The sequence below is a fragment of the Trachypithecus francoisi genome, unplaced genomic scaffold (genome assembly GCF_009764315.1).
Source record: "Trachypithecus francoisi isolate TF-2019V2 unplaced genomic scaffold, Tfra_2.0 Lachesis_group12, whole genome shotgun sequence".
NCBI classification, from domain to species: Eukaryota; Metazoa; Chordata; class Mammalia; order Primates; family Cercopithecidae; genus Trachypithecus; species Trachypithecus francoisi.
The window spans coordinates 77,980,342-78,109,200 of NW_022681457.1; the positions used below are offsets into that span (position 1 = coordinate 77,980,342).

Sequence of the window (128,859 nt, forward strand, 5' to 3'; positions counted from 1 at the left end):
GGAGGAATTATTGTGATCGACGATCACACAATAGATAAGGAGTGGCATGAGAGGATGGGGAAGAATCGAAAAATTTAGGGCTGATTAGAGTAATAGAAATGAGTTTTGAGGCTACTGCCATTGATCAGTGAGAATTGATAAGGCCCTACCTAAGGCAGGAATGCTAGGAAGGGGAGAAATATACGCAACAATTCAAGAAAGAAATTTCAGATTGCAGCTGGGCGCAGTGGCTCATGCCTGTAATCCTAGCACTTTGGGAGGCCAAGGCAGGCAGATCACTTGAGCTCAAGAATTCAAGACCAGCCTGGGCAACATGGTGAAACCCCATCTCTACTAAAAATACAAAACTTAGCCAGGCACGGTGGCACGTGCCTGTAGTCCCAGCTACTCAGGAGGCTGAGGCAGGAGGATCACTTGAGCCTGGGAGGCGGAGGTTGCAGTGAACCAAGATCATGCCACGGCACTCCACCCTGGTGAGAGCCAGATCCTGTCTTAAAAAAAAGGAAAAAGAAATTTCAGATTGTAACTTTTTGAGTTACTTAAGCAATCTAAGCTTGTTTCCTTCTCTATAAAATGGGACTAAAAAGAGTGTATCAGCTGACTCTGGATTTGCTGCCTATAAGTTAGCCTTACTCTGCAAGGAGCAGTACTGTTCAATAAAAGATTGCTGTCTAACACCACTAGCTTGCCCTTGAATTCTTCCCTGGCTTTCTCCCAGGCTAAGCCCCAGTTTTGAGGCTTGCCTCCCCTGCAATAAAAACACACCATAAAAATAGTGCAAAGAAAAGCCACAAAATGGATGAAAATGTTCAAATTAACAAATAACTCTTTCAAAGTTTTAATAATAAATAGGCAACAACAAAAAAGAGCATATCCTAGGGTTTCTGTGAAAGTAGGAAACAATGATGTAATAAAACAATGCTTTTTTCACATGGGCCTAGCTCAGGTACATTCGATATACAGCAGTGATTACTGTCACGGCGTCAAGGATGGCTGCAGTTTCTGGCATGGGCAGCAGGGCAAAGGGTGGTGTTAAGTCTGAAGATGAAGAATGCAGATGGGAAGAAGGGCAGATTGCCAGGGGTGAGAGCGGTGATTTGTTACTGGGGGTCTCTGCTTGACCCCCTTGCCTTCACTAAAGACCCTCAAATTTGAGATCTTCTAATCCAAAGGTTTTTAACTTGGGGTTTACAGATGGGCCTTAGGAAGTACCCAAGCCCCTGAAATCTTATGTAAAATGCTATGGTGTTTTTTTTTTTTTGTCTTTGTTTTTCTGAGAACGGCCAAAGCTTTGACCAGTCTCTCAAACAGATCTGTGACTCCTAAAACGTGAAAACCATAGCTCCAAGCTATCAATCTATATTGACCCATAGCTGCCCCAATACCTGACCCTCTGCTATGGCTGAACTGTTGCAAGTCACAAGGAAAGAGGAGCTCATGAACAAGACTGAGGCAATAGTGCTAAGTTTCCAGGTCTCTCAATATGATCCCTCCTACATTAAGCCATATTTTGCATTATTATTCTCTGTGGGCTTGATTCTCTACCCGCTTCTCTCATGCGCGCGCTTTTTTTTTTTTTTCTTTGGTTTGTATTTTTAGTAGAGAAGGGGTTTTGCCATGTTGGTCAGCCTGGTCTCGAACTCCTGACCTCAGTTGATCCACCTGCCTTGGCCTCCCAAAGTACTGAGATTACAGGCATGAGCCACCATGCCCAGCCAACCCCTTCTCTTTTTTTAGGGAGACCTCAGGTGTACAAAATTGAATTAATCATAATCTTTGTTTATAACATACTTTTATCACTTTGTCATGAATAACATTTTTATACATAACTTTTTATTAACTTAGCTGCTTTTAATAATGCAATAAGCACCAAATATAAAAGCAAGAGCCTTAACAATAATCTAACTTTATGTTCCCTCCAGCCCCATCCTATCCCCCTATCTGTAAGACCCATTATACTGAATCCCATAGTGAGAACCATTCTTTCCCCCATAGTGATAACCATTCTCTTTCTTACATGGTTTTACTGCACACATGTTCTTTTTACATGTTTTTAAATTCTTAGTTGTATTTAATTTTATAGCACCACTAGTCATTAGAGAAATGCAAATTAGGACCACAATGAGGTATCAAGACACATTCACTAGAATGTGGATAATAATAATTACTTATTATTTATTTTTGAGACAGAGTCTCCCTCTGTTGCCCAGGCTGGAGTACAGTGGTGCAATCCCAGCTCACTGCAAACTCTACCTCCTGGGTGCAAGCGATTCTCGTGCCTTAATCTCCCAAGTAGCTGGAATCACAGGCATGTGCCACCACGCCTGGCTAATTTTTGCATTTTTAGTACAGACGGGGTTTCACCATGTTGGCCAGGCTGGGCTTGAACTCCTGACCTTAAGTGATCTGCCCACCTCGGCCTCCCAAAGTACTGGGATTACAGACATGAGCCACCCCACCCGGCCCAGTAGAATAAAGTGTAAGGTTGATAATCCTAAGTGTTAGCAAAGATGTGGAGCAACTGGACCTCTCATACATTGCTGATAGCAATGCAAAATGGTAGATCCACTTTGGAAAACAGTATGATAGCACCTTATAAACATACATTTGCCATATGACCTAGCAATTCTTCCCCTAAGTATTTACTAGAAGAAAACATGGGCTGGGCACAGTGGTTCACACCTGTAATCCTAGCACTCTGGGAGGCCGAGGCGGGTGGATCATCTTGAGGTCAGGAGTTCGAGACCAGCCTGGTCAACATGGCAAAACCCCATTTCTACTAAAAATACAAAAAAATTAGCCAGGCATGGTGGCGGGTGCCTGTAATCCCAGCTACTCAGGAAGCTGCAACAGAAGAATCGCTTGAACCTGGGAGGCAGGGGTTACAGTGAGCTGAGATTGCACCATTGCACTCCAGCCTGGGCAAGAGAATGAGACTCCATATCAAAAAATAAAAAAAAGAAAAGAAAACATGTACTCACAAAATTATATGCCCAAAAGGTCTTAGCAGCATTATTAATAATAGCCCAAAACTGGAAGTAACTCAAATGTCCATCAACTGGTGAAGAGATACACAAAACGGTGGTATGTCTGTACCATGGAATACAATTCAGCAATAAAAAGGAACAAAACATTAATACTCACAACAAAGTGAATCTCAAAAACATTATACTAAGTCAAAGAAGTCAAACACCAAAGACTACATATTGTATGATTCCACGTATATACGCAAAAATTTTCCAAGACCAAATATTTGAAAGGATTATCCAGGCTTCACAGAGCATAATCACGTAAGATTTTTATTTAAAGGCAAAGGACACAGGGCAGCAAGAGAAAGACTGGGTAGGTAAACATCAGGAATCTCAGAACTTCCCAAATACAAGCTCTCCATGGTCCTTATGCATATGTGGACTGCACTGCAAAGTGCCTTTGGATTGAATTATCATGATCTATGTGAGGAATCCATCCTGGTTTTGGAAGAGCTCAAATCAGAAGTTCTCAGCAGGGCTTTTATGTTGCTCTGGCCATGTAATTAAGCCAGACATATGTAACTGGTTAGACTAGCTGCAAATAATCAATAAAAGGAGTAATCAGTGGAGCTTCAGACTTTATTATTATTATTTTTGAAATGGAGTCTCTCTGTAGTTCAGGCTGGAGTGCAATGGCGCTATCTTGGCTCACTGAAACCTCCGCCTCCCAGGTTCAAGCAATTCTCCCGCCCCAGTCTACTGGGTAGCTGAGATTACAAGCGCCTGCTATCACGCCTGCTTGTATTTTTGTAGAAATAGGGTTTCACCATGTTGGCCAGGCTAGTCTTGAACTCCTCCTGACTTCGGGTGATCCACCTGCCTCAGCCTTCCAAAGTGTTGGGATTACGCGCGTGAGCCACAGCACCTGGCCGAGCTTCAGACTTTAAACAGCACGTTATAAATCCCAATGCCCTTCTCTTTTTTTTTTTTTTTTGAGACAGAGTCTCTGTCACCTTGGCTGGAGTGCAGGTGCACAAGACGGAGTCTCACTCTCTTTGTATTTTTACAAATACAAACTCCTCAAACTCCTGCGCTCAAGTGATCCTCCTGCCTCAGCCTCCTAAGTAGCTGGGCCCACACACACATGCCAGCACACCCAGCTACCTTTTTTTTTTTTTTCCCCAGACAGAGTCTTGCTCTGTCCCCCATGCTGGAGTGCTATGGCGCAATCTCTGCTCACTGCAAGCTCTGGTTCCCGGGTTCACACCATTCTCCTGCCTCAGCCTCCCAAGAAGCTGGGACTACAGGCGCCCACCACCACGCCCGGCTAATTTTTTGTATTTTTTAGTAGAGACGGGGTTTCACCATGTTAGCCAGGATGGTATTGATCTCCTGACCTCGTGATCCACCCACCTCGGTCTCCCAAAGTGCTGGGATTACAGGCGTGAGCCACTGGCCCAGCCTACTTTTTTTTTTCTTTTTGGTAGAGACCAGGTCTCGCTATATTGTCCAAGCTGATCTAGAATTCCTGGGCTCAAGTGATCTTCCCACCTCGGCTTTCCAAAGTGTTGAGATTACAGGCATGAACCACTGTGCCTAGCCTATTTTCTACATTTTGATGGTGATGGTGACTATACTATTATATACAATTATCAACATTTATTAAACAATATATTTAAAATGTATGAACTATATTGTATGTAAAGAATAACTCCATAGAAAAGAAAAAAACCTTTCATTCAGAAAGGGCATCATGCTACATTTACTCTTCTGGGATTAAACTTTTTTCACTTAATTATTTTATTGCTCAGATTCATCCATATGGTTAAGTATCATTATAGTTCATTTGACAATTGTATAATATTCTATTATGTGAATATTCTAGTTTACTTGTCCACTATCTTGCTCATGGGCATCTGGATTATTTCTAGGCTTTTGTTTTTGTGAATAGGGCTGCTATGAATATTCTTGTACATGTCTCCTGGTGTACATGTATGAGTTTCTCTAGGATTTATTCCCAGTATTGGATTAACTGGGTTATAGGGTAGCTGAATATTCAATTACAGCAGATAAACTGTTTTCCAAAGTAGTTCTCTGCTTTTCTTATCTAGGTCTGTCTGTCCCCAATTAGATTAAGACTCAAGAGGCAGGGGACCCTCTCATTTTGATTTACCACTGCTTAGCATTCAATTAGCACCAGGCTGGATATCCAGGAGTCCAAGGGCAGAAGCCCAGGCACCTGAGGCCTCTTAGCCTCAGCAAATACTAAGTACTATACAGAGTGAACAGCATGCAGGGACCATATGCCACACATGGAGGCTGGTTAGGGTCCTACTCAGAGCACTAGCCATGCTCCTTGAAGCTCCATCTTCTAGCTTCACCTGATTTTGAGTCTCAGAGATCTTCCAGGGTCCTCAATTACAATGCAAATCCCAAAAGAAGGCTTAACCTCAGTTAAAGTCCCTCCTCAACTGACACCTCTAATACCCAAATAAGGATGAGCAGGAAAGGCAGAAGGGACAAAAAGAGTGGCAGGAAGAGGAGGAATAAGGAAAGTGGAAGAGCCAAGAAGCCTTCAGGTATTCTAAAGTTACATACCCTTTTCTGCACAGGACCAGTTTTCCAGGAAAAAAAAAAAAAAAAAAAAAAATGTTTAAAAAGAAAATATCTGCAAGTGACCCTGAGTAATTTTTTATATCCCTGCCACTAAAAGTTACTTTCTTTTGGCAAAAGTTACAAAAACAACATATCCAGTATGCAGTCAGTAAATGATGAAATCTTGCCCTGAACACAGTGTGTGCAGTGAAGCCCTGTAATGCTGAGGGAAGAGTTAGGGATTAGGGGGTGGGCCAAAGAAAAGGCACCAGAGTTCAGCTGCAGACTAGGAACAACAAAAAGTCTGGAATACAACAAAAGAAACATCAGGAGATTCCTAGGTGTTCAGAAAGCAAAAGGAGAGTTACCATTCCAAAGGATGAGGAAGCCCAGTAATCTCCCACAATCCCAACTGCTACATCTCCAAGAGCTCCCTAGCTACCTGTTATACACAAGGTCTGGGAATACTTGCTAAAAGAATGAACGGGCCGGGCGCGGTGGCTCAAGCCTGTAATCCCAGCACTTTGGGAGGCCGAGACGGGCGGATCACGAAGTCAGGAGATCAAGACCATCCTGGCTAAGACGGTGAAACCCCGTCTCTACTAAAAAAATACAAAAATCTAGCCGGGCGAGGTGGCGGGCGCCTGTAGTCCCAGCAACTCAGGAGGCTGAGGCAGGAGAATGGCGTAAACCCGGGAGGCGGAGCTTGCAGTGAGCTGATATCCGGCCACTGCACTCCAGCCTGGGTGATAGAGCGAGACTCCGTCTCAAAAAAAAAAAAAAAGAATGAACAAAGAACAAGGCACGCACAAGAGTATGATGGTTTTGTAGCAGAAGCAGCCTCCTAAGCCACATTTGGGCAGCAGTATTGTTGACAGCAGGAATGGCCAGAATTATTCAGCTCAGAGGGCTTTTCCAATGTGAGTAGGTAAGCAGATTATTTTGCATTGGCTTAATATTTTTAGTTACTTGTTCCTTAAATTAGATCACAGGCCATATGGAAAACCCAGGTGGGCTTAATTGAGCCTGCTGCCTGCTCAAGACTGATCAGGTGGAACTCACTTCAAGGGTGACAGGGGCTCAGTAACTGGCTGGTACAAATGGAACTAATGGCATGTGCACCAACATGAAGTCCCCAACTGCAGCCCCAGGTCTATAGAGCTTCAACAACTTTATTGGCCAAATGCTTCTTCCTATGTTTACAACTTAGTGTGAGCCTGCTCACTGGCTTTTCCTTCTAAGCCACTAAGGGGGCAGTGAACTTTGGTGCAGGCCTGGATATGGGGCAGGGGGTAATGAGTGAGTAGAAACCTGCTGATGCTCCACAATTGGACAACAGGACAGAAAATCTTCTACTTCTTATTGCCAAAAACTGCAGAAAGACACGAACAGGATGGAGATAGGACCCAGAGTGCATCTCTGCCACTGGTCCCAGTTTCCAGTTTCTGGTGCCTCTAACAGAGTATACCCTTTGTCTTCTTGCTTCAGGGATTGGGTGATGCTATGTCAGCCTACGCATTTTGCAGAAGTACATAGGGCCAAAATTGGCCATGAGGTTTGGTATTACCAGTTCCCCAACCTGGCAGGATGAGAAGAAACAAAATGTGTCCATGAAAAGCCTTCGGAAGTGAGTCAGATCTTCCACCTGCACCTGGATACTGTATTGATTGGCCAGGAGCTCAATGGCACCTTGCACCACATACTCGTTCTGTAAGTGTGAGAGTGAGCAGGTGGAATAGACAACGTGGCCTCCTGGTTTGGTGGCAAGGAGTCCAGCCCTGAAACCAGAAAGAGACAGAAGCAGTGACTAGTGAGCTTCCCAGCAGTAGAAGAGCAACATAAGGAGCTGCAAACATGGATAAGGGAAGGCTACTATGGGATGGGTAGTTGGTTAGACAGCCTCTCAAGTCCCTTCCACAATGACACTGCCTGAAAAGCCATTCTCAAGGCAGATAGCAACCCAACCTTACTCCATGAGCTCTTCACTAGGAAGTCTCCTCACAAGGACCCCCTGATCTCTGTTTATGGACCAAATTGCTATGCTGGCTATGGAATGAGCCCTTACCCTAGTAGTTTTTTTTTTTTTTTGAGACGGAGTCTCGCTCTGTCTCCCAGGCTGGAGTGTAGTGGCCGGATCTCAGCTCACTGCAAGCTCCGTCTCCCGGGTTCACGCCATTCTCCTGCCTCAGCCTCCCGAGTAGCTGGGACTACAGGCGCCCGCCACCTCACCCGGCTAGTTTTTTGTATTTTTTAGTAGAGACGGGGTTTCACCATGTTAGCCAGGATGGTCTCGATCTCCTGACCTCGTGATCCGCCCGCCTCGGCCTCCCAAAGTGCTGGGATTACAGGCTTGAGCCACCGCGCCCGGCCCCTAGTAGTTATTTTTCAAACATACGCTACTCACTGGTACTGAGGATGAAATAGCATGAGTGAATCTGTGCAGCCCACTCTAGTATATATGTCCTACTAGATAGGGTTGTTTTTGTTTTTGTTTTTTGAGACAGAGTCTTGCTCTGTTACCCAGGCTGGAGTGCAGTGGTGCAATCTCAGCTCACTGCAGCCTCCACCTCCTAGGTTCAAGTGATTCTCCTCCCTCAGCCCCCTGAGTAGCTGGGACTATAGGTGTGCATCGCCACACCCAGCTAATTCAGATAGGGTTTTCATGTTCCAGAGATGATCCCATGATTTCTGTCTCCTCTAGGCAGCTCTCCAGCCATAAGATTCCTGTGTGGGTTATGGTCTTGGTAAGAGTTTCCAGTCCCCCAGTCTCCCAGGTGACCAGACTCCCAGAGCACTCTGGCACAAAGTCCTGAGTTTAAAAATCTGTCACTCACGCAAGTAGCTGCATTTGCAGCACAGGCAATATCTGTCGCTCCTTCTTCCTTGACCGCTTAAAGATGTTGTTCTCCTCTTCATGAAGGGAGTGGCGGTCTGTGGTACAGGGCACATCCACCAGCACCTACCCATAGTGTTAAAGGGTAAAGTATTAAAGATCCTTATAGGCTTCTCTTCCTTAGGCCAGAGATGTTTTAGGCCCCTGGCCCAAGTTTGTGAAATATTCCCTCTGCCCAACCCTCCTTTAGCAGAGTACTTGACAAAGTTCTTCATTTTAACTTGGTAGACAATTGTGAAATAATGACTGGGAAAATAGTATATCTGGGAATATTCAAGGCTGGTCAAAAACCCAAAATTAACACACAAACAACTATAATTTGTTTTTTTTTTTTAATTTTTAGAGACAAATATTGCTCTGTTGCCCAGACTGGAGTACAGTGATGTGATTATAGATCACTGCAGCCTCAAACTCCCTGGGATCAAGCAGTCCTCCCACCTCAGCCTCCTGAGTAGCTGGGGCGACAGATGCAAACCACCACTCTAGACTAATTGACTAATAATATATATATACACATACACATATTTTTTTTTTTTGAGACGGAGTCTTGCTCTGCTCTGTTGCCCAGGCTGGAGTGCAGTGGTGCAATCTTGGCTCATTGTAAGCTCCACCTCCTGGGTTTACGCCATTCTCCTGCCTCAGCCTCTCGAGCAGCTGGGACTACAGGCACCCACCACCATGCCCGGTTAATTTTTTGTAGTTTTAGTAGAGACAGGGTTTCACCATGCTAGCCAGGATGGTCTCAATCTCCTGACCTCATGATCCGCCCGTCTCGGCCTCCCAAAGTGCTGGGATTACAGGCTTGAGCCACCGCGCCCGGCCTAATTTTTGTATTTTTGTAGAGACAACATTTTGCTATGTTGCCAAGGTTAACTATAATTCTCTAAACAGTACACTTATGATTTGGTCATTTCTGTATTATACTCCAATAGGAAAGTTATTATAGTCTGGACAACATAATGAGAGTGAGATCCCACCTGTACAAAAAAATTTTTTTAATTAGCCAGGCATGGTGGTGGCATGCACCTGTAGTCCCAACTACAAAAAATTTAAAAATTAGCCAGATGTGGTGGCATGCACCTATAGTCCCAGCTACTCAAGTGGCTCAAATGGAAGGAATACTTGATCCCAGGAGGTTGAGGATGTGGTAAGCCGAGATTGTGCCACTGCACTTTAGCCTGGGAGATACAGTAAGACTTTGTCTCAAAAAAAAATAAATAAAATAAAGTTATTAGAAAATTATGACAGGAGGGCCGGGTGCAGTGGCTCAAGCCTTTAATCCCAACACTTTGGGAGGCCGAGACGGGCGGATCACTAGGTCAGGAGATCGAGACCATCCTGGTTAACATGGTGAAACCCGTCTCTACTAAAAAATACAAAAAACTAGCCGGGCGAGGTGGCGGGCACCTGTAGTCCCAGCTACTTGGGAGGCTGAGGCAGGAGAATGGCGTAAACCTGGGAGGCGGAGCTTGCAGTGAGCTGAGATCCGGTCACTGCACTCCAGCCTGGGCGACAGAGCGAAACTCTGTCTCAAAAAAAAAAAAAAAGAAAAGAAAATTATGACAGGAGGCTGGGCACAGTGGCACACATCTGTAATCCCAGCACTTTGGGAGGCCGAGGTGGGTGGATCACCTGAGGTCAGGAGTTTGAGACCAGCCTGGCCAACATGGCGAAACCCCACCTCTACTCAAAATACAAAAATTACCCAGGCATGGTGGCACATGCCTATAATCCCAGGTACTCGGGAGGCGAAGGCAGGAGAATCGCTTGAACTTGGGAGGCAGAGGTTGCAGTGAGACGAGATTGTGCCACTGCACTCCAGCCTGGGCAACAAAGCGAGACTCCGTCTCAAAAAAAAAAAAAAAAATTAGCTGGGCGTGGTGGGAGCACTCTTGTAGTCCCAGCTACTACTCAGGAGGCTGAGGTGGGAGCATTGCTTGAACCTGGGGGGTGGAGGTTGCAGTAAGCCAAGATCACACCACTGCACTCTAGCCTTGGCGACAAAGCAAGACTTCACCTCAAAAAAAAAAAAGAAGCTTACGATAGGACACAAAAATAACCACAAAACTTAAAAGGAAACAAGACTCCTTGAGCAAGTCAGCAGAAACAGAATCCAGTAAAACTAAATTCCCAGTTTATTTGTTTGTTTGTTTTTGGGATGGAGTCTCGCTCTGTCACCCAGGCTGGAGTGCAATGGCGCCATCTCAGCTCACTGCAACCTCCAACTCCTGGGTTCAAGCGATTCTCCCACCTCAGCCTCCTAAGTAGCTGGGACTACAGGTGCACAATACCACACTCGGCTAATTTTCGTATTTTTCTAGTAGAGACGGGATTTCACCATGTTGGCCAGGTTGGTCTCAAAATCTTGACCTCAGGTGATCCACCCACCTCAGCCTCCTAAGGTGCTGGGATTACAGGCATGAGCCATCATGCCTGACCGACCCCAGTTTGTTTTCTCAATGAGACTAGCCAATTGCAGGAGTGAGAAAGGGAGAAAGAGCAGGAGTGAGATGGGGAGAAAGTGTAGATGAAGTTCCATCTGTAATTGATTGTCAACAATAGTTTTGATATAGGAATTATCCAATGTAGAATTAAAATATTAATATAAACCTTCCTAGATAACAAAAGAAGTTAAAAGAAAAACAAAACAGCAAGGACAGAGACCCCACAGTGAAAGAAACATGGTAAATAAACACAGTGAAATAATTTGACAGGAGTCAGGCGCAGTGGCTCACACCTGTAATTCCAGCACTTTGGGAGGCTGAGGCAAGCAGACCACGAGGTCAAGAGATCAAGACCATCCTGGCCAACATGGTGAAACCCCATCTCTACTACAAATACAAAAATTAGCTGGGCGTGGTGGCGCGCACCTGTAGTCCCAGATACTCAGGTGGCTGAGGCAGGAGAATCGCTTAAACCCAGGAGGCAGAGGTTGCAGTGAGCCAAGATCGTACCACTGCACTCCAGTCTGGCAACAGAGTGAGACTCCATTTCAACAAAAATTAGGCCGGGAGCAGTGGCTCACGCCTACAATCCCAGCACTTTGGGAGGCCGAGGCAGGCGAATCACCCGAGGTCAGGAATTTGAGACCAGCCTGGCCAACATGGGGAAACCCTGTCTCTACTCAAAATACAAAAATTAGCCTGGCATGGTGGCAGGCACCTGTAATCCCAGCTACTCAGGAGGCTGAGGCAGGAGAATCGCTTGAACCCAGGAGGCGGAGGTTGCAGTGAGCCAAGATTGTGCCACTGCACCCCAGCCTGGGTGACACAGCGAGACTCCATCTCAAAATAAATAAATAAATACAAAAATTAGCCAGGCATGGTGGCGGGTGCCTGTAATCCCAGCTACTTGGGAGGCTGAGGCACAAGAATTGCTTGAACCCTGAATGTGGAGGTTGCAGTGAGCCAAGATGGGGCCACTGAACTCCAACTTGGGTAACAGAGTGAGACTCTATCTCAAAAAATAAATAAATAAAATAATAATAATTTGACAGAGCTGAGATGAAAATCATCAATGGTATCAATTGCTTAAGTCAGCAATGAAAAGAATAAAATGTATAGATTGGCTCACAAAGCAAAACCTGTCTATGCAGCATATAAGAGATACACCTAAAAGGAAATGTCCTAAATACAAAGGGATGAGCAAAGGTACAGCTGCAATGTTAAAAAAAAAAAAAAGCTGTAGGAGTTTCCCCGACCCAAAAAGGAGGATATGTCTATAGACTCTTTCCTTACTCCTTCTCAGTGTCCTGAGTCATGGCCAGAACTCTTAGGAAGATGGCTACAAGATATACTTAGGACTGCTGGACTCCTGAGCCCCTGATACAGAGAAAGAGCAGAGCTATGTAATTTCAAGGGGACTATAAATCAATGGCAATATATCTGAATATCTTGGTTCTAATATATCTAATACTGCTTCAGTAGTGTCAACAGTGGAAAATGTTCATTTTGAGAGGCCAAGGCGGGCGGATTGCTTTAGCCCAGGAGTTCGAGAACTGCCAGGGCAATATGACAAAACCCCGTCTCTACAAAAAATACCAGAAAAATTAGCTAGGCTTGCTGGCACATGCTTGTAGTCCCAGCTACTTGGGAGGATGAGGCAGGAGAATTGCTTGAGCCCAGGGAACAGAGGTTGCAGTGAGCCGAGATTGTGCCATTGCACTCCAGCCTGGGCAATGGGAGTGAAACCCTGTTTCAAAAATAAAAAAACATGTTGATCTCAGTCACAGAAGAAAGAAAAGGAAGTTGTACTGTTGCACTACACTTAGGAAACATTTAGGGAGGGTAGTCAAATCACTCCACATCAAATATGGCACGTGCATCTTCACATCAGGCACTGGCATGGATGTCAATCATAAATAACCAGTCCTGCCAGGATAGTGCTCCCACTGAATCTCAGCCCTGGGCAAGTGTCTAATAAATATTATTTGTATTAATATCAATTTGTATAATATTGTATTATAAGGGAAGATAGAAACATGTTCAAATAAACATCATATTATTTGAAATAGAGCTCACAAAAAAAAGAAAGTTGTGAGTTGGGGGGAAGGGTTAGTGTCTTCCATGAACATGCAGAGCTCTGAGGTCCTGTCCCTTCTCCAGCTGATGGACAAGTGGCGCCGGGAGAAGGATGGAGTTACCAAGAGTATGTAGAGCCCTGAGGTAGTATTCTTCTTTGCATCTAAAGTGCTTAACGCAGCTGGGCGTGGTGGCTCACACCTGTAATCCTAATGCTTTGGGAGGCTGAGGCAGGAGGATCACTTGAACTCAGGAATTCGAGACCAGCTTGGACAACATAGTGAGACCTCATCTCTACAAAAAGTTAAAAAATTAGCCAGGCATGGTGCACGTGCCTGTAGTCTCAACTACTTGGGAGGTTGAGGTAGGAGGATCTCTTAAGCCCAGAAAGTCAAGACTGAAGTGAGCCATGATTGCATCACTGCATTCTAGCCCCAGCAAGACCTTGTCTCAAATAAATAAAAGTACTTAACAGTTGCCTACCACAGCAGAGTATATTGCACACAACTAGTTTTTTTGTCTTGTTTTGTTTTGTTTTGTTTTGTTTTTGAGACAAAGTCTCGCTCTTGGACCCCAGGCTGGAGTGCAATGGTGTGATCTCGGCTCACTGCAATCTCCGCTTCCTGTGTTCAAGCAATTCTCCTGCCTCGGCCTCCCGAGTAGCTGGGATTACAGGTGCCTGCCACCACACCCGGCTAATTTTGTATTTCTAGTAGAGATGGGGTTTCACCATGTTGGCCAGGCTGGTCTCGAACTCCTGACCTCAGGTGATCCACCCGCCTCAGCCTCCCAAAGTGCTGGGATTACAGTCATGAGCCACCGTGCCCGGTCACAACTAGTTTTTCAACAAACAAATTAACAAAGACATCTTCAAACATCAAAGCTGTCAAGTGAAAGAGCAGGTCACTCATTCTATATTGTTCCAAAATAAGTAGCTAGGATTAATGAATGGAAATAATTATAATAATGGTAAGGATTGTGATGATTATAATACTAGTGAATGCTTTCTATATTCCAGACATTGTGCCAAATGCATTCTTATTTAATTTTCACCTACAGGATAGGCACTATACTATTACCCTCATTTTACAGATGAAGAAGCTGAAGTTTAACTGAAAGTTAAGTAACTCACTGAAACTTCTCTGGCTGATAAGTAATGGAACCAGGTCTAATCCAAGGAGTCTGATTCCAGAATCCTTGCCCTCACCCATATACTATGCAATCTACAGATTGCAGTAAGAGGCAGAACTTTCTAACATTGTAAGTGTTCAACAACAGAATCTCAGTGTGCACCCATCAATGGATGTGTTTAAGCATAGGCTGAAAAATGATGATGGCTCCTGCTTGCCTAATTTTCACCGCCAGGTACTATACTAAATGCTTTCCCTGGATACTCACTGAATCCGCACAATAATCCTAAGTGGTAGGATTACCCTGTTTCACAAACGAAGAGGCTGAAGTTCAGCAAGATCAACAGTTTGCCTAAGGTTAGTAAGTAGCACCCCTGTAATGTAGCAATTGGTTAGGCTGACAGGAGAGGTCATGCTCTCTCCACCATGTTCCGCTGCTCTCATACCAAGAAAAATGAATAGGCCAGGCGCAGTGGCTCACGCCTGCAATCCCAGCACTTTGGGAGGCTGAGGCGAGTAGACCACTTGAGGTCAGGTGTTCGAGGCCAGTCTGACCAACATGGTGAAACCCTGTCTCTATTAAAAAAAAACAAAATTAGCCAGGCGTGGCGGCACACACCTGTAATCCCAGCTGCTTGGAAGGCTGAGGCAAGAGAACCGAACTTTGAACTGAGGCTTGAACCAGGGAGGCAGAGGTTGCAGTGAGCCAAGATTGCACCACTGCACTCCAGCCTGGGCAACAAGAGCAAAACTGTCTCAAAGAAAAAGAAAAAAATGAGTAGGGGATTCCTATACAGGCAGAAAGCAAGTCTCAAGCCTATCCAAGATTCCATAAGCCTTGGTCTTTCTTTCAGTTTCTTAGAGTGGTTGAGGCAGAATGGTGAGAACTAGACAGATTGGGTAAATCAGGTGACAACACAGAGACAACAGCTATATATTTTATATATTTTTAGAAATATGTGTTCTAAACAAATATTTTTAGAATATGCCATTTAAAATAAAATAAATAACTTGAAAACATGAAGAGACTGGCCTGGCACAATGGCTCACATCTATAATCCCAGCACTTTGGGAGGCTGAGGTGGGGGGACTGCTCAAGCCCAGGAGTTCGAGGCCAGCCTGGGCAACATAGTGAGACCCCATCTCTACAAAAAATCATTTGCTGGGCATGATGGCACACTCCTCTAGTCCCAGCTACTCGGGAAACAGAGGCAGAAGAACCCCTTGAGCCCAGGAGGTTGAGGCTGCAGTGAGCTGTGTTCACACCACTGTACTCCAGCCTGGGTGACAAAGTGAAAACTTGTCACTCAAAAAAAAAATTTTTTTAAGTAAATATGGAGACTTTCAACATGATTCATAATAAGAGATTGTAAATTAGATACTATCCATTTGGCAAAAAAATTAAGTTTGATAGCATCAATGTTGGCAGGATGTGGGAAATCAGTACTCATTCCTTATCAGTAGGAGTGAAACTGGTTTAACCTCCACAGAGATTTAGCAATCTCTATCAAAATCTTAAATTGATATAAACTGTTATTCAACAACTACCCTTCAAAAATGTCAACAAAATTTAAAAAGGACTTAACCCCAGGACACATTATTAAATGAAAAAAATACAAAGTTCAGAAGAGTGAGTACAATATAATATACTACCGGCCAGGCGCAGTGGCTCACGCCTGTAATCCCAGCACTTTGGGAGGCCGAGGCGGGTGGATCATGAGGTCTGGAGTTCAAGACCAGCCTGGCCAAGATGGTGAAGCCCCGTCTCTACTGAAAAAAAAAAAAAAAAATTTAGCTGGGCATGGTGGTGGGTGCTTGTAATCCCAGCTACTCAGGAGGCTGAGGCAGAGAATTGCTTGAACCCGGGAGGCGGAGGTTGCAGTGAGCAGAGATCGCACCATTGCACTCCAGCCTGGGCAACAAAAGTGAAACTCCTTCTCAAAAAAAAAAAAAAAAAAAAAAGAAACAATCGTTATCTATAGGGTGGGGAAGTAGGGGGCTACAGGCCAGAAGAGAGAAACTCACTTTTCACTGGATACTCTTTTGTGCCTTCTGAATTTTGTACCATGTGCTGTAATAACATTCAAAAATAAATAAATGAGTTTATTCATACTTATCTTCGTGAGGCTTTCTGAGCAACCAAGTGACTTGAGAAATAAAGTAAGCCTAATAACTTTTTTCCCCACTCAAATAGGTTCAAATTCTTTTTTGCTGCCAACTGTCTTTAATGGAGATAATAACCAGTCATCTAAGGTGATTTTTCTTTTGGTCAAATCACCGATGTAGAACTGGCTGGTCCAGAAACAGCTCTACATACTCAAACATAGGGGCTGGATCCTAACCCCTCAGGCCCTGGAGCCAGGATGGGGAGGCCGCATTAAGCTGGATGCATGTCCTAAATCAAGAATCACTCACCCGGTCATAGGTGTCCCCCTCCAGTTCTCCCCATTTCCTGCCATCCCATGAGGTAACTCGAACTCGATTTCTATCCCTGATCTCTTGAGGCACATAGCTGTGAAGGATCTTCTGTAGTCTGGCTACTCGGGAAGTGGAGAGATCATTGGCAGCAAGATTGCCTGTGGAAATAAAGATACTTCAGAGGCCATGGCCGAGTGAAACATTCCACCAGCAACGGCACTAATGGAGTCAGACCAATTCTCAGGCAGTCCCAGCCAACACAAACCCCAGCATCAGGAACATTTATTATGTGCATGGCACAGCATCAGTCATTCTGGAGTGGGGTTGCAATGGCAAACACCTACATGGGCCAGAAAGTTATTTAAGTCAATGAATAAAGCAGACCAAGTAAGACTCCTTTCCTTTCTCCTTTCCTGTCCCCTCTCCCCTTTCTCCCCCTCTCTTTCCCCTTTTCCCTTTTCCTTTCCTATCCCCATTCCTTTCCTCTTTCTCCTCTCCTTTCCCCTTTTCCTTTCCTTTCTCCTCCCCTTTTCCCCCTCCGCTTTCCTCCCTTTCCTTTCTCTCCTTTTCTTTTCTTTCTCTCTCTCTCTTTCCTTTTTCTTTTTTTTTTTTTGAGACAGTCTCATTCTGTCACCCAGGCTGGTGTTCAGTGGCACAATCTCGGCTAACTGCAACCTCCACCTCCTGGGTTCAAGCGATTATCGTGCCTCAGCCTCCCGAGTAGCTGGGACCATGGGTGTGCGCCACTTCACCTGGCTAATTTTTGCATTTTTAGTAGAGACAGGGTTTCATCATGTTGGCCAGACTGGTCTTGAACTCCTTACCTCAGGTGATCCCACCTGCCTTGGCCTCCCAAAGTGCTAGGATTACGGGTGTGAGCCATTGCACCCAGCCACATTCTTTTTTTTTTTTTTAAAGACAGGGTCTCTGAGTATGGGCATAGTGGCTCACGCCTCTCATCCCAGCACTTTGGGAGGAGGCCAAGGTAGGTGAATTGCTTCAGCCCAGGAGTTCGAGGCCAGCCTGGGCAACATAGTAATACCTCATTTCTACAAAAATAAAAATGTATTTAAATAATTTTTAAAAAAGAGACTGGAAGGCCGGGCGCGGTGGCTCACGCCTGTAATCCCAGCACTTTGGAAGGCCAAGGCAGGCAGATCACAAGGTACGGAGATCGAGACCATCATGGCTAACATAGTGAAACCCATCTCTATTAAAAATACAAAAATTTCGCTGGGCATGGTGGCGGGTGTCTGTAGTCCCAGCTACTCGGGTGGCTGAGGCAGGAGAATGGTGTGAACCCAAAAGGCAGAGCTTGCAGCCAAGATCGCACCACTGCACTCCAGCCTGGGTGACAGAGCGAGACTCTGTTTAAAAAAAAAAAAAAAAAAAAGACTGGGTCTCATTATGTTGCCCAGGTGGGTCTTGAATTCCTGGCCTCAAGCAATTCTCCCACCTCAGCCTCCCAAAGTGCTGGGATAATGGGTATGGGCCACCTTGCCCAGCAAAGAATATTTATTTCTAAAAGAATATGCTCTCCCAGTATTCTGGAAACCTATGGCTCTCTTCATCTTTGGTAGATAATACTACAGTGGATTTACCCAAAATTATTCTCCTCTTCCCCCTTAGGAATAGAACCCCAATTTTTTGGAAGGGAAAAATTGCCCCAGAAGACTACATTTCTCAACCTTTCTTTAGTTTCACTCTTGTTGCCCAGGCTAGAGTGCAATGGCGTGATCTCGGTTTACAGTAACCTCCACCTCCTGGGTTCAAGCGATTCTCCTGCCTCAGCCTCCCGAGTAGCTGGGGTTACAGGCATGTGCCACCATGCCAGCCAATTTTGTATTTTTAGTAGAGACAGGGTTTCTCCATGTTGGTCGGATTGGTCTTGAACTCCTGACCTCAGGTGATCTGCCTGCCTCGGCCTCCCAAAGTGCTTGGATTATAGGTGTGAGCCAGCAGACCCGGCCAAGCCTTTCTTTCACAACTAAATATGACTATATGACTAACTTTTGGTCATAGTTGTAGGCAGAAGTATTGGATAGGAATTCTGGGAAGATATTTTTAAAAAGCTGACATAATTGGGAGATGAAATGAGTCTCTTTTGCCCAATCCTTTCCTCTTGACTCAAATATGGATGTGAAGGCTGGACCTCCAACAGTCATTTTGGACCATGAGGCCTTGTCTTAGAGCTTTACTAGTTATATATCTTCTCCCTCTTAAAGGGAGGGAGGCTAAGGCTAACACCAGCAACAAAATACATTGCAAAAGGAAAAAGGGAGCTTAAGTCCCTGATGATTGTGGAGCCTCCATACCTGGAGTGCCTATATCTCAGCTTCTCTTATGTAAGAGATAAATTAATGTTTCCCCTTTAAGCTAATTAGTTAGGTTTTCTATCAAATGCAACCAAACCTAATTCTGATTTACCATCTACCTTTCATTTTCTCTTTATTGATAGACATGAGTTCAAGAAATATCTCACTTTGCTTAGTGCTACTATGAGAAAAATATTGCAAGTTTGATGTTAAATGACAGTTGATACCTGGCCTCTGAGTCAAAGAGCAACAAGGGAGGGTGCAAGAATGCGAGATGCGAGTGTCCACCTTATCTAATGGGAGTGGTCACTACTATGAACCAGCTTAGTAATACCACAAATAAATGTCTCCTTTTTTTTTATTTTAATGGAGACGAGCTCTCACTATGTTGCCCAGGATAATCTCGAACTCCTGGACTCAAGTATTCCACCTGCCTCAGCCTCCTAGCTTGTGCTGGGATTACAGGCATGAGTTACCACCCCCCGACCAATGTCTCCATTTTTGAGGGCACTCAAAGAAGTAAAAATTGTATTCTCTGCTCTAGAGGAATTTGCAGAAGGATATGAACTGAGAAAAAGAAAGATGGGTTCCAGTTCTGGCTCTACCTCTAATTCTTGTATTATTTATTTAATCTCCACAGAACTCAATTTCTCCCTCCATAAAATATGAGGGCTAGACTAAGTAAACTCTAACTTTCCTTCTTATACAAAAACTGTGATCCCGTCTTCCTCGAATCAAGAGTCGTCATTTGGATGAGGAGCTGGGATGAAGGTGAGGTGCTGATAAAGTTAAGCACACCTTAGAAGAACAACTCTCAATTACTTCTTCTTTGCCCTTCTTCCTCCTCCTAGTTCAAGTTCCTCCTCCTCCAAGTAATGCTACCCTTACTCATCTCCCTTCTAATGGATTCCCACAGCATTCAGTCAGATCAGAATTGTCCAGCACATCGGCTGGGCTCTCTTGCATTGGATTCATTAAGCCCATGACCCATCTTTTCTTCTCTCCCTCTGGACTTACAGAAAATGTGATACCTGTCTGAATCAACCAATGCCTATCATAAGGTTGGATGCTGACTCAAACTGTGCAAGCTGGCTGACAAGAGCTGGAAAACAAGGGTCTAGGCCCAATAGAAAGGCTTGGGCACACGGCAAGAGAAGCCTGGCTGAGCTCCACTGCACTCCAACTTGGGTAGAAAAGTGAAACTTCGTCTCAAAAAAAAAAAAGTGCACAAGGCCTTGGCTGGGCTACTTTACTGAGACAAATAAGATGTGGGCCTATCCCCAAGGAATCTACCTTTTTTTTTTTTGAGACGGAGTCTTGCTCTGTCGCCTAGGCTGGAGTGCAGTGGCCGGATCTCAGCTCACTGCAAGCTCCGCCTCCCGGGTTTATGCCATTCTCCTGCCTCAGCCTCCTGAGTAGCTGGGACTACAGGCGCCCACCACCTTGCCCGGCTAGTTTTTTGTATTTTTTAGTAGAGACGGGGTTTCACCGTGTTAGCCTTCAGGACGGTCTCGATCTCCTGACCTCGTGATCCACCCGTCTCGGCCTCCCAAAGTGCTGGGATTATAGGCTTGAGCCACCGCGCCCGGCCCCCTTTTTTATTTTTTTTTTTGAGACAGAGTTTTGTTCTTGTTGCCCAAGCTGGAGTGCAATGGAGCGATCTCGGCTCACTGCAACCTCCGTCTCCCAGGTTCAAGCGATTCTCCTGCTTTAGCCTCTCGAGTGGCTGGGATTAGCCTGCTACCAGGCCCGGCTAATTTTTTGTATTTTAAATAGAAACGGGGTTTCACCCATGTTAGCCAGGCTGGTCTTGAACTCCTGACCTCAGGTGATTCACTTGCCTCAGCCTTCCAAAGTGCTGGAATTATATGCGTGAGTCACCGTGCCGGGCCAGAATCCATCATCTTTAAGAGGGAGAAGATATAACTAGTAAAGCCCTAAGGCAAGGCTAATGTTGCAAGGGCGATACCCATGCTGTAGGAACACAGGAGACAGGCATCATTTCTGAACTGGCCACCAGAAGTCATAAGGAAAGATGTCCAAGAAGTGGCACACTTGAGCTGAGGCTTGAAAGTCAAAAGGATAGCTGGGCATGGTGGTTCACACCTGTAATCCCAGCATTTTGGGAGGCCAAGGTGGGCGGATCACAACGTCAGGAGGTTGAGACCATCCTGGCTAACACAGTGAAACCCTGTCTCTACTAAAAGTACAAAAACAAATTAGCCAGGCATGGTGGCGGGTGCCTGTAGTCCTAGCTACTCAGGAGGCTGAGGTAGGAGAATGGCGTGAACCCAGGAGGCAGAGCTTGCAGTGAGCCAAGGTCGTGCCAGCCTGGGCAACAGAATGAGACTCCGTTTCAAAAAAAAAAAAAAGAAAGTCAAAAGAATTTGGACAGCCAAGGGTGAAGGAATTCCAGGGAGAAAATTTAACAAGAGCAAAGGGAACAGAGAGTAGCAGAGTAAGATTAAAGCACATAAAGCGTGGAAGAGTGACATATAAAACATGTAAATGGTGACTGCAGGCAGATCTTATCATTTTAGCTGGTAGGCTAAAGAAATGGGCTTAATCTTAGAGGAAAAGTAAACAGATGAAGAGGAGTGTGTGTCATGTGATCAACTGATCAGAGCCCTACTTTAATCTGACTTCAGAGAACTTGTTCAGCAATCTTTCTTGACCAATTGACAGAGAAAGAGAGGAACTAATGAAAAAATATACAAGCTTAGCAAGTAAGTACTACCCTCCACTCTGACTTTGGGACTAGAGAACCTACCATATTCTTTTTGTGTGTGTGTGAGGGACAGGGTTTCACTCTGTCACCAAGGTTGGAGTGCAGTGGCACGATCTCGGTTCATTGTAACCTCCACTTCCCAGGTTCAAGCAATTCTCCTGCCTCAGCTTCCTGAGTAGTTGGTATTACATGCGTGCACCATCACACCTGGCTAATTTATATATTTTTAGTAGAGACAGGGTTTCACCATGTTGACCAGGCCGGTCTGGAACACCAGGTGATCTGCCTGCCTCGGCCTCCCAAAGTGCTGGGATTACAGACGTGAGCCACTGCACCCAGCTGAACTTACCATATTCAATGTACCTGGGACTAGGTGAGGTAGGGAGTTCTCTCCGCCCAACACACCAGCACCCCGACTTACGGCAACAGCCAGTCTGAAGCAACGCTAGTGTCTTTCCCCCAGGAGCTGCACACAGGTCAAGCACGATGTCCCCAGGCTGCAGGCCAAGGGCCAGGACAGGCAGCAAGGAGGCAGCATCCATCAGATAGTAGTCCATGACACCCAGGCTGCCAGGTCTGGAAAAGAGGAGACCACTTTATTGTTAAATTCCAGGTCAGGACACCCACTGGGAGTCAAGGCCACCAAGTCCATGCCCTCTGGGGCCTGAGCTCCAATCAGCAAAAATTCATTTCTCAGACCCACACTTACTTATTCACTTATTCATTCATCTATACGGGAGCCAGATTATTTATTTATTTATTTATTTATTGACGGAGTTTCACTTTTGTTGCCCAGGCTGGAGTGCAGTGGCACGATCTCGGCACACTGCAACCTCTGCCTCCCAGTTTCAAGTGATTCTCCTGTCTCAGCCTCCCGAGTAGCTGGGATTACAGGTGCCCGCCACCATGCCTGGCTAATTTTTTTTTTTTTTTGAGATGCAGTCTCTCTCTGTTGCCCAGGATGGAGTGCAGTGGAGCAATGTTGGCTCACTGCAACCTCTGCCTCCCAGATTCAAGTGATTCTCCTGCCTCAGCCTCCCAAGTAGCTGGGATTACAGGCATGTACCACCACATCCAGCTAATTTTTTGTATTTTTTAGTAGAGACGGGGTTTCACCATTTTGGTCAGGCTGGTCTTGAACTCCTAATCTCGGATGATCTGCCCGATTTGGCCTCCCAAAGTGCTGGGATTACAGGTGTGAGCCACTGTGCCTGGCCAATTACTGTTTTTAAATAGCTGTCTTCCTCACTAAACTGGAAGCTCTATGAGGGCTTGTGCATCAAGGCACTTGAATGCCTAGTATTTGGTAGACAATTTTTTTTTTTTTTTTTGAGATACAGTCTCACTCTGTCGCCCAGGCTGGAGTACAGTGGCACGATCTCAGCTCACTGTAATCTCCACCTCCTGAGTTCAAGCAATTCTCCTGCCTCAGCCTCCCAAGTAGCTGGGACTACAGGTGCACACCACCATACCCAGCTAATTTTTTTTTTTTGAGACAGAATCTCACTCTGTCACCCAGGCTGGAGTGCAGTGGCATGATCTCAGCTCACTGCAAGCTCCACCTCCCGTGTTCACGCCATTCTCCTGCCTCAGCCTCCCGAGTAGCTGGGACTACAGGTGCATGCTGCTACGCCCGGCTAATTTTTTGTACTTTTAGTAGAGACAGGGTTTCGCTGTGTTAGCCAGAATGGTTTTGATCTCCTGATCTCGTGATGCGCCCGCCTCGGCCTCCCAAAGTTCTGGGATTACAGGCATGAGCCACCGTGCCCAGCCACCCAGCTATTTTTTTGTATTTTAGTAGAGACAGGGTTTCACCGTGTTGCCCAGGCTGGTCTCGAACTCCTGAGCTCAGGCAATCCGCCCGCCTTGGCCTCCCAAAGTGCTAGGATTAGAGGCGTGAGCCACCGCGCCCAGTCAATATTTTTAAATAAATAAATCAGTCTTTCAAAATTTATTCTTTTCAAAAAATAAATCAGTCTTTTTGAAAGTCCGATAAAGTCTTTCAAAAAGTTGTAGGGTATCGATTCCCATACCCTACAACTAACATTGAGCTCTCCTTAATTGTTAAAGCAGAATTCAGCATTTGATTCCGCAGTCTTTTCTCAAGCAACTTCGTCTACATGAGGATTGAATCAAGAAAACTGGAAGTTCTTTCTTTTTCCCAGTCTAATACCAAGTTTGTGCCCCTATGCCAGCCCTATTTCCCAGGAAAGTCCCATTACCTCTTTGCTACCATGAAGTTACTTTTCCTATTCATTTGATGGGTGGCTGTGAGGACAAAATGAGAAGACTGCTGTGAATAACACACATTTCAACTTGAGAGGGCCCAGTGAGTGCTCATGTAAAAGGTGGCTGTTTTCTACCAGAGGCACAGAGCAGAGTGGGTTCAAAGTGCAGGTTCTGGGTCTAAATATTAGCCACATCACTTAACATCTGAGGGACCTAAAGCAAGTAAGAATCTTAACTTCTGTGTACCTCAGTTTCCCCAAATGTAAAAGAGGAGCAATAATAACTACTTCATAAGGCTGTTGACAGAACAAAAAGAGATAACATATATATAGCACCTCAAAAAATGCCTAGTCTGTATAAACATGCCATAAATATTAGCAATATCATGGTCCTTATTACAGAGAGTAGACGCTGAGTCTCATCATATCTACTTCCAGCAGGCACTCAGGACTGCTTGTCACAGCTCCAGATCCTACCTGGCAGGAGGGAAGCGACTGACATCCCCTCTGGCAAAAGTGAAGCATCGAAGGTTCGGACTGCAGGCCCAGGAGGCAGGGGATGGGGCTGCAGATTCGCCAACCTCAGACTGCAGTTCCCAGTGGGAGAGGGCTTTATTCACAAAGTCCTTGGCACTCAGCTGCTCCAGCTTAGCATTTACATGATCCCAGGCAGCAAAGTTATTGACCAGTGCACCATACTTCTGCTCTGAGAGGAGACTGACACGGACTGATGGCCAAAGATCTCCAAATTGCACACTGTAAGTCATGTCAAAATACTGCAAAGCCAGTCGAACGGCAGGGAATTTGGGCTCTGTGGCAGCCTAAAAGAGAGAAGACAGGCTTATTGGTTTTCCCAGTCTTGCCTCTACCCCCTACTACCTGACCCCACCTCAGAGTCTAGGGGCAACTTGGATCCAGCTAGTGCCCACTCCTGCTTTTGCATCCCGCCTGCCTGCCAGAGAAGTGTGAGAGGGAACAGTAGCAGAGGGTGGGCCTTCCCATCCCAGGGTTGTCTGATAAAGATGTAACTCTCATGGTACTGTGTGGGGGTCATCAAGGAGGGAGACCTTGGAGTAAGAGGAACTTAGAAGAATGGGAGCTCAGGAGAGGACTCTTGAGGAAAGCCTACAGAAGATTAGGAGAAACTATAGAGGCTCTGGGAAGCTTTGAACTTAAAAGCAAAAGGCCCTTTTCTTCTGAACAGTCCTATTTAGAAAGTACTTTCATGTCTTCTAGCTTATGTGAGCACTACAACTGATAGCTCAGTAAGATACAAAAATAAATAAATAACATTTCAATGTGATGAAGAGATGCGGGTAACTTACCTAGCGTCATGCAGTGACCAGCACCATAATGCTTAGAATCAGAGGGTTGAAGGTCATGGTGGGAGAGTTCCCAGACCCCAGAAAGGTAGGATAAGGAGGGCACACAGAATCTTGAGGTGTGAACCAAAACAGGGACTTGTAGGATGACTGCTATGGGGGTAGCAGGGGACAAGAGGACAAGAGCGAGGAGGCAGAGTACAAGAGAAATGAAGACTTCAGATGAGGAGTCCACAAGTTGGTCCTGATAGCTGCAGCTGGGATGCTTGTTATAGCTGGCAATCTTGTTACTATCTATGCCTTGCTCTGGCCTAGATTTTTGGTCTGGTCAGAACTTTTGCTCTGGCTTTCATTTCTTGTTATGGTGAGGACTCTCACTCTGACTGTGACTTTTGCCCCTGCTGGGACTCTTGCTCTGGCCTTGACCTTTGCTATGTTGGGGACTCTTGCTCCGGTTCCAACTTTTGCAATCATAGACTCTTGCTCTTGCCCTGACCTCTGCTAATTTGGGGACTCTCACCCTGGCGCTCATTTATGCTAAGCTGGGGACTCTCACTCTGGCCCTGACTTGTGTTTTGTTGAGGACTACTGCTCCGGCCCCAGCTTCTGCTAGGATAGGGACTCCTTTTCTGGCTCGGACTTCTGCTCAAATGATGGCTCTTGCTCCGGCTCTGACTTCTGTCATGATGGGGACTCTTGCTTTGGCTCCGGCTTTGGCTTTGGTGGGAACTCCTGCTCTCACTGTCACTACTCTGGCATTCCCTAATAATAGTCGAACTACAGCTGGGATTGGTGTTACAGCTGGAATCCTTGGATGAAGGCAAAGGGCAGCTGTAGGGGATCTGCAGGGGCTCTTTGCAAGGGCCTTGAGAGGCCACAGGGTAGATATGGAGGCCACAGGGGACAGTATCAGGGTAGGCCCGGACTCGGGAGACAATGGGTAAACTTTGAGGATCAAAGGGTGTTCTCAAAGGGATAAAAGAATAGATATGGGTAGAACAAGGAGGCATCACAGGCTGACGACGAGGTTGGGGTGGGCCCCTAGGAGTGCTATAGGTGTCACACAGAGGCACAATGGGAGGGGGGTCTTTCGAATGATTGAGGGAGCCAGACAGTGGGCAGGGATGGGGGGTGGAGGGAACCACAGAGTATATATGGGTATTGCAGGGGGGCCCTATGGAGGGTCCATGGGGGCTGCTCTGAGCATAACTATTGGGCGAGACAGGATCACAAGGAAGGCAGAGGGGAAGAGAAGTGGGGATAACCGTTTTGAGGGTTCTACAGACCACAGTCGGTAAGGCAGTCCCTGGGGGAAGTTCTTTGGGGCTGGAATTTGAAGGAGTTGTGATGTATGGCTCTATACAAGAAGGACCAGAGAGGCAGGAGGGAGGTGAGGGAGAGGTGCGGGCCTTAGTGGGCTTGGGCTGGCCAGAAGGGGTGTGCTGGGGAGTGTTGACTAGGGAGAGACATTTGTGGGGCGTACGTGACTGTCTTAACTCTGGGGACTTAGGGGACTTCGGCTGGGGGGAAACTGGGGTGGGAAGAGGGGGTTCATTATAGCTTCTGCGGGGAAGTGACTGGGGTGGAGATATAAACTGGTTGCCCAGCGGTGAAGGGAAGGAAAGGACAGAATGAGGACCATGGGGACGAGATAGTTCCTGGGAACAGGGGGGACCAGAAATTGTGGTGCCCGGAGTTAGGATGAGGTAAGAGTTCCCACTTGGCTCCCAAGAGAGAAGGGACTCAAAGCAAGCCTTCCTGGGAGTCTGGGACTGGGGTGACCAAGGAGAATCAGTACTCCCGGGGCTCAGGCGGACGGCATAGCAAGGACTCCCAGGGGTAGGCATGTAGGCCTCTGAAGAAAGATGGGAGTAATGATAAGAGCCCTCCTGAGGTGACCTGGGAAAGCCAGGCCTACCTGCCTGAGAAGAGAGTGGGGAGCCACAACAATTTTTCTCAAGGGGCAGGTCAAGCTGTGGTTTGGGTTCACAAGAGTCTAGAGGCTTAAGGCTGCCACGGTAAAAGCTGCCAGTAGGTGGGGAAGATGCTGGGGAGAGAAGGGGGTCATTATAACTTCTCCCTGAGGACCAGTGAGAGGGCAGAGAGATCATCAGCCCAGTTTCCAAAACTCTGTGAGAAAGGGTTGGGGAGTCCACAGGACTAGTTTCCACTGGCCGGCGAGCAAGAGGAGGTGAAATCGTGAGGCAAGTTCCCGGGGTCCTATGTGTAGGAGGAGGCGAAATCATGGGTCCAGTTTCCAAGGGTACACGAGTGAGCTGAGGGGAGGTCATTGGGCTCGTTCCTGGGGACTGATGAGCAAGGGGAAAGGAGGTTGCCGGGCTGGTTCCAAAAGGTGAAGGGCATCTGCTGGAGTAACAGAGATTAGTGCGCTGGTCAAAGCACACGCCTTGAAGACAGGCACGCCGCATTCTCGAGGGATTCATCCAGCTGCAATAAGGGGTCCGCTGACAGAGAGGGGGTGACCCCGGAATGCTGAACTGCTCAAAATAAGGGCTGGAGAGTGGGGAACCCGAGTAGCAGGGCTCGCGGCAGTAGGTCCTTTCCAGGAGTGGGGAAGAGGACTCAAAAGAACATCTCCCTGAGTGCGAGGAAGGTTGTGGGGGTGGAAGAGATGGTGGAGGCCGCGAGGGAATCGGCTGGGGTGGGTAGGGGGTCGTGCCAGGCATAGAAGAAATTCCAGGGCTTCCAGGGAGGCAAGAAAAAGGGTCTCTGGAGAAGCAGGGAGATTCCAGAGGATGAGAGGATTCGTTGCACCTTTTGCCAGGGTTTGGGCCGGCAGTATGGGCAGGGTGGTCGCTGTAACCTTTCCCGGTCGCCAGAGGCAGTTCCAGGTTGAGGAAGGGACTGAATCCTTTCCTGCAAGGCGGCGGAGACCCAGGAGTGCAGGGAAGGTCGCTAAGGTATTTTCCGAGGGGTGAGGGTGACCGGACTGGAAAAATCAATGAGGAAAGGAGGAGAAGTCGCGGGGGGTGGGGGGGAGAATGGGCAAGGGAAAAGGGGAGGGGAGGGAGGGAAGTAAAAGGGGTAGTGGGGGACAGAAAGGTATGGGGACACAGCTGAGGAACAAGAGACCGTGACATCACTAAAAGAATGAAGGCGAAGGTAATGACGCAACTTAGAGGGGCGGAGTCGGGAGACTGCAGACGTAACAAGTGGAAGAAACGAACGCTCGGGACAGCAAGAGTGAGGACAGAGGCGGTGACGGAACAGACGTGAGAGGGAGGTGCCTCCGGATGCTCAGATAAGTACTTAGGAAAGACGCGTAGGCGTTCTAGAGGGCCGGGAAATGGAAGGACTGGAGAACCTTCCACCCTCACTTTTCCCTCCTGCGCCCCCAGCCGGACCTTACCCATTTCTTCTTATGTCGATGTCTACGCGGGACCGTCGCGAAGTCCACAGGCTTCAGCAGCTCCCGGACACCCCTCAGTGTCAGCGCAGCCATGTCGGAGTGCGCCACTGGGTAATTCCGACCGGAACCGCAGCGGGAGACTCGCGTGTTCCGGGGAGGTGGTGAGCGCCACCCGGCGGGACACTAGCGAAAAAGGGGGAAGGAAATACAGCCCACGTTCTCCCAGGACTCCGCGCGCCTCTACAGACTCCGCCCCGCCAGGGATCCCCTGAAGGCTGCTGGAAAAAGAGCAACCTGGCGCCCGGAATGATGACTCTTCCTGGATGCTTGGAGCAGTGCGAGGGACTCCAAAGAAGCCCCTAGCCCACTTGGGGGATCAGGGAGGATTAGGAGCTGGTGGTTGAGTACCGAAAGAGTTAGCTAGGCGAAAAGGGAAGGGAAGGGCCTCCTAGGCCGAAATTGCATGGAGGAAGTCCTTAGGTATAGGAAAATGAGACGAGACTTGTAGGCAGAAGCAGATTTGCAGTGAAATGAATGAAGCTTAAGTTTCAGGACCTATCATTTGCACGCCCCCTTTCAAGGACCTGTACCTAATTTGTATTATTATTATTTTTTTTCTTGAGACGGAGTCTCCCTCTGTCGCCCAGGCTGGAGTGCAGTGGCACGATCACAGCTCTGCAACCCTCGCCTCCTGGGTTCAAGCGATTCTCCTGCTTCAGCCTCCCAAGGAGCTGGGATTACACCCAGCTCCTTGGGACACCACCACACCCGCTAATTTGTGTATTTTTAGTAGAGACGGGGTTTCACCATGTTGGCCAGGCTGGTCCCAAACTCCTGACCTCAAGTGATCCATCTGCCTTGGCCTCCCAAAGTGCTGGGATCACAGGCGTAAGCCACAGTGTCCGGCCAAGTTTTTTTTTTTTTTTTTTAACTATGGCTTCTCAAATTCTGGAAGCGTTAGGCCCCACAACATTTGACATCACTGGATCCAGTGGAGAGGAGGGACATGATCAGAAACTGTGTTTTTAAATGATCATTCAACAGCCAATTATCAGGGTGGGTAGGAGTGAGGCAGGGAGATCAAAAAGCAGGGAGATTGGCTGGGATTACAGACATTGTTACCAGAGAGAGGGTTCTTGGATCTCTCACAAGAAAGAATTCAGGGTGAGTACACAATGCAAAGTGAGAGCAAGTTTATTAAAGTAAAAGAATAAAAGAATGGATGTTCCATAGATAGAGCAGCCCCAAAGGGCTGCTGGTTGCCCCATTTTTATGGTTATTTCTTGATGGTACCCTAAACAAGGGGTTATTCACACCTCCTCTTTTTAAGAGGAAGTCTGGCTCTGACGCCTAGGCTGGAGTGCAGTGGCTTGATGTGATCTCGGCTCACTGCAAGATCCGCCTCACTGGTTCACACCATTCTCCTGCCTTAGCCTCCCAATAGCTGGGACTACAGGCGCCCGCCACCTCGCCCAGCTAATTCTTTGAATTTTTGGTAGAAACGGGGTTTCATCCTGTTAGCCAGGAGGGTCTCGATCTCCTGACCTCATGACCTACCTGCCTGGGCCTCACCAAAGTGCTGGGATTACAGGTGTGAGCCACCGTGCCTGACCGCCTCCTCGTTTTAGACCACATAGGGTAACTTCCTAACGTTGCCATATAAACTGTCATGGTGCTGGTGGGAGTGCAGCCGTGAGGATGACCAGAGGTTACTCTCGTAGCCATTTTGGTTTTGGTGGGTTTTGGCGGACTCTTTTACTGCAACCGGTTGTATCAGCAAGGTCTTTATGAGCTGTATTTTGTGCTGACCTGTCTCAAACTGTGGCTTAGAATGTCTTAACCGTCTGGGAATGCAGCCCAGTGGGTTTCAGCTAAGGGAGGAGACCACCCCTTATATCATCTTATGCCCAATTTCTGCCTCCAAAGAAAGAAGTAAAAACTAAAAGACAGAAATGAAAGCCACAGGCAGACAGCCGGGTGCCACACCCTGGGCCTGGTAGTTAGAGATCTAACCCTTACCTAATCGGTTATGTTATCTGCAGATTATAGACATTGTCTAGAAATGCACTATGAAAATCCCTATCTTGTTTTGTTCCAATCTAATTACCGGTGCATGCAGCCGCCAGTCCAGTACTCCCTGCTTGCTCCATCAATCACAACACTCTCACATGCACCCCCTTAGAGTTGTGAGCCCTTAAAAGGGACAAGAATTGCTCACTCGGGGGGCTCGGCTCTTGAGAGAGAAGTCTCGCCGATGCCCCCAGCCGAATAAACCCCTTCCTTCTTTAACTTGGTGTCTGAGGAGTTTTGTCTGCGGCTCGTCCTGCTACATTTCTGTGTTCCCTGACTGGGAAGCGAGGTGAATGGTGGATGGTCGAGGCAGCTCCTTAGGCGGCTTAAGGCTGCCCTGTGGAACATCCCTGTGGGGGACTCCGATCAGCCCAAGCGACACGGATCCTGAAAGCGCCGCTGGGTAGGTATTTGCCCCAGTGGGATGCCTGGCCAGAGCAGTGTGTGGCAGGGCCCCGTGGAGGATCAACACAGTGGCTGAACACCGGGAAGGAACAGGCACTTGGAGTCTGGACATCTAAAACTTGGTAAGACTAGTCTTTGAAACTTGCACACTCCATTTGAGTGGAAGCGTGGCCTGATCCCCCATGGTGTGCCTTTATCGGCACTTTGGTTTGGGTTTGGGTTTTGATTTGGTTTGAATTGCTTGACAGGACCAGTCTTGGGAACTTGCCCACTCCATTTGAGTGGAAGCGTGGCCTGATCACCCACGGCGTGCCTTTATCAGCACTTTGGTTTTGTCTTGGTTTGAATTGCTTGACAGGATTGGTCTTGGGAACTTGCCTACTCCATTTGAGTGGAAGCGTGGCCTGATCACCCACGGTGTGCCTGTACCGGCACTTTGGTTTTTGTTTTTGACTTGACTTGGATTGCTTGGTACTTTGGTTTTGACCTGGCTTGGATTTCTGGATATTCTGATTTTGGTTTTGATCTTGGTTTGGTGTAAACTACAAAAGTGTGTGTGTGCCCTTTTTACCCATTGTTTTGTGGTGTGTGTACGGTGTGAGCGTAGTGTTTTGTCTAGAGGAAACATGGATGAGGCACAAAGTAAGCCCATCCCACTAGGAACTATGTTGAAAATTTTCAAAAAAAGGATTTAAGGGAGACTATGGAGTACTATGACACCAGGAAAACTTAAAACTTTGTGTAAGATAGACTGGCCAGCATTAGAGGTAGCTTGGCCATTAGAAGGAAGCCTAGGCAGGTACCTTGTTTCAAAGATGTAGCACAAGGTAACATGTAAGCCAGGGAACCCAGACCAGTTCCTGTACATAGACACTTGGTTACAGTTGGGTTTAGACGCCCCCCCCCCCCCCCCCCCCGGTCCCAACACACAGTGGTTGAGAGAACAGCAGCATAAGCACCTGGCAGAGGCAAGGAAAGACCAGCAGAGAGAGAGAAAGGAAAGAGACAGAGGAAAAGAGGCAAAGAGACGGAGAGGAAGAGAGACAAAGAGGGAGTCAAGGAGAGAGAGAGAGAAAGACAGAGGCAGAGAGAGAGAGGAAAAGACAGAGACAAAAAGAAAGTCAAAGAGAGACAAAGTCAAAGAGAGAAAGAGAGTATATAAGTAGTTAAAAAAAAAAGTGTACCCTATTCCGTTAAAAGCCATCATACCAATTCTAATTTGGACAAAACAAGGTCTTATTAATAGCAAAGGATAATTAAAATCCCAAACTTACAAGGTTTTCAACAAAAGTAAAGTTTGCTAAAAGTTAACACTGTAACATGTATTATAGTAACTTCTATTCTTGTGGCCTTAGACAGTCTAGTCCACAGACATAAAAAAAGGTTTGCTTTGGAAAAGAATGGTTATCATCTTCGGAAAAAAAGGGGGGAGAAGGGGGGGTGGAATTTATATAAAAAGAGTGTTATATGGCAAATTCTTGTCCTGAAATAAATTAACTGGTTGTTTAAAGAAAGAAGTGTTTGTAATAAGTCAGAAAGTTAAGGTATGTGGAAAAATTGCCTGTAAAAGTTGTGAAAGAAAAAGATTATTAAAAAGTGTGTTAAAAAAGGAATTTATGCAAAAAATGTATAATTTAAAAGTAACTAGGCCTCCTGAATGTAAAACTATTGAAAAAAAAAAAAAAGTTTATGTGCAAGGTGTATAAGAAAGCAAAATAGGCCGGGTGCGGTGGCTCAAGCCTGTAATCCCAGCACTTTGGGAGGCTGAGACGGGCGGATCACGAGCTCAGGAGATCGAGACCATCCTGGCTACTACGGTGAAACCCCGTCTCTACTAAAAAATACAAAAAACTAGCCGGGCGAGGTGGTGGGCGCCTGTAGTCCCAGCTACTCGGGAGGCTGAGGCAGGAGAATGGCGTAAACCCGGGGGGCAGAGCTTGCAGTGAGCTGAGATCCGGTCACTGCACTCCAGCCTGGGCGACAGAACGAGACTCCGTCTCAAAAGAAAAAAAAAAAAGAAAAAAAAAAGCAAAATATATCTCTGGTAAAAGGATTATAAGGAGGCATAAGAATGTACATTTTTACCTACATTAAAAAGTTTTAAAAAATTATTGTTTTGAAGGTTTAAGCAAGTTTTAAAACATTAATTATAAAGAACATTCTGTGTGTAAACATATTAGCTAAAGTTAAAGAAGTATCATCCAGTTTTTCTGTGAACTGGACATTAAAGTAAAAGCATAACAAGTTTTTCTTAAAGCACCAACCTGCTCTTTAGCAAAAGTTATAAAAGGTTAAAAAGAGTCTATGAAATCTTACCTTATGGTCAGACATTAAAAATTAAATAAATATGTCTACAAGGTTTTATTAAAATTAGGTTTAACATTAATAACACGCTAATACAAAGATAACATTTAGCTTATCTGGTATAAAAATCATACGAGAAGCATTGTTAAATGTAAAATGGTATTTGGCTTTCTTTGGTTTATAAACCAATAGAAAATAGGAGCTAAAGGAAATTTCTCAGTAAAAAGGCACTAAGGACTATAAAGTCCACTGCCAAGGTCCCCACATTTAAAACAAAAGGTCAATTTCTTAAAAATTATATACTTGGTTTATCTTCCACTTTCTCAAAAAAAAAAAAAAACTGAAAGTCTTTTAGCACATGTACCACCCCTAGAATTTCCAGTAAACCAGCACCAGCCTGAAGATCACGTTCTCATCGAAAGGTAGAAAGAAGAAAAACTCAAGCCAGCCTGGGAAGGACCCTAACTTGTGCTGCTAACCACCAAAACTGCTGTTTGTACAGCAAAAAAGGATGGACTCATCACACCTGAGTCAAGAAAGCACCACCCCCTCCAGAGTCGTGGGCTATAGTCCCAGGGAAAACCCTACCAAACCCAAGAAAAATTTAACTATTTTCATCTATTCTATTACTCTCTCTTCTTTCCTCGTTCTATTGCTGACCATCTAGTTATTAATATAACCAAGTCAATTTTGCCTCAAACTATTGCATTTAATGCTTGCCTTGTTATACCTTGTGAGGACTTGCCGAGTCAAAGACAGCTTTCTACTTCAGAAAAGTACCTCTGTTCCTCCTGACTCTCCTCAGACTGGGCATTAGTAAACTAGGACCATTTAATCCAGGGAGATCTCGATAAAGACCCCAGTGCCAACCAGGAGTCTTGCCCCCTGATGTAGAGCTTTCATGCCATAGTTGGTCCCATATTCTGTGGACCACTAAAGAGCAAGGATGGACTGCCCCAACCAGTTTTTGTAATTTTCCTAAAACCATACATTCATTTTACTAGAGGATCATAAAAGTTAAAGACCTAAAACAAACTTTAGCAATTAAGACAGGATACCAAGATGGAAATGCCTGGATAAATTGGATCAAATATTCCATCCGCACGTTAAACCAAAGCAGTTGTTATGCTTGTGCACATGGCAGGCCAGAAGTCCAGACTATCCCCCTTCCACTAAGGTGGTCCTCCAGTCAACCAGGCATAGGCTGCATGGTAGCTCTTTTCCAGGATTCTACAGCCTGGAGTAATAAGTCATGCCAAGCTCTCTCTCTGCTATATCCCTAAGTCCGGCACCCTGTGGTTCAGCCCCCGAGGGCCATCCAGCTTCCATCTCCCAACACTAAGTTCACTTCATGTTTCTCACGGCAGGGAGGAAACTTAGCATTCCTTGGAGGCCTGAAAGGATGCAGTGAGCTTAAGAATTTTCAAGAGCTTATCAGTCAGCCCTTGTTCATCCCTGAGCAATGTGTGGTGGTATTGTGGTGGACCTTTACTGGACACTCTGCTGAATAACTGGAGTGGCACTTGTACGTTAGCCCAATTGGCTATCCCTTCCACCCTGGCATTCATCAACCAGAAGGAAAAAAAATAAGACATCATAAAGCGAGAGAAGCCCCTTATGGGTCTTTCGACTCTCATGTCTATTTAGATGCAATTGGAGTCCCATGAGGAATACTAGATCAATTTAAAGCTTGAAATCAAATAGCTGCAGGATTTGAGTCAATATTTCAGTAGGTGACAGTTAATAAAAATGTAGATTAGATAAACTACATCTATTACAACCAACAGCAACGAGCTTTTCATGAGTTGAAAAGAAAAACTCATGTCGGACCCAGCCCTGAGGCTACCTGACCCGACAAAACTCTTTACACTGTATGTGTCAGAAAAAGAAAAAATGGCAATTGGAGTTTTAACCCAGACTGTGGGGCCCTGGCCAAGGCCAGTGGCCTATCTCTCAAAACAACTAGACAGGGTTTCCAAAGGCTGGCCCCCAGGTCTAACGGCCCTAGCAGCAAAGGCCCTGTTAGCACAAGAAGCAGATAAACTAACCCTTAGACAAAACCTGAATATAAAGGCCTCCCATGCTGTGGTAACTTTAATAAATACCAAAGGATATCATTGGTTAACAAATGCTAGATTAACTAAGTACCAAAGCTTTCTATGTGAAAATCCCCACGTAACCATTGAAGTTTGCAACACCCTAAACCCCGCCACCTTGCTCCCAGTATCAGAGAGCCCAGTTGAACATAACTGTGTAGAGGTATTGGACTCAGTTTATTCTAGCAGGCCCAACCTCCGAGACCATCCTTGAACATCAGTAGACTATAAGCCATACGTGGACGGGAGCAGCTTCGCCAACCCCTGCAAAGTGACTCTGAAGAAGACAACAAGCCCTGCTCCTGTCACACCCGGAAGCTGACTGGTACATGCACAGCTGAAGCATGAGGAAACTCATTGCAGGACTCATTTTCCTTAAAATTTGGACTTGTACCGTAAGGACTTCAATGACCTTCCTCAGACTGAGGACTGTTCCCAGTGTATACATCAAGTCACTGAGGACAAAAGGTTGCTACGGTCCTATTATTTTATGGTTATTATAAGTGTACTGGAACTCTAAAAAGAACTTGTTTGTATAATGTTATTCTATACGAGGTATGTAGCCCAGGAAATGACCAACCTGATGTGTATTATGACCCATCTGAGCCTCCCATGACCACAGTTTTTAAAATAAGATTAAGGACTGAGGACTGGTGGGGGCTCATAAATGATACGAGTAAAGTGTTAGCCAAAACAGAAGAAAACGGGGTGCCCAACAAGTCACCTTAAAATTTTATGCCTGTGCTGTCATTAATAGTAATAAGTTAGGAATAAGGTGTGATTATCTTAATTAGAAAAGAGGCTATATGGCAGAAAATAAGTACATTTGTCATAAATTAGGAGTGTGTGGAAATAAATGTAAATACTGGTCTTGTGTCATTTAGGCCACTTGGATTAAAAAAAAGAAAAAAATAAAGGATCCAGTCCACCTTCAGAAAGGAACAAATGGCCCTTCCTGTACTAAGGGACAATGTAACCCTTAGAGCTAGTAATAACCAATCCCCTTGATCCTCGCTGGAAAAAAGAGGAGCGTGTGACCTTAGGAATCGATGGGGCCGAACTGGATCCTGGAGTAAGTATCTTGGTTCGAGGAGAAGTTTACAAACGCTCTCCTGAGCCAGTGTTTCAAACTTTCTATGATGAACTAAATGTGCCAGTACCAGAAATTCCAGGAAAAACAAGAAATTTGTTTTTGCAATTAGCCGAGCATGTAGCACAGTCTCTCAGTGTCACTTCATGTTATGTGGAGGAACTGTAATAGGAGATCAATGACCATAGGAAGCCTGAGAATTAGTACCTACAGACCCAGTTCCTGATGAATTCCCGGCTCAAAAGAATCACCCTGATAATTTCTAGGTACTAAAAACCTCAATTATTGGACAATATTGCATAGCTAGAGAAGGAAAAGAATTCACTCATCCCGTAGGATGACTTAGTTGTCTGAGACAGAAACTGTATAATGGTACCACAAGAACAGTCACTTGGTGGAGTTCAGATCACACAGAGAGAAATCCATTTAGTAAATTCCCAAAGTTGCAAACCATGTGGACCCACCCGGAGTCCCACCAGGACTGGACAGTCCCCACTGGATTATATGTGGGCATAGAGCTTACACCAAATTACCTGACCAGTGGGCAGGTAGTTGTGTTACTAGCACTATTAAACCATTTTTCTTCCTACGACCCGTAAAAACAGGCGAACTCCTGCGCTTCCTTGTCTATGCTTCCCGCGAAAAGAGAAGCATAGCTATAAGAAAATGAAAAAATGACAAATGGCCCCCTGAGAGAATCATACAATATTATAAGCCTGCTACTTAGGCACAGAACGGCTCGTGGGGATACTGGACCCCCATTTACATGATCAACCAAATCATACGGTTACAAGCTGTCTTAAAAATAATCACTAGCTGGGCACGGTGGCTCACGCCTATAATCCCAGCACTTTGGGAGGCCAAGGTGGGTGGATCATGAGGTCAGGAGATCGAGACCATCCTGGCAAACATGGTGAAACCCCGTCTCTATTAAAAATACAAAAAAAAATTAGCCGGGCGTGGTGGCGGGCGCCTGTAGTCCCAGCTACTCGGGAGGCTGAGGCAGGAGAATGAAACCAGGAGCCAGAACTTGCAATGAGCTGAGATCTTGCCACTGCACTCCAGCCTGGCGACAGAGCGAGACTCCATCTCAAAAAAAAAGAGAAAAATAATCACTAATAAAACCAGCAGAGCCTTAACTATCTATTCTGGCCCGGCAAGAAACTCAGATGAGAAATGCTATCTATCAAAATAGATTAGCTCTCGACTACTTGCTAGCAGTGGAAGGAGAGATCTGTAGGAAATTTAACCTTACACATAGATAATCAAGAGCAAGTAGTTGAAGACATGGTTGAAGTAGTTGAAGACATATGACAAAACTGGCACATGTGCCCATGCAAGTGTGGCATAGATTTGATCCTAGGGCCATGTTTAGAAAATGGTTCCCAGCGCTAGGAGGATTTAAAACTCTTATAATAGGAGTTATAATAGTAATAGGAATCTGCTTACTACTCCCTTGTTTGCTACCTGTACTACTTCAAATGATAAAAAGCTTCATAGCTACCTTAGTTCACCAAAATGCTTCAGCACAAGCGTACTATATGAATCACTATCGATCTGTCTTGCAAGAAGACATGGGTAGTAAAAATGAAAGTGAGAACTCCCACTAATAAAATGAGTGAGAGTCTCAAAATGGGGGAATAAGGGAGGAAACCACCCCTCATATCGTCTTATGCCCAATTTCTGCCTCCAAAGAAAGAAGTAAAAACTAAAAGGCAGAAATGAAATCCACAGGCAGATGGCCCAGTGCCGCACCCTAGGCCTGGTCGTTAAAGATCGACCCCTGACCTAATCGGTTATGTTATCTATAGATTACAGACATTGTATAGAAATGCACTGTGAAAATCTCTATCTTGTTTTGTTCCAATCTAATTACCAGTGCATGCAGCCCCCAGTCACATACCCCCTGCTTGCTCAGTCAATCACAACCCTCTCATGCTCACCCCCTTAGAGTTGTGAGCCCTTGAAAGGGACAGGAATTGCTCACTCGGGGGGTTCGGCTCTTGAGAGAGAAGTCTTGCCGATGCCCCCGGCTGAATAAACCCCTTCCTTCTTTAACTCGATGTCTGAGGAGTTTTGTCTGCGGCTCGTCCTGCTACATAGCCTCATTTTACCCAACTGCTATTTAAGATGGAGTTGTTCCGCTGGGCGCGGTGGCTCATGCCTGTAATCCCAACACTTTGGGAGGCCGAGGCGGGTGGATCACGAGGTCAGGAGATTGAGAGCAGCCTGACCAATATGGTGAAACCGCGTCTCTACTAAAAATACAAAAATTAGGTGGCATGCGCCTGTAATTTCAGCTACTCAGGAGGCTGAGGCAAAAGAGAATCCCTTGAACCCGGGAGGCGGAGGTTGCAGTGAACCGAGATTGAACCATTGCACTCCAGCCTCGGCGACAGAGTGAGACTCTGTCTCAAAAAAAAAAAAAAAAATTAGCTGGATATGGTGGCGCATGCCTATAATCCCAGCTACTGGGATGACTGAGGCACAAGAATCCCTTGAATCCAGGAGGCGGTGGTTGCAGTGAGCCGAGATCGTGCCACTGCACTCCAGCCTGGCGACAAAGTGAGACTCCGTCTCAAAAAAAAAAAAAACGAAAACAAAAAAAACAGAGTTGCTCTGGTTCACACGTCTCTGACAAAGTGAGCCCCTGCCCCCAGCTGAAAGCTCTTTCTTATTTGGCATTTGAATGTGGAATTTTGGAATTTTCTTATTGGCAACAAATACTGTCAGTTATTTTCCTTGAAGTGACAGGCTCACTTTGTTCATTTTTCAAGGAAAAGGCTGGCTGTCGCTGTGGCTCATGCCTGTAATCCTAGCACTTGGGAGGCCGAGGCGGGTGGATCACCTGAGGTCAGGAGTTCGAGACCAGCCAGGCCAGTGGTGAAACCTAGTCTCTACTAAAAATACAAAAATTAGTTGTGCGTGGTGGCTGATGCCTGTAATCCCAGCTACTTGGGAGGCTGAGGCAGGAGAATAACTTGAACCTAGGAGGCAGAGGTTGCAGTGAGCTGAGATCATGCCACTGCACTCCAGATTGGGCAACAGAGTGAGACTCTGTCTCAAAAGAAAAAAAAAAGACAAATTCTAATATATTAAAATATAATTGATTTTTTCTGTTGACCTTGTACCCTGAGACCTTCCTAAACTCAATTATTACTTTTGGTAACTTTTTGGAAATCTATTCAGGTTTTCTATGCATATGGTCATGTCTTTTGTAAATAAAGACACTTTAACTTCTTTCTTTTCCATCTATTTACCTTTTTTTTTCTTTGCTTTATTCCACTGACTAGGACTTCCAGTACACAGTTGAATGTAAGTGGTGATGGTAGACATCCTTGCCTTGTTCCCATTCTTAAGAAGAAAGCATTCAGTACTTCACCATTGTATATGATGTTAGCTGTAGTTTTGTGTGTGCGTGCACCTGCATGTGTATAGATGTCTTTTCTTAGGTTTAGAAAGTTTCCTTCTGTTTATTTTTTTTTTTTTGAGACGGAGTCTCGCTCTGTTCCCCAGGCTGGAGTGCAGTGGTGCGATCTCGGCTCACTGCAAGCTCCGCCTCCCGGGTTCACGCCATTCTCCTGCCTCAGCCTCCTGAGTAGCTGGGACTACAGGCGCCCGCTACCGCGCCCGGCTAATTTTTTGTATTTTTAATAGAGACGGGGTTTCACCGTGGTCTCCGTCTCCTGACCTTGTGATCCGCCCGCCTCGGCCTCCCAAAGTGCTGGGATTATAGGCGTGAGCCACCGCACCCAGCCTAGAAAGTTTCCTTCTCTTCCTAGTTTGCTGAGATTAAAACAAATCATGATAGTTGTTGATTTTCCTTAAGTTTTTTTTTTTGTTGTTGTTCTATTAAGATGATCATACAGTTTTACTCCCTTTTTTTTTTTTTTTTTGGCGGAGTTTCGCTCTGTCACCAGTCTGGAGTGCAGTGGTGCCATCTCGGCTCACTGCAACCTCTGCCTCTTAGGTTCAAGCAATTCTTCTGTCTCAGCCTCCTGAGCACCTGGTATCACAGGCATGCACCACCACGCCCCGCTAATTTTTGTATTTTTAGTAGAGATGGGGTTTCACCGTGTTGGCCAGGCTGGTCTCGAACTCCTGACCACAGGTGATCTGTCCACCTCCTAAAGTGCTGTAATTAGGTGTGAGCCCCTGTGCCCAGCCAGTTTTACCTCTTTATTCCATTACTATGATGAATCACATTGGCTGACTTTTCAATATGAACCAACTTTGTATTCTTGTGAAAAGCACATTAATTCATGATACAAATACAGTATTTTTTTTTCTTTTAAACAGAGTCTTGCCTTGTCACCCAGGCTGCAGTGCAGTGGCACAGTCTTAGCTAACTGCAACCCACGCCTCCCGGGTTCAAGCGATTCTTCTGCCTCAGCCTCCTGAGTAGCTGAGACTACAGGTACATGCCACCACACCCGGATAATTTTTATATTTTTAGTAGAGACGGGGTTTCGCCATGTTGGCCAGGCTGGTCTTGAACTCCTGACCTCAGGTGATCCACCCACCTTGGCCTCCCAAAGTGCTGGGATTACAGGTATGAGCCACTGTGCCCAGCCCAGCCGATGATACGGTATTCTTTTTAAATATTGTTGGTATTCTTGGGTCTGAGTTAATGAGTCGTATTGGCCTGCAGCTTTTTCTTCTTATAAAGTCTTTGTTTGATTCTGATATCATGGTAATGCTGGCCTCATGAAATGAATTTGGGTGGCGGGCGCCTGTAGTCCTGTAGTCCCAGCTACTCAGGAGGCTGAGGCAGGAGAATGGCATGAACCCAGCAGGCAAAGCTTGCAGTGAGCCGAGATCATGCTGCTGCACTCCAGCCTGGGCAACAAAGTAAGACTCTGTCTCAAAAAAAAAAAAGAATTTGGGAAATGTCCCTTCACTTCTATTTTCTTTCTTTTTTCCTTTTCTTTTTTTTTTTTTTTTTTTTTGAGATGGAGTTTCATTCTTGTTGCCCAGGCTGGAGTGCAATGTCATGATCTCGGCTCACTGCAACCTCCACCTCCCAGGTTCAAGCCATTCTCCTGCCTCAGCCTCCTGAGTAGCTAGGATTACAGGCACCCGCCACCGTACCTGGCTAATTTTTTTTTTCTTTTGTATTTTTAGTAGAGACGGGGTTTCACCATGTTGGTGAGGCTGGTGATTTTTATTGGTATATAATAATTGTACTTATTTTGGGAGTACATGTGATATTCTGATACATGTATACGACGTATAATGATCAGTTATGAAGAGATTGGGATATCCATCACCTCAAACACAAACATTTATCTTTGTGTTGGATCATTATAATTCTTCTAAATATTTTAAAATATATACTAAATTATTTATAATTATAATTTCCCTACTTTACTATCAAATACTAGAATTTATTCCTTCTATCTAACCGTATTTTTGTACCCATTAACCAACTTCTCAATTTCTTTTTTTTTTTTTTGAGATGGAGTTTCATTCTTGTTGCCCAAGCTGGAGTGCAATGACGCATCTTGGCTCATCACAGCCTCCGCCTCCCAGGTTCAAGCAATTCTCCTGCCTCAGCCTCCCAAGTAGCTGGGATTACAGGCATGTGCCACCACATCCAGCTAATTTTATATTTTGAGTAGAAACGAGGTTTCTCCATGTTGGTCAGGCTGGTCTCAAACTCCTGACTTCAGGTGATCCGCCCACCCCAGCCTCCCAAAGTGCTGGGATTACAGGTATGAGCCACCATGCCTGGCTCAATTTCTTTAATTGATATAGGGCAGTGGTGATTTTATCCCTCCCTTAGGGGACATTTGGTAACATCTGGAGACATTTGGGGTTGTTACAACTGGGTGGTCATTCTGGCATCTAGCTGGTAGAGGCCAGGGATACTGCTCAGTACCCTACAATACACAGGACAGCCCTCCCCCACAACAATTATCCAACCCAAATATCAACAGTGCTGAGGTTGAGAAACCCTCATATAGAGCTATTTGAACTTTCTAATTTTTCTTGCACTGGTTTTGACAATTTGAGTCTTTTTTTTTCTTTTTTTGAGACAGTCTTACTCTGTCACCCAGGTTGGAGTTCAGTGATGCAATCTCAGCTCACTGCAACCTCCGCCTCCCAGATTCAAGAGATTCTTGGTGCCTCAGCCTCCTGAGTTGCTGGGATTACAGGCACGCACCACCACACCCGGCTAATTTTTGTATTTTTAGTAGAGGCGAGGTTTCACCATGTTGCCCAGGCTGATCTCTAACTTCCAACCACAGGTGATCCCCCTGCCTCAGCCTCCCAAAGTGCTGGAATTACAGGCATGAGCCACCATGCCTGGCCCCAACAATTTTAGTCTTTTAAAGAATGTGTCTATTTCATCTAAGGTATTGATTGTCTTCATATAAAGTGTTGCAGAATATTCCATTATTATCCTTTTAATGTTTATCGTATGGGGTGGCAAACTACAGCCACAAGCCAAATTCCTCTTGCAGCCTGTTTTTGAAATAGAAATACATAATTTTTATGGCTCCTTTACCCCTGCAATAGAGTTAAGTAGTTGCTTCACAGATCATGTGTGACCCACAAAGCCAAACACGCTCCCTGAATCTTTACAGAAAAAGCTCGCTGACTTTTGGTTTATAGGATCCTTAGTGATGTCCCCTCTCTTATTACTGATATTGGCAATTTGTGTCTTCCCTCTTTTGTACCTTATCAGCCTAAGAGATGTTTATATATTTTATTGAACTTTTCAAAGGACTAGCTTTTGGTTTTGTTGTTTTTCTCCGTTTATTTTATATGTCACTGATTTCCACTCATATTTATAGTTGATTTCTTTCTACCTTAGTTCTATTGTCAAACTAAATAAAAGAGATTATCCAAATATAATAAGTTAATTCAGGAGTAAGCATTGCAATGTGGAATATGGTACCGTATTAACCTATGGGCATATGAGGAGGTTGGGAGCAAACCCCCCAAAATCTGGCCGTAAACTGGCCCCAAAACTGGCCATAAACAAAATCTCTGCAGCACTGTGACATGTTCATAATGGCCCTAACGCCCAAGCTGGAAGGTTGTGGGTTTACGGGAATGAGGGCAAGGAACACCTGGCCCACCCAGGGCAGAAAACCGCTTAAAGGCATTCTTAAGCCACAAACAATAGCATGAGTGATCTGTGTCTGAAGAGCATGTTCCTGCTGCAGTTAACTAGCCCAACCTATTCATTTAATTCGGCCTATCCCTTGGTTTCCCATAAGGGATACTTTTAGTTAATTTAGTATCTATAGAAACAATGCCAATGACTGGTTTGCTGTTAATAAATATGTGGGTAAATCTCTGTTTGGGGCTGTCAACTTGGAGGGCTGTGAGACCCCTGATTTCCCACTTCACACCTCTATATTTCTGTGTGTGTGTCTTTAATTCCTCTAGCACTGCTGGGTTAGGGTCTCCCTGACCGAGCTGGTCTTGGCATGAGGAGGTAAAGGAAAATATGAGTTGTTTTTTTTTTTAAATTTTTTTGAGACAGGGTCTCATGTGTTGCCCAGGTTGGAGTACAACTGCACAATCATGGCTCACTGCAGCCTCAACCTCCCAGGCTCAATCAATCCTCCTGCATCAGCCTCCCAAGTAGCTGGGACTACTGGCACATGCCACCACCCCTGGCTAATTTTCATATTTTTTGTAGAGACAAGGTTTCACCATTTTGCCCATGCTGGTCTCAAACTCCTGGGCTCAAGGGATCGCCTGCCTTGGCTACTCAAAGAGTTGGGATTATAGGCATCAGCCACTATGCCTGACCTGAAAAAAAAAAGGGTTTTTTTTTTTTTTTTTTTTTGAGACGGAGTCTCGCTCTGTCTCCCGGGCTGGATCTCAGCTCACTGCAAGCTCCGCCTCCCAGGTTCCCGCCATTCTCCTGCCTCAGCCTCCCGAGTAGCTGGGACTACAGGCGCCAGCCACCTCGTCCGGCTAGCTTTTTGTATTTTTTAGTAGAGACGGGGTTTCACCGTGTTAGCCAGGATGGTCTCGAACTCCTGACCTCGTGATCCGCCCGTCTCGGCCTCCCAAAGTGCTGGGATTACAGGCGTGACCCACGGCGCCTGGCCACTTTTTTTCTTTTTTGAGATGGAGTCTCACTCTGTTGCCCAGACTGGAGTGCAGTGACACAATCTCGGCTCACTGCAAGCTCTGCCTCCTGGGTTCACGCCATTCTCAGCCTGCCACCATGCCCAGCTAATTTTTTTGTATTTTTAGTAGAGACATGGTTTCATCGTGTTAGCCAGGATGGTCTCGATCTCCTGACCTTGCAATCCCCTTGCCTTGGCCTCCCAAAGTGAAAATTTTTTTTTTTTATTGATGGAGGCTCACTCTGTCACCCAGGCTGGAGTGCAGTGGTGGGGTCTCGGCTCACTGCAACTTCCACCTCCCGGGTTCAGGCAATTCTCCTGCCTCAGCCTCCCGAGTAGCTGGGACTTCACAGGCGCATGCCACTACACCTGGCTTTTTTATTTTAGCAGAAACGGGGTTTCACCGTGTTGCCCAGGCTGGTCTCGAACTCCTGAGCTCAGGCAATCTGCCCGCCTCGGCCTCCCAAAGTGCTAGGATTAGAGGCATGAGCCACCACAGCTGGCCAAGTTTCTTACATAATTTTTTTTTTGTAGAGGCAGAGTCTCACTATGTTGCCCAGGCTAGTCTCAAGAAGTCACAGCCTCAAGTAATCCTCCCACCTCAGCCTCCCAAAGTGCTAGGATTACAGCTGTGAGCCATCTCACCTGGCTTTTTCTCTTTTTAAAAAATACAGGGTCTCAACTATGTGTCCCAGACCCAGTGATCATAGCTCAATGTAACCCCTGAACTTTGGGCTTAAGGAATCCTTCTATCTTAGCCTCCCAAGTAGCTAGGACTACAGGAGAACACCATCACACCCAGCTACTTATTTTTGTAGAGACAGGATCTCACTATGTTGCCTAGGCTGGTCTTGAACTCCTGGCTTCAAGAGATCCTCTTGCCTTAGCCTCTGAAAGTGTTGGGATTACAGGTATAAGCCACGGTGCCAGGCACAGCCCTCATCAAGACATACATACTTGATAGGTGATGGGTACATCTAATGTGTCTAAAAATTGTGGTCCACGTGTGGTGGATCATGCCTATAACCCCAGTACTTTGGGAGGCTGAGGCAGGAGGATTGCTTGAGGCCAGAGTTCAAGACCAGCCCGGACATAGTGAGATGCCATCTCTACAAAATATTTTTTTGGGGGGACAGAGTCTCATTCTGTCGCCCAGGCTGGAGTGCAGTGGCACAATCTCCACTCACTGCAAGCTCCGCCTCCTGGGTTCACGCCACTCTCCTGCCTCAGCCTCCTGAGTAGCTGGGACTACAGGCGACTGCCACCACGCCCAGCTAATTTTTTGTATTTTTAGTACAGACAGGGTTTCACCATGTTAGCCAGGATGGTCTCAATCTCCTGATCTGGGATTACAGGCGTGAGCCACCGCACCCGGCCTCTACAAAATATTTTTAAAATTAGCTGGGAGTGGTGATGTATCCTAGCTACTTGGTGGCCGAGGTGGGAGGATCACTTGAGCCCAGGAGGTGGAGGCTGCAATGAGCTGTTTGCACCACTGCATTCCAGCCTGGCCAACAAAGTGAGACCCCGTCCCCCTTGCTGCTCCCCACCCCCTCAAAAATAAAAGAAAATTTCAAATTAAAAAAAATTCTCAATTTGAAAAAAAAGGACAGGGGGCAGGTTTGCAGATCACAGAACTTTTATTAAGATGGAATCACTGCAAATTACATAGAAGCTACCAGCCTAAGCCAAAATCCATGAGGTTCATGTGAACTTACAGTTACACAAATAAGAAACAAATGGTATATCCAAAACCATAAGGAAATATTCTGATGCCCAGAAGATGAAGGCTGGGGTGAATAAGTCCACACATTTATTTCAAGTTGTTAAAGAGTTTGTGGGCCACCTAGATAGGGGAAAGAAAAGGAGGTAATCAATTGGCAGCTTTAATGTCATGGCTTACAAGGTCCTTCAAGACCTGAAACTACTGCCTCTCTTCTCACAACTCCCCTTCTCACATATGCATGCAGCACTTGAGTCCTAGTGAACTCCCTACTTGTTTCATCTTTTATTCTTCCTTTAGAATTTAGATCTTATACATGTCATTTCCTGCAAGCCTTCTCTCAATAAGCCCCTATCCACACACAAATCTGTCCCTATCTTTCCACAGAAACCTGTACCTCCCCATCAGTGATATTAACATTACATATTAATTCAACACATATTCACAGGACATCTTCTATATGCCAGGTTGTGTTCTAAGTGCTGAGTGAGTTATAACTGTAACAAGACACATCTGTCACTTAAGAAACTTACAGGCCGGGCGCGGTGGCTCAAGCCTGTAATCCCAGCACTTTGGGAGGCCGAGACGGGCGGATCACGAGGTCAGGAGATCAAGACCATCCTGGCTAACACAGTGAAACCCCGTCTCTACTAAAAAAATACAAAAAAACTAGCCGGGCGAGGTGGCGGGCGCCTGTAGTCCCAGCTACTCGGGAGGCTGAGGCAGGAGAATGGCGTGAACCCGGGAGGCGGAGCTTGCAGTGAGCGGAGATCGAGCCACTGCACTCCAGCCTGGGTGACAGAGCAAGACTCCGTCTCAAAAAAAAAAAAAAAAAAAGAAACTTACAGGGTAATAAGTTAAAATGAACACATAAATAAGGTAACCTCTGATAATGGGAAATGCTAGGAGGAAAATAAATGGGAGGCGAGGCGGGGCGGGGGGTTCAGTTAATATTACCCTGAGAAGGTTATACCTGAGACTTACCAAAGTTTAGCACTTGTTTTACTTCTGTTTCCTATGCTGGCTCATAAACTCAGTGAATGAAGGAACTATGTCTATCTTACTCCCAGATCCTAAACCAGTGCTTGGCTCACAAACATGTAAATGTTTTTAGAATGACCACACAGTGGGAGGGGGAAAATCAATAGGAGGGGACATTAATTAAGGGAACAGATCATGACTTGCCTATTTTTTTTTTGAGACGGAGTCTCGCTCTGTCGCCCAGGCTGGAGTGCAGTGGCCGGATCTCAGCTCACTGCAAGCTCCGCCTCCCGGGTTTACGCCATTCTCCTGCCTCAGCCTCCCGAGTAGCTGGGACTACAGGTGCCCGCCATCTCGCCCAGCTAGTTTTTTGTGTTTTTTAGTAGAGACGGGGTTTCACCGTATAGGCCAGGATGGTCTCGATCTCCTGACCTCGTGATCCACCCATCTCGGCCTCCCAAAGTGCTGGGATTACAGGCTTGAGCCACTGTGCCCGGCCTAATTTCTGTATTTTTAGTAGACACAAGGTTTCACCATGTTGTCCCAGGTGGTCTCAACTCCTGACCTCAAGTGATGTGCCTGCCTTGGCCTCCCAAAGTGTGGGGATTGCAGGTGTGAGCCACCGTACATGGCTCCACTTTAATCATTTTTAACTGTACATTTCTGTGGCAGTTAAGTGCATTCCCATTGTTCTACAACCATACAGTCTCCTACGATCTCTAGAACTTCCAATCTTGGGAACTTTTTCATCTTACCAAATCAAAACTATATCCATTAAACAGTAACTCTCCACTTCCTTTCTCCCCTCAGCTCCTGATTACTACCATTCTACTTTCTGTCTCTATGAATGTGACTACTATTCTAGGTACCTCACAGAAGTGGAACGATACAATGGTTGTCCTCCCTGACACTTAGTATAATGTCTCCAAGGTTCATCAGTGTTGCAGCATGTGTCAGAGTTTCCCTTCTTTTTTTCTTGAGACTTTTTTTTGAGTTTTGCTCTTGTTGCCCAGGGTGGTGTGCAATGGCGCAAATTTGGCTCACTGCAGCCTCCGCCTCCTGGGTTCAAGCAATTCTCCTGTTTCAGCCTCTCGAGTAGCTGGGATTACAGATGCATATACCACCAAACCCAGCTAATTTTTGTGTTTTTAGTAGAGACGGGGTTTCATCATATTGGTCAGGCTGGTCTTGAACTCCTGACCTCAGGTGATCTACCGTCTTGGCCTCCTAAAGTGTTGGGATTAAAGATGAGAGCCACTGTGCCTGGCCTATGTCTTTCTTCATATCTCTTTCCCCTACTTACTGGTTTACTTTTTCTTTTTTTTTTTTTGAGACAAGGTTTCAAGGTTTCACTCTGTTGCCCAAACTGGAGTATAGTGATACAATCATAGCTCACTGCAGCCTCAACCTCCCAGGCTCAAGCAATCCTCTCACCTCAGCCTCATGAGTAACTGGGTCCACAGGCGTGTGCGACCACGCCCTGCTCTTTTTTTTTTTAAGAGATGGGCCCCTCCCTATGTTGCCCAGACTGGTCTCAAACTCCTGTGCTCAATTGATCCTCCGCCTTGGCCTCCCAAAGTACTGGGATTACATGTGTGAACCATTGCACCTGGCCCAGTTTCTTATTTTAAACTTCTCTTTAAGTAACACCCAAATTGGCCAAAAGAAAAAATTTAATAAGAGCACCATCTTTTGGCATATTTTATATACAGAATTACATATTACCTTAAATTCTTTTTTTTGTTTGTTTGGTTTTTTTTTTTTTGTTTTTTGAGGCGGAGTCTCGCTCTGTCGCCGGGACTGGAGTGCAGTGGCCGGATCTCAGCCCCAGGTTTACGCCACTCTCCTGCCTCAGCCTCCCGAGTAGCTGGGACTATAGGCGCCCGCCACCTCGCCTGGCTAGTTTTTGTATTTTTAGTAGAGACGGGGTTTCACCGTGTTAGCCAGGATGGTCTCGATCTCCTGACCTCGTGATCCGCCCTCGTGATAACTTGATTTTTTTTTTTTTTTTGAGACAGGGTCTCATTCTGTCACCCAGGCTGGAGCGCAGTGGCGTGATCATGGCTCACTGAAGCCTTGACTTCCCCAGGCTCAGGTGATCCTCCCACCTCAGCCTCCCAAGTCGCTAGGACTACAGGTGTGAGCCAGCACGCCCGGTTATCTTTTTATATATATATTTTTTGTAGAGACAGGGTTTTACCATGTTGCCCAGGCTGGTCTCAAACTCCTGGGCTCAGGTGATCCACCTGCCTTGAGCTCCCAAAGTTCTGGGATTACAGGCATGTCTCGGCCTCCCAAAGTGCTGGGATTACAGGCTTGAGCCACCGCACCTGGCCTAAATTCTTAACAAACCTAAATTTTGGTGAAAATCTAGGAATCAAGAAATCCTGCCCCAGTTTTGTTTTTTTTTGTTTGCTTTTTTTTTTTTTTTTTTTTTTTGAGACAGAGTTTTGCTCTGTCACCCAGGCTGGAGTGTAATGGCGCAATCTCAGCTCACTACAACCTCCGCCTCCTAGGTTCAAGCAATTCTCCTGCCTCAGCCTCCTGAGCAGCTGGGATTACAGGTGCCCACCACCACACCCAGCTAATTTTTATCTTTTTTAGTAGAGACAGGATTTCGCCATGTTGTCCAGACTGGTCTTGAACTCCTGACAGCAGGTGATCCACCTGCCTCGGCCTCCCAAAGTGCTGGGATTACAGGCGTGAGCTGCTGTGCCCAGCCCCTTCTTTTTTTTTGAGACGGAGTCTCGCTTTGTCACCTAGGCTGGAGTGCAGTGGCACGATCGCAGCTCACTGCAAGCTCTGCCTCCCGGGTTCACACCATTCTCCTACCTCAGCCTCCCAAGTAGCTAGGACTATAGGCATCTGCCACTATGCCTGGCTAAATTTTTTGTATTTTCAGTAGAGACAGGGTTTCACCGTGTTAGCCAGGATGGTCTTGATCTCCTGACCTCATGATCCGCCCGCCTTGGCCTCCCAAGGTGTTGGGATTACAGGCATGAGTCACCGTGCCAGGCCCCCTTCTATTTTAAGGCTGCATAATATCCCATTGTATATACAGAGCACATTTTAAAAAAATCTTTTCATCCATGGATGGACACTTGGGTTGTTTCTACCTTTTGGCTATTGTGAATATGAATATGGAAATATCTGTTTAAGCCTACTCTCAATACTACTGGGTATATATCTAGAAGTGAAATTGCTAGATCATATAGTACATAATTCTGTTTAATTTTTTGAGAAAATAACTTGATTTTTTTTTTTTTTTGAGACAGGGTCTCATTCTGTCACCCAGGCTGGAGCGCAGTGGCGTGATCATGGCTCACTGAAGCCTTGACTTCCCCAGGCTCAGGTGATCCTCCCACCTCAGCCTCCCAAGTCGCTAGGACTACAGGTGTGAGCCAGCACGCCCGGTTATCTTTTTATATATATATTTTTTGTAGAGACAGGGTTTTACCATGTTGCCCAGGCTGGTCTCAAACTCCTGGGCTCAGGTGATCCACCTGCCTTGAGCTCCCAAAGTTCTGGGATTACAGGCATGAGCCACCGTGCCCGGCCTAGCTGACGGACATTTATGGTGTTTCCACTTTTTGGGTAGTATAAACAATGCTTCTATGAACATTTGTGTACAGGTGTTTATATGAACATACGTTTTCATTTCTCTTGGGTATATATCTTCAAATGGAATTGCTGTGTCATATATTAACTGTATGCTTAGCCTTTTGAAGAAGTGCCAGATGTTTTCCACAGTGGCTGTACCAATTTACACCTTTACCGACAGCATATGAGGTTTCCAACTTTTCCACATCCTCTTCAACACTCGTTATCTTTTTTATTATAGCCATCCTAGTGGGCAGTGGGTATAAAGTGTTATGGTAGTATCCCTGATGGCTAATGATGTTGAACATCTTTTCATATGTTTATGGGCCATCCAATTAGTTTTAATAGAAACAACCACATCAAACTTTGCTTACATATAATTTATATAAAATACCTTACTGTGTTATATGTAAGAGTCAAGCAGAAGTTTACTTTTATTACTTTTGATTTTTTAAATATAGAGACAGGGTTCCCCTATGTTGCCCAGGCTAGTCTTGTAACTCCTGGGGTCAAGGGCTCCTCCTGCCTTGGCCTTCCAAAAGTGCCAGGATCATAGGCGTCAGCCACCATGCCCTGCCTGATAAGTTTGCTTTTAAAAAACAACCCCTTGAGGCCAGGTGTGGTATCTCACACCTGTAATCCCAACACTTTGGGAAGCTGAGATGAGTGGCACATGTGAACCCAGGAGTTCTAGACCAACCTGGGCAATACAGCAAAACCCCATTGCTACAAAAAGTACAAAAATTACCCAGGCATGGGCCAGGTGCAGTGGCTCACGCCTGTAATCTCAGCACTTTGGGAGGCTGAGGCAGGTGGATTACTGGAGGTCAGGAGTTTGAGACCAGCCTGACCAACATGGTGAAACCCTGTCTCTACTAAAAATACAAACAAACAAACAAAAAATTAGCTGGGTGTGGTGGCGTGCATCTTTAATCCCAGTTACTTGGGAGGCTGAAGCAGGATAATCACTTGAACCAGGGAGGTAGAGGTTGCAGTCAGCTGAGATTACACCACTGCACTCCGGCCTGGGCGACAAAGTGAGACTCAGTCTCAAATTTTAAAAAAATTTTTAAAAAATGACCAAGGCATGGTAGCATGTGCCTATAGTCCTAGCAACTCGGGGGCTAAGGCAGAAGGATTGCTTGAACCAGGAGGTAGAGGCTGTACCGAGCCATGATTGTGCCACGGCACTCCAGCCTGGGTGACAGAGCAAGACCTTATCTCAAAAAAAAAAAAAAGAAAGTCTGGGTGCTGTGGATCATGGGATCGGGAGATTGAGACCATCCTGGCTAACACCGTGAAACCCTGTCTCTACTAAAAATACACACACAAAAAAAATTAGCCGGGCGTGGTGGCGGGCGCCTGTGGTCGCAGCTACTTGGGAGGCTAAGGCAACAGAATGGTGTGAACCCGGGAGGTGGAGCTTGCAGTGAGCCGAGGTTGTGCCATTGCACTTCAGCCTGGGCAGCAGAGCCAGACTGTGCCTCCAAAAAAAAAAAAAAAGCAACCTTTTGGACCAACTACTATATATTAGACACATTTGAGGATACAAATTATTATTATTATTTTTTGGTACAACCTCAGCTCACTGCAAGCTCTGCCTCCCGGGTTCACGCCATTCTCCTGCCTCAGCCTCCCAAGCAGCTGGGACTACAGGCGCCCACCACCACGCCTGGCTAATTTTTTGTATTTTAAGTAGAGACGGGGTTTCACCATTCACAGGATGGTCTCGATCTCCTGACTTCGTGATCCGCCCGCCTTGGCCTCCCAAAGTGGTAGGATTACAGGCGTGAGCCACTGCGCCTGGCCAATACAAATTATTTTTAAAGAACAGTCTGTTATTGAAGAGTACAAAATCCAGCTTCCCCACTGTTTAGCAGTGCATGTTGGGATGTTTATTTTTTTTCTCTGAGCCTCAGTTTCTATCTGTGAAATGGGATAATGATACCTATCTCCAGTGGGAAGTAGTAAGGATTAGGCAAGATTATTTACAGGCCAGGCACAATGGCTCATGCCTATAATCCCCGCACTTTGGAGGGCCAAAATGGGAGGACTACTTGAGCCCAGGAGTTTGAGATCAGCCTGGGCAACATAACAAGGCCCCGTCACTAGAAAAAATAAAAAAATAAAAAATTAGCCTCTCATGGTGGCATGCACCTGTAGTCCCAGCTACTTGGGAGGCCAAGGCAGGATCACTTAGGCCCAGGAGTTCAAGGTTGGCACTGAGTTATGATCATGCCACTATACTTCAGCCTGGGCAACATAGTGAGACCCTGTCTCAAAAAAATAAAATAGGTTATTTACATAAAATGCTCAGCACTGTACATCACATATATTGGGCCCAGAGTAAATACTCACTGATGGGCCTTCCCCTAGCATGGAAAGATTGTCAGCACCAAGTTTTCCCTGACCATTGCAACCTTTCCCCTTCCTGACTTTAGACGGACTTACGCAATGGTCCCTTGCATGCAAGAAGTCTAAGAGCTCCTCCGTGCAATCCTCTTCTGTATGTGATCGAGAGGACACACGCTCATCACAGAGCTCTAGCCGCTCCCGGGCCTTTACACATTTCTCCAACTGCTCGCATTGCTCTCTCACTGTTGTTAGGGGATCCTGATGTAGAAATAGAAAAAAAACAAAATGGGGATTTTTAGCGGAGACCCACCAAACACATATGCTTTGATTAACACAACCACCAAACCAAGGTGCTGCCTCTGAATTACCGTGCAGAAGGCCAGCTGGCAGAGCCACACTGCCGCCAGAAATGGCAGAATGCGGTCTCCCATTCAATTCTGATGCTAAGTAGTAGGGAAAAGTTTCACATTCCTGCCTTCCAAGGTTGCCAGTATGCACTGAAAGCCTCAGTCCTATCTGAAAAACAAGGTAGTAAAGGAAACCTGGCCAAACTTGAAATAGATCTACAGGAGGCCTTACTTGTTAACACGGCATTTTGGAATATGTCACGTCTGAAATTTCAAATCCCCTTGTCTGAGAACCAGGCCTATGCACCCCAGCTGCCCAGCTAGAAAGGCAATGCTAACATAGAGAAGGACTATCTAACAAAGGTTCCCTCACAGTTCTTTTTTTTTTTTTTTAGATGGAATTTCGCTCCTGTTGCCCAGGCTGGAGTGCAATGGCACAATCTCCGCTAACCGCAACCTTCGCCTTCTGAGTTCAAGCAATTCTCCTGCCTCAGCCTCTCGAGTAGCTGGGATTACAGGCATGAGCCACCACGTCCGGCTAATTTTGTATTTTTAGTGGAGACAGCAGGGTTTCTCCATGTTGTTCAGGCTGGTCTTGAACTCCCGACCTCAGGCAATCTGCCTGCCTCGGCCTCCCAAAGTACTGGGATTACAGGCATGAGCCACCATGCCTGGCCCAAAGTTCTTTATTAAACCACAAATAGCAGATGATTGAGTGCCAGGCCCTCAAAATGCCGTCTGCTCCCTGACCACAACTGAAGAAGCCCCAAACCCAGAATAGACTTAGCTTCCAAGGCTCACACCCCAAACACTCCAATGCATGGGAAGTATCAAAGCTTATTCCACCCCCATTATCTACAAGGTATCAAGTAAAGACTCCTTAAAATGCCCTTAGAGTTTCATGAGGCTCAAAGCCTGCTTTTACTGAGATGTTTCCAAACCTGAGACAGTTCTTACCACTAATTCCTCCTCTTCCTCTTCCTCCTACAAAAGGAAAACAAAATTAATGTTAGCAGCAATTTTATGACATTTTTATTCCCGATCATACTGATGTAATTACTGAAGATAGACATTGACACTGCTATTAATGATGTTATTTTGTTTTCTGTGTTTTATGATGTTTTTACATTTTAGAGGCCTTGCTAATCCTGGAGCTAATCCTGCTTTTCCAGGGCTAGCTAATTTTTAGACAGCACACTTGCCTGCGAGCATACCTTTCATATGCAACCTAACTATCCAAAGCGCTTGTAGCCAACTGCCTCCTTTATCTTGTTTTGTTTAAGAGACAGGGTCTTGCTCTGTCACCCAGGCTGTAGTGCAGTGGTGCCATCATAGCTCACTGCAGCCACAAACTCCTGGGCTCAAGTGATCCTCCTACCTTAGCCTTCTAGGTAGTTAGGACCATAAGCACACACCACATGCCCGGCTAACTTAAACATTTTTTTTTAGTAGAGACAGGGTCTCATTATGTTGCCCAGGCTGCTCTCAAACTCCTGGGCTCAATCAATCCTCCTACCTCAGCCTCCCAAAGTGGTGGGATTATAGGCATTAGCCACTCGGCCTGGCCCTGCCTCCTTTATCTAAGTTTCATACACTAAGCTCCTGTTTCCCCTTCTCTAAATCACCCCAGGGACAAATATAGGACAACTAGGAACCAGTCCTATAAGCCAGAGCCCAACGAAATTATTCAAACCATCCAATCCTAAATTTGAGCAAGTGTACCTACCCCGCCCACCAATTCCTTCCCATAGAAACCAAGGTGCTGAGCCATGCTTCCTTCCCCTCATACCTTCTGCCTCCTGTCTAGCTCGGACACTTCCCCATACAGCCCTGCATTTTTTTGTGTGGTATATCCCTCTTTTGGGAACTTTAAGTAATAATAAACTCTTCTTTCAAAGGCAGTTGACTGCAGATCTGTCACCTTACCATACTTGGTTAAAAGGAATCCCAGGTTCATTTCAAGACAGAGACACCATCTCACTTTCATTAACAAGAACCTAAGTGTGCTTAATAATCTCCAGTTTACAAAGCACCTTCATATCTAATATGATTTAATTAATCATAACAGTCCCTTAAGGAAGTAATCCCAGTTTAGAGATAATAAACAGTAATTAGACATCTTCTGATACAGATTCAAGCTGCCAGATGTTCACATGGGGCCTACACAATCTAAAATATTTGTCCCAGTATTGCTACAAATAGCTAAATTTAGTCCTTACATACCAAACCAAGTTAGGAGGAAAACCCATTTTTTTCTAGACTATGAAAAAAAGAAAAAGAATTATGGGTTCCTCATAGAATACTCTACTTTATTTTATTATTATTATTATTTTTTGAGACAGAGTCTTGCTCTGTCACCCAGGCTGCAGTAGCACGATCTCGGCTCATTGCAAGCTCTGCCTCTCTGGTTCACGCCGTTCTCCTGCCTCAGCCTCCCAAGTAGCTGGGACTACAGGCACCCGCCACCACGCCCGGCTAATTTTTTGTATTTTTAGTAGAGACGGGGTTTCACCGTGTTAGCCAGGATGGTCTGGATCTCCTGACCTAGTGATCCACCTGCCTCGGTCTCCCAAAGTGCTGGGATTACAGGCCTGAGCCACCGCGCACAGCCAGAATACCCTAGCTTAAAACTGACTGCTTATTTACTCTTTTCTCATCTACTGCAGCGGTGGATCTTGCTGACCTTTCTGCCTTTCTGAGGCAGGCTCCATTTCTTTCTTTTCTTTTCTTTCTTTCTTTTTTTTTTTTTTTTGAGACAGGGTCTCACCCGGGTTGCCTTGGCTGGAGTGCGGTGACACAATCACAGCTCACTGCAGCCTGGACTTCCTGGGCTCAAACTCCTGAGCAGTTGAGACCACAGGCATTTACCACCATGCCGGGCTAATTTCTGTATTTTTTGTAGAGACGGGGTTTGACCACGTTGCCCAGGCTGGTCCAGCTCCTGAACTCACGCAACCTGCCTGCCTAGGCTGTCCTCCCAAAGTGCTGGGATTACAGGCGTGAGCCACTGCGCCCGGCCTCAGGCTCTATTTCTTTTTAGAAATAATAAGACGAGAAAAATTAAGGGATAAATAAGTCTCCAATTATTCTGAACCCACAGCCCAGAACAGCTGCCCCGAAGTGACCAGAGAACAGACAGGAAATGAGATTAGAAACAACTAGTGGCTGTGTCGCATAATGGGTAAGAGTCCCGGTTCTAGAACCGCGCTGCTTGGCTGCAATTCCTAGCTGCACCAATATGTTAGCTGTGTGACCTTAGAAAAGATATTTAACCTCTACGCTTGTTTCCTCATCTGTAAAAATGGCACTAATAGTACCTAACACTTACTTCATAGGAATAGTGTGTAGACGAAATGAATTAGGGCCGGGCGCGGTGGCTCACGCCTGTAATCCCAGGACTTTGGGAGGCCGAGGTGGGCGGTTCACGAGGTCAGGAGTTCGAGACCAGCCTGGCCAACATGGTGAAACCCCCGTCTCTACTAAAAACACAAAAATTAGCCGGGCGTGGTGGTGGGCACCTGTAGTCCCAGCTACCCAGCTACTTGGGAGGCTGAGGCAGGAGAATCGCCTGAATCCAGGAGGCGGAGGTTGCAGCGAGCCGAGATAGCGCCACTGCACTCCAGCCTGGGCGACAGAGCGAGACTCTATCTCAAAAAAAAAAAAAAAGAAAAAAGAAATTAATTAGTGCATGTAAAGCACTTGGAATAGCAAGCAGTCAATAAATACTTATCATAGCAGCACTCTTTCCCTAGGAAAGAGCTCCTTCTTCCATCACAGAATAACATCGTACATTCCTTCACTGTCCCCAAAGACACACACCTTCCTCAAAGAAAAGGAAATCACAAGGCCAGGTCTTCCGAACCTCCCCAGCAGATATGGTAGGGATTCCTAACCTGAGCTGGGGCAAGGTGGTCTGTTTGCTCCCCAAACCTGTGAAACGCGAGCTTCAGAACATCTGACTGATTGCAAACATAGGTCATATTTTTACAAGACTTTAGTCCACAAAACATTTTCGCTCTCAAACCTTCACTACATTCACAGAATGGAGAAACCGAGGCCAGAGAAAAACTAGTCATCTATCTGTCCAAAGTCACCGTACGAATGCTGGGGAAAGGTCGAGGGAGCTAGAGCTCCCGACGCTACAAATCCTAGAGGGTAAACTGGGGGCTAAGAAGGCCCCGTGCGTGTTTTGGCGGGCTAGGTCTTGGGCTTCAGGACAGAGAAGAGGGTCCAGTGGATAGCCTTGCCTTACCTCCTCAGGATCTCCAGACTCGGTAAGCATCTTTCGCTCGTCCTCCAGTCCCATGTCTGGCTACGGTTCTAGATTCAACAACAGCAGCAACAGCGGCACCTAATCCACTTCAGGATCAAGAAGGACTTGTAAGGGTCACTCAGCGGAAATCCGGCGATCTGGCCGGAAGTGCGGCATACTCATCGTAGTCGCGAACACATGCTCAGATTGGCATGTACTACCAGCCACAGGCAGGGGTTAGAGGTAGCTGATGTTTACACCTGAGGAGACTTTGCTAAGAAACATCCCCTTAGTCCCACCAGACCCAAGTATAATTGATCTAGGAGTTCATCTAAAATAGTAACTCCTAAAAGACTTGGGAAGTATGCTAATTTATTCGAAATTCCTTTAGCATAATTCACAATCTTCCCCATATCGATTATGGAGCCGTCCTAACTGCTGACCTTTTCAAGATGGCGGTCTGCGGGCGACACTCTCGGGCTCGCGCACCTCCCCAAGATGGCGGCGCCCGAGGCCTGGCGCGCCCGGAGTTGCTGGTTCTGTGAGGTAGCGGCGGCAACGACCATGGAGGCCACGTCCCGGGAGGCGGCGCCAGCGAAGAGCTCGGCCTCGGGCCCCAACGCTCCCCCCGCCCTGTTCGAGCTGTGCGGGCGGGCGGTGAGCGCCCATATGGGGGTTCTGGAGAGCGGGGTGTGGGGTAAGTCGCGGGGTGAGGGGCTACCTCTGGCTAAGAGCAGGGGGCGGCCCAGCGGCCGGGGGGCGCGGGGGGCGAGGCCGGGAGGCCCGGGGCAAGGCCCAGCCTGGGGCACTGAAAGCCAGATCGTAGGATCGGAGCATGAATTTTGTGACTGACAGGGCTGGACAGAGTAAAGACGGAGACCTAATGGGCAGGCTGACCCACACCGCGGCCTGGCTCGGGGGCGCGGGGGGCGAGGCCAGGAGGCCCGGTCTGGAGCGAAGGAGGCCGGGCCCGGGCGACTGAGGCTGGACTGGCGGGCCGGAGCTGTGGGCTGCGAACTGACACTCGGCTGGGCCGGGCAGCGGAGTCTCGGATGTCGAACTGGTGGGCAGTTATGGCCCGGCTGCCCTGGGGCAGGGGCCGAGGTTAGGAGTCCCGGCCTAAGGCCAGGAGGCCAGGCCTGGGGCCACCGAACCTGAGTGATGGTCCGGGACTCCCAGTATCTGCCTGACACGCCACAGGGGTCGAGACTCCGGAGGCCAAGCCGATGGGCGGAGGGGAGGACAGCGGACTGGAGAGCGAGGGAATGGGGCAGGGGGAGAGGCCGAAAGGCTCGGGGCGCCGCGGCCTGTCTGACGGCCCAGGGCTGACGGGAGCGAACCGACAACCGGGGTCTCGGGTGCCAAACTGACTGAGCGACCGAGCGACCCTCAGGACAGGGAGCGCCGGAGGCCACTCGGATCGGCTCGAGCGGCGAGGAGGGGCTGGAGAGCGAGTGGAGGGGGGCCCGGAGCGGCTTAAACAAGCGAGGGAGGCTCGAATGATGGACAGGCGGGAAGGGCCAAGGAGGCCCCAAGCGGGGCGACGGCCCGGGGATCCCGGACTGCTGGGCTGCCGTGGCAGGGGGCGCGGCGCCGCCAAGAGGCCTTGGGCTGAATGGGAGTGAACGGGGGCCTCAGGCCTGAGGGCGGCCGGGACCAAAGGGCCAGGCCTGGGTGGAGGGCGGCCTGGGGCGCCGGGATGAACGGCCGGGGAGGGCGAACCGGCCAGTTGGGCTGGGAGGCGGGGCTGTGGGTTGGGGACCGCCGGCCACGGCCTGGCCACTGACGAAGGAAACGGGTCCGCGACGTGGGGCTAGTGAAAGAGGGAAAGCGAGGCTCTGCCAAGCAGGCTTGGCCGCGCTGGGGATAGGGGAGGCCTCGGGCCTGCGAGGCTGCTGGTGTGAGGGTGGGGTCCGGAGGCCAGGGCTGGAGTTGGGCGAGGAGGTGGCAGGCCCGGCCGAGGCCTGCCGGGGATGGTGGCAGGAGAGCAGGCCCCGGGCCTGGAGGCGGCGCGGGGGAGGTTCCACCAGGAGGCCTTGCGGGTGGCCGTGGCGTCTTTACAGGAGGAAGGCCCTGGTCAGGACAGGAGTGAGGACTTTGAGGACTCGAGGTTGCAGGGCGGGGGGTTTGAGTTATGCCATAAGGAGGGGGTGTGGGGAAAAGGCCCTGGAGTTTGGGGGCGCTGCAGCTCCGGGATAAGCTGGAGCACCTAATCCACTCCAGCTTATCCCGGAGTCGGGGAGGGCCTTGGCTGTGGGAGTGGAGCCCAGTACCGTGAGGCCTGAGTGTCCTGCCTGCATAGTGGTGGTGGAAGAGGCTGTTAGAAGTCGGGCCGGTGTGCGGAGGGGACACTGGAGGCTCCAGGCCAGCCAGAGGCTGAGAAGACAAGGGGCAGGCCCACCCATGGCGAACATGAGGAAAGTCTCCGTTCTGAGCTGAGCAGGGAGTGCAGAAAAGTCCTAGGGCATGCGGAAGAAGGCAGAGAGGGTCTGGCTTGTCTGCCTGGAGCTTCTGGGATGCTAAGACTGGCTAAAAAGGAAGATGACTGGGTGTGGAGGCCCAGGTTGGGAAACAGCAGCATTAAAGGTGCAGGCTAGAAAGAAGCAAGGAAAATCCCGGCTTAAGAATGGAGAAAGGAAGAGAGGAGTTTGTGGGTAACAGGGGATGAGAATTCCTGTGGCTGTGAGAAGGGATGGCTAACTAGAGGAGAGCAGGTTGGAGGGAAAAGGGGTAAGGCTCTGAGGAACTTCTTCCCGTGTTGCTTCTTCCCCCCAAAACAATTGACAGTTTACTGAATCTCCATTTCCCCTTCTCCCTCCCCCATGACTGCTGTACATACCACCATCCCTTTACTGGCTGAGCCCCCAGCGAGGTTGAGAGGAGACAGGGGAGGAAGAGCTCCTGTGGGCCTAGACTAGAAAAAGCTGCATCAAGTGAGGCCTTTTAGGAAAATAGCCAAGGAAGAGGCCTGCTAAGCATTACTATTTTGAAGGTCTCAGTGTGGGCTAACAGCCAGGAAAGTCTTCCTGGAGGTAGTGAACTAGCATCGCTTTGTGTAAGGAGTTGGGGCAGCAGGGGTATAGAGGCAGCAGGAAAGGGTACAATGAGGAAACTTAAGTAGAATAAGGTATATTATACCTTGAATACCAGGATGTGGAGTTTGGACTTTATCATGAATGCAGCAGAGAGACCTCCAAGGGTTTTGAAGAGGGTAATGTCATCACCAAGAGCAGGATGAAGAGGGACTGGATAGAGACTGAAGTGAAGGAGAGCAGTTAAGCTGTTGTAATAGACCAGATGAAAGGTGATGTGGACTACATTCATGTGTAAAAGCATAGGGAATTAACACTTTCATTCAGCAGGTACATTGAGGACCTACAATGTACAAAGAATTATACTAGATTCTTGATGTCAAGATTCAGTTAGTCTGTAAGTAAAGATAAAAAGAGACCCTGGGGCGGAAGTTTTGGTATACTCCAAGATCTTAGACTTGTTCTTTTTCTTTGAGATGGGGTCTCACTCTGTCACCCAGGCTGGAGTGCAGTGGCATGATATCAGCTCACTGCCACCTCTATCTTCTGGGCTCAAGCAATTCTCCCACAGCCTCCCAAGAAGCTGGGACCACAGGTGTTCCCCACAACACCCAGCTAATTTTCTCTGTATTTTTGGTAGAGACAGGGGTTTGCCATGTTGCCCAGGCTGGTCTCAAACTCCTGGGCTTAAGCAATGTCCCCCACCTCGACCTCCAAAGATTACAGGGATTACAGGTGTGAGTTTGACTTGTTCTTGATTGGACAGAGATGCCACTGACAGGATAAAAATAACAACCAACATTTAGTGAGCTTATTATGGCTGGGCATTGTTTTAAACAGATTATAAGCATGATCTTCCCAACAGTGTCATGAGTTAATTACTGTTATCTCCATTTTATTTTATTTTATTTTATTTTCGAGACAGAGTCTTGCTCTGTCGCCCAGGCTGGAGTGCAATGGTGCCATCTTGGCTCACTGCAATCTCTACCTCCTGAGTTCAAGCGATTCTTGTGCCTCAGCCTCCCATGTAGCTGGGATTACAGGCGTGCATCATTACACCTGGCTAATTTTTGTATTTTTAGTAGAGACGGGGTTTCACCATGTTGGTCACACTGGTATCAAACTCCTGACCTCAAGTGATCTGCCCGCCTTGGCCTCCCAAAGTGCTGGGATTACAGGTGTGAGCCATTGCATCCCACCTATTTTTTATTTTTTGAGGCAGGGTCTTGCTCTGTCACCCAGGCTGGAGTGCAGTGGTCTAAGCACAGCTGGCTGCAGCCTCGACCTCCTGGGCTCCAGCCATCCTCCCACCTTAGCTTCCCAAGTAGCTGTGACCACAGGTGCACACCATTACACTCTGCTAATTTTTGTTTTGTTTTGAGATGGGTTCTCACTCTATCACCTGGGCTCAAGTACAGTGGTGTGAGCATAGCTCACTGTAGCCTCGAACTCCTGGGCTTAAGCAATCCTCTTGTCTTAGACTTCCAAAGTTCTGGGATTACAGGTGTGAGCCACTGTGCGTGGCCTCAATTTTTTTCCAGTTGAAGAAACTAAGGCTTAAAGAGGCTTAAATAATTTGTCCAAGGATTCACATTTAACTAAACAGTTAGGATTTCACCCAGATTTGTCCTACTCTAGAGGCCAAACCCTTTAGACACTATACTATAAAGGCTCTTAGAACTAGAGAAGTTGGCAAGAGCAGGTTGTTTTTAAGATATATTGACTTTTGGCCAGGCGCGGTGGCTCACGCCTGTAATCCCAGCACTTTGGGAGGCCGAGGCAGGCGGATCACGAGGTCAGGAGATTGAGACCATCCTGGCTAACACAGTGAAACCCCGTCTCTACTACAAATACAAAAAATTAGCCCGGCGTGGTGGTGCGTACCTGTAGTCCCAGCTACCTGGGAGGCTGAGGCGAGAGAATGGCGTGAACCCGGGAGGCGGAGCTTGCAGTGAGCTGAGATCGTGCCACTGCAGCCTGGGCAACAAAGCGAGACTCCATCTCAAAAAAAAAAAAAAAAAAAAAAAGATATATTGACTTTAGAGACATGAATTGTTTCTCTTCTTCATAGGAAAGTACTAATTCAGGATATAGCAGTAGCCCAAAGGATGGTAGTGGTTAATCTGGAAGAATGGGAAGGGAATTCAGGAAAGACTTAATAAAGGGCATGTGCTACTTGAAAGATGAGTAGTTGATATACTGAAAGTGGCAATGACATTCCTATTAGAACAGCATGACAAAGGACATTCTTGTTGGAAAGAACAGCATGACAAAGGTACAGGGTTTTGCAGAAAGCGGCATGTTAGGTAAACGAAAAAGTAGTTAAGTGTGGCTGAAATGTAGGAGGCAAAGCAGGGAGCTGATACTAGCAGGGCAGATTATGAAAGATCTTTTATCACACATATTCAGTAGGTCCTTTTCAATGCCAAATGGTTCATTTTGCTTGGGCAGAAGTGAACTGACCAGCTTCTAAAAAGCATGTCAAGCTCATTTAGCATGTCAGCTTGTTTTGTGGGATGATCTCACTCTGGCCCCTGAAATTCCAGCTTCCAACTGAGTGGCTGAAGATAAGTGGACTAGAGTTTGGAACAGATCTAGATTAGCTTCTAGAGGCTCCATTTGTCAAGTGAGAAGTCTACCCTTCCATTTTCCTTTCCAGTAGAATAAATAATGCTTGGAACCCTCTTGAGTGGGAGGGGGAGGGGAGGAAAAGTAAACTTTTGTTTTGATTTTTGTAGCCCTCCCAGGCCCAATACTTCAAAGCATCCTACCTCTGCTCAATATATATTACTTGGAGAGGATTGAGGAAACTGCCCTCAAGAAAGGTGAGTATCTTTCTGTCTCTTTCTCAGTCAATGATTATGAGCAAGGCACCATAATGTTCTTCAGGTAAATATTACACCTGATACCTGCTAGAACTTCATGCTTTTTTTTTTTTTTTTTTTAATACGGAGTCTTGCTCTGTTGCCCAGGGTGGAGTGCAGTGGTGTAATCTTGGCTCACAGCAAGCCCCGCCTCCCAGGTTCACACCATTCTCCTGCCTCAGTAGTAGTAGCTGGGACTACAGGCGCCTGCCACCACGCCCGGCTAATTTTTTTTTGTATTTTTAGTAGGGACAGAGTTTCAACGTGTTAGCCAGGATGGTCTCAATCTCCTGACCTCGTGATCCACCTGCCTCGGCCTCCCAAAGTGTTGGGATTACAGGCTTGAGCCACTGCACCTGGCCTTAGAACTGCATGCTTTTCAAAAAGTACCTTCACACCTATTTTTCTTCCTTGTTCCTCAGTGTCCTGTGAAACACAAAGCCAAGTATATGATCTTTATTATACTGATAAAAGTGAGACACAGGCACACCACAATTAATAGCAAAGCCAGAACAACCCAGATCTTCCGAATCTTAGTTTCTCTATTTTACCAAGCTTCCTCACCTCATTAGACACATCTGTTAACAGCTAACATTGAACCCTAATGTGTCAAGCACTGTCCTAGGCACTTTACCTGGAGAAACTCATTTACTCTAATCCTTTCAACAACCCTATGAAATAGCTGTTATTAACATTTTACAGATGAGGAAACTGAACCACAGAGAAATTAAGTAACTTGCCCAAAGTCACATAGCTAGAGTGTAGTTTGCTGATATTCACACCCAGGCAATCTGTCTTTAGAGCCAGTGCTCTTAATCACTCTGCCATATTGCTCCTCCTACCCGGAGGACAACATTAAAGGTTGATGTACTTTACTCATGGTGGCCAGCAAGCAGCCAAGTGTGATATTTCTCCTTACAGGCCTCTCCACTCAGGCTATCTGGCGCCGACTCTGGGATGAACTGATGAAGACACGGCCTTCCAGTTTGGAAGTAAGTTATCAGGTAGAACACTAGCCTGATTTTGCATGTAAAAGCTGGAATAGCACACAAACACAAGCTGGGTACTGGTAAAGTGCAGAGACACTGATAGAATGGATTTGGGAGGAGGGCTCTGATGGCTTGTCACAAGGTTTTGGTCCATTTGGCATTTGTCACTGAATTGCTTGCTCACCATATTTGCAAGGGACACAAAACAGGGGAAGTTAGTGATCACAATGGATGGCAGAGCCAGGATTCCTAGAGTTCTTGATGCAGTGGTCAAATCTAACAAAATGAAATTTAATAGAATACACCAATACTTCAATGAGTTTTAAAAGTTCCAATTGCGCCGGGCGCGGTGGCTCAAGCCTGTAATCCCAGCACTTTGGGAGGCCGAGACGGGCGGATCACGAGGTCAGGAGATCGAGACCATCCTGGCTAACACGGTGAAACCCCGTCTCTACTAAAAAAAATACAAAATTAGCCGGGCGAGATGGCGGGCGCCTGTAGTCCCAGCTACTCGGGAGGCTGAGGCGAGAGAATGGCGTAAACCCGGGAGGCGGAGCTTGCAGTGAGCTGAGATCTGGCCACTGCACTCCAGCCTGGGCGACAGACCCAGACTCTGTCTCAAAAAAAAAAAAAAAAAAAAAAAAAAAAAAAAAAGTTCCAATTGCATGGCCTCAAGATGTGGGATAAAGGAGTCTGCTTAGTAACAGCTTGTATAAAAAAGATTAAGGGAGTTTAGTCAACAATATGTTGAAGCCACTCATAATGACTATACCTTGAGCTGTGTGAACTAATGTAAATATAGTATAGGCTGAAGGACAAGGTGGACAACAGTCCTGCCTAGCTCTGCAATGGTCAGGCTACCCGTGGAGTATGGAGTACATGCACCACCACACCCAGCTAATTTTTTTGTATTTTTAATAGAGACAGAGTTTTTCCATGTTGGTCAGCTGGTCTCGAACTCCTGACCTCAGGTGATCTGCCCACCTCGGCCTCCAAAAGTGCTGGGATTACAGGCATGAGCCACTGTACCCGGCAAGGACCTACCAGTTTAATAGGGAAATCTACAAATAGATCACATATGATAGGATAAGTGGTGTAATAGAGGATAGTAAGAAGGTTGAGAGAGAACAAGAAAGTCTTTTCTAGGAAGTAATATTTGAACTGGGCCTTCTATGGTGAATGAGGCCAAAGAACAGGTGGAAAAAAAGCTAATGTCAGGAATTGGAGATTTAATTTCTGGGGATGCACTGGATTCAGTAACATTGAGCCCCATCTCCTTCAGCTTATTCACTTCCAAATCTGGACTGCAACCCTTGAAGTTCAGAACGAGGACACCAGGCCTTATGAGGAAGAGAAGCAGACTCAAGAATATTAGAAAACAGTAACTGCTTTTTGCTATCTTTAAGGAGACATCAGATTCACTTTGTTCCAGTATTTCACAAGCAGTATAGTTGACCAGCAGGTGATAAAGATTATATTTTTCTCTTGGAGAAAGCTTTCTGGAAAAGAATGTTTATTATCCTGTCTTCTTGGCTCAAAGCATTTCAGAGCATTTAGAGTCCCCGGGCTTGGTGGCCCAACAGTCAGTTAGGCAGAGGTCCTAACTTGGAGTGTATCTATTCCAGAGGGTGTCTTCCGCTTCCCACTTTTGCATGACAATAGCCTTCAGCTCATTAGTCACAAACACTTATTCAGCGCCTGCTCAGTTCCATGTATTATGCTAGGTTCCAGGGATACAATCAATGGTGAGCAAGATAGATACAGAATGCTTATAAAGCAATAATATTTCAAACTGTGTAGTACTGGGGTATATAAAGAGATCTGTGCGGTCAGGCATGGTGGCTCACACCTGTAATCTTAGCACTTTGGGAGGCTGAGGCAGGTAGATCGCTTGAACCCAGGAGCTCAAGGCCAGCCTGGGCAACATGGCAAGACCTCATCTCTACTAAAAATACAAAGAATTGGCTGGGCATAGTGGTGCATACCTGTAGTCCCAGATACTCGGGAGGCTAAGGTAGGAGGATCACTTGAGCCTGGGAAGTCGAGGCTGCAGTGAGCCAAGATCGCACCACTGTACTCCAGCCTGGGCAACAGGAGAGAGACCCTGTCTCAAAAAACTAACAAACAAAAAAAGAGGTCTGCATAATAGAATAGATACTCTGGAGAAAAAGCAAGGAATAAATTCAGATTTACACAATAAATTATTCTCTAGCAATTGGTTAGCCATTTGGAAAAAGTTAAGTTAGAGCCTCACTTTACAGTATACTTTAATGACTCCAGTATGAAGAATAAGTTGTGGCCGGGCACAGTGGCTCACGCCTATAATCCCAGCACTTTAAGAGGCCAAGGCGGGCGGATCATGAGGTCAGGAGTTCAAGACCAGCCTGGCCAAAATGGTAAAACCCCATCTCTACTGAAAATACAAAAATTAGCTGGGCATGGTGGCATGTGCCTTTAGTCCCAGCTACTCAAGAGCCTGAGGCAGGAGAACTGCTTGAACCAGGAGGCAGAGGTTGCAGTGAGCCAAGATCACACCACTGCACTTCAGCCTGGGCGACACAGCAAGACTCCGACTCAAAAAAAAAAAAAAAAGAATTCGTTGTAAAAAGTAGAAGCACAAGAGTTGGGTACAGTGGCTCACATTTATAATCCCAGCTATGGCAGAGGCTGAGGTGAGAGGAATAGCTTGAGCCTAGGAGTTGCAGGCATGTGATCATGCCACTACACTCCAGCCTGGGTGACAGCACGAAACCATGCCTCTTAAAAAAAAAAAAAAAGGCCAGGCACGGTGGTTCATACCTGTAATCCCAGCACTTTGGGAGGCCGAGGTGGGTGGATTGCTTGAGCTCACAAGTTTGGGACCAACCTGGGCAACGTGGAGCAACGCCATCTTTACAAAAAAATAGAAAAATTATCAGCCGGGCGCGGTGGCTCAAGCCTGTAATCCCAGCACTTTGGGAGGCCGAGGCGGGTGGATCACGAGGTCAGGAGATCGAGACCATCCTGGCTAACACGGTGAAACCCCGTCTCTACTAAAAATACAAAAACTAGCCGGGCGAGGTGGCGGGCGCCTGTAGTCCCAGCTACTCAGGAGGCTGAGGCAAGAGAATGGCGTAAACCCGGGAGGTGGAGCTTGCAGTGAGCTGAGATCTGGCCACTGCACTCCAGTACGGGCGACAGAGCGAGACTCCGCCTCAAAAAAAAAAAAAAAAAAAAAAAATTATCCTGGTGTGGTGATGTGCACCTGTAGTCCCAGCTACTCAGGAGGCTGAGGTGGGAGGGAGCTCAGGAGGCAGAGGATGCAGTGAGCTGAGATCACACCATCGCACTCCAGCCTGGGCAATAGAGCCAGACCTTGACTCAAAACAAAAACAACAAAAAATCAGTTTCAACACCAAAGAAGAGAAAAAAATAAAAATTTAAAAAATAAAAAGAATAAAACCAACAGGCCAGATGTGGTGGCTCACACCTTTTATCCCAGCACTTTGGGAGGCCGAGGTGGGCAGATCACTTGAGGTCAGGAGTTGAGACCAGCCTGGCCAACATGGTGAAACCCCATCTCTACTAAAAATACAAAACTTAGGCCGAGCACCGTGGCTCATACCTGTAATCCCAGTACTTTGGGAGGCCAAGGTGAGCAGGTCACTTGAGGGTCAGGAGTTGAGACGAGCCTGGCCCACATGGTCAAACCCTGTCTCTACTGAAACTCAGGTGTGGTGGTGCATGCCTGTAATCCAAACTCCTTGGGAGGCTGAGGCATGAGAATCACTTGAACCCAGGAGGCAGAGGTTGCAGTGAGACTAGATTGCTCCATTGCACTCCAGCCTGGGTGACAGAGTGAGACTCTGTCTCCAAAAATAATAAAACCAATAAACAAAAAAAAGTAAAAGCACAAATCAGGCTGGGTGTGATGGCTAACACCTACAATCCCAGAAAAACTTTGGGAGGCCAAGGTGGTCAGATCGCTTGAGTCCAGGAGTTCGAGAACAGCCTGGGCAACATGACAAAACCTTGTTTCTACAAAAAATACAAAAGTTAGCTGGGTGTGCTGGTGTACGCCTCTAGTCCCAGCTATTCGGGAGGCTGAGGCAGGAGGATCAACTGAGCGTCAGGGGTCGGTCAAGGCTACAGTGAGCAATGATCATGACACTGCACTCCAGTATCATAACCCTGTCTCAAAAAAAAAGCACAACTAAAAATATAATAAAAGTGACCATCCTAATCTCAGGATGGAGAGAGTACTAATTTTGTTTTGTTTTGTTTTGAGATGAAGTCTCGCTCTGTTGCCAGGCTGGAGTGCAGTGGTGTGATCTCAGCTCACTGCCACCTGTGCCTCCTAGGTTCAAGTTATTCTCCTGCCTCAGCCTCCCTAGTAGTAGCTGGGACTACAGGTATGCGCCACCACACCCAGCTAATTTTTGCATTTTTAGTAGAGATGAGGTTTCACCATGTTGACCAGGATGGTCTCCATCTCTTGACCTCGTGATCCACCCGCCTCGGCCTCCCAAAGTGCTGGGATTACAGGTGTGAGCCACCGTGACCAGCCAAGAATGCTAATTATTAAATGCACAGAACCAAGAAAGAAAATACAGACATATTTAACCACATAAAATATTAACACTATCTTTAGGACTTTGTATTAATTAAATTTTTTAAAAAATGCCAACACCATAACCAAATTTTAAAAGGTAAATACACTGTGAAAGAACATTTGCAACAATATTTGCAAAACAAAGGGACACAAAATAAGAAAAAGACAAATATCCCAGTAAAATGAGTAAGGATTTGGACACATCACGAAATATACAAAAATCCCCAGTAAAGTGAAAAATGTTAAGTCTCATGATAAAACTGAGAAAGTAAAATTTCACTGCTTAGTTTAGTAAAGTCTTGTTTGATTTGGTTTTCATTGCAAAGGTAATGCCTAGGTTTGGCCATGAGTGGGTGAAATTTGCATTTTAATATGCTGTTGGTGGTAACAGAAATTGTTGTAACTTTCTTGGTAGGCAATCTGGATTTGTTCAGACTTTAAAATATTTAGGCTGGTTGGGTATGGTGGCTCTTACCTATAATTCCAGACTTTAGAACACCAAGGCAAGAGGATCACTTGAGCCCACAAATTCGAGACCAGTCTGGGCAACACAGGGAGACCCCATCCCTGCAATAATTTTTTTTTTTGAGACAGAGTCTCTCTCTGTCGCCCAGGCTGGAGTGCAGTGGTATGATCTTGGCTCACTGCAACCTTTGCCTCACAGGTTCAAGTGATTCTCCTGCCTCAGCCTCCAAAGTAGCTGAGATTACAGGCGCCCATCACCAGGCCTGGCTACTTTTTGTATTTTTAGTAGAGACGAGGTTTCACCACATTGGCCAGGCTAGTCTCGAACTCCTGACCTCAAATGATCCCCTGGCTTTGGCCTCCTAAAGTGCTGGGATTACAGGTATAAGCCACTGTGGCCAGCCTGCAATAATTTTTAAAAATTAGCTGGGCTTGTTGGCATGTACCTCCCAGCTAATTGGGAAGCTGAGGAGCCCAGGAGGTTGAGGCTGCAGTGAACTATAATAGCACCACTGCACTCCAGCCTAGCTGACAGAGACCCTCTCCTCCCCAGAAAATTTAGGCTGGGCATGATGGTGGCTTACACCTGTAATCCCAGCACTTTGGGAGGCCGAGGCAGGTGGATCACCTGAGGTCAGGAGTTCAAGACCAGCCTGGCCAATATGGTGAAACCCCATCTCTACTAAAAATACAAAAATTAGCCGGGCGTGGTGGCACATGCCTGTAGTCCCAGCTACTCAAGAGGCTGAGGCAGGAGAATCACTTGAGCCTGGGTCGTGGAGGTTGCAGTGAGCCAAGATTGCACCATTGCACTCCAGCCTGGGCGACAGAAAAAGACCCCATCTCAAAAAAAAAAAAAAAAAAACCAGCTGGAGCAACATAGTGAGACCTCATCTCTACAGAAAAAATTTAAAAATTAGCTGTGCATAGTGGCATGCGTCTATAGTCCCTGCTACTTGGGAGGCTGAGGCAGGAAAACTGCATGAGACCCCGAGTTCAAGGCTACAGTGAGCTATGATCTCACCACTGCACTGTAGCCCTGGGTGATGGGGCAAGACCCTGTCTCTTAAAAAAAATAATTTGGCTAGAAGTTCTGCTTCTTAGAATTTATAGTATATAAAAATTGAGATACTCATGAAGATTTATTTCCAGATGTATATTACAGAAGAGTTCAATATAAAAAAGCTAGAAACAGGGTCAGGCACCGTGGCTCACACCTGTAATCCCAGCACTTTGGGAGGCCAAGGCGGGCAGATCACTTGAGGTCAGGAGTTCAAGACCAGCCTGGCCAGCATGGCGAAACCCCATCTCTACCAAAAATACAAAAATTAGCCAGGCATGGTGGTACATGCCTGTAATCCCAGCTTGGGAGGCTGAGGCAGAATAGCTTGAACCTGGGAGATGGAGGTTGCAGTGAGCCGAGATCATGCCACTGTACTCCAGCCTGGGCAACAGAGCGAGAATGTCTAAAAAAAAAAAAAAAAAAAACCAAAACCTAGAAACAGGCCAGGCATGGTGGCTTATACCTGTAATCTCAACACTTTGGGAGGCCAAGGCAGGCAGATCAACTGAGCTCAGGAGTTTGAGACCAGCCTGGCCAACATGGTGAAACCCCGTCTACTAAAAAATACCAAAAAATTAGCTGGACATGGTGGTATGCACCTGTAGTCCCAGCTGCTGGAAGGCTGAGGCATGAGAATTGCTTGAACCCGGGAGGCAGAGGTTGCAATGAGCTAATATCCCGCCACTGCACTCCAGCCCAGGCCAGGGCGACAGAAAAACTGTCTCAAAAAAAAAAAAGCTAGAAACAATGGAAATATTCAATACAGCAAGTATTATTATATATGGTATACATTTTCAAAATAAAATATTCTAAAAACATTTGAATACATGGTATGTTTTAAAAGCCCAGCATTTGAAACTGTTCAGAATTGTCTCAATGTTGTAAAAACAAATACATGTAGCTACTCTCATATATGTAAATACTCCAGAGTTAGTTTACACTTTTTTTGAGACGGTCTCACTCCAGTTGCCCAGGCTGGAGTACAGTGGCACGATCTTGGCTCACTGCAGCCTCAACTTCCCAGGCTCAGGCAATCCTCCCACCTCAGCCTCCCAAGCAGCTGGATTATAGGTGTGCACCACCATGCCCAGCTAAACTTTTCCTATTTTTAGTAGAGATAGGGTTTTGTCACGTTGCCCAGCCTGGTCTCAAACTCATGGACTCAAGCAATCTGCCTGCCTTGGCATCCCCAAGTGCTGGGATTACATGCATGAGTCACCATGCCTGGTCCATGATTTTTCATTTGCTTCTCTATCCACACACACTATTTCTGGTATCGGCAAAACAATGAACAACATATAGTTTGTGAATACTGTTAGCTCTAACAAGTTAGCACAAGATGTTTAGCCCTCCCTTGTTTGTACACATACTTCCTCTTCCCCTGCCAGCCCATTGAGGATGGGCCAAAGATTGTGTTGGGGCAAATGTCACTTCACTTCATTGATCATGCCTCATTTCCCTTACCCTCACAGAAAACGAAGTACTAAATCACTTTGCATCGTGATAGCATACGAGTCCATAAAATGAATGGTTTGGACTACATCTCAAGCATCTCTCAGCTTCGAATTTTAGCATAGATTCTTCTTAAGAGTGGTGATGAAATAAAACTTCGTGATCTTCTGTCTGCTCGTACATTAGTTTGTGAGAAAGAAGCCACTGAGAGCTGTCGTAACTTTACTCATTTAACTGTCACAAAAATGCTGTCAGTCTATAGTGATTTTCCACTTTATAGATGATGAAACTAAGGCAGAAAGAGGTGAAATGACTTGCCTAAGTTACAGTTAGTGAATGGCGGACCCAGATTCAAGTTGAAGCAGCCTGCTTCTGGAGTGCATGTTCCTGATCACTGTGTCATGCTGCTCACTGCAGTTGTGTCTGGAGTGTTCCAAATATTGTCTCCCATTGATTCATCAACCATTAACATGTCTGAAAAAGTCCAGTATTTACTTATCTAACATACATTTCCCCTGTGCCTCTTATAGCCAGAAACAGCCACAATATCTTGGCTCACCATCTTTGTCCATATTTTAGGCCAGATATTGTAATAACCATCTGACTAGCTCACTTGTAAAGCTGAAGCCTTGCTAAGGTTACCTGCAAGTGTTTTTCAATACTGGGTGTGGGCAGCAAATGTGTAGGAAAAGTGCTAGTGTGAGGTAGGACCCAAGGATACCTTCTTTGCCTTTACTCAAAGCTGAGCAGAGATTTGGTTGCCAGGTAGTTTTTCCTGCCCTCAGTGTCCTGCTGCTGATGAGCAAGGCCTTTCTGTGTTGCTGCTATGCAGTTATTTCAAGCAGGAAATTCCTAATTATTACCACAGTAAGTGGAGTCTGGGGAAATAGCTAAGGCAACAGGAATGACACTTTTGCTTGAGGACAGCAGAGGCCTAGTTCCTTCTGAGAACCTCAAATAGGAACTGAGGGTTACTCCAGTATGGAGGAATGCATGGAGGCAGGGTAAGGACCAAAGAAATGTTTTAGTCTTGGGGAACCTCAGGCTCCCCACAGCCTTGGCTTTAGTCTGAATGAGCACCATGCTTAACAGGCTCTGCCTCCATTTCATATCCCGTCCAGCTTAATAGCAGTGGCAGCAGCAGTAACATTTTTTATATTTCACAGATTACAAAGTGCTTTAATTTGTACTACTTCATTTTGATCTTCACAACAATCCTGTGAAGCAGGTTATCCACATTTTGCAGATGAGGGAAGAGGTTCAGAGAAATCCAGAGGACACTGAAAGAGCTAGGACCTGACTTTCTACTGCCCCTGAGATGACTTAGGGATCATCTTAAATTAGAAACTTTGGGGTCTGGTACCTGTCTTTGTCTCGGTGTGCCCTTCTGGATTAGGTAGCAGTAATTCCTAACCTCTAATGTACATCAGAATCATCTGGGATGGTTCAAGCAATAAAAATGTCTGGACCTTACCTGAGATGTAACACAGAATCACCAAGTCTGGGTGTCTGGTATATGAATTTTGGGGAAGAAAAGCTCCATAGGGAATTCTGATGTGCACCAAAGGCTGAGAATCACTTGCGTTCAGAGTTATATTAAACATATCAGAATAGTCTGATGAATCGCTTCTTGGCCTTTTGGCTAAGATCAAGTGCAGAATAGTCTGATGAGATTTCCTATCCATCAAAGCAAATAACTGTTGCCTTGGAAGAAACAAATCAAGATATGATTCCCGCTTTCTAAGAATTTCTCATGTGGCTGGGATAAGACATGTACACAGGCAAAGGGACTCAACACCATGAGACAACATACCAGCATCTTAGTCTTGAGTAGTCACAGTGTCAGAGAAGTCCCAACAAGAGACAGTCTCAAATGACATGTTTCTAAGTCCTTTCAGGAAGTCTAGTTCAGCAATGGAGACATTTCTGGTAGATGTAGGAAAGGACATAGGCAGGTTTGGGTCCATGGGGTGACCAGTTTGGCTAGAGCAAAGCATTCTCATAAGCAAGATGTGGGAAATAAAGCTTCTCAGGCAGAGGGTGGAAGGGCAGTAGGGAGACATCGGGTGTTTTAATGCAGTATGATGTTATTAGTGTTTTACAGCACCACTTTGGGGACAGGGAGAGTAATCAGGAAGCTAGTGGTCGGGTGTGAGGTGATAAGGGGCTGGTGGTGGTAAAATGTTGGGATAAGGGGCAGGGCGTGGTGGCTCACGCCTATAATCCCAGTATTTTGGGAGGCCAAGGTGGGTGGAACACTTGAGGTCTAGAGTTCAAGACCAGCCTGGCCAATATGGTGAAACCCCATCTCTACTAAAAAAATACAAAAATTAGCCAGATGTGGTGGGCGCCTGTAATCCCAGTTTCTCCGGAGGCTGAGGCACAAGAATCACTTGAACCTGGGAGGCAGAAGTTGCAGTGAGCTGAGATCACACCACTGCACTCCAGCCTGGGCTACAAAGTGAGATTCTATCTTAAAAAAAAAGAAAAAAAAATTGGGGTAAGGTTCTAGAAACAAACATGGAAGAACTTACAGGGGTGTTTCAGTGGAGGCACTATAATAAAAGCATGGTCTTTGGAACCAGATTTCCTGGGTTCAAATAATCCAACCACTTACCTGTGTGACCACAGGTGATAACCTCTTTGTGCCTCAGTTTTACCTGTGAATTAGGGCTAATAATAATACATACCTCAGAGATGTGAAGATTAAATGAATTTGTAGAGTGTTGCCTGACTCACTAAATAGTTTGCTATTGGAGGAGAAGGAAATTTGGACAGTTTCATGGATATATCATGGCTGTCTGGCATGTTTTCTTCTTTTCAGAGTGTGACATGTTGGCGAGCCAAGTTTATGGAGGCCTTTTTTTCCCATGTTCTACGTGGGACCATTGATGTGTCTTCTGACAGGCGTCTTTGTGATCAGCGGTTCTCGCCTCTTCTGCACAGCTCCCGCCATGTCCGACAGCTCACCATCTGTAACATGCTGCAGGGTGCAACGGAGCTGGTGGCTGAGCCCAACCGCAGGGTTCTGGAGACCTTGGCCAGCTCCCTGCACACGCTCAAGTTCCGCCACCTGCTGTTCTCTGATGTGGCTGCTCAGCAGTCACTTCGGCAGCTGTTGCATCAGCTCATTCACCATGGGGCTGTCAGTCAAGTGTCCCTATACTCCTGGCCTGTGCCTGAGTCAGCCCTTTTCATCCTTATTCTCACCATGAGTGCTGGCTTCTGGCAACCAGGGCCTGGTGGCCCACCCTGCCGCCTCTGTGGAGAGGCCTCCCGAGGCCGGGCCCCATCCCGAGATGAAGGGTCCCTCTTATTGGGCTCACGTCGGCCCCGCCGGGATGCTGCTGAGCGATGTGCTGCAGCCCTGATGGCTAGCCGGCGTAAGAGTGAAGCCAAGCAGATGCCCAGAGCTGCACCTGCCACTCGGGTAACACGCCGGAGCACACAGGAGAGCCTGACAGCAGGCGGAACAGACCTTAAGAGGGAGCTGCACCCCCCAGCCACCTCCCATGAGGCTCCTGGCACCAAGCGGCCACCTTCTGCTCCAGCAGCCACTTCCTCTGCCTCTTCTTCTACATCCTCATACAAACGGGCACCAGCTAGCTCAGCCCCACAGCCTAAGCCCCTAAAGCGTTTCAAGCGAGCTGCAGGGAAGAAGGGTGCTCGCACCCGTCAGGGGCCTGGTGCAGAGTCTGAAGACCTGTATGACTTTGTTTTTATTGTGGCTGGCGAGAAGGAGGATGGTGAAGAGATGGAGATTGGGGAAGTGGCTTGTGGAGCTTTGGATGGATCAGATCCCAGCTGCCTGGGGCTTCCAGCACTGGAAGCTTCACAAAGATTCCGCAGCATCTCCACCTTGGAGCTATTCACAGTTCCACTCTCCACAGAGGCAGCCCTGACACTATGCCACCTGCTGAGCTCCTGGGTGTCACTGGAGAGCCTCACACTCTCCTACAATGGTGAGCACCCTGGAGTGGCAGGGATTGGGCTTGGATTGCCTAGCAAGCACTAGCTGTGTGCCTAATTCTGGGGAGGTGGGAGGGGCAAATTGGGGGTATGATCAGGAGGTTAGAGAGGAAGACTTGTATGTCTCACAGCAGGGGAGACTGTCAGTGCTAGAAGAGAGGAACATAAAGTCTATACACTTGATTAGTTGTTAAAAGCAGGGGTTCCTGAGGGGCAATGAGACAAGCCAGCTGGAATCTGAAGAATGAATACATTTTAGATATGGAAGGCAATCCAAGGGCAGGTGGGAGCAGTATAGTATATGCATATCCAGGCAGGGCTACAGTTTGACCTCACCAGTCATATTAGAGCAGCTGTCCAGACAAGGTGTGGGACACAATTTCTTATCAGACTAACAACCTGCAAAGCAATCCTCAGTCCTCATTTCCCTCCTGCTTGTGCCCAGCTAGCAAAACCTCAACTCTGGCTAAATCCAGCAATCTGCCTAGGTTGCTGAGCACTGCTAGAGAAAAATCATACAACTGTGCAAATCAGTGCTACTATACACTCATGATCATTAACCTCATATGAACTTTCACTGTGCTTGCAACATCAGCTCCCATTCCTACCACTTCCAAACCCTCCTTTTCCCTTCTCAGGGATGACCTCACCTACTTCACTGAGAAAATAGAAGCCATCACTCATGAGTTTCTTCATCTTGCTAAGCAGCCTATAAACTCTCCATCTGCACTCATCCTTCTTCACCAGAATGGAAGAGAACACCATCCTTTCTAAGGCTAATTCTCCCACCTGTGCTCTAGATGCATAGGGCTTCACAACAAAGTATATAAAAATTACCAGTTTGAGAAACGAGCATCCTACCTTTTTAGGGAAGCTTGTTTCTCAAACTAATTTTTATATACTGCTTAGTATGTGTCTGGCATATTTTAAGTATTCTTGATAATTTGATCTAACAATTTCATCCTTACAATGCTATGAGGACAAGTGACTTCCTCAGGATAACCTAGCAATTATAGAGCTAGGATTCAAACCCAGGCAACCAGACTGTAGATCCATGCTTTCAAACAACTATTTATACTATCTGTCTCCCTCCTACCAGCATCTTAACAGGTCTCCACCAAAAACTGCCACCACCACCTCCCTCTATGCCATATTAATAAACTCTTAACTATTATCTCCTATTCTTCACAACCTTAGTTATCTGTACTGTTTCCACTTCTCTTACCCACAGCCCCTTCCAGCCTCTTATACCCCTACCACTGCACTGACAAGGACCTATGTCTCCAAGGTCCTCCTTGTTACTAGATTCAATGTATACTTTTCAGTAACTCTTCTTGGCAGGATTTACTGCTATTAATCTCCATTAATTTTTTTTTTCACAATCTTAAAAAATGTTTTCTTGGCCAGGCACAGTGGCTCCTGCCTGTAATCCCAGCACTTTGGGAGGTCAAGGTAGGTGGATCACGAGGTCAGGAGTTCAAGACCAGCCTGACCAAGATGGTGAAACCCCATCTCTACTAAAAATACAAAAATTAGCCAGATATGGTGGTGGGTGCCTGTAATCCCAGCTACTCAGGAGGCTGAGGTTGCAGTGACTGGAGATCGTGCCACTGCACTTTAACCTGGGCAACAGAATGAGACTCCGTCTCAAAAAAAAAAGTTTTCTCCTCCTCTCTGCTTATTCCGAGTTCCTCAGAGCTTTCCCACTTTATGCACCCTTCTTGGACAATTTCATCCATTCCTGTGGTTTCAAAGGCCAACTATGCTAAAGATTCCCCATTATGTGACATTACCCCAGATCTTTCTCTTGACCTTCTAGACCCATTTATCCAGCTAATAGACATGACCACTTCATAACCCACAACATGCCCCCCCCCAACTCATTACATCCAACTTGAATGCACCTTCACACTATACCGATCCTTCTGTTCTCAATGACATTAGTTTACTCACTTGCCCAAAGAAACCTGTATTGTCTTACTCCACACATTTGCTCATGAGGTCCTATCTTTCCGTTTTCCTTTTTGAGACAGCCTTGCTGTCACCCAGGCTGGAGTGCAGTGGTGCAATCTCAGCTCACTGGAACCTCTACCTTCTGGATTCCAGTGATTCTCGTGCCTCAACCTCCCAAGTACCTGGAATTACAGGCATGTACCACCACACTGGGCTAGTTTTTATATTTTTAGTAAAGACAGGGTTTCCCCAGCCAGGCTGGTCTTGAACTCCTGGCCTCAAGTGATCCGCCAACCTCAGCCTCCTTCACTGCTGAGATTATAGTCATGAGCCACTATGCCCAGCCCTATCTTTATAATTTGTTAAATACATTTATTTATCTCCACATCCTTAATTCAAGCTACCATTATTCCCTACCTGAACTAATTTCAGCAGTTCCTCCGGACTCCTTACTCATGCCATACAAATCCATTATCCGCACTGCAGCCCAAGCATCCTTTGAAAAATGCAGTCTTGATTCTTTCAAAAATCAGTCAAAAATGACCCTGTCATTCATTCATGCAAACAGCTTTCAATGGCTTCCCCTCACCATATTGCTTAATTTTACTTAGGGGTCATTCATGTTCTCACTCCTGGTTACCCCTATGGTTGTATCTTTTTTTCTTTTTTGACATGGAGTCTCACTCTTGTCACTCAGGCTGGAATGCAATGGTGCAATCTTGGCTCACTGCAACCTCCACCTCTCAGGTCCAAGCAATTCTACTGCCTCAGTAGCTGGGATTACAGGCACACACCACTATACCCAGCTAATTTTTGTATTTTTAGTAGAGACAGGGTTTTACCATGTTGGCCAGACTGGTCTCGGGCTCCTGACCTCAGGTGATCTGCCTACCTCAGCGTCCCAAAGTGCTGGTATTATATAGGTGTGAGCCACCACACCTGGCCTATGGTTGTATCTTGAATGCTTCCCCGCCTTCACACTCTCACACCAGCCATTATGAAATTTTTTTGTTCTCCTTCAGGACTCTACATATGCCAAGTTGCCTCTGCCACAATCATTCTTCCTAAATTTTAGCCTGTCTCCTTTATGTTTTTTAGGACTTAGCTGGAGTGCCTTTACTGATGTAAGCTGGACTAGGTACCCATCCTCTGTAATTCCATAGTACTTTATTCCCCCAGTTTCCATCACATTATCAAGCTATGTAAGAAAACAAAGCAATGTTCTGCTCACTAGTGTCTAGCAAAAAACTTGATATTTAGTAGGCCCTGGGTAGTTTAGTTGAATGAATGAATGAATGAATGAACAGGAGCCTGCATAGTCCAAGGAATTATTTGCCTGTGGCATTAAGCAACTAACCTTCCTGGATCCTAGTCCATCCTGTGGGATTTGGTTATTTTTTTTCTGCCCCATTCCCACCCATTGATTCTTCTAAAGTATTCCCCGTTGGGTCATTTTCACTCTCCATAGTTTTTAGGTGCTCCCTATTGCCTATGAGATTAAACCATCCCTTTGCCTTTCCATAATGTGGCCTTCAAAGCCCTGCCCTCTAGAGCTGTTTCCTGAGCCTCATGTAGCCAAACAAGCAAGCGTCCCATTCATGCCTTGCACTCTCCAAGCTGATATTTTTTTTTTTGAGACAGAGTCTTGCTCTGTCACCCAGACTGGAGTGCAGTGGTGTGATCTTGGCTCACTGCAACCTCCATCTCCCAGGGTCAAGTGATTCTCCTGCCTCAGCCTCCCCAGTAGCTGGGACTACAGGCATGTGCCACCAAGCCCAGCTAATTTCTGTATTTTTGGTAGAGACAGGGTTTCACCATGTTGGCCAGGCTGGTCTGGAACTCTTGGCCTCAAGTGATCTGCCCACCTTGGCCTCCCAAAGTGTTGGGATTACAGGCGTGAGCCACTGCTCCCAACTAACTGGGACTCTTGACTATGTCTTCTCCCTCTGTCTAAAACTTCCTTCAAGGCCAGTTTCTTCAGAAAACTACTCAGAACCCAGAAATCCAGAGACCTGCTACTGTCGGGGCCTGTCATTCAGCTAGTAGCCACATGCTGCCTCACCATATCGTATCTTCTAAATTTTGTGACTCTGCCCTGACTGATGCTTCTTATGGGCATAGCCCAAAACAGCAGACCTCAATTTGCTGGTTACCTAAGGAAAAAGCAAGACATAGATGAGTAGTGAAGACAAATGGGTTTAAATAAGCTGAGCCAAAACCCAAGAGATTTGCTAGTAACCAAAAGTATTTGGAGTTGTATTTGAATATATTACCCCTGATGACACTCCCACATGGTTCTGATTTAATCTCTTTCTTGCCATAGGCCTGGGCTCGAACATCTTCCGCCTGCTAGACAGCCTGCGGGCCCTGTCAGGCCAGGCTGGATGTCGCCTCCGTGCCCTGCATCTCAGTGACCTGTTCTCACCACTGCCCATCCTGGAGCTGACACGTGCTATCGTGCGAGCACTGCCCCTGCTACGGGTCCTCTCTATTCGTGTTGACCACCCAAGCCAGCGGGACAACCCTGGTGTGCCAGGGAATGCAGGACCCCCTAGCCTCATAATAGCCGATGAGGAGATACCAGGTGAAGCACTGTGTGTGTGTGTTTGTGTGTGTGCATGCACGTGTATCCCCACACAAACGTGCAGATGCATTCGTATGAGGACAGGGGAAGGACCTCCTCTATCACTCATTCCTGGCTTATCTGGAACCTGTTCCCCTTTAGAGCTTGCCACTAAGATACTCTTGAACTAGACAGGGCCTAAACCACCGTAAGACCTGCAGAGAGTGACCAAGGCAGCTTGGTCTCCAGAAAAGGAAAAGAACTGACCTTTAGACTGGATTAGTTCCCCTGCTGTATGTTCCCTTAGTTCTTGTATGTCTCCTATCCCACCACTCTGCATACTTTATTTGCTTGTCTGGGTAGCCTGTCTTCCTGGTCTAAAAGTTCTACCAGGGCAAGGATTAAATCTCTTATTTAGTGCTCAATATCCAGAATCTAGCACAGTGCTGACATATGGTAGGCATTCAACAAGTGAATAAATAATTTTTTAGATGAATCCCTTAAGAACAGGATGGGACCTACTATGGGAGTGAGGTAGAGATGGCCAGCTGGAATCTTCTTTCCCCACCATATCCAGAAAACTGCCTGGAGCAGTTGGAGATGGGATTTCCACGGGGAGCCCAGCCAGCCCCACTGCTGTGCTCCGTTCTGAAGGCCTCGGGTTCTCTGCAGCAGCTGTCCCTGGATAGTGCCACCTTTGCCTCTCCCCAGGATTTTGGGCTTGTTTTGCAAACACTGAAAGGTAGGACCCAGCCAGAATGGTGAAGGGAGAGGAGTAGGTGGGGACCTAGCACTGTTCTCTAGGAAAGCTAAGGTCCATGGTCCATGATCTCTGCCTCCTATCCAGAGTACAACCTAGCCCTGAAAAGACTGAGCTTCCATGACATGAATCTGGCTGACTGTCAGAGCGAGGTGCTCTTTTTGCTACAGAATCTGACTCTGCAAGGTAAGTTCCTCATTCAGAACCTGGACATTTCCTGGGTCTTCACTGTGGTTCTGCCATTATCTGAGTGAGCAAACCACTGTTCCTTTCTTGGCCTTGTGTCCTCAACTATAAAATGGATATAGAACCTGCATGACTTTCCTTCTAAAAGCCCCAACCTCAGTTCCTCCTCTGCTAAACATGAAAAATTGCTTTTAGAGTGCCTCACCCAGAAGTTGCTCTTACCTTTCAGAGGTGGACAAAATGGTGGTGGTGGGGCAAAATGTACTGTGCCAGGCTCCCTTCATAGACTTTTCTCTGATCCCCAACCCCGCATAGAGGGTGGTCAGTGATAGGGAAAGAAGGAAGTGAATGGAGAATTGTCCATGCAGAGAACCTCCTAATAGTGAACATTTAGGTTCAGTCTTTGGTTTGGATTATGATTTAGTTCCAGCCTTGCATGGAGTCTAGAAAAATTCCTTCCTCGTTTTGGGCCTATACAATGTTAATACCGCTTGCTAGGGCCAACTGGGCTGGAGGGGGCGGCACCAGTCCTAATACAGCCATCAGAATTTACTATAATTTTTCTTGACAGAGATTACCTTCTCCTTCTGCCGTCTGTTTGAGAAGCGCCCAGCCCAATTTCTGCCTGAGATGGTTGCTGCTATGAAGGGCAACTCCACACTGAAGGGCCTCCGGCTGCCAGGGAACCGCCTGGGTGGGGGCCAGACCCTGGGGAGGCAGAGGGGAAAGGAGCTAGGCCTTTGACCTAAAAACTCACTGGATAAAGGCAAAGACCTCTCCATTGGGAACATGGGAGTTGGAATACAGATATTTCTGTGCTGGGGCTTCAGGAACCAGCAGGGCTGGGCTTCTCCCCAGCCAGAGTTGGGTTGGGATACCCTTGTTCCCTGTTCTTGGGTGGAGGTGACAGGCACTTCTCCCCTTCTCTCCAGGGAATGCTGGCCTGCTGGCCTTGGCAGATGTTTTCTCAGAGGATTCATCCTCCTCTCTCTGTCAGCTGGACATCAGGTACATGAGGGGAGGGGCAAGACAAGGGATGGGGCTACAGAGATATAGACCAGGAATCTGCTGCTTCCTGGATATCTAATCCATCTCACCCTACCAGTTCCAACTGCATCAAGCCAGATGGGCTTCTGGAGTTCGCCAAGCGGCTGGAGCGCTGGGGCCGTGGAGCCTTTGGTCACCTGCGCCTCTTCCAAAACTGGCTGGACCAGGATGCAGTCACAGCCAGGGAAGCCATCCGGCGACTCCGGGCTACCTGCCATGTGGTTAGCGACTCATGGGACTCATCCCAGGCCTTCGCAGATTATGTTAGCACCATGTGATGGGGCCCGTACCTCACAGTCTCATGCTCAGTACCATCAGCTTGCAGGGGCTGAAGCATGGGCTGCCCAGAACCCCAACCACCAGTTCTATCTTTCTCTTTCTGTCACCTTTTGTCTCTTTTTTCCTTCTTCCCTTGCACTGAGGTCCTGGAGGCCTTGATGAGGCCCAGCAAAGAGGCATTCTCACAGCTGGGTTTAGTGTCTTTGGGCCCCTTACTCAGTATGCTGGGAACCCTGGGCCAGGAGGTTACAGTGGTCATCATAATTGCTGAAGAGACGCCCTCCCCTGCCCCTGGGTTCCTGCCTTCCCTCCTCAAGCAGGCACCCAGGCTTTAGAGAAGTATAGGGGGCTTCTTCCCTGCTGGGCTTACCACACTGCTCTCAGGCCTCAAACCCTTTCATACCTTTATTCTTTTTTTTAACCAAAAAAGTTTTTCTTATAAAATAAATTTTGGGCAAACATCATGCAGCCCTTCTTGATGATTTTCTCCCAGAGAACAAAATTCAACAGGGCCCTGTGGGGCAAGGAACCCCTTTTCCCTATCTCCTTCCTCTAAGAGCTACACCCAGACCAGCTGGTTATCAGCGGAGGCCCCGCTGCTCCTCATGAGAACGTTGGTGGAAGACGAAGGTGATGGCAGTGGAGGCAGCATCCCAGGCAGCCTGGAGTACCTCATCCTGGAGCCCCCGCTTATCAGTGCAGTGGTTCCACTGAGCCAGGTCTGAAGTGCAGTCAGAACCATCAGGGGGTGGCCGGATCTGACGGCTGTTGACACAGCGTCGGCAGTGCAACCTAGGGAAAGAAGGCACAGCTGAAGTCACTACGGATCCCATCTCCCTGCTGTGTGGGTAGCTTAGAGATAATGGTTAGGGCACTTCCCCACCTGTCATGTGTGTCACTGAGGCTAGCTTCATCCAGGATAAACAGCTCCTTCAACTCGCCCAGAGAGAAGTGGCGCTCTACATCCTGCTCCTCGTCCACCACACAGCTGCTCAGTGCCTTCTTGTGGCTCTGACGCTGGAAGATCTTCTCCTCAATGGTCCCTGCCTGGGGAAGAGCGGGTGTGAAATGTCAAGGGATACAGTGCTTAGCCATCCCCATAAAAAGGGAGCAGGAAAACCAAAGGGGTGAAACACAGCTACCCGAGAAGGGGATATGAATAAAAAGTATGAGTCCCAGAGCATTATCTCTACTCAGCTGAGGCCCATTTTCCCAGTCTGTCTCCTGAGAACATGACATGAATAGTCATGTAGACCCAGGCTGTTTTCTGTACTAATGAAGGGTCCCGGAGCCTGGCTAAATCCCTTCAGGGTGAACTGAGGTTTGTCTGCTGCAGCTTCAGATTTCCATACCAAGCCCAACTCTAGAATTATTCATTCAATAAATATCATTTGGGTATCTATTCCATTTCAGACCCTGTGCTGACATTAGGATACAAAGAAGAATCATATATATCCCCCATCCTTGAGCTCCTAGAATAGTGAGAAAGACAAACATTTAAAGAGTTGATACAATGACAGAAATCTGTACAGGATAACTGGGAGTCCGTAAGGATGGTAGAGTAGAACAGTATTGAAAACTTGAAACTGTATCCTTAAGCTCAGTCTTGAAAATGAATAGATGGTTTGTAAGAAAAGATACAAAGAAAGGCATTCCCAGCATAGGAACAAAGGAATACTACTGGCCTATTGGAGGACTGTGAGGAGTTCAGGCTAACTAGAGGTTGGTGGGAATGTAGTAAGAGCTGAGACTGGGAAGTCAGCAGAGGCCACATTAAAGAACCTTGGGGACAGGCACGGTGGCTCACGCCTCTAATCCTAGCACTTTGGGAGGCCGAGGCAGGCAGATCACAAGATCAGGAGTTGGAGACCAGCCTAGCCAACATGGTGAAACCCCATCTCTACTAAAAATACAAAAATTAGCCAGGCTTGGTGGTGGGCACCTGTAGTCCCAGCTACTCAGGAGAAGCAAGAGAATCGCTTGAACCCAGGAGGCAGAGGTTGCAGTGAGCCGAGATTATGCCATTGCACTCCAGCCTGGGCAACAAGAGCAAGACTCCATCTCAAAAAAAAAGAACCTTGGATGCCATGCTGAAGGCCTTAATCTTGTCTTCGAAGGGATGAAAAGTAAAATCAGAATTTTTGGAAAGCTTCTTCTGGAAGCAGTATGTGAATAATGGGTTGGGATAAGACAGAAGTAAACAATTAGGAAGCTGCTGCAATATCCAAGTGACAGATGACCATGACCTCTGGAGGGCTTGGAGAACAGGGTTAGTTAGATTAAGGAAATTTCAAGAAGGTAAAAATCCGTGAAAACTGGTAGGAATCTGGTTGTTAGGAGAAAAGAATAGTCCACTAAGATTATTCCCAGTTTTGGGTTGGGTGGATAATGGAGCCATTAAGAACAACATTCAGAAAGGACGCCAGGTGTGGTGGCTCATGCTGTTAATCCCAGCACTTGGGAAGGCCAAGGTGGGAGGATCACTTGAATCCAGATGTTCGAGACCAGCCTATGCAAAATAGCAGGACCCCTTCTCTACAAAAAATAAAGAAAAAATTTATCCGGGTGTGGTGGCACACACCTGTAGCCCCAGCTACTTCAGGGGGTTGAGGTGGGAGGTTGAAGCTGTAGTGGGCCATGATCGTGCCACTGTACTCCAGCTTAGGCAACAGAAAGAAACTGTCTCAAAATCAATCAATTAATCAGAAGGGGAATGAGTTTAGTCATGATACTTCTAAAGTGCTCATTAAAAATCTAAGTGGAAATGTAGATTAAGTGACAGAAATAGGGGTTTACAGCTCAGGTAAGAGATCTGGGCTAAAATTTTATAGTTAGAGATTTGTCAGTACAATGACTATATGTAATCAGGTAGAAGAACCACAGTGGAGTTTCCAAAGATGAAAAAAAAAAATTTTTTTTTTTTTTAAGACAGGATCCTGTTCTGTCACCCAGGATAGAGTGGCACAATCCTAGCTCACTGTAGCCTCAAACTCCTGGCCTCAAGTGATCCTCCTGCACCCAGCCTAGAAGAGCATTTTTAAAGGGATTATTAGTTACAGTGTGAGATACACAAAGAGGAAAAATCAATAGTCTCCTGTTTTGGCAATTAGGAATTCAGTAGTATATTTGAAGGTAGGTTCAGTGGTATAAGGAGTCTGATGAGTGAGTAGAAAGAAGATGAGTTAGGCAGGAAATTTGAGAGAAATGGTAGATGCTTGAAATGGTTGAAGGAAATGAGATATGGCCCACCTCAAAAAGAGAACATGAATTTGTGGTAGTACCAACCTGTAAATGCAATGTAGCTGGTGTAGAAGCTGAAAACAGCTCAAATAATCCAACTGGAATGGGTATTGGGAAAAGAGTAGCTGAAAGGATACACAATGAAGACTGGGCTAAATAAACAAGGAAGTCAAGCCAGATGAGTGGGAGGGTGGCAAGGGGACAGGCTACAGGAACAGTAGGCTGAAGCAGATACAGCAGGTATGTGAAAGCTAGGAGGACAAGAAGTGAGAGTAGAATGACCAATTATTAAGGTTTGGGGTTCTAACAAGTTCCATAGTGTGACCTTAGGAATAGTTAAGATGAAGAGGGATTGAGATGAGGTCAAGGAAACATGAAGCCAGAGTGCTGGATGACCGCATGGTCCTTGAGGTCAGCCAGTATGATTGCTGGCTTTGGAAAAGAAATGAAGGCTGAGCTAGTGTCCAAAGTCATCAATGAATTAGGAATATAGCAGAGAATAGAGGACTGCAGCAAGGGAGAAAAGAGGGTAGTCAAGTCCAACGACGTAAGCTGCAAGAGAGGAACTATGGGATGGATGGTCTGAAGGTGATAATTGATAACTTGGAGAATGCCAATAGGACAGGGGATGAGAGAAGACTACAAGGCTGGTGACACAGCAGAAATCATGTATGAGGGAAGCAGGTGTCCTGTGAAAAGGATGTACTGAACAAGTATTCAGATGGCACAGTAAGAATGGTTTGAGGGAATGGGGTGGAGAGAAGGGGAAGGAGAACAGAAAAATAAAGGACTCACTTCTGGGCCCATAGCTTGGCTACTGCTAGAGACAGAAAGGCCAAAGAAAGGCACTAAGAAACAAGACGGTCCTGAAGGTCTCGTTCCATAACCCACCCCTACTATGACTACTATCACCATCCTTACAGACAGCAGGCGGTAGATATAGCAAGTCTTCTTTTGACCATCTCGCCAGACCCGGGCCATGGCTTGTTCATCATTGGCTGGGTTCCAGTCAGGGTCAAACATGACCAGCCGGTTAGCCCCAATGAGATTGAGGCCACAGCCCCCAGCTTTGCTGCTCAGCATGAAGACAAAGTCAGGGCTCTGGAAAGAGAAGAAACAGGAGAAAAGGAACCTCTTATAGTCTAAACTGGGATCCTGCTCAGCCCAACCAGCTCCTCTCTCATGCCTCTATACTACTCAGTACCAATTGTGAAAGCCACCAGTTTATCTGCTCACCAGCCAATTTCTCAACGCACAAAGTCAGTTCCCAGCCCAGCCATCACCAACCAGCCAAATCCTACCATATCCACTAGGAGAAGAAGAAAAAAAAAAAATCAAGGTAACCCCTTATAGCTTCTCCATCAATCCTTAATTCTGATGATACTGCATTGGTGGTGTGGGAACAGGGGATGTGCATTTACCGATGGACTATTGAAGCGTTCTACAACCTTGGCTCGCTTCTTAATGGACATCGTGCCATCCAGGCGGACATATAAGTACCTGAAGGGGGATTTGAGACCCAAGAAAATACAGCTTCAGTGATTGGGGAAAAAAAATTTTAAAATAAAAACTTTTTAAAAAAGACCCAAGAAAGCAGAGTGAGAGCTACTGAAGGGATTGAAATAACCATGCTTGAGGCCCTAAGCTCCCAAAGGCAGGGGCAGGGAGCTAGAGGCCAAGACTCTGTCCTAAAGGAGTACCTGAAGGACTAGAGGATCTACTTGGAGATAGAGCTGGGGCCATCACAGCAATAAGGGAAGATATCTTCAGGGAAAGCATTTATGTGCCCAGATCTTGGCCCACACCCACAAATCAGAACTAGAGCGGCAGTAGGGGAGGGGTACATCCCCTTTGGCATCCTGGTTAGGCTCTTCCCTACCTTCGGGCCCGGCACAGCTTCTCAAAGAGATCCAAAGTCTGGGTGTAATTCGACACCAGCACTACTTTGTCACTGCTACAGCTTCGGGTCACTGCCAGAATGTAATCCAGGACCAGCATCTTACCTGGGAAGAGCAGCAACCAGCAATCCCCTACTGGCTATCCCAATGGCCCAGGCACTCTTGATATCCTGCCTTGAAACAGGACAGCCCTAGCACAAAGACAATCTCCCACCCTCCTCCTAGAGAAGCCCAAATACTGGTAGGAAAAGGGTCACCTGACAGCTGGGGCTCCAGGGCCTTAGAGCTATAACCAGGAGGGAAGAGGTCCAAGGCACCCACAAAGCCATCCTCTTCTTCCACACACTTATCATGGATTAAAGCTGGATCTGGGAGAAAACAAAACAAAACCCAGCTACTTTGTTTTCTGAACAGTGTTCACTAGAACTCCCTCTAGAAGCCTAGCCCAGAAGGCCTTCCTCAATATCAGACTTGCTTGATCTTCATCCTACCAAATTCCAACAGGATACAGTCGGTGCCATCTGGGACAATGGATGGACAATCTCACTCACTAATGTGTTCTCCCAACAAGAAGGGAGCTATAACAGAGCAGGCAAGGTTTCTTTGTTATTTTTCCTCCTGCCCAACATTGTATATGAGCATGTGTACATGCAAGCACTCACACACACAGTCGACATATCCCAGGTCATCAAGCATGGACTGGACAGAAGATGAGTTCAATTTTCCAAAGCAAAGGGTCTGGTAAACAGAGTTCACAATGCAGGGTTCGTGCCTTGGGTAGGGTTGGAATCACATGTGGCCTCTGAGTATGACTCTGGACAAGTTTTAGTGAGGGTCGCTGGGCCACTACAGGAACCTACCCTCCCTTGCTCACTCTCACAGAGGGCACCAGGACACAAGCCCAACTCACGATTACAAAGCTTCTTTAGCGAAGTGATGGAAGAAAGGGAAGACACACTCATCTTGCCCTCATGCAATTCTTCTGCTGGTTTGGCTTGTCTCAGAAACCTCTTGTATAACTCAGTCTGAAGGGGTGTCAGCCTAAAAAAGGCAGCTGGGTCAGTGGAAAAAGCCAGACCACCTTCCTGTCCTCTGAGAACACCTTGAGAGTCCAGCCATGCTTCAGGAGCTAGGCTTTGACCCACTCACTCCAGATCTTTCAGTTGAGTTCAGTACCTACAACAAACGACCTGCTCAATCTTCACAGGCAGATATTTAGAAAGGATATCAGAAGTCCTCCGTATCAGGCATCTAGAGAAAACAGGGTAAAAAGGCAAGAGGCTGGTAAAATTGCCATGCTAACTACGGGAATAAAAGCTACCACCCAAAGAACCAAGACTAGCCCTCTTTTACAGTATCAAATGTCAGAGACTGGTCAGGCGCAGTAGCTAACGCCTGTAATCCCAGCACTTTGGGAAGCCGAGGTGGTGGATCACCTGAGGTCAGGAGTTCGAGACCAGTCTGGCCAACATGGAGAAACCCCGTCTCTACTAAAAATACGAAAATTAGCCAAATATGGTGGCAGGCGCCTGTAAACCCAGCTACTCGGGAGGCTGAGGCAGAAGAATTGCTTGAACCCAGGGGGTGGAGGTTGCAGTGAGTCGAGATCACCCCATTGCACTCCAGCCTGGGCAACAAGAGCAAGACTCCGTCTCAAAAAAAAAAAAAAAAGTCAGAGACTTATCAGACCTATGTCAAACACATCTGTATCAGGGTCTCAGTTATGGGAACAGCGACCTTCCAAACATTCTAGCTTAGACAGGCAGCACTTTCTCTTCCCCTTCAATACGTTGCCTAGTCTTCAAGAGAAGACTGAGGCTCCCATTGAGACAGGAGCTCTAACAGGAAAAGCAAGCTGTAAATTACTAAGTCCTTAGGGGAGTTTCTGCTTGCATTTGTCCAAATGCCCGCTGCTACATGGCTAAATGGAATTAAGCATAGACCTCCTGGGAAGACCAGGAAGGACAGGGATCAGGCACCTAAGAAGCAGATCTTAAGAAAACACCAATTCTTCTTCCTGCCATCTAATTTTTTTTTTTTTTGAGACGGAGTCTTGCTCTGTCACACAGGCTGGAGTGCAGTGGCGTGTCTCAGCTCACTCCAACCTCCGCCTCCCAGGTTCAAGCGATTCTCCTGCCTCTCCCTCCAGAGTAGCTGGGACTACAGGTGCACCCCACCACACCCGGCTAATTTTTGTATTTCCCCATGTTGGCCAGGCTGGTCTCGAACTCCTTACCTCAAGTGATCCACCTGCCTCGGTTTCCCAAAGTGGTGGGATTATAGGCATGAGCCACCACACCCGGCCTGCCATCTAAAATTGGTAGGGAGAGGTAGCCAGGTAGCCAGGCAGTTGTTGGGAAGGGCAGGAGGACTCTTTAGAATGTAACCTATTAAGTGCATACCACCTCTGGACAAAGGAGTCCAGAATGTGCCTACCCCCTGGGTTATGCAAGTCCCATGAAAAAGTAAGTCCTCTTAGCCTGGGAGCCACAAGCCCCTTTCAGATCTTCTCCTACCTGTCACAGAATGACTATGGGGCCTGGGAAGAGAAGCCTAATGCTTCGGGTCTGAGACAAACTGACAGGAAGCTTCGGAAATACTAGTAATGCTTCAAGGTATACTTTGCTCAAGAAGTCCAGCAGCATCAGAGAAGAGCTTCCTCAGCAGGCTGATAAACAGACCAAAACCAGACCACAGAGCCCAGGCTAGAAAGAAAGCAGGAACTTCGCCTCCAAGACTCCTTTGTTTATTCAGTGGCCGTAGTTAGGACACAGATCCCACTCCCTTCCTGGAATCCCAGCCTTTGAGGGCTCTAGACAGGCAAAGCCCCCAAAGGACTGGCCATGGATGGTTTGGGAGGCAATTCTAATGACTTTGCTTGAGGTCATTACCTATTCACAATACTGGTGAGCTCCCGCAGCCGCTCCTCTCCTAGCTTCCTGTCTGCCTCACTAGCAGCAGCATCTCGACCCTTCAAAATTGGCAATTCAAAATGCTTCTTGAATTCAGGGGCAGTCCCTAAAAACAGGAGAGAAGGAAAACAGAAGAATGTGGAAAAGGAATGATTTTCCTACAGCTAGTGATGGCGGACTACCTTCTCACAAAACAGCCTTCCTACCAAGAACAAGGCTAAACAAAATATAGGCCAATTTCTGTTTAACAGATCAGAGAGGTATCAAAGCAGTGAAGACTTGAAAGGCCAAATAGTGAGATGATAGGTGAAAATCCAAATATATAATTACTTAGAGTAAATGTAAATGGACTGAATAGTCCACTAAAAAGACAAACATGGCCAGAGTGGATTTTTTTTTTTTTCTGAGATGGAGTCTTGCTCTGTCACCCAGGCTGGAGTGCAGTGGCGCAACCTCGGCTCACTGCAACCTCTGCCTCGTGGGTTCAGGCAATTCTCCTGCTTCAGCCTCCCGAGTAGTTGGGATTACAGGCACCCGCCTCCGTGCCTGGCTAATTTTTGTATTTCTAGTAGAGACGGGGTTTCACCATGTTGGTCAGGCTGGTCTTGAACCCCTGATCTCGTGATCCACCCGCCTCAGCCTCCCAAAGTGCTGGGATTACAGCCGTGAGCCACTGTGCCCGGCCAATTATTTTTTTTTTTTGAGACAGGTTCTCTCCCTGTTGCCCAGGCTGGAATGCAATGGGGCAATCATGGCTCACCACAGCCTCAGCCTCCCAAGTAGCTGGGACTATAGGCGCATGCCACCACACTCAGCTAACTTTTGTATTTTTTTGTAGAGATGGAATTTTGCCATGTTGCCCAGGCTGGTCTTGAACTCCTGGGCTCCAGCTACCTTCCCGCCTTGGCCTCCCAAAGTGCTGGGATTACAGTTGTGAGCCGTCGCACCTGGCCACATTGAGAGAAATTAAAGATGACCTAAATAAGTTGAGAGACAGAGCATATTAATATATTGGAAGGTTCCTTATATAAAAATGAAAGATGTTTCAGAATTTATCTATGTTTCAATACAGCCCAATTAAAATCCAGTTAGAGTTATTTTGTTGGGTATGGCAGGCAGTAGGGGTATACATTGACAAGTTGATTCTGAAATTTACATGGGAATGCAAAGGGCCAAGAATATCTAGGACAATGTTAAGGTGTAAGAATATAGTTGGAGGCTGAGCAGATTGTTTGAGCTCAAGAGTTCAAGACCAGGCTGGACAACATGGCAAAACCCCACCTCTACCCAAAATACAAAAATTAGCCAGGCATGATAGTGTGTGCCTGTTGCCCCAGCTACTCAGGAGGCTGAGGCTGGCGGATCACTAGAGCCCGGAAGTTAAGGCTGCAGTGAGCCATGATCTCACCACTGCATTCCAGCCTGGGTGACAAAGCAAGACCCCATGTCAAAATTTAATAAAAAAGAAGACTATAGATAGAATATTCACACTAATGAATATCAAGACTTATTAGGCCACAGTAAATAAAGCAGAGAAGTACTGGCACAAGGAGACAAACAGACCAGAGGAACAGAATAGAGTCCATAAATGGAGCAACACATATATGAACATTTGATTTATGAAGAAGGTAGCCCTGCAAAGCAATGGGGGAAAGAATGGTCTTTTCAATGTATGATGCAGGGTGAACCAGATATCCAAACAGAAAAAGTTGGAAGCCAGGCATAGGGGCTCATGCCTGTAATTCCAGCAGTTTGAGAGGCTGATGCAAGAGAATCATTTGAACCCAGGAATTCAAGACCAGCCTGAGCAACATAGTGAGACCCCATCTCTATAAAAAATTTAAAAGTTAGCCAATGGTGGTGGCTTGTGCCTGTAGTCCCAGCTACTCAGGAAGCTGAGGTGGGAGGATTGCTTGAGCCCAGGAAGTTGTGGGTGCAGTGAGCTATGATTGCAACACTGTACTCCAGCCTGGGCAACAGAGACTCTGTCTCAACAAACAAAACCAAACCAGTAGAATAAATTCTAGTGTATTCATAACATGGAATAGTATGCAATTATGAAAATGAACGAACTACTGCTACACATAATGTGGATAAACTTTATAAACATAATGTTGAACAAAAGAAACCAGATATAAAGGAATACATACTATATGATTTCATTTATATAAATTCAAAAATAGGCAAAACCAACCTATAGTGTCAAGAAGGAGTTTACTGCTGGGGTGAAAGGAGAGGACAGTGATTAGAAAAGGGGCTGCCAAGTGAGTGTTAGTAATTAATCTGATGGTGGTTACACAAATGTGTTCACTTGGTCATAATCTTGCCACTCAGCAGGTTCTCTGCTTACTCTTTTTTTTTTTTTTTTTTTTTGAGACGGAGTCTTGCTCTGTCGCCCGGGCTGGAGTGCAGTGGCGGATCTCAGCTCACTGCAAGCTCTGCCTCCCGGGTTCACACCATTCTCCTGCCTCAGCCTCCGGAGTAGCTGGGACTACAGGCGCCCGCCACCTCGCCCGGCTAGTTTTTTGTATTTTTAGTAGAGACGGGGTTTCACTAGGTTAGCCAGGATGGTCTCGATCTCCTGACTTCGTGATCCGCCCGCCTCGGCCTCCCAAAGTGCTGGGATTACAGGCTTGAGCCACCGCGCCTGGCCTTCTGCTTACTCTTGAGCACTGGCAAGTTGGGGTGGTACTAACACACCATTTCACAAATATATATGTGGTTGCCAGGGATTAGGGGAGGGAGGAATAAGGAGTTTTTATTATTATTATTATTTTAGAGACAGGGCCTTGCTCTGTTGCCCAAGCTAGAGCGCAATGGCATGATCACAGCCTCCTGAGTAGCTAGGACCAGCAGCACACACCACCACACCCAGCTAATTTTCTTATTTTATAGAGACGAGATCTCACTATGTTGCCCAGGCTGGTCGTGAACTGGCCTCAAGTGATCTTCCCACCCCAGCCTCTCAAAGCACTGGGAGGGAAGGGGAGAGGAGTCATTGGGTAGATTTTCAGTTTAGTAAATAGAAAAAAAAAAATCTGAAGATGGATGATGGTGATGGTTGCATAACATGAATGTACTTAATACCACTGAATTGTTACACTTAAAAATGGTTAAAATGATTTTTAAAAAACACACATCTGCCCAACACAGAGCTTGCTCTGAGGCCAAAGTTCTTGTAAGGGAGCTAGGATGTGAGAAGCAAAAATAATAATTCCACCCTCAGCTCGTCATAATATCACACCCTGTATAGCCCCTGCCACCTCTGCAATGGAAAAATGGCCGACATGGGCTTTGCTGAATTGCTCAGCAGATTCAAGGCCTCCCAATGGCTTTGCTACTCCCTGACAAGAGAAGCCTTCCTACAAGAGTGCCTAGTAACCCACATATAACTAGCATTCTCTTCTTTCTCTCCTCAGCTGGAGTTATACTCCCAAAGACTAGGCAGGGCTTCTCTCTGACGTGGCAAACAAGGCTAGATTCTTACCTAGGATGCCGGAATTAACAAAATGTACCAAGCTGAAATACTCAAGCAGATCGTTCTGGATGGGAGTTCCGGAGATGAGCACCCGCCGGCTGGTATTCAAGCTGTCCAGGGCTTGGTAAGTCTGATTCTCAGAGTTCTTGAGCCTGTGTCCCTACAAAAGAATCCTTATTCAGAGTGCAACATGGCATTCCCTATACAGTAGCAAAGTCTTGTACAGACAGGAAAAGAGCACTCAAAAACATTCTGGGCCAGGTGCGGAGGCTCACGCCTGTAATCCCAGCACTTTGGGAGGCCGAGGCGGGCGGATCACTTGAGCCCAGGAATTCCAGACCAGCCTGGCCAACATGGTGAAACCCCATCTCTACAAAACATACAAAAATTAGCTGGACATAGCAGCTTACACCCATAGCCCCAGCTACTTGGGAGGCTGAGGTGGGAGGATCGCTTGAGTCCGGGAGGTCGAAGCTTCAGTGAGCCATGAGTGCACTACAACCTGGGTGACATAGTGGGGAACTGTCTCAACAAAAAACAAAAACATTACAGGTTTTAAGGCCTTGGGAACTAGGCAGGGGGCAGCATGAGAGAGGGTTTACCCACTTGACTATGCAGAATGTTAGGCTCAAAAGACAGACCTCTCATTTCCAGACCAGTGCTATACCCATAAAGCAAAGGTTCCCTCTGTTCCTTTCCATCCCTTTCCCTGCCCCACCTCCAGAGCCTTGGCAGCCTACCTATACTCTTCAGAGATCATGTGGCCATATGACAAACCCATGCTTTCAGGGAGTCCTCCCTCCATATCAGCCTACCCAATTCAGAACCTTCTGAGCCAGACGCCTTCTGTATTAGACTCCAGGCCTTGTCTGGGCCATCAATGTTAAAGGGACTTGGCCCAGGCTCCATGTCCCACCAGAACCCACACAGCTAGTAGAGCCACAGAGCTTCCCTCTGCTTCCCTTTATATCTCTTCCCCAAACCCTATTCTCCCTGTCCTGTCCTCCCATTCTCTCCACACCTCTACTACTTCTTTTAAGCCTTTTTCTTTTTTTTGAGACGGAGTCTCGCTCTGTTGCCCAGGCTGGAGTGCAATGGCCGGATCTCAGCTCACTGCAAGCTCCGCCTTCCGGGTTTACGCCATTCTCCTGCCTCAGCCTCCCGAGTAGCTGGGACTACAAGCGCCCGCCACCTCGCCCGGCTAGTTTTTTTTATATTTTTTAGTAGAGACGGGGTTTCACCGGGTTAGCCAGGATGGTCTCGATCTCCTGACCTTGTGATCCGCCCGTCTCGGCCTCCCAAAGTGCTGGGATTACAGGCTTGAGCCACCACGCCCAGCCTTTTAAGCCTTTTTCAAGAAAATCATAAAGGACCACCTTCCCTCTTTCTCCAAGAGCTACATGGGCAAGATCAGGCCTGTACCTTTTCTATATCCAGCCCCACACTGGGTAAGGCGCACAAAACTCAACCACTCAACCAGGAATCAGCAATCAGTCTTGCTCCCTTGAGTCAGGCTTTGACAACGCAATTAAACACAGACCCTTCACTGACTCTCCCATCTATAGCATCAAGTCCAAGCTCTTTAAGCTCACTAGCTTAGCATTCAAAGCCCTTCTCAATGAGAACCCAGTGAACTTCTATGACACTCTCCAAGCTTGTCACAGTCCAGGAAGCCTGACCTCCTCATCACTCCTAATGCTGGATTTCCTTATGTCTCTTTGCCCATGCCACCTCTCTGCCTAGAGCTCTTTTCCACAGGCAAGTTCCTCAGATGTCACCTCCTATGCAAAGCCTTCCTCAGTGACTCCAGGCTGCTTGTCTCTCTCACCTCTGTGCTCCTGTGGCACTATGTACATAATGGCTGCTACTATTTAGTGAACCCATTTAATGTGGTAGGCATGGTACTAACTAAACAATTTACCTGTATTCTGTTCTGTAATCCACACGAATGGATATTGTATTATCCATTTTAGAGATGAAGAAACTAAGATTTAGAGAGGTAAACGTTATCCAAAATCATGCCAGTAGAAAGTAGCAGAGCTGGGATTTGAACTCAGGATCTGTATGACTCTGAGTCTGGACACTGTACCACTCTGCCCTCATCCATAAAATATGTACTAGAGTGCTAATCACTCTCCTGTACTTTATCTTCTCAACTAGGCAGAGACCAGGATTTCTTAAGGCAGAGACTATGTCAGATTCACCTGTATAATTTCAGTGTATAGGACAAAGCTCAATGAATGTTAGTTGAAAGAAAGAATGAAATAATGACCAATGTTGCTATTAAAGATTAAATAAACCAACGAGGCATGGTGGCTCATGCCTGTAATCCTAGCACTTTGGGAGGCGGAGGCAGGTGGATCATCTGAGGTCAGGAGTTCGAGTTCAGCCTGGCCAACATGGTGAAACCCTGTCTCTACTAAAAATACAAAAATTAGCTGGGTGTGGTGGCATGTGCCTGCCTCCCCAATTTAAGCAATTCTTGCGCCTCAGCTTCCTGAGTAGCTTGTATTACAGGCATGTGCCACTATGCCGGGCTAACTTTTGTATTTTTAGTAGAAACAGGGTTTCACCATGTTGGCCAGGCTAGTCTTGAAATCCTGACCTCAAGTGATCCGCCCGCCTCAGCCTTCCAAAGTCCTGGGATTACATGTGTGAGCCAGTGTTTGGCCTAGAAATTTAATTAAAAAAAAAAAAAAATTATTAGAGGCTCCAAGTACTAGCCCTAAAAAAACCTTTAGACTTCTGAACTGAAGAGGGAAATGAGACCTGAAAGTCAGAGCAAATCACCCAACAGGTCCAGGGGAAATGAGCACCACCAATTAGATCTTCTAAACTGAAGCTCCCTGAGGGACAGCACTGTGAGATCTCCAGGGCCTGACACATAAAAGGCACTTAATAAATGACCCAGCAAATGAAATGGGCTACCACACTATCCTGTCTCTGCAAAAGAGAAAGCCAACCCCAGTTCCCTATTGGATCAGTCACTAAGGATCCACAGGGGTCTTGATGAGGAGCACAGGGACAACCCTTCCATACCCAATGCAAGCTTCTTTCTGCACCAAGCATCCAAGGCAGAGGGCGATAGGAAAAAGAGCCATGACTTGGAATCTCACACCTGCATTCACACTCCAGCTTACTATATACTCGCTGGGTAAACCTGGGCAAGTCACCACGCACTTCCCTGAGTTTGTCTCCTAATCTTTAAGACTGAGATGATGATGAGGTCAATCCCTCTGCTATACACTTGTGCAAAGTGCTCCCATATATCCTCTCTCTTGATCTGGATCATATCCCTTTCAAGTAGCCCCTGTACTTCACCCACTCTACAGATGAAGAAACAATCTCAGAGCAGTCTCACCTGTGGAAAGTCACGCTTGTAAGTGGCAAAGCCAGAGCTGATTCCATGTCTTTTGATTGAGGATCAAAGATTTTGTACATAGAAGTTATTATGAAAAACTGTGTTCCAGAGAAACACGTTAGCTGGGAGGAAGACGCTGTGGGAGCTGAGAACGTGAAAGCCTGAAATGGCACCTTTCCTTTCCAGGGTCTGAACAGGACAAACCCTCTCCCCTCCTGGAGTAAGATGATTATCTTTTCAGGACTTTCGGTTTCTTAGATCCCTGACAGTTGACAAAATGAAAGGTAAACAAGTAGAAAGGTAAATAGCCAAGGGGCTGCAGTGTGATAAGAGGCAGTGTCATCCCTTGTGCCCTGCACAGAGTCAGCTCATAAAACAGGACAGAGTGGGGAAGAAAAAAACACTAAGGAGAAGAAAAAGGCTGGGCACAGTGGCTCAAACTTGTAATCCCAGCACTTTGGAAAGCCGAGGTCACAGATTACTTGGGGCCAGGAGTTCAAGACCAGCCTGGCCAACATGGTGAAACCCCATCTCTACTAAAAATACAAAAATTAGCTAGAGTGGTGGCGCATGCCTGTAATATCAGCTACTCAGGTGGCTGAGGCAGGATAATCACTTAAACCTGGGAGGTGGAGGTTGTGGTGAGCCAAGATCACATCACTGCACCCTATCTGGGCAACAGAACAAAGATTCTTGTCTCAAAAAAAAAAGGTAGAAAAAAATTTAGATGCTCCCTAATCCTCAAAGGCTCAACAGCTACAGCCTGCCTTCCTCTCCCACAATGCTTTGGACCCGGCTCCTGGCATAGTCCCCCTCCACAGTGATGAAGCAGATGCCAGGGCCATGAACCACAGGGCAGTAACATGCGTACCTCACCTCCAACCTGGTAACTTCCCTACTCCTACCAGGAAGTTGGGAGTCTGAAGACCAGCCAGACAATGACTGACCAGAAAATAGCTCACAACTAGAAAGCATGGTACCCAAAAGCAAGCTTTTTCCCTCTGTCCCCTCTCTGAAGTTCCTCAGACAACTGGCCTTATCTACAGTACCCAGAGCTGAGCCTAGCCTGCCAACTGGTTGACAGATAGGGCCACGTCTTTCAGCCACCTCTCCACTAGAACCTCAGGGGTATACAAAGGAGCTCAACTCTCCCTAGAAGTTGCAAACAATGGCTATAGACTCAGGGTCGCCAAGTCCACTGGGAAGTCCTGAAAAATTCTCTATAGTCGGAAGCTCCCAGTCACCCTCACTGCTTCCTAAGTACTAGCCTCTCTACTGCCATTCACACATACTGGAAAAGGCTGGAAAGTACATACTGGAAAGTAACTACAGCCATATTCCCTTAATCCCAGAGAGAAGGAACAAGGAGTCAATACAAACTACTACTACAAGGTGTATGGACTTTCTTATCTCTGCTTTTGTCCTTGCAAGTACCCCCCGCCTGGAATAACCACCAGAGCTTACATTTGCCAAGGTCTTATGACATACCAGGCACTGCAATAAGAGCTTTTTCTTAATAATATCATTTAATCCTCACAATAATCCTATGAGGCAGATATTATCACCCCATTTTACTGATGTAGAAACAGAGGTTCAACTAGTAAAGTAACTTGTTGAAGGTCACACTGCTAGTAAGTGGCAGAGTCAGGATATGAATAAAGGTCTCTAATTCTAGAACCTGTTCCCTGTGGAAGGAAAATGACATCTCAGGACCCCAAACTATGCCAAAGGGAAAAGTTAAGCTTGGGAACTAGTCATGCAAAAACTGTCTTTCCTTTTGTTCCTAAACAGATAGCAGTAGACAGAAGGCCATGCCTCTCCCCAGGTGGCCTCCCTCACCCTGACAATGTAAATAAACAGCTCATCTTTACAGGTAGGAGACAAAGACAAGACTAGAAATCCTCCCTCCCAGACAAATGTGTATTTGACTTCTTCCTCTACTCTTTATTTACTTAACTCTATGTAAAATGCAGATTTATTGAGCTGAATGCATAACTGAAGGCTCCTCTTTCCCTCCAGCCTGCTCTTGCCCCTTTATGTGTTTGTGTGTTTTTTTTTTTTTTTTTTGAGAAAGGGTCATGTGTGTCTGTGTATATGCGTGTTTTTTGTTTTTTTTTAATTTGTTTTTTTGAGACGGAGTCTTGCTCTGTCACCCAGGCTAGAGTGCAGTGGCATGATCTAGGCTCACTGCAACCTCCGCCTCCTGGGTTCAAGAGATTCTTCTGCCTCAGCCTCCCGAGTAGCTGTGATTACAGGTGCCTGCCACTGTGCCCAGCTAATTTTTGTATTTTTAGTAGAGACGGGGTTTCACCATCTTGGCCAGGCTGGTCTCAAACTCCTGACCTCATGATCCACCCGCCTCGGCCTCCCAAAGTGCTGATAACAGTCATGAGCCACCGCGCCTGGCCATATGTGTGTTTTGAGACAGGGTTTCACACCCCATCATCCAGGCTGGAGTGCAGTGGCACAATCTCAGCTCACTTCCCGGGCTCAGCTGATTCTCCCACCTTGGCCTCCCGAGTAGCTGGGACTACAGGTGCACCACCACACCTGACTAATATTTTTATCTTTTTTAGGTAGAGGTGGGGTTTCACCATGTTGCCCAGGCTGGTCTCAAACTTCTGGGTTCAAGTGATCCACTCACCTCAGCCTCCCAAAGTGCTGGGATTACAGACGTGAATCATCGTGCCCAGCCCCCCTTTAAATATTAAAGTCCTCAAAAACCTCTTTGGAAAAAGCACAGGCTACAGATCCTACTGTAGCTTGTGTCTCTTTTTCCCCAGAGCATCCTCAACCTTGGCAAAATAGATCTCTAAGTTGAGACTTTTCTCACTTTCTGGTTTATATCCTCTAAACACTGCCACCCACCCTTCAAGGTCCTTCTTTAGTCCAGGGATACTATCTGGAGACAACAAAGCCAATCAGTCCCCAGCATCTCACTCTCCTCGGAGTTCTAAGCATTGTTTAAGCCCTCTTTTGGCAGACAGTATCTTGTATTTTGGTATCACAGGCTCTCCCTATCACTTGTCTCCAAGGCAGCATCCTGTCTTCAGCATTCCCCAGTGACTAGCACAGCCCTTGGAAGGCAATACTCAGTGAAGAGATTTTGACAGATTTTCTCCTACCACCCAGACTGCTGAGAGTCAAGTACCTCGTCACATATGACCAGACCAACACTTCCTTTCTGGAGGACTCCAACATGAAGGCGGAAGGTCTCATAGGAAATGATGAGGATGGGAGAAGGCACTCTGCCTCCACGCTGGTTCATGAATCCTTCTACAACAGAAAAGGTGTCAAGGGAACAATTCAGAATCTTTAAAAAAAAAAAACAACTCGACAGTTTTTTAATTTAGCCTGGAAACAACTGGCTCCACTTCAACTATTTTCAATGGAAATTCTCTTTTCTGCTACCCCTGCATTGCCCTCCCCACCGGCCATAAGTGAGCATACACACAAGAAAGCAGCAGGCTATACAGGAGAGTGCAGCCATCTTTGTTAAGGCTCCATACCCAGTTTTTGGTCTATTTCATCCTTAGATCCTCCATCGATGGCCAGAGGTTGGATCCTCCCTCCAAGCCATTTCCCAACCTCATTATACCAGTTCTTCACCAGGCTGGAAGGCGACACCACCACTGCCTTGTCAATTTCTGGCTTGCACTCTGGACTCTGACGCAAAAGTGTCCACATCAATGTGATGCACTGCAGCGTCTTTCCCAGGCCCATCTCATCAGCCATGATACAGCCATGGCTGCCAGGGATGCGCCGACTGGTGACACACTCCCACAGGAATTTCACTCCCTAGAGAATAACAGCCTTCAGTCCACTTTGGCACCTACGCTGCTGCTGTCCCAGGGATGGTAGTCTCCCAGGCTCAGCCCCTAGCCCACACCTCATTCCCCTCACCCTCATTTACCTCTCTCTGATGAGGCCGCAAAACCTTACTGAGAATAGGGTCAACAACCACATGGACAGGGAGTTTCTCCCTGAGAAAACACAGCAAAGAAAACAATGTGCTCAGACATGGGCAAGGGAGCACCCTCAGGAAGCTGTGTCCTGCTGATCCAGAGGCAACAGAGGCAGCTGCCTAAGAGAAGACCTTCTTGGCTGATAAGTCATAAAACCATAGCAAATTCCTACTTTAGGAGTTAGAAAGTTAGCTCAGAGAGGAATGGGTTCCCTATGTCATCACCTCAATCACTCCTCCTCCTGAGTGAGCATCCTGGGAAGGCAGGAGGGGATGAGGAATGCCCACTCACTGGACATGACCACAGGCTCTTCCGCAGGCAGTCTCCTTCCCCAATCATCTACTCTCTGAAAACACATGCCAATCCTAAAGAGAAATCACACCAAAATACCCTCTACCCTCCCAAGTATGCATGCATGTACAGAGGACCAGAACTGCTTACGAAATACCAGTGCACATACTTGTCAAGCTTCAGCTGGTCATGGGCGCTCAGCGGGGGAGGCTCATACAGAACCAAGGCATCTTTTTCCAGGGGGTCATGGAGGGCCCGGCGGACCCCAGCCCTTTTCAGGCCCAATGCCCGAGAGCCCAGAGGACCTACAAACCAATAATCATTCCATCACCTGAACCTATGTTTAGGAGCTCCAGCAAGCCCAGCTCAAATACTTGTCCTTCACATAACATTTCTTGAGCTCCCATATGACCCTCTGAGAATGCCTCTAAACTCAGTTTGAGCATCTCTACATGACCATTATCCCATTCTGCTTTTTTCAGAGATGGAGTCTCACTCTATTGCCCAGGCTAGAGTGCAATGGCACAATCTTGGCTCACTGCCACCTCTGCCTCCTGGGTTCAAGCAATTCTCCTGCCTTAGCCTCCCAAGAAGCTGGGATTATAGGCGCCCGTCACCACATCTGGCTAATTTTTGTATTTTTTTAGTAGAGACAGGGTTTCACCATGTTGTCCGGGCTGGTCTTGAACTCCTGACCTCAGGTGATCTGCCCACCTTGGCCTCCCAAAGTGCTGGTATTACAGGCGTGAGGCACCACACCCAGTCCCCAGAATTATTCTGCTTTGAATCAGAGCTTTTCCTGTTTTATTTCTCTCATTCCATTACAAACTTCTGAGGTGCCAGGACTGGTTCATTTCAACTCAACACAATCCTGGAAGGCCTGAAATTCTAAATGGGGCTTTCATAGAGCCTTCTGAGAGCTCCTGAGAGCTGGCCACAGCCAAGCATAGTGTCTCAAGCCTGTAGTCCCAACACTTTTTGAGAGGTCGAGATGGGAGGATCGCTTGAGCCCAGGAGTTCGAGATCAGCCTGGTCAACATAGTGAAATCTTATCTCTATTAAATTTTTAAAAAAGAAAAAAAAAGAGAGAGAGAGAGAGAGAAAGCTGGCCTCCCTACTCCTCCAAGCCCCAGTTTTAGCATCATGCTGTACCCTATATGAGACAGGGAAAAAACCTTACAGAATTTAGGCCTCCCACACAGTCAGCCTCATAAAAGAGATGCTACTGAATGCACTTGGATTGAATGAAGCCCAGGTCCATCAGCCATCTTGGCCCACCAGGAACTTTCTAAGTAGTGGGACACCTCTACCGAGAAGATGAGGGGCAGTTAGTCTTGGCAGCCCTTACTGAGGCTAACACAGTTTTCATGCAGGCCTCAGGAGGGTCACCCCAAACACAGCCACCACTGGACTGGCACCTTCAATTCCCAGCTAAGCTTGTATTTACAAAAGCAGATTTTTAATTTACTCAGGCACACATACATATGACTGATTTCAAAAACAGAAAAACCTCCATTTTACCTTGATAATTTGGAATGGGGACTTTGAAAGGCTTTGACAAAATGCTTCGAATAAATGCTTCCTAAAAAGAAAGGAGAAAGAGGGATTCAGGACTGATTGGAGATGTTATGAGACAATATCATGATATGCTTCACATTAGGTTGGTACAACAGCGTCCATCTTCGAGGCTTTGTGTAAGGTTCTACAAGTATCCAGGGATAGCAGAAGGGCCCAGCCTCAGTTAACCATGAGGCTTAGAACCCATGAAACCATTCACTCATTAAAGATGCCAGTGAGCATCCCTAGCTCTTCCCTAGGGTATAGCACCTTGGAAAGCAACTACCACAAACTTAGCCAACCCAAGTAATAACAGAGAAGTCCAATGTCTGCGTTTAACCACTGTCATATAGGGCTACACCTTCCCAAGCATACCTCACATACCTCACAATTTTTTTTTTTTGGCCACATCAGTTCTGCCTAATATATCTAATACTCACATCAGCCTCCTTGGGAACTAAACAGCTCATCAAAAAGTAGTGATAGTAGGAGATATGGGAACCACAGTATTAATAAAATAATATTACCACCACCAGGCCGAGCATGGTGGCTCACACCTGTAATCCTAACACTTTGGGAGGCCAAGGCAGGAGGATCACTTAGGTCTGGGAGTTCGAGACCAGCCTGGGCAATATAGCAAGACCCCATCTCTATTTTATTTATTTATTTTTTTGAGGCGGAGTCTCCCTCTGTCGCCTGGACTGGAGTGCAGTGGCCGGATCTCAGCTCACTGCAAGCTCCGCCTCCCGGGTTGACGCCATTCTCCTGCCTCAGCCTCCGGAGGAGCTGGGATTACAGGCGCCCGCCACCTCGCCCGGCTAGTTTTTGTATTTTTTTTAGTAGAGATGGGGTTTCACCGTGTTAGCCAGGATGGTCTCGATCTCCTGACCTCGTGATCCACCCGTCTCGGCCTCCCAAAGTGCTGGGATTACAGGCTTGAGCCACCGCGCCCGGCCTTTATATTTTTAAATATATATTTTAAAAATAGAGATGGGGTGCCGGGCGCGGTGGCTCAAGCCTGTAATCCCACGCCCGGCACCCCCTCTCTATTTTTAAAATATATATTTAAAAATATAAAGGCCGGGCGCGGTGGCTCAAGCCTGTAATCCCAGCACTTTGGGAGGCCGAGACGGGCGGATCACGAGGTCAGGAGATCGAGACCACCCTGGCTAATACGGTGAAACCCCGTCTCTACTAAAGAATACAAAAAACTAGCCGGGCGACGAGGCGGGCGCCTGTAGTCCCAGCTACTTGGGAGGCGGAGGCAGGAGAATGGCGTAAACCCGGAGGCGGAGCTTGCAGTGAGCTGAGATCCGGCCACCGCACTCCAGCCTGGGCGATAGAGCCAGACTCCGTCTCAAAAAAAAAATATATATATATATATAAATAAAAATAATGATGGCTACCAATGTATGCTAGACACAGAGCTAAGCCTCTTGCATTCATGTTACCATTTAATCCCAACAGCTGTATGAGGGCCATATATTACTGGTGTTCCCATTTTACAGATGAGCAAACTGAAGCTCAGGGTGATTAAGTCACTTTCTCAAATCAGAAAGCCATTATAAACGCAGGACTTTCCCAGTTCTAGGGTCCTTACTTGTACTCAGTAGGCAATATGGCCTCTCACCCAGTCTGTTTGAGTACAGCCATACACATCAGCCCAGACCCGGCAGCTTCCTGCCATGTAAAGCACAAGAGAAGGAACATGAGAAAGGGACATGAGAGAGAAGCTAAGCCCAACACTAAGAAAAAGCAAGTGGGACAAGGGTGACAGCAGGTAGACATGTGGGTCCTAGAGAGGTAGCACTGGTGACTCCTCTACCTAAGGGCAAGAAGCCTGTCTACAAGCACTTCTGCCTTGAACCAGCATTATTCCATGGGCTATGGGGCTGGGGCAGGAGTAGAGAAAGCAGAAAAATTAACACTGAACTAACTCTGACAGCTCCCATGGAAGTTCTGGTCCACACACACCTGAGCCCTTTGCGGAACTGTGATAGCCTATGAACCTCAACAAAACCAGAGCTGGAACCCAAGAGATCAAAGAGAAATAAAGAGCAGAGACCCTGAAGGCAGTTTTAATGGGAATATATTAGTGGAAATAGCAGTAATGAAAAAATATCCCTTCTAGCAAAAAACATAGTCTAGTAGGAAAAAAAAGCAAGCCTGCCCTGATATTTTTACCTTTGTTTTCTGACTCATTTCTTCACACATCATAAATGTCTAGAAACTCAAATGTACTTTATTTGTTTTTTGGGTTTTTTTTTTTTTTGGAGACGGAGTCTCGCTCTGTCGCCCAGCTGGAGTGCAATGGCGCAATCTCAGCTCACTGCAACCTCTGCCTCCCGGGTTCAAGCAGTGCTCCTGCCTCAACCTCCCAAGTAGCTGGGACTACAGGCGCACGCCACTATACCTCACTAACTTTGGTATTTTTAGTAGAGACAGGGTTTCACCATGTTGGCCAGGCTGGTCTTGAACTCCTGACCTCAAGTGATCCGTCCACCTTGGCCCCTCAAAGTACTGGGATTACAGGAATGAGCCATCGTGACTGGCCTCAAATGTACTTTAAATTTAAAAAAAAGTAATGAATTTTTTTTGTGATATTAGAAGACAGAAAACGAGTATGTAGAAATGAACTTCCTTATCACACTAAATAACATGACAATATCACACTCAGTAACATAACATGAGGGCAAAGTTGGCAAAAAACTCAAATGCTTTTGTTTATTTGCAAACTTCTTTGCATGTGAATAAAATCCTTTATTGACTCTTTTTTTTTTTTTTAAAAAGAGACAGAGTCTCACTTTGTCGCCCAGGCTGGAGTACAGTAGTGGTGATCATACCTCACTGCAGTCTCTAAGTCCTGGCTCAAGGGATCTTCTCACCTCGGCCTCCCAAAGTGCTGGGATTATAGGCATGAGCCATCATGCCCAGCCTTTACTATTTTTAATTAGCATGACTGTAACTATGAACAGCAATGATAATCATTATGAAAGATGCTAACAAAAAGGACCCTTGACCAGTGCAGTGGCTCATGCTTATAACCCCAGTGCTTTGGGAGGCTGAGGTGGGAGGACCGCTTAAGTCCAGGATTTTGAGACCAGTCTAACGCAACGTAGTGAGACCCCGCCCAACACACCCCCTAAACAAAATTTAAAAATTACCCAGGCACTGTGGCACATGGTCCCAGCTACTCAGAAGGCCGAGGCAGGAAGATCACTTGAGCCTAGGAGTTCAAGGCTGCAGTGAGCTATGATTACACCATTGCACTCCAGCCTGGGTGACAGCAAGACCTGCCTCAAAGGAAAAAAAAAAAAGCTACTCTTAAGTCAAATGAGAGGAAAAGGAGATAGACCCTAATTTTCTTTTTAATATAGCATCAGTTCTAAAACAGAAATATTTTCAAAATTATCAGTATAGAAGGCTAGATTTGAGGCTCTGAGTAGCCAAGAATGTATGCTCCAAATTTAAAAAGACTTTCAATAGAACACAGGAACCATAGGTTCTGCAGGGAGAACTACAGGCTTGCATAACTGGCAAGGAAGAATGTGGAGACCCCTGGCCAAAAACATCTGAGGGCTCAGTCTGCAAAATGGAATGGCTGGCCAGGCACAGTGCATGCCTGTAATCCCAGCACTTTGGGAGGTCAAGGCAGGCAGGTCACTTGAGGTCAGGAGTTCAAGATCTGCCTTGCCAACATGGTGAAACCCCCTCTCTACTAAAAATACAAAAAACTGAGCTGGGCATGGTGGCGGGCACCTATAATCCCAGTTACTTGGGGGGTTGAGGCACAAGAATCACTTGAACCTGGGAGGTCGAAGTTGCAGTGAGCCAAGATCGCGCCACTGTACTCCAGCCTGGGCCATAGAGCAAGACCCTGTCTCAAAAATAAATAAATAAATAAATAAATAATGAAAAAAAAAAAGAATGGCCAACCTGCAGGGATCTGGTCTGGTGACTCACCAGTCTCTATAGGAGGGGGCAGGGAGGGAGTATGCTCTCATTCTCTGTTCATTTGGTTACTGATAATTCATATCAATTTTTCCTTCTGATAGATGAGAGACAGCATCCCTCCTCCCCACCAAGGCTAAAGCTTCCCATTTCTGCAGAGAATCACTCTGTTATGACTGATCACTCTGTATCTCAGCCTCTCCCTCTCTACTAGCTCTTACCAGTATTCAAAATGGACTTAATTATCTCCTATCTTAAAAACAAATATTCATTTGATTCCTTATCTCCTCCCCTCCACAGGCAAACTTCTACTAAGTTATATAGCTCCCCTTCTTTCCTCCCACTCTTCCTGTCTTCTGCCCCTTCCACTCTGGCCAAGATCACGAATGGCCTACATGACCCTAATTCCAATGGACATGTATCTTACTTGACGAAGCTGGCCACTCTTTCTCAAATATTTTCTGCCTTTGACTTCCATGACACTACTCTCCACCTTTCCAGGATCTCATCTTCAGTCCCCTAATGAGCTCTTTTTCCTCTGCCTTTTAACCCTCACCCCACCCCCAGAGCTCAGTGCTCCCAACCAGCTGCAGTGACACACATCTGTAATCCCAGCACTCTGGGAGGCCAAGACAGGAGGATTGCTAGAACCCAGGAGTTTGAAACCTGCCTGGGCAACATAGTGAGACCTGGTCTCTACATATCATTTAAAAATTAGCCAGGCCGGGCGCGGTGGCTCAAGCCTGTAATCCCAGCACTTTGGGAGGCTGAGACGGGCGGATCACGAGGTCAGGATATCGAGACCATCCTGGCTAATACGGTGAAACCCTGTCTCTGCTTAAAAAAATACAAAAAACTAGCCGGGCGACGAGGCGGGCGCCTGTAGTCCCAGCTACTCGGGAGGCTGAGGCAGGAGAACGGCGTGAACCCGGGAGGCGGAGCTTGCAGTGAGCTGAGATCCGGCCACTGCACTCCAGCCTGGGTGGCAGAGCAAGACTCCGTCTCAAAAAAAAAAAAAAAAAAAAAAAAAAAAAATTAGCCAGGTGTGGTGGCGCATGTCTGTGGTCCTAGCTACTCCAGAGGCTGAGGTGGCAGCAATACCCGAGCCTGAGATTGAGGCTGCAGTGACCTGTGATCGCACCACTGCATTCCAGCCTGGGCAACACAGCGAGACCCTGTCTCAGAAAAAAAAAACAAAGTCAGTGCTCCCCAGGGTGCAGGGTTTAGCCCTCAGATCTTCTGACTACACATTCACCAATCCATTTACCAGGTATAAAATATATCTATGCTAATGAGTCCCAGATAGATTTCTAGTTATACCTTACTCCACATCCACATTTGCAACCGACTGCAGACCTAGATCTCCTGCAGGGACTTCAAAATCATCATGTCTAAGGCTAAAGTCCTCATCTCCAAGGCCACACTATGACTCGTGAGCCCCAGGCACTTTTGCCTTTGGGGCCCCTTCCTCCATTAAAAAAAAAAAAAAAAGGCCAGATGCAGCGGCTCACTCCTGTAATACTAGCATTTTGGGAGGCCAAGGCAGGCAGATCACTCAAGGTCAAGAGTTCAAGACCAGCCTGGCCAACATTGTAAAACCGTGTCTCTACTAAAAATACAAAAATTTGCCAGGCGTGGTGGCGGGTGTCTGTAATCCCAGCTACTCAGGAGGCTGAGGCAGGAGAATAGCCTGAACCTGGGAGGCGGAGGTTGCAGTACACCAAGATCACGCCACCGCACTCCATTCTAAGCGACAGAGCAAGACTCCCTATAAAAAAAAGAAAAAACAAAAACAAAAAAGACTGCGTTGGTATAAAGATAAATATAATAATATAATCAGGCTAGATTACTATGTATTTTTTTTCTTCTGATTTTAAAAGGAGTTAAAGAACACCATCACTCTCTAAGTGCAGTGTTAGCTCACCAAGCTCCAGCTGAAGGAGAATGGAGATAAGTAAGGAGGTGAGCCAAGATAGCACCACTGCACTCCAGTCTGGGTGAGAGCATAAGACCCTGTCTCAAAAAAAAAAAAAGGAATACCTAAGTATATCACCGTGAGTAGAAAAATAGGGGACAGAAATCAAGTATTGCATTTTTCCATCATTTTCATTTTTTGTGTGAATTTTTTTTTTTTTTTAGATGGAGTCTCACTCTGTTGCCAGGCTAGAGTGCAATGGCACGATCTCAGCTCACTACAAGCTCCACCTCCCGGGTTCATACCATTCCTCAGCCTCCCGAGTAACTGGGACTACAGGCGCCCACCACCACGCCCAGCTAATTTTTTGTATTTTTTAGTAGAGACGGAGTTTCACCGTGTTAGCCAGGATGGTCTCAATCTCCGATCTGACCTCGTGATGCGCCCACCTCAGCCTTCCAAAGTGCTGGGATTACAGGCATGAGCCACCTTGCCCGGCCTTTTGTGTGAATTCTTAATATAAATGTAGAGATATAAAGCATTAATACAAGTCAAAATGTTTCAGTGAACAAGTTTCAGCACTTCCATTCTATAACAATTATAAACAAACCTGTTCATATCGTCTGGACAATGGATTTTTTAAAATACAATTTCTTATTGACAGCAACTAAACAGTGTTAGTAGCATTCTTATCACACAGCAGATTCTACCCATTAACTATACTTTTCTGAATTTTCCTATATGCAAGTATTTTTTTCCTTTTGAGACAGGGTCTCTGTCACTCAGGGTGGAGTGCAGTGACAGTATCATGTGTCACTGCACCCTTGACCTCCTCAGCTGAAACGATCCTCCCACCTCAGTCTCCAGAGTAGCTGGGACTAGTCACACGCAACCACATACAGCCCATTTATTTATTGTTTTTTAGAGATAGAGTCTCACTATGTTGCTCAAGTTGGTCTCACACTCCTGGGCTCAAGTGATCCTCCTGCCTCGGCCTCCCAAAGTGCTGGGATTACAGGTATGCACCACCACGCCTGGCCTGCAAGTACATTTTTAATGTTGTCTATCTTCTGTTCTATTCCTGTAACTTTGCTATTAAAAGACAATAGCTTTTGTATAATACATTCAACTTCATGGGCCCCCTGATTACAGTGCCCGCCATCTCCCTCCCACCAAATGCCATTCCTCTTCTGCGTTCCCTATCTCAGCAAATGGCACTACCATCCATCCACCTTGCCCAAGCCTAAAATCCTAACTTCATCCTCAATTTTCCCTCTCCCCACATGTAATCAATCCCAAGTTTTTCCACTTGTAATTTTTAAGTATCTCTCAAAATCCACCTACTTCTTCCCATTCCCCATTCCCCTAAAACCCATGTCCAGGGCATAATTCTCTCTTGCTTGGCCACCTGCAATAGCTTTCTCACTAGTTTCCCTACCTCCAGTTTCTCCACATCCAACAGATATGCTACACTGCTGTTACCTCCCACCCCCACTTAAAACACTTCTAAAGCTCTTCAATGACCTTAGTCCAGACTCTCCTAGCATGGCTTCTGAAAGGCCTTCCACTCTTAGCCTCTGCATAGCTCTCCAACTCTCATCTCTCACCACCATCCCCCAACTCCCCACACTCTCTTTTCAGTACCTGCCTCTATTGCTGCCAGGCTTTCCAATAAGCTGTTCCTTCTATTAGAATATTTTCCACTCCTGGCCGGGCGTGGTGGCTCACACCTATAATCCCAGCACTTTGGGAGGCCCAGACGAGCAGATCACGAGGTCAGGAGATCGAGACCATCCTGGCTAACACGGTTAAACCCTGTCTCTACTGAAAATACAAAACAAATTAGCCTGGTGTGGTGGCGGGCGCCTGTAGTCCCAGCTACTCGGGAGGCTGAGGCAGCAGAATGGCGTGAACCAATGAGGCGGAGCTTGCAGTGAGCCCAGATCACCCCACTGCACTCCAGCCTGGGCAACTGAGCGAGACTCCATCTCAAAAAATAAATACATAAGAATGTTTTCCACTGTCTTCACCTGTCTAACCCCTCATATCTTTCAAGACTTAACAGCACATCTTTCAGAGGCAGGTCTTCCCCAATCTCCAGACCCATAGGTCTCCTGTTATGCACTCCCACAACTGCACTTATGCCATGTAGTTACACAGGACAACTTTCAATAAATCCTGAATGAAACAGTCCCAGAAGATTATACACCATTTTAACACCATTTTCTTTGAGATGGGGTCTCACTCTGTCACCCAGGCTAGAGTGCAATGGTGCCAATCTCAGCTGACTGCAACCTCTGCCTCCTAGGCTTAAGCAATCCTCCCATGTCAGCCTCCCAGGTAGCTGGGACAACAGGCACACACCACCATGCCCAGCTAATTTTTTTTGTATTTTTGATAGCGATGGGGTTTCACCATGTTGCCTGGGTTGGTCTTAAACTCCTGAGCTCAAGCCATCCGCCTACCTCGGTCTCCCAGAATGCTGGGATTATAGGTGTGAACCAACACGCCTACCCAACACCATTTTTTAAAGTTCAAAAAACCAATTAAAAAATGTATTAGTGATTTTTTTTTTTTGAGATGGAGTCTCACTCTGTTGCTGAGGCTGTATTAGTGATTTTTGTATGTATCCTAAAACTGTCATAAAAGCAAAAGATAATGGATACAATTCAAGATAGTGATTACCTCTGGGGATAGGAAAAGGGATTATGGGTTTGACAATGTTCTAGTCCTGGATGATGGGTTCACAGGTGTTTGTGTTTTATAACTTATGTGATATATCTATATTTATCAAGTATTACACAAAACTGTTGTTTTTTTTTGTTTTTGGGATGGATTTTCACTCTTGTCGCCCAGGCTGGAGCGTAATGGCACGATCTCGGCTCACTACAACCTCCGCCTCCCGGGTTCAAGTGATTCTCCTGCCTCAGCCTCCCAAGTAGCTGTGATTACAGGCATGCACCACCATGCCTGGCTAATTTTCTCTGTATTTTTAATAGAGACGGGATTTCAGCATGTTTGCCAGGCTGGTCTTGAACTCCTGACCTCAGGTGATCCATCTGCCTTGGCCTCCCAAAGTACTGGGATTACAGGCATAAGCCACTGTGCCTGGCCCAAAACTGTTTTTATTTAGTTAGGTTTTTTTTTTTTTGAGACCAAGTCTCACTCTTGCCCAGGCTGGAGTGCAGTAGCATGATCTTGACTCACTGCAACCTCTGCCTCCCGGGTTTCAAGTGATTCTCATGCCTCAGCCTCCTGAGTAGCTGGGACTACAGGCATATGACACCATGCCCAGTTAATTTTTGTATTTTTAGTAGAGAAAGGGCTTAACCATGTTGGCCAGGCTGTTCTCAAACGCCTAACCTCAGGTGATCCACCCACCTCGGCCTCCTGAAGTGCTGGGATTACAGGCGTGAGCTACCATGCCTGGCCACAAAACTGTGTTTAAATGTTTGCTGAATGCACAAATGACTAATCTCCATTATGTATTCCTAGTTTTCCTTCAAAACATTACTCATAAAGCTTAGTGGAAAAGCTTTGGAACTAGGCAGATCTGCTGCACCCACTCTGAGCAAATTACTTAACCCTTCTGAGACTCAGTTTTCTCATCTTAAAACGTGAGAATTACATGAGGCAATGCACAGAACCTGCCATGGTGGTGATTAAGTTTGACTTTACTAGAGGAAATATATGACTGTGGTACTCCTTAAAGTCATATACAGAGTCAGAGTCTGAGCTGACATGAGGATCCTAGTTCCTTTACCCTCCTTTCCTCAGGAATCTGAACCATCAGATATCTGGTGCCCATGTAGCTACTATAAACCAGGCACAAGTTAGGCACACCTCGCTAAGCAGGCCCCAGCAGCTGTGGGCAGGTCCAAAGCCCCCACAGATGTGTGTCTTCTGGCCACTCTAGAAAGCACTGAGGGAGTCTACAGGGACAGGAGTCTACAGGGACAGGAGTCTACCTAGGCTGAGTGACTGGGCACAGACACATACATGCAGGTTGCAGTTCTGGCTTACATGCTGACTGCTGTCCAGACAAGGTGGTTGATTGGTTAGCTGACTCAAAGGTTTCCGAAAAGGAGACAGGAAACACTCCTGGATCTGGGTCTCACTGCTGGATTTCCGTTTCCTAGGAGTCTAGGAGAGAGAATTGGGAAAGGTGAAGTCTAGAAGACCACAGAAATCACCATAATGGCAACTAACACTTGAAGTGCTTATTAAGTGCCAGGCACTGTGCTAAATTCTTCACGCGTGTTATAGTGTATCATCTTCATAGTTACTGTATTATATAGATTTATTATCCTTATTTAAGAGGTGATAAAACTGGAGCTTAATGTGGTTAAATAACCTGCCTAAACTGAGCAGGGGCAATGGAAAAGGTAAATAAAACGGGCCTGTGAAGAGCAAGTCTACCAACAGCATGGAGTCCTGGTGGCCCCAAAGCTTCACTCCAAAAGCTCCATGGAATGACTGAGGAACCAAACACTTCGCTGAGTTTCCAAGGGGCAAGAGTACAGCTGCCTTCAACTCCCAGGCCATTGAGGCCACTCCCCACTCAGGCCACCCACGGCCATGAGGACACTGGCACTAAAAGCATCTTCAGCAGCAACCAGCAACTGACAGTAGACCCAGCTGCAGAGAATGCTGCCCCAAGTTCAAGTCTGAGACCCATGTACGTGGCAAGGGGCAGCCAATGTGCCTCCTTCACAGGTAGAGAAGCCCCTTGCACACCACAGTACAACTATTGAGCAAACCCCTCCAAGCCATTAGGCAAGAACCCACTTGTGCCAGTTTGCCAGGATATTTGAAGCTTCAGCGATCCTATAAGACACACCTGAAACAAACAGCAGCAGCCCCACCCCACACCTTATTCGCACACTGCTCCTGCCAAAAAGTGCCTTCTGGTCCTTGCATAGCTGATCCCTTCCTTCAAAGTTCCAGTGGCCAAGCCCCCACTTCTTGAACTGCTCTTATTCTCTGAAGTCCATGCTGCACTGTCCTATTTATTTTGGTTTACATAGGTCCTGCCCACAGTCAGCCCCAGTAAGCCTCCAAAACAGGAAGCAGCACACAGGGCCCAACCTAAAGTAGAATATACTGTACTTCAGTATGAGCAAGGACTGGAAGGACTCAACCTGTCAGATCTAGGCCCAAGTGAGCCCAGGACTCTAAGGGAGGCCCAGAACACTCTACTGTTCTGTGACACTGGGCAGGGGACAAGGAGCAAAAGAGCAGGCTGCTAATTGCTGCTGTGTAGCCCTTTTTTTCAAACAGAGTCAAAAGGTCCAATCCAACCGGCTCTTTTGCTTTAGAATACCTTTTCCCACCAGGAAAACTGAGGTTATATTAGCTTCTAATGACTACTCTGAGGACAAAGATTTTATTAATCTTGTTCAATGCCTGGCACATAGTAAGTACTCATTAAAAGTTTACTGAACATACAAAAGAGGCATCTGGAGTTGGCTATGTAACCCTAGAAACCAAGTCCTGGCTTCTTTTCTGCCCAAACAGAAAACTCCCCTTCCCTTGAGTGCTCACCACTAGGCCAGGTTGCCAGTCTTCATCTTGAGAGGACCCGCCTTCAGGCTTTCTCTTGGCCAGCTGGCTGGGAGCCAAGCTCCTCCTCTGTAAGGGGAGAACGGAAACAGTGCCTGCAAGCATCCTGCAGCCTAGGCCTGTTAGACCCTGACCCAGGGCTACTCCCAGCCTCCCCTAGGCCCACACTTACCATCCTGGGCCTAGGAGTTTAAAACGTCAAGTACCCATGAGCCGAAGGTCCAAAGCAGGCAGCGGCTAAGCGTGTAAGACCAGGGTCTAATCAGCAGAGAGGGCTGCTACATTATTGAGAGGACCGGCTAATTAAAGAGGGGGCATGGATGGCGGGAATCCGTCCAGGAACTGGGGTTTGGACCCAAACTGTGAAAGTGTCCGTCCTCAGTAAGCCGAGACGAGAGATTAGGCCAAAGTGGAAGAGACCAAGCAGAGATTAGTGTGGGACTGGGGGAGGAGGCAGGTGGAGTCCCAGACTGGGCGGAGTGGAGTGGGGATGATGGTCCCAGACTGGGCGGAGTGGAGTGGGGATGATGGTCCCAGTCCGGGTGAAGGGAGGAGGTAGTTGCGCGGCGGGGCGGGGTGGGAGTGGGGGTGGGGGTGGGTAATCACTGTCCAGGAAAGAGAAGCTGTGGTGAAAGTCCGAGGCCTGGGTGGGGAAGGCAAGTCCGGAGAAAGGAGATTTCCCAGGGCTGGAGGTGGAAACCAGGATAAGACTCAGGGAGGTCGAGCAGGAAGCCACGCGGGGCCTGTAAAAGACCCAGGTTAGGAGGGGAATACCAGGAGGGGCTGAAAAGAGCGACAGAGATGGACGTAGACCCCAGCACCTCCCTCCCAACCTTCTTCTTCCCAAAGCGCGCGTTAACAGCCGCCAAGACTCACCGACCCGCCAAGACCCAGTCAATCGAACCTCCCGCCGCGCTGCTGTCGTATCACCCATTGGCTGTGTTCGATGAGTTCGGCCCTCGCGACCCAAGGAAGAGGAGGGAATAGTGCTGCGCCCAATGAGGAGTCTGGGCTGCGGAGCTGGAGAAGCTAAATTGACCTACTAGGAGGCGTGACTTAGATGGAAGGGCGGGGCCAACAGAGGTGGGCGGTTGGGCGAGAAGAGAGGGGCGGGGACGGGGCGGGGAGAGGGCGGGGCGGGGGGGGGGAAATGTTGGGGGGTGGGGGGCGGGGCCAACAGAGGTGAGCGGTTGGGCGAGAAGAGCGGGGCGGGGCGAGAAGAGCTGGACTGGGCGGGGAGGGGCGGGGCGGAATTACTGCTGCGAGCTGGAATTCGGCCCCTGTCTTGGGCGTTTGTCCCAGGTGGGTGAGCTGTGGTCCCGCAGCTATGGAAGGGATGATTTACGCCACATTGAGCAGCGGAGGAGTTACCACCTGTTGTGGACAACTGGGGATTATGAAAGGCGGCACATTTCTGGGAGTTTGGATTGCATCTACAGTGGTGCCAGGTCTAGAGCAGAGGGCCGGGGTTGGAGTCAGGCCTCGCCCACCCAGAAAGTGGTGAGAGGCATTCGGCCCAGACTGCCACGTGGTGGACTCGGGCAGTGGGAGTCCCCGGATGACGCGACTTTCTCGCTCAGGGATGTCTTGAAAGAAGCTGCCTTCCTCTCCAAGTCCACACCGCGTTGGAGGAAGCGTGGTGTTTGGAGTCTTAGATTTAATCATCCAATCTCTCAAAACGTCAGTTTCTTCATATCTAAAGTGGCATTAGAATAGTACCTCCCGGCCGGGCGCGGTGGCTCAAGCCTGTAATCCCAGCACTTTGGGAGGCCGAGACGGGCGGATCACGAGGTCAGGAGATCGAGACCATCCTGGCGAACACTGTGAAACCCCGTCTCTACTAAAAAATACAAAAAACTAGCCGGGCGAGGTGGCGGGCGTCTGTAGTCCCAGCTACTCGGGAGGCTGAGGCAGGAGAATGGCGTGAACCCGGGAGGCGGAGCTTGCAGTGAGCTGAGATCCGGCCACTGCACTCCAGCCCCGGCGACAGAGCAAGACTCGTCTCAAAAAAAAAAAAAAAAAAGAATAGTACCCCCCCCCAAGGTTATTCTGACAAGTAAATTAATGTGTGTAAAGCACCCAACAGTGGCATGCACAACCTAGGTACTCACTAATAATAATAAGGGTATATATATATATAGCATTTACCACTAGGCATTTCTGAGCTTCTGAGATATAACAATTCATGTAATGCTCATGACTATGAGGTAGGTTTATTCTTGTCCCCATTTTGTAAGTGAGGAAACAGGCCTAGATAGGCTAGTAACTTGTCCAAGGTCACACACCTGACTACAGCTTACGCCATCCTCACAGGGTTATCAAAAATTCTGAGGTCGAGCATGGTGGCTCACACCTGTAATTCCAGCACTTTGGGAGGCCGAGGCGGGAGGATTGCTTGAGCCCAGGACTTCCAGACCAGCCTGGGCAACACAGAGAAACCCCATCTCTACAAAAAAATTAGCCAGGCGTGATGGTGCACAGCTGTAGTCCTAGCTATTGCAGAGGCTGAGCTTGGAAGGATCTCTTGAGCCTGGAAGGTCAAGCTGCAGTGAGCCGAGATCACGCCATTGCACTCCAACCTGGACGACAGAGCAAGACACTATCTCAAAACAAAGAATTCTGGAGAGAAATATCGTTTTAATTAAGTATTAATCGGTTGGGAGGCTGTGGCGGGCAGATCACTTTAGGTCAGGAGTTCGAGAACAGCCTGGCCAACATGGTGAAGCTCTGTCTCTACTAAAAGCACAAAAATTAGACGGGCATGGTGGCAGGCACCTGTAATCCCAGCTACTCATGAGGCTGAGGCAGGAGAGTCACTTGAACTCAGGAGGCGGAGGTTGCAGTGAGCCGAGATCACACCACTGCACTCCAGCCGGAACGACAGAGCAAGACTTCGTTTCAAAAATAAATAAATAAATATTTCTGGTTCTAGTTTCCAGTAATAGCAAATAAATGTAGTCAGATTAACCCTCCCACAAATAACAATGACAAACTCTAGGGAAAAAAATATTTTGAAAAACCAATTATTCCAGGGCACTGGACAGTGGCCAAATACAACTGCAACTGGTGAGATTAGAGAAGCTGTGGCCTCTTGCTTAGGGCATTCCCCAATCCGCAAGGAACTCTGATGTGAAGACACAGCTTTATTACCTTGAGGTGTCAGGGAACAGAGTTTGAGGCAGGCAGGGCAACCAAAAAGTTACAGGAGAAATCCTAAAAAGGAGAGTATTGCAGAGGGGGTGAGCCCCAACATTTGGGTAAGACAAGTCCTCCCAATTCCTTGGTTGACTGCTTATGTATACATGTGCAGGGGTAACAAGAAACCCAGCAAAAAAAAAAAAAAAAAAGCAGCAGGTAGAAGGTAGAACTGGGTGAAGATTTTAGCTTCTGCCTTCTGCTGGAGATGATTGATTTGGAATTAAAAATCTAGCCAAATTAGCTCCCTGCCAGAACAAAAGCTGTTCTTCAGAGGAAAATTCTGCAAAGGGCGTAAGAAAAAAGTTTCCAGACACGATCTCGCTGTGTTGTCCAACCTGGAGTTCAGTGGCACTATCACAGCTCACTGCAGCCTTGACCTCCCAGGCTCAATCTCCCACCTCAGCCTCTCAGGTAGCTGGAACCATAGGCATGTGCCACCATTCCTGACAAATTTTGTTAATTACTTGTAGAGTTGGAGGTCTCACTATGTTGCCTAGGATGGTTTCAAACTCCTGAGCTAATCTTTCTGCCTCAGCCTCCCAAAGTGCTGGGATTATAGGCATTAGCCACTGTGTCCAATCTAGGATGAAAACATTCTATATATTGAGATGATGTGGCATTACAGTAGGTCTTTTTTTTTTTTTTTTTTCCAAACAGAGTCTTGCTTTATCACCCAGGCTGGAGTGCAGTGGCACCATCACAGCTCACTGTAGCCTTGACCTCCTGGGCTCAAGCAAGCCTCCCACCTCAGCTTCCCAAGTAACTAGGACCACAGGCATGCATGACCATGCCCAGTTAATTTTTTGATTGTTTGTAGAGACAAGGTCTCAGTATGTTACCCAGGGTGGTCTCAAACTCCTGGGCTCAAGCAATCCTACCACCTTAGCCTCCCAAAGTGCTGGAATTATAGGGGTCAGCCACTGTGCCCAGCCTTTAATTTAAAAAAATAAAATAAAATGAAAACAAAATACAGACAAGTTAAAATCAACAAAAACAGTAGATTCATCCCCATCAAACTTGAAATACTAAGGAAAATTCTTCACACTAAAGAAAATAACAGGCTAGACTTGGTGGTTCATCCCTACAATTCCAACACTTTGGGAGGCAGAGGTGGGCAGATCACTTGAGCCCAGGAGCAGACTGGGTAACAGGGTGAAATGCTGTCTCTACAAAAAATACAAAAATTAGCCAGGCATGGTGGGTGTGCCTGCAGTCCCATCTACTAAGGAGGCTGAGGTGGGAGGATTGCTTGACCCCAGGAAATGGAGGTTGCAGTGAGCCCAGATCATGCTCTTGTACTCCATCCCGGGTGACAGAGCAAGATCCTGCCAAAAAAAAAAAAATTAACTGGGCGTGGTGGTGTGTGCCTCTAGTCCTAGCTACTCAGGAGGCTGAGGTAAGGAGGATCAATGAACCCAGGAGGTTGAGGCTGCAGTGAGCTGTGACTGTATCACTGTACCCTAGCCTGGGTGACAGAGTGAGACCCTGTGCCAAAAAATAAAAATAAAAATAGGCCAGGCGTGGTGGCTCACACCTGTAATCCCAGCAGTTTGGGAGGCTGAGGTGGGTGGATCACAAGGTCAGGAGTTCGAGACCAGCCTGGCCAACACAGTGAAACCTCATCTCTACTAAAACTACAAAAATTAGCCGGGTGTGGTGGCATGCGCCTGTAGTCCCAGCTACTTGGGAGGCTGAGGCAGTAGAATCACTTGAACCTAGGAGGTGGAGGTTGCAGTGAGCAGAGACCACCCCACTGTACTCCAGCCTGGGTGACAGAGTAAGACTCCGTCTAAAAAAATAAATAAATACATAAAAATAAAAATAAATGTCACCCAACAATCTACAGGAAGGAATTAGGATCACCAAAAATGATAAATATATGGATGTGGTAGAGAGAATAACAGCATCTAAAAGATGTTCATAGGCTGGGTGGCTCATACCTGTAATCCCAGCACTTTAGGAGGCCAAGGCAGGAGGATTGCATGAGTCCAGGAGTTCAAGACCACCCTGGGCAACATAGTGAGACCTCATCTTTACAAAAAATAAACAAAAATTATGGAAGTGTGGTGGTGTGGCGTGTTCCTGTAGTCCTGGCTGCTTGGGAGGCTACAGCAGGAGGATCACTTGAGCCCCAGAGGTTGAGCCTGCAGTGAGCCAAGATCACACCACTGCACTCCAGCCTGGGCAACAGAGAGAGACCCTGTCTCAAAAACAAAAAAGTCATGCCTCAATCTCCAGAATCTGGAATGTGATAGGTTACATAGCAAAGGAGAATTAATACTGCAGATGGAATTAGTCTGTTAATTGACTTTCATTTTATTTTATTTTCTTGAGACAGAATGTCGCTCTGTTGCCCAGGCTGGAGTGCAGTGGTGCAGTCTCGGCTCACTGCAACCTCTGCCTCCCAGGTTCAAGCGATCTTCCTGCCTCAGCCCCCCTAGTAGCTGGACTTACAGGCACATGCCAGCATGCCCGGCTAATTTTTGTATATTTAGTAGAGACAGTGTTTTGCCATGTTGGCCAGACTGGTCTCGAATTCCTGACCTCAGGTAATCCACCCGCCTCAGCTTCCCAAAGTGCTGGGATTGCAGGTGTGAGCCACCACACCCAGCCAATTGTCTGACTTTGATGGGGAGATTATCCTGGCTTATCTGGATGGGTCCAGTGTAATCATAAGGGTCCTTATCAATGGAAGAGGGAGGCAGAGGAGTCAGTGTCACCTGGAAAATTGAAGGAAATGGATTATCCATTAAAGCCTCCAAAAAAGAACACAACCCTGCCAGCACCTTGATTTTACCCTAATGAGATGTATCTTAGACCTCTGACCTCCAAAACTCAAATTCATTTGTGTTGTTTTCCACCACTAATTTGTGTCAATTTGTTACAGCAGCAATAGGAAACTTCTTTGGTTAATATAAAATTCTGACTTTAAAAAAATTATTCTCTTTAAAAGACATATGACATGTTAAAACAAACACTATATTCTGGTGTTTATAACATATGTAGGTATAGTACATCTGAAAGCAGTAACTCAAAGGACTAGGCCAGAGTGAAACCGCCTTTGCAAAAATTATAACTGAGGGAGTTATGACAGTGAGAGAGATCAGACCTAACCAATTCCATCTTCCTTCTAACCTTTAATCTGTCCTTGTTCATTCCTGGGTGTTGGGCAAACCAACTTTGGGAAGGACTTCAGTTCATTGTTTGACTCTGAAACAAAATTGATAATAGCCCTTTCTCAAAAAGACCCCCTTCCTGCCTGGGGATAAGTCTGCCTTTGAGGGATAATATGGTTTGGCTGTGTCCCCACCCAAATCTCATCTTGAATTCCATGTTATGGGAGGGACACAATGGGAGGTAACTGAATCATGGGAGCAGGTCTTTCCCATGCTGATCTCGTGATAGTGAATAAGGCTCATGAGGTCTGATGGTTTTATATGGGGGAGTTTCCCTGCACAAACTCTCCCTCTTTGCCTGCTGCCATTCTTATAAAACATGACTCGCTCCTCCTTGCCTTCCAGCATGATTGTGAGGCCTCCAGCCACGTGGAACTGTAAGTCCATTAAACCTCTTTCTTTTGTAAATTTCCCATTCGTGGGTATGTCTTTATAAGTAGTGTGAAAATGGAGCAATACACAGGACTAACAAATTAGCTACCAGATTAGAAATTAAGATTTAGGGATCGTGCAACCTCTGGCTCCAAGAATCTGAACCTCGGCCGGGCGCGGTGGCTCAAGCCTGTAATCCCAGCACTTTGGGAGGCAGAGACGGGCGGATCACAAGGTCAGGAGATCGAGACCATCCTGGCTAACACGGTGAAACCCCGTCTCTACTAAAAAATACAAAAAACTAGCCGGGCGAGGTGGCGGGCGCCTGTAGTCCCAGCTACTCGGGAGGCTGAGGCAGGAGAATGGCGTGAACCCGGGAGGCGGAGCTTGCAGTGAGCTGAGATCCGGCCACTGCACTCCAGCCTGGGCGACAGAGCGAGACTCCGTCTCAAAAAAAAAAAAAAAAAAAAAAAAAAGAATCTGAACCTCCCCAAATTGCTCCTAGGGATAACATCACTATTGTAAATCCTAAGATCGGTGCCTGAGATATTTTGCAGCCCCTGCACTGGATGGATCAGCTGACACCATCCAGACCAGTCATCTGGCTCACCCAGTGCTGCCATCCCACCCAGGAACAAAACACAGTAAGAAAACCTCATTTTGACCCCTATGATTCCATCTCCAAGCTGACCAATCAGCACTCCCCACTTCCCAAGTCCCTACCTGCCAAATTATCTTTAAAAACTCTGATCCTCGAATGCTCATGGAGACCGACTTGAATAATAATAAAACTCCAACTCCATGGCTGGGCGTGGTGGCTCACGCCTGTAATCCCAGCACTTTGGGAGGCCGAGACGGGCGGATTACGAGGTCAGGAGATCAAGACCATCCTGGCTAACATGGTGAAACCCCGTCTCTACTAAAAAATACAAAAAACTAGCCGGGCGAGGTGGCAGGCGCCTGTAGTCCCAGCTACTCCGGAGGCTGAGGCAGGAGAATGGCGTAAACCTGGGAGGCGGAGCTTGCAGTGAGCTGAGATCTAGCCACTGCACTCTCCAGCCTGGGCGACAGAACAAGACTCTGTCTAAAAAAAAAAAAAAAAAAACTCCAACTCTAGTCCTGGGTGTATTACTCTTTTTCTTTTATTTTCTTTACTTTTGAGACAGTCTCGCTCTGTCACCCAGGCTGGAGTAGAGTGGTGCAACCTCTCCCTCCCCAGTTCAAGTGATTCTCCTCCCGAGTAGCTGGGATTACAGGTGTGTGCCACCATGCCTGGCTAATTTTTTTTTTTGAGATGAAATTTTGCTCTTGTTACCCAAGCTGGAGTGCAATGGTGCAATCTCAGCACACCGCAACCTCCGCCTCCCTGGTTCAAGCAATTCTCCTGTCTCTGCCTAGCCTCCTGAGTAGCTGGGATTATAGGGATGTGCCACCACACCCAGCAAATTTTTTTTTTTTTTTTTTGAGATGGAGTCTGGCCTTGTCACCCAGGCTGGAGTGCAATGGCATGATCTCGGCTCACTGCAACCTCCACCTCCTGGGTTCAAACAATTCTCCTGCCTCAGCCTCCCAAGTAGCTGAGATTACAGGTGCCTGCCACCACATCCAGCTAATTTTTGTATTTTTAGTAGAGGCAGGGTTTCACCATGTTGGCCAGGCTAGTCTCAAACTCCTGACCTTGTGATCCACCCACCTCGGCCTCCCAAAGTGCTGGGATTACAGGTGTGAGCCTCTGCGCCAGGCCTAATTTTGTATTTTTGGTAGAGATGGGGTATCACCCTGTTGGGCAGGCTGGTCTCAAACTCCTGATCTCAGGTGATTCACCTGCCTCGACCTCTCAAAGTGCTGGGATTACAGGCATGTCCCACTGTACCTGGTCCATAAAGTTTAAATTTTTAAGTATTTTTCATGTATTGGTCCTTTTATCATTTTAAAATATCCCTCTTTTTCTCTGGTAATACTCCTTTCTTGAAGTTTATTTTGCCTGATACTAATTTCCCACATTCCTTTGATTAGTGTTTACATGATGTATTTGCCCCAACCATCTACCTTCAATGTATTTGTATTTTTGTGTTTAAAATTCATCTCTTGACCAGGCATTGTGGCTTATCCCTGTAATCCCAACACTTTGCAAGGCCAAGGCAGGTGGATTGCTTTAGCCCAGGATTTCAAGACCAGTCTGGGCAACATGGTGAAACCCCATCTCTATAAAAAAATACAAAAATCAGCCAGGTGTGGTGGTGTGCACCTGTAGGCCCAGCTAGTTGGGGGGCTGATGTGGGAGGATCACTTGAGCCCAGGAGGTTGAAGACCAGTAAGCCATCAATGCACCATTGCACTCTAGCCCGGGTGACAGAGTGAGACACTGCCTCAAAAAACTAAAACTAAAAATAAAATCCCTCTTCTAGACAGCACATGAATCTAGCTCTTTTTTCAGTCTGACAGTCTCTGTTTTTTAACTGCAGTGTTTAGTCCACTTACATTTAGTGTAATCATTGATATGTTTAGATTTAAGACTTCCATTTGCTACTTGTTTTCTGTTTGTTTCATCTGTTGACAGAACAAGTCGACAAAAATTCAGCAAATATATAGAAGACTTGAACAATACTATCAAACATTTGATCAAATTGACACTTGCAGAATACCCAACAATTGAAGAATTGATGTTCTTTTCATCGGGGTAGGCAACATTCCCCAGATGGGCCACATTCTGGGCTATAAAACATGTCTTAATAAATTTTAAAAAATCAACAACTTACAGAATATGTTCTCTGAATTACATGAGAAATCAGTAAGAATAGACTTTCTAGAAAAATCTGAAATATTTGGTAAACAGTATACTTCTAGGCTGGGTGCAGTGGCTCATGTCTGTAATCCCAGCACTTTGGGAGGCTAAGGCAGGAGGATTTCTTGAGTCCAGGAGTTTGAGACCAGCCTGGGCAACATGATGAGACCCTGTTTCTTTCTTTCTTTTTTTTTTTTTTTGAGACAGAGTCTGGCTCTGTCGCCCAGGCTGGAGTGCAGTGGCCGGATCTCGGCTCACTGCAAGCTCTGCCTCCTGGGTTCACGCCATTCTCCTGCCTCAGTCTCCCGAGTAGCTGGGACTACAGGCGCCCACCACCTCGCCCAGCTAGTTTTTTGCATTTTTTAGTAGAGATGGGGTTTCACGGTGTTAACCAGGATGGGTGAGACCCTGTTTCTACAAATAATAAAAAATTAGCTAGGAGTGGTGGCACATGCCTTTAGTCCTAGCTACTCAGGAGGCTGAAGTGGGAGGATCACTTAAGTCCAGGAGGTTGAGACTGCAGTGAGCTGTGATCATGTCACTGCACTCCATTCTGGGCTACAGAGCAAGACCCTGACTCAAAAAAAGAAAAAAAGACTTCTAATTAACCCACAGGAAAAGAAGACATAATGAAGGAAATTATAAGAATTTTATTTTATTTTTGTGTTTTTAAAAATTTGAGGCTGGGTGTGATGGCTCATGCCTGTAATCCCAGCATTTTGGGAGGCCGAGGCAGGTGGATCACCTGAGTTCAGGAGTTCGAGACCAGCCTGGCCGACATGATGAAACCCCATCTCTACTAAATGCAAAAAAATTAACCGGGCATGGTGGCGCATGCCTGTAATCCCAGCTGCTTGGGAGGCTGAAGCAGGATAATCATTTGAACTTGGGAGGTGGAGGTTGTAGTGAGCCGAGATTGCACCACTGTACTCCAGCCTGGGCAACAAGAGCAAAACTCTGTCTCAAAAAAAAAAAAAAAAATTGAGACAGGGTCTTGCTCTGTTGCCCAGAGTGGAGTACAGTGGCTTGATCATAGCTTACTGCAGCCTCCAACTCCTGGACTCAAGTGATCCTCCCACCTCAGCCTCCTGAATAGTTGGGACCACAGGTGTGCACCACCATGTTTTGCTATTAATAATTTTTTTTTTTTTTTGGAGTCTCACTCTGTCGCCCAGGCTGGAGTGCAGTGGTGCCATCTTGGCTCACTGCAAGCTCCGCCTCCCAGTTTCATGCCATTCTCCTGCCTCAGCCTCCTGAGTAGCTGGGACTACAGGTGCCCGCCACTACGCCCAGCTAATTTTTTTGTATTTTTAGTAGAGACGAGGTTTCACCGTGTTAGCCAGGATGGTCTTGATCTCCTGACCTCGTGATCCTCCCAACTGGGCCTCCCAAAGTGATGGGATTACAGGCGTGAGCCACCGCACCCGGCCAATAATTTTTTAAATTTAATTTTACTTTTTAGTAGAGCCAAGGCCTTACTTTGTTGCCCAGGCTGGTCTCGAATTTGTGGCCATCTGCCTTAGCCTCCCAAAGTGCTGGTATTACAGGCATGAGACACCACTCCTGGCCATAAGACATTTTTAACTGAGCAATAATAAAATACAATAGTAAAAATGTATACAGGGTAGATAAAGAATGCTTAGAGAAAAATTTATAGCTTATAAGAGAATACAGGCTTAAAATCAATTATCTAATGATCTAAGTTTCTACCTTAAGAAGCTGGAGGGCCAGGTACAGTGGCTCACTCCTATAATCCCAGCACTTTAGGAGGCTGAGGCAGGTGGATCACTTGAATCCAGGAGTTTGAGACCAGTCTGGACAACATGGCAAAACCCTGTCTCTACAAAAACAAACAAATATATATATATATGTATATTATATATGTGTATATATGTGTGTGTATATACACATATATATGTGTGTGTGTGTATATATATATGCATACAAAAATTAGTCAGGCATGGTGACATGCGCCTGTGGTCCTAGCTACTCAGGAGGCTGAGGTGGGAGGATCACATGAACCCAGGAGGCGGAGGTTGCAGTGCGCCAAGATCACACCGCTGCACTCCAGCCTGGGTGACAGAGTGAGACCCTCTCTCAAATAATAAAATAAAATAATCTGGGCAAGGTGCCTTACATCTGTAATCCCAGCACTTTGGGAGGCTGAGGTGGGTGGATCATTTGAGGTCAAGAGTTTAAGACCAGGTTGGCCAACATGGTGATACCCCGTCTCTACTAAAAATACAAAAATTCAGCTGGGCGCAGTGGCTCACACCTGTAATCCCAGCACTTTGGGAGACGAGGCGGGCGGATCATGAGGTCAGGAGATCGAGACCATCCTGGCTAACACGGTGAAACCCCATCTGTACTGAAAATGCAAAAAATTAGCCGGGCGTGGCGGCAGGCGCCTGTAGTCCCAGCTACTTGGAAGGCTAAGGCAGGAGAATGGCGTGAACCCGGGAGGTGGAGCTTGCAGTGAGCTGAGATCGTGCCACTGCACTTCAGCCTGGGTGACTGAGCAAGACTCTATCTCAAAAAATAAATAAATAAATAAAAATACAAAAAAAAATACAAAAATTCGCTGGCTATGGTGGGGCACGCCTGTAGTCCCAGCTGCTCAGGAGGCTAAGGCAGGAGAATTGCTTGAACCCAGGAGGCAGAGGTTGCAGTGAGCTGAGATCACACCACTGCACTCTAGCCTGGGCGACAAGAGTGAGACTCTGTCCCAAAAATAAATACATAAATAAATGTAAAAAATATAAATAAAACGCAGAAGCTGTAGGCAGCTGAGCAAATTAAATATAAAGTAGAAGGAAGGAGGCTGGGCATGGTGGCTCATGTCTGTAACCCCAGCACTTTGGAAGGCTGAGGCAGAAGGATCACTTGAGGCCAGGAGTTTGAGACCAGCCTGGGCAACATAGCAAGACCCTGTCCATACAAAATAAAAAATTAGCTGAAAGTGGTGGTGCATACCTATAATCTGAGCTACTAAGGAGACTAAGGTGAGAGGATCCCTTGAGCCCAAGAAGTGGAGGCTGCAGTCAGCTGTGATTACATCACTAAACTCCAGCCTGGGTGACAGAGCAAGACTCTGTCTCAAAACAAAACCAAACAAACAAAACAAACACCAAAGTAGAAAGAAGAAAATACTAAAGATCAAGTAAAATTCAATGAAACGGAAAAGAGAGAAACACTGAGAAAATTAACAAAGCCAATAGATGGTCCTTTAAAAAGATTAAGAAAATAGATACACTCCTAGCAAGATTAACCAAGAATAAAATGAAGAAGCACAAAGTATATATCAGGAATGAGAGGATGCCACTATAGATCCTATAGACATCAAAGGACAAAGGGAGGAGATCTGGGAAGATGATGGCTATGGTAGCAGCTTTCCAATCTCTTTGAATTCCCAAATAAAAACTGAGACAGCAAATGTATAGTTAAGGAAAAAAAACACAACAGGCCAGGTGTGGTGGCTCATGTCTATAATCCCAGCACTTTGGGAGGCCAAAGCAGGTGGATCACCTGAGGTCGGGAGTTTAAGACCACCCTGGCCAAGAGAGTGAAAATCCCATCCCTACTAAAAATAAAAAGAAAATAGCCAGGTTTGGTGGTGCACCTCTGTAATCTCATCTACTCAGGAGGTTGAAGCATGAGAATTGCTTGAACCCAGGAGGCAGAAGTTGCAGTGAGCCAAGATCACGCCATTGCACCCCAGCCTGGACAACAGAGTGAGACTCTGTCTCCAAAGTAAAATAAAATAAAATAATAAATTAATTAATTTTAAAAATAAAATGAGGCTGGACGCGGTGGCTCACACCTATAATCCCAGCACTTTGGGAGGCTGAGGTGGGCGGATCACGAAGTCAGGAGATTGAGACCATCCTGGCTAACATGATGAAACCCCGTCTCTACTAAAAATACAAAAAATTAGCCAGGCGTGGTGGTGTGCACCTATAGTCCCAGCTACTCGGGAGGCTAAGGCAGGAGAATGGCGTGAACCTGGGAAGCAGAGGGTGCAATAAGCCAAGATCGGGCCACTGCACTCCAGCCTGGGTGACAGAGCGAGACTCCATCTCAAAAATAATAATAATAAAATAAATAAAAAATAAAATGAAATGAAATAACAGGTGAGTGAAAGAAGCCCACAGTGAGAAGGACTAAAGGGCAGGAACAGG

At 46.7% G+C, this 128,859-nt stretch overlaps 4 protein-coding genes across 13 annotated transcripts; 1 reads left to right on the forward strand and 3 right to left on the reverse strand.

Moving 5' to 3' along the window:
- Positions 1-6,720: 6,720 nt before the first annotated feature.
- Positions 6,721-29,043, reverse strand: NSUN4 (NOP2/Sun RNA methyltransferase 4). 5 transcript variants are annotated; one of them, XM_033226543.1, is made up of 7 exons: positions 27,894-28,229; positions 25,122-25,271; positions 24,274-24,617; positions 21,990-22,144; positions 16,523-16,683; positions 8,399-8,523; positions 6,721-7,342 (listed from the first exon to the last, which is right to left on the reverse strand). In XM_033226543.1, exons 3-7 carry the CDS (start codon positions 24,561-24,563, stop codon positions 7,066-7,068), a joined length of 1,008 nt encoding a protein of 335 aa, XP_033082434.1. In that variant the 5' UTR covers positions 24,564-24,617; positions 25,122-25,271; positions 27,894-28,229; the 3' UTR covers positions 6,721-7,065. The 5 variants fall into 5 exon arrangements, 4 of the variants coding, with proteins under 4 accessions (XP_033082434.1, XP_033082432.1, XP_033082435.1 ...); XM_033226541.1 differs by lacking the exons at positions 25,122-25,271; positions 27,894-28,229 and adding an exon at positions 28,489-29,043; XM_033226544.1 differs by lacking the exon at positions 25,122-25,271 and having other exon boundaries at positions 27,894-28,192.
- Positions 29,044-46,170: 17,127 nt separating this feature from the next.
- LOC117092657 (cytochrome b-c1 complex subunit 6, mitochondrial) lies at positions 46,171-58,010 on the reverse strand. Of its 2 annotated transcripts, XM_033226553.1 has the most exons (5): positions 57,808-58,010; positions 54,513-54,539; positions 53,577-53,724; positions 53,305-53,466; positions 46,171-46,395 (listed from the first exon to the last, which is right to left on the reverse strand). In XM_033226553.1, exons 3-5 carry the CDS (start codon positions 53,637-53,639, stop codon positions 46,363-46,365), a joined length of 258 nt encoding a protein of 85 aa, XP_033082444.1. In that variant the 5' UTR covers positions 53,640-53,724; positions 54,513-54,539; positions 57,808-58,010; the 3' UTR covers positions 46,171-46,362. The 2 variants fall into 2 exon arrangements, with proteins under 2 accessions (XP_033082444.1, XP_033082443.1); XM_033226552.1 differs by lacking the exon at positions 53,577-53,724 and having other exon boundaries at positions 57,808-57,995.
- Positions 58,006-83,484, forward strand: LRRC41 (leucine rich repeat containing 41). Its single transcript, XM_033226545.1, has 10 exons — positions 58,006-58,504; positions 63,578-63,664; positions 64,625-64,695; positions 75,088-76,225; positions 80,509-80,769; positions 81,326-81,490; positions 81,596-81,694; positions 82,266-82,388; positions 82,627-82,702; positions 82,800-83,484. The coding sequence occupies exons 1-10, from the start codon at positions 58,306-58,308 to the stop codon at positions 83,017-83,019; spliced, it is 2,439 nt and encodes an 812-aa protein (XP_033082436.1). The 5' UTR covers positions 58,006-58,305; the 3' UTR covers positions 83,020-83,484.
- Positions 83,411-116,186, reverse strand: RAD54L (RAD54 like). Of its 5 annotated transcripts, XM_033226548.1 has the most exons (19): positions 116,027-116,186; positions 115,323-115,893; positions 115,133-115,219; positions 113,612-113,731; positions 103,687-103,747; positions 102,335-102,470; positions 101,823-101,892; positions 101,419-101,707; positions 101,061-101,185; positions 94,558-94,708; positions 91,050-91,176; positions 89,335-89,409; positions 89,069-89,199; positions 88,416-88,526; positions 88,140-88,263; positions 87,682-87,760; positions 87,182-87,361; positions 83,904-84,067; positions 83,411-83,812 (listed from the first exon to the last, which is right to left on the reverse strand). In XM_033226548.1, the coding sequence occupies exons 2-19, from the start codon at positions 115,323-115,325 to the stop codon at positions 83,602-83,604; spliced, it is 2,244 nt and encodes a 747-aa protein (XP_033082439.1). In that variant the 5' UTR covers positions 115,326-115,893; positions 116,027-116,186; the 3' UTR covers positions 83,411-83,601. The 5 variants fall into 5 exon arrangements, with proteins under 5 accessions (XP_033082439.1, XP_033082442.1, XP_033082438.1 ...); XM_033226551.1 differs by lacking the exon at positions 115,323-115,893 and having other exon boundaries at positions 116,027-116,183; XM_033226547.1 differs by lacking the exon at positions 116,027-116,186 and having other exon boundaries at positions 115,323-116,009.
- Between the last annotated feature and the right edge of the window lie 12,673 nt (positions 116,187-128,859).

What these genes read in the sequence shown, in the direction of transcription:
- NSUN4 (XM_033226541.1), bottom strand. Translation starts at nt 28,581, where the DNA reads ATGGCTGCGCTGACACTGAGGGGTGTCCGGGAGCTGCTGAAGCCTGTG. An exon ending in ATCGACATAAGAAGAAATGG is followed by an intron (nt 24,618 to 28,488) that starts GTAAGGTCCGGC and finishes TCTCTCTTTTAG; the next exon opens with GCTGCCACAGAGCCCAAATT. An exon ending in AGGGGGACACCTATGACCGG is followed by an intron (nt 8,524 to 16,522) that starts GTGAGTGATTCT and finishes CACTATGGGTAG; the next exon opens with GTGCTGGTGGATGTGCCCTG.
- LOC117092657 (XM_033226552.1), bottom strand. Translation starts at nt 57,861, where the DNA reads ATGGGACTGGAGGACGAGCGAAAGATGCTTACCGAGTCTGGAGATCCT. An exon ending in AGTCTGGAGATCCTGAGGAG is followed by an intron (nt 54,540 to 57,807) that starts GTAAGGCAAGGC and finishes TTCCTTTTGTAG; the next exon opens with GAGGAAGAGGAAGAGGAGGA. An exon ending in TGCATGCAAGGGACCATTGC is followed by an intron (nt 46,396 to 53,304) that starts GTAAGTCCGTCT and finishes TCCCCTATCTAG; the next exon opens with GTGGCCCACAAACTCTTTAA.
- LRRC41 (XM_033226545.1), top strand. Translation starts at nt 58,306, where the DNA reads ATGGCGGCGCCCGAGGCCTGGCGCGCCCGGAGTTGCTGGTTCTGTGAG. An exon ending in CACGGCCTTCCAGTTTGGAA is followed by an intron (nt 64,696 to 75,087) that starts GTAAGTTATCAG and finishes TCTTCTTTTCAG; the next exon opens with AGTGTGACATGTTGGCGAGC. An exon ending in ACAGAATCTGACTCTGCAAG is followed by an intron (nt 81,695 to 82,265) that starts GTAAGTTCCTCA and finishes TTTTCTTGACAG; the next exon opens with AGATTACCTTCTCCTTCTGC.
- RAD54L (XM_033226548.1), bottom strand. An exon ending in TGAAATAGACCAAAAACTGG is followed by an intron (nt 101,186 to 101,418) that starts GTATGGAGCCTT and finishes TTTCTGTTGTAG; the next exon opens with AAGGATTCATGAACCAGCGT. An exon ending in CTCACCAGTATTGTGAATAG is followed by an intron (nt 89,410 to 91,049) that starts GTAATGACCTCA and finishes TGTTTTCTCTAG; the next exon opens with ATGCCTGATACGGAGGACTT.